This window comes from Peromyscus californicus, unplaced genomic scaffold, assembly GCF_007827085.1.
Source record: "Peromyscus californicus insignis strain IS unplaced genomic scaffold, ASM782708v3 Scaffold_2__1_contigs__length_46816999, whole genome shotgun sequence".
Classification (NCBI taxonomy): Eukaryota; Metazoa; Chordata; class Mammalia; order Rodentia; family Cricetidae; genus Peromyscus; species Peromyscus californicus.
This window is the reverse complement of record NW_026294540.1, coordinates 2,012,780-2,156,958: the sequence shown is the minus strand read 5'-3', so window position 1 is coordinate 2,156,958 and position 144,179 is coordinate 2,012,780. Positions and strand designations below refer to the sequence as shown.

Below are 144,179 nucleotides of genomic sequence, written 5' to 3'. Positions count from 1 at the left end.
GAGAATGAGGAGGTGAGGTCCTCCCCTGACTGGTCCTTGCCATGTGACCTCAGACGAGACATACAAGATGTGTGCAGTTTCTGGTAACTCCTCCACCGCGTGACCTTGACTCTGGTAGGCAGAGCCACTGGGTATTTGTGCTTTTGCATTCTGGTCTATTTCCCTCTATACCAAGTGCTCTAGGGCCGGCTGCTTGCAGCCCTTGTGAGAGCCTTAACATCCTCCCAGCCTCACCTGGAGGCGGGAAGCTCGGAGAGCACCCAGGCTGGTTTGTGGGAGCATGCGCCACCGTGGATGAGCGAAGGACCCGGAGCCTGCACTCAGATCTGCTGGTGTCATGGTGGGATTGTGGTCACCTTGCTCTCGTCCACCCTGCCCCCCCAGTGACAGTTACTGGCCTCCAGGTACCCACAGCCTGGCCGCAGCTCAATACAGCCGCCCCTCCCCCACCGGACACCCATTAATTTCCCACTGCCAGCCAGGCCCAGCACAATCACTTTTTCATCGATTCCGCTTCAATTAATTAAAAAATCCATCCGACCACTCCACAGCTTGATGGACTTTGAGGGTTCAGAAGAAAAATAAATAAATTAGTCTTGGAACAATGGGGCAGGGGGTGGGGAAGCCAGGGGAGGCTCCCAGCCAGGACCAGCTCCCTGATGCTACATGCACCGGCTTCCCCGAGGTCAGGGGCAGAAGCAGGGGCCTGGGCTAGGGGCTGCGTTGCTGAGACAGCCCTGAACATGGCTGCAGTTCCATGAGCTTCTGCGGGTGGTTGGGGTTTCACAGGCGTTTTCTCACGGGCTCAGAAGATGAAGCTGGTGTCTCATCTGAGGTCACATGGCAAGGCCGAGGGCACACAGCAAGCTTGGTGCTTTGCAGAGTCTGTTTGGGTGTTCTCCAAAAGGGGGCACTTGGGAGCAGAGCTCCTGGACGCCACTGAGAGTTGGAAGACATCTTTCCTGGTCACATGCCTTGATGAGGCTTGGAGCTGTGTGTATGTGTGTGTGTGTGTGTGTATGTGTGTACATGCGTGTATGTGTATATGTGCATCTGTGTGTGTACACATGTATGTGTATGTATATGTATTAGTTCAGTGTGTACGTGTGTGTTCCTTTTCCAGCACTGGAAAGGAAATAAGCTAAGATGGAAATTGAGATCTGATGTGGACTGGTTCTAGGAAAAACATTGGCAACAACAATAACACACATACGTGTGTGCACACATGCGTGGACACACATGCACGGACACACATGCACACATGCACGGACACACATACACACACACAGGTGCTTCGTTGGATAGCAATCAGAATGTACAGAACAGTAAGTAGCCCCCAGGGGTGGGGTCACTAGCACTCATGGCTGTGCACAGGGGGTGTTTATAAGCCAGTTAAGCCCTGGCGTGAAATCAGACCAGGTGGGAGAAACCCACGTGTACTGTGAACCTGCGCTGGCTGACCCCACAGCTGGGGTGCCCGGCCCCTGTGGGTGGGACCATCCATTAGAGTGTCAAAGCTCATTATAAATGTAACATTTACATTTTCGACTGTGGTGTTGAGGAAGTGTCACTGCTGTCCTGACCTCAGAAGGGGACACTGGCCTGCAGAGGTATGACAGGCCTTTGTGCAGAGCTGCTCAGTGGTTCTCAACCTTCCTGACGCTGTGACCCTTTCTGAGGCGATTTCACATTTACGGAGGGCTCCTGAGCCAGGCAAGCACCCTCCCCACGCACGAGGGCACTGGATGCCTCGTGGCTGCCACGTCTGGCCTCACGGCTTCAGGGAGAACGCATACACGGAGTTAAATGGGAGAGTAACCGCCACCTTCTCACCCTCTGGGTGTCTTTCCTGCCTCTTCCGCGTGGCTCCGGGTCACTGGCTGAGCTGTGAGGATGGAAGGACATTTACTCCGCCTTTCGATGAGCCCTGGGGATGTGGGATGTGAACTGTGTTGCGATGGATCGCTCTACCCTTGGATGGAACCGTGGCCATCTCCATGCTGGAAGTGGGGAAACTGAGGCTGGGGAGGGGACGCACTATCCTAAATCACAGAGAGTGTGTGCATGATGCAGCCAGGAGGTGAACCCAGGTCCTCTGTTCATCTCAGTCATTTCTCCTCCCACTTTCCGCCCTCCATGCCCCCACCCCTTCCCAGCAGCAGAGCCCATGAACTCACATGGCCCCTTCCCTACTCTGCAGTTGGCTAATTTATTTATTCAGTGTCACTGACTTGCATGAACTCATAAGCATGCAAAGACACCTGCTAAGTGTTCCGAGGAGGAGGAGGAGAAGTCGAGGAGTACTGAAGCTCAGGTGAGCGTGGGAGCCCGTTTTCAGGTTCCTCGTGGCTTTACCCAGCAGGTCCACATAGAGGATGATTAGGACCACGGGCCTGAGTGCAGGTGTCTGAGATGGTCTGCATTTGACTGTGCTGGGGGGGAGGTCTTTTGCTCCACCCCTTGGCGTTTCTATAAATAACCTGGGGCAGAGACAGTCAGGGCTCGTTGGAATAGGTTCCAGGCCCTTTCGAGGCTATCCTATATTTTCTGTCTGTTTATCTTCACAATCTAAGTCCTTCTATCTAATATTTCCTGCTGCTCGCACTCGAGAAAACTCTGGGGAGCTGTGGGGTTGTTGGTAAATGCCTCGCAGGTGAAGCCCTATGTCCTCCAGGTAGCCTTCCCAGGTCTCTCCCCCTCCAGGTGGTAAGCATGGGTGGCAAGAGTGTTGGGTTCTGCCATGCTGGATTTAATTCTAGACCCATGTTTTACCTGTTCTGCACTCTTGACATCTCATTTCACTTTTTCCCAGTGAACGAGGGGCAGAGTGATTGTGATCCCCTACACCACCACTGTGCAGAGAGCACCTGCACTTTGTGGGTGGGAGGAACCTGACACAGGTTACCCGGGTCAGAAGAGCCCAGAAACAAGCCTGCCTCATCTTTCCAGACCCCTCAAATCGGGCGCTCTGGAAGTTTCCTCCCGATGCCCGGGCACGTCCGCTCTGACTCCGGTGGCTTTATTTCTAGCTCGAGAGCATCAGGGACAAAGCTGGCCCTCTTAGTTGCAACACTGTTAATAAATTATGGGGAACCGGGGACATTTTAATACAAAACCGAGAACCGCGAGCACAAAGCAGCTTGGGGAGAGCGCCCCTCCTATTCCCCTGGTGCTCGGAGCTGAGAGGCCTCCTCGGGGGATTTATATCAAGTGGAATATTTAAGGGTAAGGAGCAGAGGTCCTTTTGGCGCTCTCTGTTCAGGGACGTCACCTCGCGCTGTCTTGAACGAGGATGAGTGACATGAGAGGCTGAGCACAGAGAAGTGGGAGAATCTGCCAAGAATCGTCAATTATGCAAAAAAAAAAAAAAATTTGCTTGTCCAAAAGAGTGATGTGTCTGGCTTTCTTCCCCAGATGGAGTTCAGTATTCTGGCCCAGGCCTCCCCAGACTGAGATTTTTCTAGAGGTACCCGGTGGCGTATGGCTCTCCCATCTCATGTGTGATCATATGCTGGTTGTGCTGAGGGTGACCTTCCTCCTGCTTTAGCAGAGGCAGCTTTTGGATGTGTGCTGTGTTATTCCAGGCTACAGGTCGTTCCCAGCACCGTACCCGGGAGAGATCTCTGTAGCGTGAATGTAGCAGCCTCCGCCTGCCGCCTGCTGTGGGCTATCGGGCAGCAACACCATGGGAGGGGCACTTAAACGTGGTGATCTATTGTGTACCCTAATAAACTTGCCTGAGGATCAGAGGACAGAGCCGGACACTAGATTAGACACAGAGGTCAGGCAGTGGTGGCACACACCCTTAATCCTATCACTCGGGAGGCAGAGATCCATCTGGATCTCTGTGAGTTCAAGGCCACACCAGAAACAGAGCCAGACAGTGGTGGCACAAACCTTTAATCTCAGTACTGGGAAGCACACACGCCTTTAAAACCAGAAAGTGACAGCTGAGCAGAGAAAGATATATAAGGCGCGAGGAGACAGGAACTAAAGCAGTTCAGCTGAGACCCCTTCGTGTGAAGACTCAGAGGATTTTAGTCAGAGGATCTGTGGAGTGGGTGAGGTAAGAGGTGGTGGCTGTGGCTTGCTCTGCTTCTCTGATCTTTCAGCTTTTACCCCAGTATCTGCTACTCAGTTTTTTTTGTTTTTTTAATTAAAAGACCATCTAAGATTCGAACAACACTTCAAACCTTGCTTGTCTGCTAATAGTTCTGGTCTGGACTGGGCTTGGCTGGTCCTCTGTGGTTTTACTCAGGCAAGCTGATGTGTTCATTAGCCCTGGCTTCTTCAGGGTGGCCTCACTCAGGGGTTCTGTGGCTGATTAGCTACTGGCAGGAGTTAACAGAAGTCACTGGGCTCAAGGCCCTGTGCTCTTCCGTGGGCTAGCCTAGGCTTTCCTGCCTGAGGATCGGTGAGATTCTAGAAGAAAAACCTGAAAAGAATTCAGGTCTTTGAGGAGTAGGCTCATGACATCACTCTTAACACATTCTGCTCTTGGGTGGGCAGCCCAGACTGGCGGGGTGAGAGACAGTTCCAATGCAATGTGTGATGTGCAGGGTCCATGCAGGTGCAAGGTGAGTTTGCAATGTGTCTATCACAATAGATGAGTAAAAGTAATTAGTCCTCCTCTGGGAGCTGGTATGGGAGGGGACTGAGGAGAATTCATATCCTGAGGGGGAAATGGATGATTTATGAGGGCTGAGGGTGGGGCTCAGCGATAGAGCATGTGCTTAGCATGTTTAAGGCTCTGGAGCCATCTATAGCACCCCAAACACAACTTGATAAAACAGATAGCTGTCTGGGGGTGCCCAGACACCCAGCACTTCCGTGTGGGGGGGGAGTAAGTGGGCTTCCTGAAGGCCACTTCTGACCCACACCTTGATATTGGGATGGGTTGCACATGATAAAGGAAGTGCTAAATCAGCCGGGGCTGCAGAGAAGGACACAGCAAGATTCAGAGGTGGGGGAGGAGGCAGATGTCAGTCGTGACAGCTGAAGCTGATGCCAGGTGACCCAAAGGCAGGACCTGGGTTTGGGGGCAGGCGGTAGAACGCTGCGACTCCTGCAACTCGGTATTTGTGAAACTGTCACGGCTCTCTCAGGTCACTTATATGTTCTCTGTCTTCGCACCCTCGGGCCACCAGGCACCCCCATGATGGCAAGTCCCGTCAGGGCCGCTTCGGCATCCTTTCAGTTTTTAGTTCCTTAGACTCTGTGGCTTGCCGGCCATGACGGATGTATAGACTGTTTTTGTAGAACCAGAGGCGGGTCAGCTTGCTTCGGACACTGAGCAATCCACAGCACGGTAGGGTGTTATACGTAGGCAGTCCCTGACCCTGTGTCCTGAGCACCTGCCCTGGGGTTAGGCAGGACCCTAGGTGGGTGCTAGTGGCTGGAGTGACTTTACAATGACACCTGTAGATGGTGTTGAGATCTTCCACCTGGGTTCTGGCAGCCATGTAGAGGGGTACAGCCCACCCCTACACATTCCCACCAGCTAGGCCTTCAAAACCACCACAAGGGAAATGGCCTGTAAACAGAGCCCTGGGGACTAAAGTGGTCAGGATGTCCAGCTGGGGTCCAGGGCGCCAACACCTCACCCTGCTCTCCCCTGGGTAGAAGGACTGCCATCAAGCTGCTCCCCCAAACTCCTAGTCCAGCCCTGGTTAAAATGTGGTCCCTTTTATTTGTGTAATGGAGACGAAGTTCCCGGGTCTTCCGGGGGCATCAATCCAGAGATTTATTAAGCAATTTAAAATACTATTGTCTCTCACTTCAGGGTGAGATTGAGGGGTGTTGTTGCAGGAGTCAAGGCGGAGCGGCAGCCTCGGAGCCGGGAGGGGTCTGTACCTGGGACTCAATAGATATTCATGAACGTTCCCGTATTTAGTGCGGGAAATAACTTAATACCGACAGTGCGATGGAATAATAGCCATTTCCTGGCTGACTTGCAGGCCTCAGAAAATGAGATTGCGGCGGCTTCATTTTTCTTGTCTTTTCCCGGGTGCGCTCGCTGCCAGCGCGGGCCGTGGATTCTCTCTGCATTTCCAATGAGCTGGGCTGCAGCCCCCACCTGCTGCCACCATCCCAGGCCACACAGCTCATTGTTAGCCCTCGCCTGCTGTGACCTTGGCCCTGTCTCCCTTGCATGGCACCCTACATACACCCTGTTTCCTGGACCATGTCAAGACTGGAGGGGCTTAGCAGGCTACACATCTGCTATGTTTCAATGTTCATTCTTTCATTAAGTCATCCCCTCATTTATTCATTCATTAAGTCATCCCCTCATTTATTCATTCACCCATCACTTATTTTTTCTTTGTCATTCATTCATTCATTCACTTATCATTTGTTCACACACTCAGTCCCTCATGCACTCACTCACTCATTCATTCATTCATTCACTTATCATTTGTTCACACACTCAGTCCCTCATGCACTCACTCATTCATTCATCCACTTGTTCACTTATTTGACAGTTCACCACACGTCTTGCTGCCAGGCACTGGAAGCTGAGACAGGGCACAGACACGGTGCAATGTATCTCAAGTGGCTCTCACAAGTAGGGATGGTTCGGGACTGGGCCCTCTTGAGTACTTCTCAAGCGGACGCCACCACAGGCACCATGGGCTCCTCTCCTCCTTTGGGTTCCGTGGGTGAGAACGTGGAGGTCTGTTGTGTGAACTCACCCCCCCCCCCCCCACACATCTGGGATCGCAGGGGTGGCCTGCCTCACACTCCTGCAGGATGTCCACCATCCACCGAGGCTGGAGTGCAGAAGGGAGAAAGCACAGGCTTGTGAAATGGCCTCATGCTGACCCGAGAGATGCTGTTCTGGAAGGTGGGGATGGCTTGGAGCAGGGGTGTGTAGGGAAGGGTACTGAGAAAGAGGAGGGGACCCTGGGGGACTGGATTTAACCTGTGGGCAGAGGGAGCTGATGAATTTTAGCCAGGGATGTGAATTTGTTCGGGACATATCCCTTAGCCCACCAGACCATCTCGTCCTTCCCAGCTCTGTCCTGAGGCAGCCCTGCCCAGGACCACAGCCGCAGCGTCTCATGCTCATTGGCTGGAGCTCAGCTAGTAAGGTGAGATTGTGGGAGAGGGAAAGAACATGACGGAAGGTCATCAAGGTGGGCTGCTCCCACCCCATAGTGTCCTTCCGGGTCAGGGAGACCTTTACCCTCCTTCCACAGCGGGGGTGGAGGCAGCCGAGCAGCTACTGCAGGCTGCAGGGTTTCCTCCTAGTCTTCATCCTGAGAGCCTGGTAAACCTTTCAGTATGCAGCTCTAATGATGCATGCCGTCCTTTGGGGCTACTTCTCGGGTCAGAGACCCTCAAAATCCAGGTGTGCTCAGCTCTGTGCTGCCTTTGGAGGCTTGCGGGGGGGTGGGGGGGTCAGGATCCGTCTCTTGGCTTCTCCCAGCTTCTAGGAGCTTTGTACATTCCTTGGCTTGTAGCCCCTTCCTTATTGATTGAGCAGTTGGTGTATTGCGTGCCCGGTTGAAACCAGGGCCTCCCAATGCCAGGCAAGTGTTCACTGCTGATCAGTGCCCCGGCTTTCTCACGGAACCTTTCGTGCTGGCGCATGGCCTCTTCTGATGCCTTCCATCTCCTCTCTCACCTGACCCGTGCCATGCCCTGACAAAGGCCCTCAGTGTTCTCTGCCTCCACCTGGTAAAGCAGCATCACTCCCACCTTGCCATCCTCAGCTGCATGGTCACAGCCTCTTTGCCATTCGAGCAGGAGCGGCAATAGGCTCTGGGAACCTGGCTGTGGCAGGCTGTTTCAGCCAGGAAGTTTGGGGCCTCGATAGGCTCAACTGGGCTCTGATTGGCTGAGTGCACATACGCAAATGAGGCACACAATAAAGACCAATCAGGAGAGGGCTCTCCAACCTGGGACAGGAAAGCAAAAGCCCATCAAAATCTGACTGTCCTTGACCAGGGCCTGGGCCTCATCCCACAGCAAGGCTGCAGCAGCCCTCGGGCGTGGGGGCTAAGGGATGGGAAAGCGGGCGGATTCCTCTTTGTAGCTCTGACTGCTGCTCCGTGTTGTGTAACAGTTTCTTCTGAGATTGAAACATTCCGTCCTGCATGAAGTTCCTCAAGCAGGAAAGTAACAAACTCAACCTCGCTCCAGGAAGTCCCTGAAACTGACCAGATTCACTAGGCCCCTCCCTGCCAGAGTAAGCAAGAAAAGCTGAGAGTTCCTCTCAGAAGAGCCGAGCCAAGCTGCAAGGATGACTCTTGAGACCAGACCAGCTGCCTGGAAGAAACAGAGACGGTTTCAGAAACCACCCAACTGCCTCGAAGAGGTTTAGACCACCCGAGGCACCTGGAAAGGACACTCTCTGACCCGCTGAGCTGCCTGCGGGCTGTGCAGTGTGCTCCGGTTCCCAGCGTTGTGAGCTGTCATCCGTGCTGGGGTGAGCTTGTGCCATGCGGCTGTCTTGGAGTCATTTCTGCTCCTGTATGTGACCCCTCACCCATATTCCTGTAAGTCACCCCAGTAAAACTCATGGTTCACCGGGGTGGGCTTTGATGGTACCCAGACTCTGGTCTGGTGAGTAGGTGTGTGGATGTGGAGAGCAGCATGCTGCACTGTGGTTTTCGCTCTCCCAGTCTACGGCAGTCTATAGCTGGGAAGTTTGGGTCATGACAGGGGACATCATGGCTGGGGATGTCCCATCTGCCCAGAGAGGCTCTGGCCACAGTCAGGGCATTCCTTTTTGGAGGGAGTACACATGCCTCCCAGAGGGCAGATAGCAGGTAGGTACAGGTGTGGGAGCCAGATTGGCCTGTAGGCAAGTCTGTAGAGCACTTTCTTGATTAATGATGGATGTGGGAGGGCCCAGCTCACTGTGGGCAGTGCCACCCTCCCCGCCCCCCGGCAGACGGTCCTCCATTGTGTAAGAAAGCAGGCTGGGCAAGTCATGGGCAGCAAGTGCCTCCTCTCCAGGAAGTCTCCCCAGATACCTAACTCTGGACGGTCCTGTTTGTCCCCTCCCACTGAAGGGCAAGGATAGTTGGGAATGGTTGGCATCTCGCTGGAGCCCTTGGCCATACCCATATCTCTTCACTGCCTTATCACACAGCAGAGCAGGCTGGCGATACATGTTGGGTGACTCTGGGATTGGTGCTATGGTCCCCTCCTCAGACAGCCACCTTGGATCCCTTTAGGAATTGCTGGAGGAACTCATGCTGTGGAAGGGGGAGGAGGCTGGGTCAGGCTCAGCAGCAGCTGCAGGAGCTTCCAGGGGATTGCCTGCACCTCGAATGGCTTTCCCCTCCTTCCTCCCAGCTCCTGGAAAAGGCCAGGACCAGGGGAAAGGCAGCCAGGAGGTTGCTGCACAGCCTGGGAAGTCGTGGCACCTGCTCCAGCAGCCAGGAGCCGGGAAGTCTCTGAGCGCCAGATCTTCCCGCCACGCTGTTTTGGAGGAGAATTTGGCCCGCTTTCCTCCTGCTGGGGACTCACAAAATCTGATTTGAAATCCACTCAAGTGTACATTAACTGACTTCCTCTTGGCTCAGGCTGAGGGGCCTATAATTAGAGCAGCCACCATGCCACTTAGTGGGTTTCATTCACACAAGCGGAAAGTGCACTTGCAGAGAGAGAGATGAAGAAGCAAACTTGGGAGGGTTGCCACGTGCCGGGGCGATGCGCAGCCTGGCTGCCTTTCTGTGTGCAGATCTCAGCTGGCGAACTCGGGTGGGGCCGCCACCTCCAAGAGTCCGTAAGCACCCTGAGCTCGGAACATACCAGGCCCTCATTCGAAGCCCCATTCCACCATAGGGGAGAGCACAGTGACTGAGTCTGCCTCTGCACCTGGGAACGTGGGTGCTGTCAGTCATTAGACTTCCACGGCTGTTAGCGCCACCGTTAAAGCCACGAAACAAGGTGTTTCGTGTTTATTGAGCACTTACCGTGTTCCAGGCTGAGTTCCCACACTTTACATGAATTATTGGTTTGGTGACAATGTCAAGTGCTTACTGATGTTAATACCTCCTTCATACATTTAGGGAAACTGAGTCACGGGAAGTCATGTTACTTACACATGACGGCACAGGAAATAGTTTCCTCCTCCTCCTCCTCCTCCTCCTCCTTCTTCTTCTTCTTCTTCTTCTCTCTCTCTCTCTCTCTCTCTCTCTCTCTCTCTCTCTCTCTCTCTCTCTCTCTGTCCTTATCTGTTCCACAGCCTTTCTGCCCTTCTCCCAGATTCCGACCCAGTGTCTACCTGGCTCACACTACTTCCTAGTGTTGGCACTGGGGACCAGCCCCTTTCTCCCCTTGGCTGGTGCACACGGGGGCACCGCTGGCTCACCGTGTAACCGAAGTGCCAGACCAGTGGGCGTCGGTCTTTGCTGAACGATGGGATGGTTGCCCTTGATCCTTGGGCCGGAGGGGAGCCCAGGCTCAGGGATCACACTTGTCAGCCTCTGCTGCGGTAGGAATCTGTCCCGATGTCTTCATGTTTGAAGATGCTGCCTGTGGTCTACCAGTTCACAGCTGGGTGAAATCTTCCCGCCTCCCCTGGAAGGGACGAGGCTTCCTCCCCTTCTCTGGCTTTTCCAGGCTCCAGGCCACCTAAGATGTAAGGTGACATCAGGCAGTGCCTTAGCATCAGGGTGGACTGCTGGGGTTGTAGATGGAGAAAGAGAGTGGACATAAGGCCAGGAGGGAACCGGGATCCGGCAGGGTCTCCATTCTTACCCGTTTCTTAGAGGTGTGTTACATGTGGGATTGGATGGTGCTGGAGGCTGAACTGGTTGGTCCTTTCATATCCCAAAGTCACAACCCCGGGTCTCTCGTTGTGACCTCAAGTGGAGATAGGGCCCCTGAGCTGTCACTAGTTAGGGTTACTAGCTCCTTACATGAGGGGGGTTGATTAGATGCTTGCATGCACATGGAGAATCTTCGGGGGTACTGGCTTTTGGTGCCAAACACCCCAGGAGCTATTACATCATAGCAGGTCCCTCCTGCTCTGTGTCCCCAGAGAGAGCCTAGCCATGTGACATCTTTTATTCTTTAATTTTTAAAATTACATTTATCCTCTATGTATGTGTGCATGTATGTGTATGTATGCTTGTATGTGTGTTAATGTGTGTGCGTGCACACACACACACACACACACACACACACACACACACACCCACACCCACGTAGATTTCAGAGATCAACTTGCAAGACTAGGCTCTCCCCCTTTTCTACACAGGGCCCAGGGATTGAACTCAGTTTCTCAGCAACTCCCTTTACCTGCTAAGCCACCTCGTTGGCCTCACTATGATGTCTTAACTCAGGCTTCTTCCCTCAGCAGCATGAGGTGGTTCGTTTCTGCCTGAGACCGTGGTACATGTCACAGCAGGCCCAGGGATGTGACCTCAGGGAGATGGCTGCTTCACAGGCAGGACACAGAGGTGGGAAACCGGTGCTGACCTTAAAGCTGAGAGTGGAGCGTGTGTGCGCTGGGGCTCAGGGGACGGACCTCGGTCTCTTATTTCTGCACAGCACTGGCTATACTTCTGGCTCCTCTGCCATCAGAAGTCACAGCAGCTGCTGTAGTTTGGATGTGGTCTGTCCACAAGGCTCACACATGGAGGCTTTCAAGAGGTCTGCTTGTAGGTGACTGTCATGAATGCCCTGGGAAGGGACCAGTGCTGGCCCTGGGGAGTGGGTTGGGGCTCACAGGAATGGATTCCTTCCTAAGAGTGAGCCTGGCTGCTTCTTCCTCACCCCCTCCCCCTCCTCTGTCTCTGTCTCTCTGTCCCTCTCTGTCCCTCTGTCTCTGTCTCTCTCTGTCTCTGTCTCTCTCTCTCTCTCTCTCTCTCTCTCGTGTGTGTGTGTGTGTGTGTGTGTGTGTGTGTGTGTGTGTGTGTGTGACATAGGACACCATCTGCTATTCTGGGATCATAGCCAGGCACATGTGATGCCATCTGCCATGTTATGATGCCGCCAGAACCCAGCACTGTTCAGCCTGGACTTCCCAGCCACCAGCACCGGGCGTTGCCCAGTGTCAGGCATTTGGTTACAGTGACTCAGTAGAGTAAGAAGACACCATTCCTCAGCACTGCTGTGAGATCAAGCAGTGTCCCTCATGCAGACGCATCGGGTCTGCCACATAGCGCACAGCCGGCTTCCTCGTGAGGCTTTGGTGACCCTGGGCAAGCCTCCAGCCTCGGTTTCCCACTCTGTAAAAGTCCTACTAACTCTAAACACATTGCTTCTCTTCTAAACATTTAATAAGGCCTAAAAACATGTGTTTCCACAACAGTGAGATAAATAACCATTAAAGCGCATGCTCCAGTGGTGAGTAACTCATCGTCTCCTACGACACTCTTTCCATAGAGGATGGGGATGTCGCACAGTCTTCACTGATGGGAGCCTTCCAAAGCCGGTTTGTGTGCGGGCTTCCAAATGAGAGCCCTGAGGTTGAGAGGCCACAGAGAGAGCAGACACCAGCTTTCCGGTGCCCCTGCCCTGTCCATGCCCTGCCACCATGGATGGGCTTCCCTCTCTCTGTCTGTGCACTTCCTCCCGAGGACCCGGGTGTCTGGGAAGCAGAGGGCTGGGAACAAGCGGGCATGTTGTGGTTCATTTCTGGAATATCCGGAGGAATCTCCAGAGGCCCTGTGGTGCAGGCTTGGTGCTGGTCTTGGTGCTGTTGGAAGGCAGTGGGACCTTTGAGAGCTGAGACGTAGTAGACGGTCTCTGCTGCCATTCTGCTCATTTTCATGGCTGCCATGAGGTGGACAGCTTGATTTTGCTTCACCCCACTATGTGCTACCCCAGGCCCATAAGCAGCAGAGCCCCCCGGGTGGGAACCCCAAGCAGTCTTTTCTTTTTCTAAACGGACGACACCCACACTGTCGAGATGGACGGTGGCTAATGATTACAAGAGGGCTTGGTCCATGGTAGTAGCCTCCTTCCTGGTCTCTCTTTCCCCACACTGGGTCCCAAAACACAACTCGGCTGTCACCACTCCCTGCTCCTAACCTTCTGAAGCTCCATGGCGTACAGAGAGGACCCCATAGGCCCTTGCCTGCTAATGAAGCCACATGGTCTAATGCTAGCTCTTCTTCCAACCCTGTCTCAGGCCCTTCTTTCCCATTGGCCTCATCTACACTCGGGCCTCTTCATGCCTTCAGACTGTCCTCGAGTCTTACCCCAGAGACTCCCTCTGCATGTCCTTCTGCCAGGGTACCACACGGCTCCGTATCTCATCCACCAGGCCTTCACTCCACGCTGGTCTACACCCAGAACCTCCTGTGTACATCCGAGTGGCCAGTCTGCACCCACACGTGGCCTGTCTCACAGAATCGGACCATTGCCACCATCGTGCATGGCTCCCAGACGTTTAAGGTGGTGTTTACATCTCAGCTCTCGGGTGGATGTCTATCCTGCTCAGAGGCCTAAGAGCTTTGGGGACAAGACTGCAGCCAGCCTGCTGCTGTTTCCAGTCAGATCCTATGTGACTAGAGCTGCGGCACCATTGGCTACAGGGAAACCTCATCTCTGCTGGGTACGGCTTTCCAAATATGACCAGTTGGGGGAAGAGGGCCCACACGCCTGTAAGGAGCCCCATGACTGTGCTCTGTAAGGGAGCCCAGTGACTGCATTGGTTTTCCAGAGTGAATCTCAGTGGATCTGAGTCTATGTTTGTCACTGGGACGTTAGATGAATGGAGGGGTGGAAGTTGTTCATGTCCTCCACTCAGCAACAAGCTAATGTTGCAGATTTTAGATTTGTTTTACAAAGAAAATTCTGTGCTTGTGTACGTAGGTGTATGTATGCGCGTGTGCGTGCGTGTGCGTGCGTGCGTGCGTGTGTGTGTGTGTATGTATACCTGGGTGTATGTTTGTGTATGTATAGATGCAAGTGTGTATGCACATATATATGTGTGTACTTATATATGTGAATGTGTATATATGCATGTATATGTGTATGTGTATGCATGTTTTGTGTAAGTGCACATGTGTGCCCATTTACACTGGGCCAGAGGTCAACCTTGTGTTCTTCAGGGTCATCCATCTTGTTTTTCGAGGGACGGTCTCTGGTTGGCCTGGGGATAGCTGATGAGGCCAGGCTGCCTGGGCTGTTAGTCCCAGAGATCCTCCTGGCTCCATCTCCCAAGCCTGGGGGTTCTGATGTGTGCACCATGCCTGGCTGTTTCATCAGGGTTCTGGGGACCGAACTCAGGTCTTGATGCTTGCATGGTGAGTGCTGAGCCGCCTCCCACATCCTCCTTGAGTGTTTTTAATCAACACATGATAACTGTCCGTGCTGGTGGGGTGTGGTGTGATGGTGTGGTATGCCGTGTGGCAATCACACATCTGTCACCACTCACATTATCATTCCTGGGTTGGGGGCATTTAAGACCTCTCCCAGCTCATTGGCCTTCTTGGACGGCTGACGTGTGAACATGTGAATTCGGGGTGGTCGTCAGAGAAGTGGGACATGATTCCAACTCCAGGCACCTCCTGGTGTGTTGGGGTTTGGTCTTTAAAAGAAGCAACTGAAGAAACAAATGATCAACCTGAGGAGGAGCAGTGTGTGAGGGGCATCAGGCCACCTAGGAAGCCAGGGACTGCGTCCTCCACTGTCCCGTCTCCAGAGCCCAGCAATCTCCTGTGCACACAGTTCCACTGACTGTGCACCCGGTGACTGTCTAGAGAAAGAACAAGTGTGACAAAACACAGTTTTGGGGGATTTGGATCTTGTTCAGCTAAAATAAACATGTTCCGGGCAAAGCTGACAGCTTGGGGGATGGAGGATTGTCTTCAAAGGGACTCTCCAAGTTCCTTCCAGCTCCGAGACTTAATACCCCAAGGGGTTTTTCTTTAACTGGGTTGAACCAGCTACAGCCGGGTGGTTTTCCCCTTTTCTTATCAGGAGTGTTAAGGTTTAAATATGAACTATTCCCCCACAGGCTCAAGTTTTGAACTCAGGTCCCTGGATCCTGGCACCATTTTGAAGGTGGTGGGAACTTTAGGAGGTGGGACCTGGCTGGTCACCAGGGATGAGCCTGGCTGGGTCTGGTCCTATGTTCTCTGCTTTCCATCTGTATGAGGCATCATCCCATTCTCCCGAGGCCACCCTGCCTTCCCCACCGTGGGGGACTGGGAGTGCTCCGCACTGTGAGCTACCTCTGTCAGATGTTAATGTCTTGGGCACTGTTCTAGTGCTGTGCAGAGCCGCCGTGACCAAGTTAATGTACAAAAGAAAGCATTTCAGTGGGGGCTTGCTTACAGTTTCAGAGGGTTGATTCATGACCATCATGGCAGGGAGCATGACAGCAGGCAGGCAGGCAGGCATGGTGCTGGAGCAGTAGCTGAGGGCATATATCTGATCCATAATGGGAAGGGGAGGGAGGGAGGGAGAGAGAAAGAGAGAGAAAGAGACAAGAGAGAGAGAAACACAGAGAGAGAGACAGACAGACAGACAAGAGAGAGAGAGACAGAGAGAGACCGACAGATAGACAGACAGCCTTGTCTGTCTGGGCCTTTGAAACCTCAAATCCCACCCCCCAATAACACACCTCCTCCAACAAGGCCACACCTCCTAATCTTTCCCAACAGTCCATCAACTAGGGACCAAACATTCAACTCTATGAGCCCCAGGGGATCATTCTCATGTAAACTACCACAGGCATTTGGCTAACAGAGATGCCAAGCTAACTAATACAGGCATTCCAGCCAGGAGGGCTTCCTCCTCCTCCCTCTGAGTCTTCCAGCCTGAGTCCTGGGCGAGTCCCACCGGAGATGTCCTGGCTCTTGGAGGCCTGTCTCCCACAGCTATCAGCTTACTCACAATAAGCACTCTTACTAAAAGCTGGAATTTAGTCTCTGTGTGGACCGAAACTTGGCATTGCCTGCATTCCAGAAAGAGAAAGAGAAGAGACGTTGGCACAGGCTTTTGGGGAGAAGCTGCTGTCCAGAAATCTTCAGAGAACCACTTCAGAGGGCCTGGAGGAAGTCTTGATGTGTGCCCCAACTCCAGTCAATGTGGCTAAACAGGGAAAATTGTGTATTCAAATGAGCCCCAAGGGGAGATTTGATGTGGGTCATTTGGACTGACATGGCCAGGATTTCTAGTTTCAAGCCCACCCGATGGTTTTTTTTTTTTTTCTTTCCCTGAGACAAGGTTTCTCTGTGTAGTCCTGACTGTCCTGGAACTCACTCTGTAGACCAGGATGGCCATGAATATGAGACCCACCTGCCTCTGCCTCCCAAGTTCTGAGATTAAAGGCACTCAAAACCATTGCCTGATGGGTTTTCTAAAAAGATGGGTCTTATGTAATCCAGGCTAGCCTTAAACTTGCTATGTGGCTGAGGGTGACCTTGAACTTTGGGTCCTTCTGTATCTACCTTCCCAGTGAAGGTGTCACAGGTCGAGACTACCATGCCTAGTTTGTGTTGGTGCTGGCAATGGATCTCAGGGCTTCGTGCATGCTACACACCAGGCCACACTCTGCTCCCAGATGATTTTGAATGTGCTGTTTCTTATCCTTGCTTCTACATTTCAGATGGAGACAGTTTGGCTTCGTTTGCTGTGTGGGAGTGAGTGATAGAGCAGGGAATTCGGGGCTGGGTGGCCAGCATCGCCTCAGCTTGAGGATGAATTTCCTATTCTGAGGCGCTCACACCATGAGTGTTTGCTGTGGGCTCACTAACAGACATTCAGCCAGCCCTTCCAACCCTTGCAAAGAAAACATGGCTGCAGCATCTCAGAGTGGTGGTCTCTGGACTCCCTCCTGTGGAATGGAGGTTCCTGAATGGCCACGTGGGAAAGACATTTCTCTTCAGCACACGGCCTGAGAACATGGGCGCCGGACTTAAACTCAGCTCTTGTGCACTTCCTAGCTGGGGAAGGCAGGAGTGGCCGCCATGTAGACTGACTGGGGAGAGGGCAGTGTGGCTGCTCAGAGTTGGTAAGCCTGGCACAGCGGCTGTGCTCTTCACCTAAGTCCCGGACAAGAGAACTCCAGCGCGGGCATTTGGCCTTCACGACGCTGCTGCAGGATGTGGGTGGGACGTGTGTGCTGGGATGCTTTAGATGGCCAGAGGAAAACAACTGTCTTTCTTGCTAACTGTAGTTCTGGGAAGACCGTGTCAAAAGAGTGTTCTTCCTCCACAGTATTTCTGGACTCTCCATATTCAGGACCACGGACAGAGACACCCTCCGTCCCAGCCTGCTCTGGGCTGCTGGTTTTGGGTCTCAAGTCTCTCTCATGTCTGAGGAGTGGAATGGCCCTGCTTTCTAATGAGGCCCGAGAGAGGCATTGTTGCCCTCATCAAGAACCCCTGCGTGCTCCAGCCTAGGTTCTACCCTCACCCAGTTCTGAGTCATAGGTAGGTAATGAGACCGGAAAAAAACAAAGGGAGTGTCATTCATAAAGCTGCAGACCACAGTAGGCTATGAGCTCTGTGATTCAGCTCTGTGCCTGAGACACCTAATTACTGGTCAGTCGGCCCTGGGCGATCACCCTGCAGACTGGGAAGAGGTGCCAGGTGACACCCCCGTGGAACCGTTAAGAGAGATGCCTCCATCCACGGCTTCCCCTCAGAGCACTCTCAGTGAATTACAGGGGCAAGTGTTGAACAAATTAATTAATCAGTGTAGCAGAGAGCTAATGGTGCAGAGGGGGAGGTCCTTCCCAGGCCAGGATATCAGGTCACAGCTCCCATCCTGCCCTGTTCAAACCTGGCTACTCCGAAATCCACATTCACGTGTTGTCTGAAGCTCACATCCCGTAGCCATGCCCCTGATGTCCCATCTTCCAGCTGGGATGGTCTGAACAGTGTTCAAGGACAGAGTATTGAGTTCCTGTCCAGCCACTGCTGAGCCCTGTTGTCGGCAGGGTGCCCCTCCCCCAGCCCCAGCCCCCTCTCGGTACAGCTTCCACCAGACTCTTGTATCATAGCCAAGAAAATGAACCAGTTTCCTGTGGATCAGGGTGAGTTAAGATTCCAACCATAAGAAGAATCAGATTTTAAAAATGAAGAATGAAGTTGGGCAGAAGGAAAATGGACCCTCCCCGCCCCACACACACTCAGAATATTAGAGGGTGGATGCTTAGGGACCATCCAGTTCGGCTCAGCTCACTATCATCACTGTTTGAGACAAGGTCATATGTAGTCCAGGCTGGCCTGGAGCTTTCTATGTAGCTAAGAATGACTTTGAACTCCAGGTCCTCTACCTCCTGAGTGCTGGGATTTCAGAAATGCACTATCATGTTTTGTTTTATGCAGGGCTGGGGGGAAGGACCCAGGACTCATGCATGCCAAGCAAGCATTGACCAACTGAGTCACATTCCCAACTCTTAACCTTTTAATGACGGAGGCCTGAAGTTCAAAGAGGGGCTTGTATTCACCCAGAGGCACCCAACACAGGACTTACACCATTGGGTCTTGTACCTGGATTCCCCAACTGCTTTTCCAGAGAGCAGTTTCTCCCTTCATGCCATATGCCCTGAGTTTAAAGGACCCTTAAAATTCCCCCAAAGGAAGGCAGTAGATTTATGGGTTAATAAACATTTCCAAAGAGCTGCTGAAAAACAGACTCAGGTAGATAGGAATTATTTATTCAAATTAACTATAAATTAAGATCAACCTAATTTAGCTCTATTAAAATGGAGCAGATCATCTCCCATTCAGAGGGATTTGTACTAGATGCAAATGGGGCAAGTTTCTAAACTTTAACGTAGGTTTTCATCTGCGCGGTTAACCGCCGCAGGATGGCCCCTGTTTTAAAACCGGGAGCAGAAGGAACAGTAATTAGTTATGTAAATAACATGGCATTCTTGTTTATAATTAGTTCAAGAATAAAATAAAATTCACGCATGTCACAGGACTAATTTTCGTATGCAAATGAAGGATCAAAATTATAAGCGGTAATAATGTGGTTTGGGAGAAGCGACACTCTCAATTTATTAGCAGGGTGCAGGTTCCAGCTGATGATGGCTGACGTGGAGGTATTTGAAAGGTGCCAGGCCTGGAAAATCCTTACCCAGAAAGACTAGAAAAACCTACCTGTTCTATACCGCGGACAGCCGCAAAGGGAAGCTGGGCTTTCCCGTGGCAGGAGAAGGATTAACCTGGACTAGAGAACCCAGGGAAACAGATGGGGGACCCCAGACTAGAGGAGGGCCAGGGAGATGGGGACCCAAGACTAGGAGGGCCCAGGAGATGGGGGACCTTAGACTAAAGGAGGCCCTGGGGAAACAGAGGGACTAGACTTTGCCCTCTGTGAGCCAACATCCACAACGTACATGACCTTGACTGGGTAAACCATACCCCATTTCTCAGCCTCCATCCCTTTAGTATAGAAGTTCCTCCCCGGGTTTTGAACCCTGTTTCTGTGGCTTGTTAGCTGTAGATTTTTCTCCTTACCCCTCTGCTTTTTCTCCTCACCCTTCCCTCCTCTTTGAAGGGTCAATGATGTCCTCTGTGTGAAGATTGCTGAGTTGCTTCGCAGCAGGAGGGAAGCAGTACCAGCTCATGTCTGTGTACTGTGCCGTGGCCTCAGAGCAGCCTTGAGTCACTCTGGGAAATGATTCCAAGTGGTGGTACTGCTCCATGAGCAGTGCATAGAGAGGAGGTGTGTGGGTTAGAGGTCAATGTGCAGGCTCCCCGGGATGCTGTGAGATCAAATGCAGCTAAATGTATAAAGCAGTGGTTCTCAACCTTCCTGATGCTGTGGTGACCCCCACCATAAAATTAGTTTCATTGCTACTTCAGAACTGCGATTTTGCTACTGCTACGAATCATAATGTAAATACGTGTGTTTTCCAATGGTCTTAGGTGACCCCTGTGAGAAGGTTACTCGACCCTCAAAGGAGTTGTGACCCACGAGTTGACAACCGATGGTATAAAGCAGTCTGTGCTGCCTGGAAAGTCGAAAGAACCCTTTAAAAGGCTGGAGTTACTGTTCTTAAAGAGAGACCCTGCCCCACAGCCCCCAAGGTTCTTTATTACGGGCCAAGGTTCCAGGATTCTTCCCAGAAGGATGAGGTTTTGATCCAGATAAGATATTTGTCGGGGCCAACTCTGTGGATGGGAAATTCCAGAGAGTGGCTGTGTCTGTCCCCTAGTTCTTCACTGATCCTTGGAAGGAGGCTTCTAGGTCCAGCCTCCTTGGACTGAAGAGAAGGTGTGTGCTCTCCCTAAGCTGTCTGTGCCTCCTCCTGGGCCACCCTCACCTGGGACACCTCCAGCTGTTACACTCAGTGCCCTTGTGGGCTTCCAGATAGGACTGTGGGCAGCAGTCAGGCTCCATTGCTCCGGGAATCAGTGGGCTGAATGGCTTTTGGGCTCTCAGCTGGGAAGCCGTGTCCTAGGCTAGATCCTGAAATATAAACCAGAGCTTATAAGAGAGAAGAGGATGGAAGGGTGTTGGAACTGGAGGGAACAGTAAATGCCAAGTGACCCAAGTGTGAGAATGAATGCCATCAGTCTTGTTTGATACTTGGAGAGATTGATATGGGTACCGGGGACATAGACAGACAGACAGACATCTCAGAATAACACACTTTTATCATTCGTAATGACAGAAGCAGTAGCTACATTGACTCCCACAGCAGTAAGCAGCGAGTACCTCCCCGGACACTGTGCCTGGGTGAGCTGGCCCTGGGTCCTGGATGACTTCCTGTCCCACAGGGTGTGAGGACTGGTGGGCAGCTGCTGAGATGTGTTCTGCTGAGCTCAGGGATGCTCAACGTGGCCATGTGTGGGAGAAGTCTAGCAAAGGTCACTCTTCCTCTTCTACTCTTCCTTTTTTTTTTTTCTCTCGAGTCAGATGAGGCCGGGGAATGAAGGATTATCTATCTCTTCATGGCTTTCCAGATGGTGCTTTGCAGGCAGGGGCTGACTCCCCGGGTTTGTTTCTGAAGACCCTAGAAAACTCCCAGAGGAGCATCAGAATGGGGTGGATGAGGAGAGCCCCGGAAGCCGGCACTTTAGCGTGCCAGGTTTGAGGCAGTCAGGAAGGTACTCCAACATGATGCCGCACAGCAGGAGAGAAGGCCACCATGACTGCCGGTGGAACGGCCACGCGGAATGCTTCTGGTGGTGGAACGGCCACGCGGAATGCTGCTTTTGCCTTCTCACCACCACTTTTCAGATCCTGGCACCACTGTGGTCTCTGCAGGAAAGTCTTCAGAAACAAGCCCGGCCAGCCCCATCCTTCTAAAGAGTCTGAACAGTCATTCATCCCCCCCCTCCCCCCGGAGTCTGTCCACCCGGAGGCAGGATGCACCACTGAGCTGAGAGCAGGTTGTACTAATTTGGCAATAGGATGCACTCTCTCTGGTTCTGACTGTGCCAGAGACCACGACCCAACAGCGTCACCCAGCCCGTGTCCCTGGGCTCCCTTCTGTTCTCATCTGGCTGCTCAGGGCTGCTGTGCTCAGCTTTGCCTGAGCCTTATCTCTCAGTGGTTCCTTCCCATCATTCATCCCGGATCAGTTTCCTCCCCAAACATGCCTCTCTGACCCTCTCTGGCTGCCCCTTCCCCAATGCCTCTTAATCATCCTCTGAGCTCTTCAATACTTGTTGAACATCCCACCTCCATGGGGACAGAGTTCCATTTATTTCTTCCTCTCACATCCGGGGGGAGAGAGTCACAGAGTTGTGGTCTGGGCTGGGGCCAAGGCTCAGTGAGCCAACTGTTTGTCTTGTAAGCATGAGGGCCTGAGTTCGAGTCCCGGCACCCATAACAAGAAGCTTGGTGGGTGGCATGTACCTGTCACTGCAGTGCTGGAGGCTCCCTGTAGTTTACTGGTGGGCCAGACTAGCAAGTGAGTCCCAGACTAGTGAGAGACCCTGTCTCAAGGACAGCTGCATCACCAAAGCCCACCCCAGCCCGGGTGACAGCTCACAAAGCTGGGAACCTGGAGCGCACTGCACAGCCCGCAGGCGGCTCAACAGGTGAAGAGTGTCCTTTCCTGGTGCCTCAGTTGGTCTGAGCCTCTTCCAGGCAGCTCGGCTCCTCAGAGTGACTCTTAGCAGTCTTTATCACTTATATCCTCTTGGGGAGGGAGGGGCCTAGTGAATCTGCTCAGTTTCAGGGACTTCCTGGAGCTGTTTTGAAGTTGTTTCCTTCCTGAGCCTAAGGAGCTTCTCTGCAGGATGGAGTGTTTCACTGTAAACATGCTGAGTCTTAAGGGGCCTCCTTCCAAGATGGAGAGGTTGAGTCTGGGAAGAATTGCTACAGGCAGCATGGTGGGTCAGGATGCAGAGAAACCCCCCCCCCATCTCCACTTGCTTCACTTTTCCCCTCTTCCTCTTTTTCTGTCCAGACCTCCAGCCCATGGGATGGTGCCACCTGCATCCAAGGCAGGACTTCCTGCTTCAACTAGTTCTCTCCATGCATCCAGGGTGTGCCTCATAGTTCTCCTAGATGATAGTGCTGAGTAACCTTCTCGGTGAATTCTTAGAATATGGCTGTGATACGACCTATGTTCTCTATTTCTGGGAGAGGTGACAACTCACTCTCATGCACAAACACTCCCACCACACAGTGCTGTACTCACCAGAGGCCCAACATACACTGGAGCTTAGACTGTGAAACTCCAAATCTAGACAAACCCTTTCTCTTTATAAAGCTGGCAGCCTCGGGTATTTTGCGACAGCTGCTGTAAGAACTGTCTAACAGAACAACTAATAGACACACCTCCTAGGTTTTGAGAGTTTGCAGGAAAACACAACATGATGCTTCCACACACACACTGTCTTGTGGAAACTGTCTCCATAAGCCAAGAATGCCAAGTGCTGTCAAGAATGCAGAGGTCTGGGGCCACTTTGTATGGCTGGTTTGAGATTGGGTTGGTGCATCTGCTTGAGCACTCTGCGGCCTCCACAAATGCCAAATGCACTCACGTTCTGTGAGCAGTACGGCCACTTCCTGATACCAAGTCAATGAAACCACCCAGATGTTCACAAGGAGACTGGAAGTGAACATGGACAGTAGCCCGTGCCCCTCTGGGAGTAGAGCAGAAAAGTAAGATTCCCCTAAAGGCCGGTAAACATACACAGAAACATGTCTGAATTGCACAGACATAGTTTTGAGTAAAAGAAATTAAGACGTGAAGCGTGCATTGAGAATGGCCACATGCGTGAACCCCGAGGGTAGAACCTACCCCACAGGCTCCTGTCTGAACACCTAGTTCCCAGCAGGTGGCGCTATTTGGGATCTTAGGAAGTGGAGTCTTATTGGAGGAAGTGGGTTGCTGGGGGCGGGTCTTAGGGTTTGCAGCCCAGCCCAGCTTCCTGTCCTTTCCTGATCTTCCGAGGTGTGAAGGAGCAGGTGCCCCAGGCTCCTGCCATGATGGGCTGCATCTCCTCAAACCCGAGCTGGAAGCAACAGTTCTTCCCTTTAATTGCTTCTCTCAGGTGTTTTGGGATGACAAACAGGAAGTAACGGGAGCAGGGAGGTGGGGCGGGGCGGCGGACCCGCACTATCCCAGAGACAAGAGGCTCAGGGGTTGGAGAACACTGGGTGACCAAGCCAGGGCCTCCTGCTCAATGCTGGATCCCCATGCAGTCATCCGTATACACCATGCATACCTTTTTAAGTGGATGTTGTACCCTGATGGAATTTATTGGAAAATATTTGTGGGGTCCTGCTATGTTTAAGGTTGGCTTGACCCTGGATATGTAGAGACTCTGGAAAGAACCAGTTCTTGCTACGTACCTTCCCCACAGGAGTGAACTGCATGTCCCCCGGGTGGCCTCAGGAAGGAGCCCTCCTGCCTTTACCTGGAGACTGGCAGTTCTCTCCCTCTCTGCTCTCTGTGAGCCTCTGCATTTCCTCTCTGAGCACTTTCCAGCGCTGCCCCAGCCTCCTGTGACCCTGCTACAAGAACAGCTGAAAACCTGTGGGTGCCAGGTTGGTGTGCTCTTCACAGCCGGGGGACACCGTGGTGTGTCTGCTGGTGTCATCAAGGAATTCCTAGCTTTCCAAGCTAGCGAGCAAAACTCCAGCCCAGCACTTTCAGGGAAATTTAACATAGCCGTGCTGTGGTGCTGGCTGGCGTCTGAGGGTCATTCATTATCACAGGACTTATTTTATGCTGTTTAATGGGACGTAGTCAATTCCCAGGGATAGGGCAGAGCCTCCTGATGGCTACTGCCAGTGTTTACCTCCACAGCTTCCCCTTACCTCAGCCAACTTCCCACTTAAAGTGGCTGAGACTTCATAAATGATGAGTCTGGCCACCCCTGTGCGTTCACGGCACCATTAATTCTTTGCAAAAAGTCCAAAGTGTCCAGGCTTAATTGTTCTCACTTGGGGGCTGTGGTGGGAAATGGATGCAGGCTCCGTTAGTTCCACCAGAAAATCTGACTTGTGGCATTTGATGCTTCACCTATGACATCATGTTCTCAGCCCACGAGAGAGGAGAAGGGGCCTGGGGACCCAGAACAAGGGCTGTCCCTCAAAACAGGAAACAGTGGCCGGCGAGGATATGGCGGTTCCAGGGGCTGCTATGTTTGGAAGTCCCTTGATCCCAACTTCCTCAGAGATTTTAAGAATAAATGACAGCCCAATAGTCAGAGCCACTCACATGTGGGGTCAGCATTTGATGACAGTGCAAAAATCACAGAAGGGGTTGACTGTGTTGAGAGCTCCAGTGTGTGCTGTGCCTTGTGAGCATCGTGCGGCTTAACCTTTGCACCAGTTTGAACCGGTTACTTCCACGAACAGCATTTTAGAGCTGGGGAAACTGAGCTACAGAGATAATTGAGTAATTGCTTAGGGGCACAGAGCTGGGAAGAAAGAAGTTACGATCTGAGTCTCTAAGCCAGGTGGTGGTGGCAGCACATGTCTTTAATCCCAGTACTCGGGAGGCAGAGGTAGGTGGATCTATGAGTTTGAGGCCAGTCTGGGCTACAGAGTGAGTTCCAGAGCAGCCAAGGCTACAGAGAAAAACCTGTCTTGGAAAACAAACAACAAACAAATCCACGTCTCTGAGAAACAGGACCTCAGTGTGCAGGGTCCAGGGACAGTGCTCTTTGCCCCACCTGCCTCACTGTTGATCATGGCATGAGAACTCAAGTGATCTCGCCTCATGGTGTGTGCATGTGTTGCCGGATGGCCTCCCAGTACCCAACTCTGACTGTGTCCGACCTTTGTCTCCACTGGTCCAGACCCACAGATCTTCCCTTCTCAGTCATCCTATTAGGTCACTTCTGCCTAGATGCTTCCAGTTGCAACAGGGTTCCCCCTTGGAATCCCCACAGCTGTGGGGATGGCTCAAGGCACTGACTGGGGTTTGGTACTCTTGAATCTTTCTTCGGTCACTAAGTCAGTAAGCCGAACTTGTGCTGTTCACGCCTCAATTTTCTCCTCTGCAAAATGGGTGGAAGAGCCTCTGCCTCACTTGGCTGTTGTGAGGCTTAAGGGAGGAGCTCAGAGGAGCTTAGCTTATGACTCACCCATAGGTGATGCTCAGCAGATGCTGGTGGTTGTTCTCATGGCCATGCACATGTCTATTTCCTGCCCTTAGTGTTTCCTGGTTCGTTTTTCTTACCAGTAGGATATTTTCAAGGGTTTAGCAATTACTTCATTGGGTAATTCTTGGAAGTATTTATGCTTTTGTTTTTGATTGACGGATTCTTGTTGAATGCATTTGGGGGAATGTCTAGTGTCTTAGTATGTGTTTCCGGTGCAGAATGGTTACACCCTGCAGACCAACAGATCTGGTCCCTCATGCACTTGTAGTTCATGGTGAAAACATCTGTAATAAAATGTACTACTTTAAGCAACTTTGAAATATCCCGAGATTATTATTGTCATAATCACTACTTCATGCTGTCCGTGTTTCCCAGCTCAATCTTGGGTTTCACCAACTGGTGAGATCCTGTGGTACATGTGCCTCTTCTGTGTGTGTAGCTTATCTCACTTAGCACAACACCCTCCAGGATCATCCATGTGGTTGTAAACGGCAGGACTTCTCCCTATTTTAGGGCTGTATAGTATCCCACAGTGTTGTTATGCCATATTTTCTTTCTATGTACATTGATGGACCTGTGGGCTGTTTCTGCATCCTGGCTGTTGTAGAGGGGCAGATTTCTCTTCAGTGTGCCCATGTCTGTCTGTCCTTTGAAAAGGAATCTAAAATGCCTGGACACAAACTCAGCAGTGGGATGGCTGGGTCATGCAATAATTCTGTTTGGAGTGTCTGTGACCTCTATGCTGCTTTCCTGGTTGTTTGTATGAATCTATGTCCCCACCAACAATGTGCAGGACTCACACTTGCGATGACATGTGATCTCTATTTTTTTTTTTTTCTGACAGTAGCTCTTTCAACAAGTGTGGGCTTGACTTCACCTTGCAGTTTGGCCTTGCATCTATATCCCCGAGGGTAAGTGTGTGAGAAGCCTCCAGTCTCTGGCCACGTGCCACACGTCTTCCTCGGTGTCCATTCAGGGTTTGCGTGGGCTCCTTTTTCCTCGTCGTTGGCTTGGATTCCTTGTGTAGTTTGCATATGATTTCCCTGGCATAGCTCGTGATGTTTTCTAGTCCCTGTGTTATCCTCTCACTGCCAATTGTTCTGTTGGTGGCAAAGTGTGTCAGTGGAACGTCCTGCCGTTTATCTTTGCTTTCCCTGTCTGTGAATTTTGGGTTATAAAGAAGACATCTTTGTCTCCACCGATGGTCGGTCCGGTTCGTTTTCCCTATGTTGTCTGTCTTTGAGTCTAACACTTGAAGCTGTACCCTGTTCGGAACTGATGCTCGTAGGTGGCCCGAGACAAGAGTCCGACTTCTTTCTTCAACCAGTTTTCCCAACATCGTTATTGAAGAGACGCACTTTTTGTTGTGTTTTCATGGGATCTGTTGAGGAGAGTAATTGTCCAGAAATAATGTGTGGTTTGATGCCTGGGCTGTCCATCTTGTACGGTTAATTAACATGTCGATTTTTACACCAGGGCCATGCTGCCTCGGGCACTACAGCTTTGTAGTGTATTTGAAGTCAGGTGTGCAGTCACCACCCCCCTTGGCTGGCCGTGCAGGGTCTCACACTTACTAGGCAAACTTTCCCACTGAGTTCCACCCCAGCCCTGTTTGATTCATTTTACTCCAGATTAGTTTAGCTAGTACAGGTTTTTTTTTCCCCCTATGGTTCCATACAAGTTTTAGGGATGTTTGTTCTATTTCTGTGCATTTTTATAGCAATTGCATCGAATCTGCAGATCCCTTTGGGCAGTGTGGACTTTTGAGCAGTGTTAACTCTGTCTGTCCGTGGACATGGGAAATTTTCCCATGTAAATGTGTTGTCTGCAGTTTTTTCCAGCCATGCTCTATGCCAAGGGTTCTTCCCCCCCACCCCCCCAGACAAGGTTTCTCTGTGTAGCTTTGGAGCCTGTCATGAAACTCACTCTGTAGCCCAAGCTGGCCTTGAACTTGAACTTGCAGAGATCCACCTGCCTCTGCTTCCCAAGTGCTGGGATTAAAGGCACGTGCCACCACTGCCTGGCTATGCCAAGGGTTTTTTTTTTTTTTTTTTTTTTTTTTTGGTTTTTCGAGACAGGGTTTCTCTGTGTAGCTTTGCGCCTCTCCTGGAACTCACTTGGTAGCCCAGGCTGGCCTCGAACTCACAGAGATCCGCCTGGCTCTGCCTCCCGAGTGCTGGGATTAAAGGCGTGCGCCACCACCGCCCGGCTGCCAAGGGTTCTTAACCTGTAGGGTGTGACTCCTTTGGGGGTTGAATGACCCTTTCACAGGGGTTGCATATCAGATATCCTGCATATCAGATATTTACATTATGATTCATAACGGTAGCAAAATTACAGTTATGAAGGAGCAAAGAAAATAGATTTATGGTTCACCACAGAATGAAGAACTGTATTAAAGGGTGGCAGTTGAGAACCACTGCTCTGTGCTGTCCGTGATGATTCTCTCACATCTTTGGTTAAGTGTACTATGTACTAATTTTCTTTTTACACGTGTATGTGTGTGTGTGTGTGTGTGTGTGTGTGCAGTGCCAGTGTGAGTGTACGCATGTGGAGGTCAGAGTGTCTTCTGTGGTCTTTTGTTCCCTACTTCTTGTTCATGGAGACGGGGTCTCTCTTTGAACCTGGACCTCACTGATTGGGCTAGGGCAGCTAACCACTTTGCCCAGGATTCCCATCTCTGCTGGGATTAGAGGCAGCTGCCGCACCCACTCAGCATTCCTGTGTGTTCCAGGGATCTGAACTCTGGTTCTCATCCACGGAGGCATCTCCCCAGGCCTCCAGTGCTGTGTTGTTGCCGTTCAAATGGAGCTGATGTTGGGTCTCTTTCCAGGGTGTTCCTTGACAATGTGAGGGAATGGGCCTTGCTTTCAGAGGTTGGTTTTATGCTCTGGAACGCCCCTGAACCCATCTCAGTTCTAACAGATTTTGTAGGTCTCTAGTGTTTTTTTTTTTTGTTTGTTTGTTTCCATGTCATCAGCAAACAAGTGATTTTCCCTCTTCCCTCTCTTGGGTGTCCTCTATTTTTATTTTCCTTGTCTAATCGTGACAGCTAGGACTTCTAGAATGGTGTTGCATGAGAGTGGCAGAGATTTGAATCTGAGAGGCTGGAGGCTTTCCTACACAGCCTTTATCTTCTCATTTGTTATTATTTAGTTAATTATGTGCATGTGTGTGCACATATGCCATGGCCAGCATGTGTAGGTCAGAGGACAACTTGCAAGACTGTTTTCTCCTGCCACCCTGTGGATCCTAGGTCAGTCTCGGTGGCAGATTCCTTTGTCCACTGAGTCATCTTATGGACCCCATACGTGGCCTTTCTTATGCTTGTGGTGTGTTTCTTCTGTGGCCAATTTACTGAGAATTTTTTTTTTCAAGAAGGGTTATTGTCAGGTGGTACTTGCTGGGATGAGCACGTGGCATCTGTCCTTCCCTGCTAACACAATATGTCACATGTATTGATTGTTCTTGGTACTGAAGCCATATGATTCTGTCCGTTGCTGCTCCATGGCTGCCCTTTGAACCCACTGTGCAAGTGAGGATGCTGAGTCTGAGCAGACACCTGCCATCTCATGGTCCCCAGGCCTGGACAAGAAAGCATGGGTTCCTCAGCTTCGTGGCAGTCATGTCTCCTCTTTGGTTGAGGCCCAGTATGGGTGTGTGGGAGGAGTCCCTGGTTTGGGTCTTCCTGTGTTTAGACTTAGCAGGAGGCAGAGGTGTGGTCTGGGTGCAGCAAGAAGGAGCCTGTTTTGGGTGGGCTGCTCTGGTTCCGCCTGATGTTCCTCTCCCTCTGCTGTCTCAGTGGATGAAGAGGAAACAGTTTGTGCCACAAGGACCAGAGGAGTTTCTGCTTGGTTCAGGAGCCTGGGGAGTGGGAACAGTAAGGCTGCGAGTTGGGATACAAGCATTGTACTTGTGGCCACACCGTCCACAGGACCTTGATGATGTCCCGTTCTTTCCCACAATTCCAGGCTCCACAGCTGAAGCTGCATGTTTTCAACAGGTGTCTCAGAGGCTTCCAAGCCTGTGGCCCTCAGGAGAAAACCCCATTCTCACATGACATGCAGCTGGGGCCGCTGGGGATGGAGGGCGGTAGAGATGACTGAGCAGTGTGGCAGAGCCGGTCCATCAGCTCTCATGAACCTACTGTGTGCAGCCTCTCCCAGAGCTGTGGCCACTAACTTCAAACTGATGGCTTGGATTTGGTCACAGTGGAAATACTTACACCAGGAAACTGGCCAAAGAGGCTCCCCCAGGAGTCTCTGTGCCGGACAGCAGACACACGTGTATGGCAGATTTGGGAGCCTTGGGGGCTTTTGCTATTATCTGTCCCCGCTATTTTGTTTGTGTTTTTCGGAGCTAAGGCACCTAGAGCAGTTGGTTCCAACTGCAAAAACTTTGCAGTTCTGTGCAGCGCTTTCCTGCCCCAGAAACAGCTCTGCCCCAGCTCGGAGTTCTTCATGCTTTAAAAATATTTGCAGTACATATGTGTCCATAAATAATACATGGCATCGCTTTACATAGCCCGGGGTTGGTATCCACGGCACTACACCATATGAGTCGTCCCACAACTTTTATTTTTAAATACATTTCATGTTTTTCAAAGAGGGTTTTACATGTTGCTGTGTGTGCAATTGGAGTTCATTCATTTTAATTTCTATATGGTGCCCCACTGTACAAATATATCAACAGTCACTTCTTCCTTTCCCATTGATGGGCATGCAGGCTGTTTCCAACTTTGGTTTGCATTTTTTTTTTTGGGTGCACATTTGCCAGAGACTTGAGAGAATAGACTGAGGAGTTGGATTTCGAGGCACAGGGTGTGTATGAGTCGCGACCTGATGCAGCCGGGGTGCCAGAGTGGTTGCTCAATGCTCACTGCTGTAGTCAGGCAGCTTAGTACTTTCCAGTATGGTGGGGGTAAGACGCTATCTGTTTGCAGATTTATTTTTAAAGACTTATTTCCATGCTACTTTAATTGTGTGTGTGTGTATGTGTGTGTGTGTGTGTGTGTGTGTGTGTGTGTGTGTGCATATTGCATGTGTGCAGGTGCCCATGTAGGCTAGAAGAGGGCATCAGATACCTGGGACTGAAGTTACAGGTGGTTGTGAGTCTCCATGTTGGTGCTGGAAACCAAACTCCGGTCCTCTGCAAGAGCTCCCAGTGCCCTTTACCTCTGAGCCACCCCACCAGCCCCTTGGTGGGTTGACTTTACATTTCTCAGCTTGTGTTCTGAGAAGCCTCCTCATCTCCCAGGCAACCCCCCTCCTACGGTGCTGTTTGCTTATGTGTTTGTAAATCAGTGACATTCTATGAAGCACCCCTTTTTTTTATCTGATCTCACTTGGGGTGTCTGTGAACTGTGGCTGCACCTGTGGGTCTTATGGTATCTGTTGTGCTCTTCTGTCCAATGTCACAGAAACAGCTCATCCGGAGGTCATGACCCCCCGCCCCCCATGCTTTGTCATGAACTCTAAGTGTTTTCCTTCCTGCCGGGCCTGAGCTAAACCCCCAGTTTGTTTTCGAATGACATGTGGAAACAGTCCGTTTGTTTCCGCGTGTGCATGAATGTGAATTCAGTGTTCCCGTGAGTGAGTCTCTGCCTGGCTTCTCTCCTCTGCTTCCTGCTTGTGTTCTGAGATGTGAGCTCTTGGCTGTTCCTGCTGCCATGCCCGCTGTCTGCTGCCCCAATATTTATCTCTCTGGAGTCGTAAGCCCACGTAAACTCTCCCTTCTATAAGCCAAGAATCCACGAGCCTTCAAACCCTCAAAGCCCGCCCTAGTGACGCACTTCCTCCAGCCTGGCCACACCTCTTCAGCCTACCCAAACAGCACCACCCACCAGGAATGGAGCAGTCACACATCTGAGCCACTACATCTGGTATGACCTCCACACATGTGCTGTGGCATGCATGCACCTTCCCCATTACAAATAAATAAAATGTAATAAAATAAGATAAAATAAAATGTAATAAAATAAGAAGAGTTTCAGGGCTGACGAGACGGTCTAGTGGGTGAAGCAACTTGCTCTGAAAACAGAAGGACGAGATGTTGACATCCCAGTGGTTGTGACAGCCCACCCATGATGTCAGCACCTTGAAGGTGGAGATGGGGGATCCCAGAACAAGCTGTCTAGCAAGACTTGTGTCAGTGAGCTCTGGGTTCGATTGAGAGACCCTGCCTCAGTGAGTAAGGGGGAGAGCAATCGAGGAAGGCCCCTAGTGTCAGCCTCAGGTTGCCACATGTGTGCCCACACCACACATGTGAACTGTCACACACACGTGTATAGAAACAAGGAAAGTAAGTGTTTGCCATATACTTCCTGTTCAGGAGATCAAAGACTGCCCCAGGCCTATGGAATTTTTCTTACGAATACACGCTGGACTGTCCCCAGTGATTCCCTCTTGGTGTGATTGTGGAGTTGACCCCTCCTTCCCCCAGAGGTGGGAAGCCACGCCTGCCGCCTCTCATCTTGTGTTCCTGGGCACACTTAACTGATCAGCCGTGGCATATTTGCGCTTCCGTTTTTCATTAGATTTAATTTGCTAAGTTTTGGTTGAGATTTTGACTGTCAGCTCATGGGTGAGATCACCTCACGTTGTCTTCCTTCTGCTGTTCTGGCCCCAGGAGTGAAGGTGGGGGTGTTTATTCCTTGAGCAGCACGTGGATTAGTTTGTTGTTGTTTTCTTTTCTCTTTTTGAAACGTGCAGAATCAGCGGTAAACCTATCTAGGTTTGGAGTTTTCTTTTAGAAAATTAAAATCTATTTCATTTGTCTAACAGACTTGGGATTCAACCTCTATTTCTTCTTTTGCTGATGCAATTAAAGGTGTGTTTTGGAATACTCTATTAACGTTTCAGATTTCTCCATGTATTCATTTAAACTGTTCCCGGGCATACAGTGTTGAGGTGTCTGTAAGATCTGTAGTGTTCTCTCACGGTTGCTGCTATAGGCAGGGTTTTCTCTGCATTTCGTCAGCTTCCCTTCCCAGAATTTATCAACCTATTTAAAATAACAAGAACAACAAATTCAGGCTTTCTATTCCTTTTCTTTCTTATTGAACACTTTCTGGTTTATTTCTGTATTTATTTATTATTTGTTTGAGATGGAAGATGACATTTGAATCTCTGTCTCATGGGACCTGTGCACTTGGAGCTCAGACTGTATCTCCATACTGTACCTCACTTGCTCTCATGTGCCACAGCTTACTACAATCAATGAAATAACTTTGCTGTTTCCCATTGATTTGTTTATTTTTTTGACCTGGGGGCTAGATACTGCTGTTTAGTTTTTTGGTACCCGGAGATCTCCCACTAACCGTTTTTTGTATTAATGTATTTCTTCATTCCTCTCTGCTCACGGAGCATGACCATGTTCACAGTTTTGAAATTTCAAGACTTTCCGGTCCCTGGCATACAGTCATTTTGGTAAATGTTTCATGCGGAAAGAGCAACTCATTCTGCCTCATGCCTCTCATCTGTCCGTCAGGGCTCCATCGGCTGTCACGTTGGTCTTTGTCACGGCCGCCCTCTGACTTTATTACCATGTCATCTACTGACAAGGGTGTGCTGACCTCACACGTTTACACACTCCCCGATTTCCTCCGGAATTTTGTTTACTTTATATGTTTTGAAGCTATGTTATTGGGTGCGTACAGATTTAGGATTGTAATGTGGCTCTATGGGGTTTATTCTTCTTCCTGTCTGCTCTTCCTGTGCCCTGTCCACTTCGTGGTTGTTCAAGCTTTCTTTTCTTTTCTTTCTTTCTTTTTTTTTTTTTTTTTTTTTTTCAAGACAGGGTTTCTCTGTGTAGTTTGGTTCCTGTCCTGGATCTCACTTTGTAGACCAGGCTGGCCTCGAACTCACAGAGATCCACCTGCCTCTGCCTCCCAAGTGCTGGGATTAAAGGCGTGCGCCACTGCCGCCCGGCGAGTTCTGTTAACTTTTCAAACAGCGCATTTCTTCCTCAGTGTCAGAACGATGGCGCCAGCTCTCATACCTCAGTCACTGCCGGTCGGAATGGACTCAAGAGCAGCCTGTGCACTCTCAGGTTAGGCCTCCCGGGACCTGTCACCTTCTCGGACGCGTGTTCACTTTGTTAGGAGTTTGCATGCCTGTGTCCACGGGGCTTGTGGCCTCTTGCCTGTAGCCTCCTAGCGTTTGGCTAAGATTGCTTCTCTGGCTGTTGCCTTCTGCAGGAGGGCATTGTCACTCTCTTCCGTGCCTGAGAATCCTTCCTCCTGGAGCTGTTGTGTGAGAAGGGTTTAAATTTTAAATCAAATTTCTTTAGCGTACCCGCAACTATTCAGATTTCCTGCCCCCCTTTTTTCCTAATGCCAACTTTGGCAATTTAAATCTTAAAAAAAAAAAACAAAAAAAACAAAAAAACTCTTTTGCAGTTTATCTAAATTTCAAAACGGGCTGGCATCAACTTGATTGTGTGGATGGCTTTCCCAGGGCTCCTCAGCCCAGGACATCCTGTCAGATTGGGAGCTCCCCTCCCCCAGCACTCCCTCCTTCCCTCTGGGTCCCTCTGCTCTCCTCCCCTTCCTCCACAGGGTCCTTTTCTCAGCTCCTGCAGTCAGTTCTGAGGGAGGAGGCAGCAGGCTGCCTTTTCAGAGGCTTTGGTCTCCCTCTCTCCTCCCGCATAGTTACAGGCAGCATTAAAAATGCCCGTGGGGTGCAGAACTGGCCTTTTGCATTTCAGATGTTACCACCATTGCCCCACAACAGCCATGAGCTCGCTCCTTTCTCCAGGGATGCTCTGAGATGCTAGCTGCCCAGAGGGACTCACCAACCCACACAACCTCTTGGTTTCATGTGACAAAATCATTTTGAATGACAGCCATGTAATAATCAGAAATCATTACCATTTCCTTAATTTGTCCCTTGGTTTCACAATAAACAAGAATATGGAATAAAATTCAATTAGAAACTTTCACGTGGCTGACAATATAGCTCAGCTGGTAAAATGATCACTCGGCAAGCTGAAGAACCTGAGTTCGGATCCCCAGTACCCCTGTGAAATCCAGGTACACCGGTGTATACCTATAATCCCATAGGTTGTTGGGGAAAATAGGAGGATTCTGGGGCTCAGTGGCTACCACTCGAGCAAAAAAGCCAATGTCCAAAAAATAAGGTAGACAGAGACAGTGGAAGACATCAGACATCCATCTCTGGCCTCTACATGCACACCTATGGGTGCACACGCCCACACAGGCATTCACATCCCCTCCCACACACATCAGTGTCTCATAAACCTGGCATAGAAAAACACAGTAGTGCATGTTCTCACTCATCTGTGGGAGCTGCAATAGGATCCCATAGAAACAGAGAGCCATGGAGATGCCACCTGAGGCCGAGAAGGAGGGATCCAGAGCCCATTTAAAATTGCGTTGTTTGCTTTCTCAGTGTTCAGGGTGTGTGTGTGTGTGTGTGTGTGTGTGTGTGTGTGTGTGTATGATATAGCTATAGATATATAATGTTCTAGACACTAATCCTCCATCAGATGTACGGCAAGCAAAGATTTCCCCCTCTCGGTGGGTGGCCTTTTCACTCCACCGAATGTTTCCTTATGGAAAACATTATGTATGGGAAGAAGTGTGTTAATCTCACCTGCCAGCTGTCACTCTTACTTCCTGAACTACTGGGTCCCACCTAGAAAGTCCAGAAGAGAGAGAAACTCTTTCAACAAAGTGGCAGGACACAAAATGAACTTACAGAATCATCGGCCTCTGTGTGCCGGGGAAGAAAAATCAGGGAAATTAGGGAAAACACACATCACACACACACACAGATGCACACACGTATACACACATGCACACACACGCAGCACACGTGAGCACACAGGCACACATCATGCACACATACATACTTGTGCACATACACACACAATACCTGAGAACAAACCTAACTAAGGAAAACAAAAGACCTCTACAGTGAAACCTTTAAGACAAAGAAAGAACTTCAAGACCCAGAAGATGGAAAGACCTCCCGTGCTCATGGATAGGCTGGATTAAAATTATGAGAATGATCATCTTACTGAAGGCAATCTACAGATTCAACACAATTCCCATAAAAATACCAGGACACCCCCCCCATAGATATGAAAAAATAAATCTGAAAATGCACATGGAGGCACAAAATGTGAAGAATAGCCAAGGCAGGCCTAAACAAAAAGAACATTGCAGGAGGCATCACCACACTGGATTTCAAAGTATACTACAGAACCACAGTAATAAAAACAGCATGGTCCCTTGCACAAAACAGTCTCACAGTCAGTCCAATGGGATAGAATCGAGGAGCAGCTGCAGTTGCCTGATATTTGACAAAGAAGCCAAAAATACCTGTTGGCCAAGTGACAGACTCTTCAGCAAATAGTGCTGGGGAAACTGGACAAAACGTGCAGCAAATGAAGCTGCATTCCTCCCTCTCGTTCAGCTCAAAACTCAACTGCAAGTGGCTCGAGGCTTCAACAGAAAACTGATGCCCGAGACCGCTGGAGGAGAAGGTAGGGTATGCTCCATCCTACCTCCATCTTTAAATGCAGGCCCATGTCACACGGGAAAGGCTGGGGACTTGCCCCAGACCCCAACTGCTGTGAACTTAACTCCAAACAAAGGCTTTCAGCTGTTCCTGAATCCAGCCCAGCAGAGCATCCGGTGGAACAGGGGAAGGGCAGGCAGCCTAGGTGCCACACCACTGGGCGTGTCTGGGAGGAGCGGTTTACCTGGGAAGGGGAGACACACAAAAGTCACTAGAGTGGAGGAGCAGGAAAGAGAGTTGAGCGTTCATCTCTGATCCCTAGCTGAAGGAGGCAACGTGGCAGCCGCCTTATGCTCCTGCCACTGTGCCTCCCCCGCTGTGAAGGGCCTGGGAAACCCTTCCTTCCTTCCTTCCTTCCTTCCTTCCTTCCTTCCTTCCTTCCTTCCTTCCTTCCTTCCTTCCTTCCTTCCTTCCTCAGGCATTTTGTCACAGCCGCGAGAGCAGCGACGCACACTGACTTTTAACTTTTCTCGCTAAGCTGATACTAAGTTTTGGAGTCAAACTGAGCCATTTCTAGCCTTAAAAATTAACCTATAAACTCCCTTTAAAACGTCTCTTCAGTTCCTCTTTTAATGAAAATTAGAATTGGAAATGAGGGTTGAACTTTCAAAAGCATTTTTAGGATGTATGTGTCTAATTATTCCAGCTTTGCCTTTCAGATGTTACACAGCTTCCTGATGGGAGCCGGCCCTGCGTTCCCGACATGCACCTTGTGGGCTGTCATGTGTTTTTAGTGATATCACTGACTCTCCTTGCTCGCCCCAGTTCATATTTAACATCTAGTTTTGTTATGTTTATTGCATGTGTGTGTGTGCGTGTGTGTGTGTGTGTGCCCGTGCGCACAACTCTGTGGAAGTTAGAGCACAACTCTGTGGAAGTTAGAGGGCATCTTGCAGGAATCGGGTTTTCTCCTTGGACCCCGTGGGCCCTCGGATTGGGCACAGTTCAGCAGGCGTGGACCAGGCATCTTTACCTGCTGGGCTGGCCCTAGCTCCTAACGTCTAGGTTCATGGTTTTCTTATCAGTTCTGGGACACGGGTATGACTAGTCTAAAGTGAACTTGAACTTGGTCCCACCCTTTCCAATCTTTAAAATAATGCTTGACAGGCAGCTACAGTGGCTCAGCCTGTCATCCCAGCACTTGGGAAGTGGAGACAGGAGGGTCAGGAGTTTAAGGCCAGCCTCAGCTACATGGTGAGTTCAAGGCCAGCCTGGACTACTCGAGACCCTGCCTCAAAACACCAATAAAAAAAAAAATAATGCATAGACTGTTGGGTGTGTCTGCTCCTGAAAACTTTGGTGTAACTAAAATGATCATTTCCCAGGGATCAGGGTGGGCCATCTATCAGGAGAGGAGATGGGATATTTTCAACACAGTTGGTCATATGAAATTTTTCTGAACTCTCCAGTTCATTTAAATTCCAAACGCGTTGGTGATACGCCACCTTCGCTGAAATCTTAAGTCGTTCATCAGACACCACTGTCCCCATACTGAGAGTCCGTCTTGCTGCACATCCTCCTCTTCTGCTATCTACATCCCCCTCACCAGGCACAACAGAGTTCTGTTTTACTTGTTTCCTTCAAAGGTGAGGTGTATGTTTCTAACACTCTCTGCCAGTCCAAGACCATGGGGGTCAGAGTTCTGGTACTTGCCTGGCAGGAGGGAAGATTTTAAGATGAGGTTTTGCTGAGGGAGATGATGGTTCAGTGGACAGCTGTTTGGCCTCCTGAATCCCTCAAGGACAGGAGAATACTGGCTATTGTCATTTGATCTTCAGTACCCAGCATGCAACAGGACAAGAAGAAGCATCATGATTCCGGCACATGGATGACTGGAGTCAGCCCAGCCGTGGTGGTCACCACTGGGGTACCCACTCCTGTCCTCCTTGCCACCTCCAGGGGACAAGTCAGCCCAGGGAGGCATAGTCTTCTTTTGATCATTTGTTCCCGATCATCATGGTGGAATTTTTCAGAGCAGTGCTAGCTGTTGGGTGGGAGATGACCCCCCACCACCACCACAAAGGCTTTCTAAAGTACATGGGTCCTGATACGTTCCATTTGTGCCAACCAAACCCAGCAAAGTTCACCCACCCAAGAGCGGTCTATTTCAATCCAACTTCAATCAGCTTCTGTGAGCCAGCATGGTCTAACCTCAGCAACTATGAAATGGAGCTTCTGCAAGCCAGCATGGTCTAACCTTAGCAACTGTGAAAAGTAGCTCTGTTCATCTGGAGAATTAGCCAAACCCCACATCACCCCATGGCTATTTTTCAGCCCTGATGGCCAGAGTTGCCCCATCCCCAGCCTGTGTAAGTTAGCCCAGTCCCCAGCTTGCCATGGGACTCCCCAGCTGACTTCAATTCAGTCCATGCAAGTTTGCAGACCGCCTCCAGCCACACTTCTGTTTGAGGAGGACTCGTACTCTTAACACAAACACAATGTCAGGGGAAGGTGTTTGCCCACCATGTCTGGAGTCACAGTGGCACCAAGCCTCCCTGGCGTAGGCAGGAAGACACTGAAACCCACACACTAGAACCTTCTCTCCATCCATCCTCCCCCTTACGGGCTCTGTGTGGAGTTATTGGCCTCACAGTATGTGATGGTGAGTTTGGTGCTTCAGGGGGCACTGGGGACGTGTTTAAATGTGGGAATGACTGGGAGAAATCTGAAGGGCCCGTTGAGTTCTGGAGAGTCAGAAAGCCCAAGGGAGCCTCCGTGGGCTCTGGTGAGGCGCCTGTGTCCAGCTCCGTGACCAGAAACAAAGCAGGGTGCTTGAGGCACATGGATGAGAAGTAGTGACTCGGTGTGCTAGAGGGAACAGTTGCCATCCCACGAGAGAGCAGGGACTCTGGATGGGGACACGGGGTGGGTGAGGGTGGGTCAGTCCCTTTCACAGCCCTTCTGATACAGTGCTGTGGTGCGGGAGGCTGGCACTCACATGAGCTTCAAGGGAAGGACCCAGAGCCTGCCATTTTTTTTTTTCCCTTCTGGAATTTCCTCTTCAGGCTGTTTTGTGGATTGGGGACCGAAGGGTCTGTAAACAAGAGGGACCCACATTGGCTTTCTGTGAGTCCCCCCGGGTTCCATCCCTGTGTGTCCTCCCTGGGCACACCTCCATTACTGTTGTTATTGAACGGCCCTGGGTTGTTTTTCTGGAGGGTTTGCCAGGGTGGCAGCTGCCTACCTTCTAGGGTTCTTGGATCCTTAAAGCCATGTGACCGCTGTCCCCAAGGAGCTACCAGTTCATCTGAGAAGCTGATGGTGGAGTCAGGCTGACATCTGACCCTGGACTCCCCATTTACCGTGGGAGCCTCCTGTGGTGGCCATGGTTGTCACATCAACCTATGTGGTTGGCCAGCCTGAGGGTCTGAGGCCACCGAAAGGAAGGAGCCAGTGGTAAGAGTAGGGTTATGGTGAAGATTTGTGACAGAGATAGGGTGAGGGATGGGGCTGGGCTCAGCTGTTTGCTTTGGGTGACATTCCTTTCCCATCTGGATCTTGGCGTCCCCCTCTGGGGGGGGGGGGCTAGGGTTCTCTGAGGACACAGTGAGAGTGTGACCAGGTCCTAAAGCAATGTCCCGCTGTGGCTGGATGTGGATTAAGTGTGTCCCCCGAGGCTCTTGTGGTGGCGGCAGCTTGGTCCTCCATGTGGCGGAGCTTACGTGGAAAGACCTTTAAGAGACTGTTCAGTGCAACTAGTTCTTGTGGGGCTCCAGTGAACTCCCAGAATGCCTTGTTGAAGTCAGCCTTAGGGTCGGGGACTCGGCTTAGCCGTCGAGTGCTTGCTCCAGCTCAAAAACTAAGTGATAGGATAGAGCAACCCTCGCTCTCCCTGGCCTCGCAGCAGGTCTCAGGTCTGAGTGTACACTCTGGGTCGTACACAGCCTCTGCTGAGCTTAGGTGAGGTAGGTGCCGTGCCTGTGAGCCTCTGCAACTCTGAGCCTCTGCAACTGTGAGCTAAATGAACTTGGGCTTATAAATGTTTACAGATTCAGATTTTTCATTATAGTAACAGCAACTGGCCTAATAAGACTCTTCCTGAACCAGGAGGAATATATCTATCTGACCCTACCTTCCCCAATGAGAGACACATACGCCACCCCCAAACCTGCCATCTCAGACCTCACAGCCACCAGACGCACAGATGGCCCCACGTGAGCAGCTTGGCCCTGATGTTGCTATAAGATGCCGCTTCAGGCAGGACTAGCAGCCAATGTCCTCAGATCAAGGCTAACGTGTAAGTGGCGTTTGACCAACTGGGTCTGCTAGAACAGCTGGCTAGTCACTGCCTCCCCCACTGAGGCGCCAGGACCCGCTCCATCTCCCCTATGACCTGGCTGCTGGTCAGTCTCCTAAATCACGCCGTGCCGACAGCCAGATGGACCGTGCATCCCTCTGGCGATGTTTCATCTGTCCCGGACAGTCCTGAAAACCAAGGCTGAGGGTCCAGGGGGATTCGGTGGGTCACTGTGCCCTTCCCCTGAGTCCTGCAGAACCCCACGGAGCTCAAGGCAGACTGGAAGGTTCCCCAGTCACCCTGGCTTACATCGTTTTTTCTCCGAAGGGGCCGGATTGGGAAGGGAAAAAGGACGTGAGTGCCAAGGACCGTGGCCTGGTCTGCAGAGTAAAAAACAACGCGTAGGCATTGGGGCTGCGGAGAAAGGAGGGTCAGAGCTGAGGAGATCAGCATCGTCCGTGTCGTCCGACTTTTGTGGTTTTGACACGTGTCTGAGAGGAATAAAAAGAGGGAGGGTTCTTCGGGATCCCAGTTTTCAGACGGTGATGAGGGTGTCATAGCTGAAGGCTATGGTGGGGTTGAGCTGCGAGCGTTATGGAGGATGGCAAGGAGGAAGAGACAGACAGGGAGGGAGGGGTGGAGAGACAAGGAGAAGACATCCTTTGACTCCTGATGACACTCCTCCAGTCAGGTCCCACCCCAGGTGACACTCCTCCAATCAGGTCCCACCCTGATGACAAACCTCCAATCAGGCCCCACCCTGATGACAAACCTCCAATCAGGTCCCACCTCTGATGACAAACCTCCAATCAGGTCCCACCCCTGAAGACACTCCTCCAATCAGGTCCCACCCCCGATAACACTCCTCCAATCAGGCCCCACCCTGATGACAAACCTCCAATCAGGTCCCACCCCCGATAACACTCCTCCAATCAGGTCCCACCCTGATGACAAACCTCCAATCAGGTCCCACCTCTGATGACACTCCTCCAATCAGGTCCCACCCTGATGACAAACCTCCAATCAGGTCCCACCTCTGATGACACTCCTCCAACCAGGTCCCACCCCTGATGACACTCCTCCAATCAGGTCCCACCCCTGAAGACACGCCTCCAACCAGGTCCCACCCCTGAAGACACTCCTCCAATCAGGTCCCACCCCCGATAACACTCCTCCAATCAGGTCCCACCCCTGATGTTCCCATGCCCTCTCAACACCAGCATCAAGTTACACATCCGCGGATGGTCTGAACCCTTCAGAATCCCAGCCCTTCCCCACCACCCCACTCTGCACCGTGCTGCTCTGGGGACCAAACCCTCAACACAGAATCCTTTCTGGGCCGTTCAGACCATGGCACGTGGTCTTGGGACACCAAGGAGCCTTTGGAGGGTACATTTGTCAGTGGTCTTGTTGCTGTGCCAAAATAGTCGAAGTGACTTTAGGAAGGTTTGTTTTGGTTCACAGTTCTAGGGCATGGAGTCGTCGTGGTGGGAAGTCACGGGTCACACTGGAGTGTCCCCCAGTGGAGCGGCAGAGTGATGAATGTTATCTGCTCAGCTCACTTTTTATTTAGTCCAGGACTCCGTGGGATGGCTTTCTCCATAACCTAATCTAGAAAACCCCTCACACGCACAGAGACGGTTTCCATGGTGATTTTAAAACCCATCACGTTGGAGATCACAGAGGGGGCCTGGCCTCAGTGTCTCAGGCTGTGAGTTTCAGGAGGGGCTGAAGGCTTCTCTCAGAGCCTCTGAGCCTGAGCTGTCTCGAGAGAGATCATTGCACTGTCTCCTTCATTCTGAATAGTGTAGCTTTCACCCTCTCCCGGAGCCACACTGGATGGTTCATGTAGACAAGACATTCGTTTCTATTGTGTTCAAACCATTCTAAAGGGTGTGGAATGACTTCACTTGAAAACATTAGTGACCGCACATTGAGTGTGTGGTGTGTGCCAGGCCGGTGTATTTTATGGATGTTGCCTAACTCAATCCTTACTAGATCCTACTTAGCATAGAAGGAAACGAAGATTCAGAGAAGTGGAGACACTTGCCTGAGGCAACACAGCCCAGGTTTGCAGCAGCGGGGATTAGAACCCAGGAGTATCCTACACACCAGTTATGGAACACTAGTTGGCTTTTCTGACATGGGGAACTGGGTTTTAGACAGCCATGGCCCTGCTAGGGGGGCGTGAGAGAGACAGTGGCGGCCAGTACCTGCTGTGACAGCCTCTGGCCCTGTGGCTCCACAGAGCCCTGTCTCAGGAAGGAGGCCACAGTATTTCTTTCCCTGCTGTAGCGTGGCAGGTTTCTGGAAAAATGCCCTTAGATTCATTTAAAAGTCTAAGCAGGGACCACACAAATTATTAGCATCTGAAATATTTATAAAGTCTCGTGTTTGCCACGGCATAGGAGGAGACCAATCACAAATAAAAGAAAACCTCAGCAGCGCCCTGCACGGAGAGCGGGAAGGGGTGTTGTAGGCCTGCTGTGCTTGGGTTTCCAAGACCGCCACGCGGAAGGTGAGGTGTCGCTCTGCAGAGCTGTGGCCTCCTTTGCTGTGGCTTTCTCCACAGTTCCACCTAAGAGGACAAACCCACAGCATTACCATTCGAGCCGACTGGGTGAGGGGCATGGAGTTCCGCTTTAAAAATCTGTCGGCAATCCTAAAGTGTTTTCGGAGTTGAGATACCATACAACAGAAACATGCAGCTTGTGTGCCCTGAGGGCGGAGGCAGGCACTTTCCCCACTTGACAGATGGGACAACTGAGACCCAGCTTACAAGGCCTGATGTTGGCCACTGAAGGAGAATTCATAGCTGGCTGTGTCTCATCCCAGGTCCTGATCTCCCTGGGCCTTCACTTTAATCCGTATATCATTATAGAGATGACTTGAGGATGCTCATGGCCCTGATTCATTCATTCACACCTGCATGTTGGTGTGAATTCCTTCATCCATTCACCCCGTCATTCATTTGCTCACGCATTCATTCACTGTACCATGGCGGAACCTGGTCAGTGAACAGCAGCTCGTACTGACCTAGACAGAGTGGATCAGAGATGTGGCTTTGCTTGGAGATGAGCTTGCAGCCGACCCTGGGAGGAGCTGGGGCATGAGAGGGTCATACATCTGGAGAAGGCAGGACACCAGGGTTGGGGTACCTTCTTATGTAAGGTTCTTGCTAGCAGAGGGCACATCTTAGCGATGGTGTTGGCAGCATGTACAATGGCCAGAGCTCCTACAGTGCCACTGCCTGGGGGTGCCTAGAGCAATTTCTCACAGCTCCATGTGTGGCAAACCTGGGAATTGCCCCAGCCACAGAGAACTCCAGCAGGTTCAGACCCCGAGACTCAAAGAAGGTGGAAGTTGGACAGATGTGCCCAGAAATGGGAGATGTTGAGGGTGGACTTGGAGGGTGCAAAGTTACCTGGGCTGAACAGATTTCCCCTCCAAAATGCAGGCTCAGGAAGCTGTCCCAGGTGTGGACTGTTGGCCGGGACCCCAGACCCTGTGTGCTGAAGCAATTGTCATTAAAGTCACTGGGGTACAGGGTGGTGGGGTGGGGAGCACACTGGGCTGCCCAACTGGGTGTGGGCACAGGCCCATGAGCAAGAGCCAAGGCTCCGGACCCCTCGGAGCTTTTCTTCCGGTTGGTGTGAGCAAGATGAGCACACGTGGTGCTGACAGACACTACCACGTTTATCAGAGAAATTCCACTGCGTGCTTCACAGGGAGTACCTGCTGCTGAGGGCACTTTTAATTATTATTTTAATTGACGTGTAATAATTATGCATATTCACGGCATACAGTGTGGTGTTTTGATACGTGTGTGTCAAGCATCATGATGGAGCCAGGATGATCAGCATCTCTATAACGTCAGACATCTGTCACCTCTGTGTGTTCAAGTCCCCCCGCTGGCTGATCCGGGGTGGAGAATCTGTCCTTGTGAGCTGTGGTCTCCCCAATAACTTAGCCTTCCTGTTGCGCCTCTGTCCAGTGCCTCCCACCCCTGCCAAGACTTCTGACTTTACAGCTGAGGAAACAGAGGCCTGAGGGGCTGACGACATCCTAGGCACCTTTCCTGGCCACCAGTCCCTTGCACAGTCCACGGTGTCTCTTCCTGGAGCACCCTCCTCTGGGTGGCTCTGGCTTCCTGCCTCCAGGCAGATGGGTCTTTCCCCATCAGTCTTTTTGTGATGTGAAAGCTGGGACACTTAGCGTCCTTAGTCCTCACTCACACTGTTCCAGGCATGAGCCAGGATCCAACCACATGGCTCTGACCTCTCCTTGGCACAGTGGTTCTGGGGCAATGAGAACCATCTTGGCCCTCTCAGCCTCCCACTTACCATGGGTCCTTGACAAGTGACTGCCTCTCTGAGTCTCAGTTTCTTCTCTCCAGCTCCCTCTGTCTCCTCACATAAAGATGAGATGAGCTCAGACGGGTGTGACTTGGCCCCATGCCCAGCTCAGGGGAAGCACCATTCAAGCTGGTGAAGACAGCCAAGTCTCCTCGATACTCTGTCTGCCTGCCTCCAATGGGTCAGGGGAACACCAGGCCCCTCATCTCTGGTCTTCCAGGCCCCCAGCTCCTGAGTCAGGGCTGGGTATGAAGAGGAAACAATTTCCTGACCCCTATGTCCAGGCTGCCAGAGCCATTTAGGGGCGTCAGACAGGGAGCATCCCCTAACACCCAAGTGGGCCTAAGTGGCGACCAGCGTCGGGGCGGCTTCCTCTGACCTTAAACTGGAGTGCTCCTGCCCACATCTGCAGCTAAATAAACCAAGTAAATCATGCTGGCAGATAGATAATTAAATAATTATCAGGCACTTAATAACGAGGAGTGGGAGCCCTGCCTCTCCGCATTAGACAGAGTCTTTGAGGGCTAATTGTCGCATTACATCAGAGCCCCTCATTCATTACTCTTGTCATTTCGGGTGATAATTTGCACTTTAGGAGACAGCGACAATTTTAGCAGGCAATTAGAGACGTGTCAGGCCTAGCCCTGTGAGTTACTGTCACAATTATTGCCCTCCCCCCCCCCTCCACCCCACCCCACTGTCCTCATTTGCAACCATGTATTTAAGGGGATTTGGGTAATTCTAGGCCTGGGTAAAACAGCCAACCCACAGGACAGTGGCGGGGTTGGGGATCAGGCAGCCAGCCGCCAGCATCTGAGCAGGGGAGGGACACTTGGCAGGAGTCAATGGGCTGGGCACAGATCTGCAGGGGTGTGGAGTAGGGGCTTCTCATCCGCCTACGGAAGTCACATCCAGTCACCCAGCCATGGGGCTGTGCTTCCCTGGTGACTCTTGCTGCTCCTGGTTCTTTACCTGCATCACTCAGCCTTTATAGCCACCTGGATGCACGCGATAAGATCTTTGCAAGTCCCTGAGAGGCTGGAGGAAGAGAGAATTGGAAGAGGGGGAGAAGAGGAGGGAAGGGAGGACTGTGTTCACTGGGACTTTGAAGCTGTAATTTTATTTTCTGCAATTTGGCATCTTGGGGACTTCTTGGGCCTGGGGACGGGCTGCCGTTTTCCAGGTCAGCTGGTTCCTACAGACAGGAGCCTCTTTGCCTTCTGCGTGTGCGTTGGAGATGCAACCCTACCCACCTGCTCACTTTGACCAGGAGTCTACCACCCAGAGTGTTGTCCTCAACCCCGAGTCACCCCGAATCTTAGTGAGGCTTTTGTTGCTGTGATAAAACACTGTGGCTAAGAGCAACCAGTGGAGGAAAGGGTTTATTTCAGCTCACACTTCCACATCATGGTCCATCACTGAGGGAAGGCAGGGCAGGGACTTGGGAGGCAGGAACTGAGGTGACACCGTGGAAGAACACTGCTCACTGGCCTGCTCCTCGTGGCTTGCTCAGCCTGCTTTCTTATACCACCCAGGACCACCTGCCCAGGGGCGGCACCATCCACAGTGGGCTGGGCCCTCCCCCATCAGTCACCAATCAAGAAAATGTCCTATGGACTTTCCCACAGGCCAATCCTGTGGAGACATTTTTCTCACTGATGATCCCATTTTCCAGGCAAGCCTAAGGTGGTGTCAAGTTAACATAGAACTACCCAGCATAGATGGGCAGTGGATAACCCAGGGCTATCCCTGCCTAGTGTCCACTGAAGCCACCAAACAGACCACCCTCCTTCTGCTTGCCCACCTAGACCTTCTCTTCCCATCAAACTACGGTAGCAAGCACTGAACTGTATTCACCCCTATTCTCTGCCTCCTCCTCCTCCATGTAACCCTGTGTGAAAGACCCAGCCGTTCCCCTGGAGGGGGGGACTGTGGCTGTCTATCCAACTGCCTTCTTACTGATCTGCCTTCTTCTTGGGAGGCTGGAGTTTCTCATGGAAAAGAAGAGGGAAGAGAAGAGAGGGAGGAAGAGAAGGAGAGAGAGGAGAGAGGGAAGTGAGCAATGAGGTAGAGAAGGGGATGAGAAGATAAAGGTCTTGAACGAGGCCAAGAGAAGGAGGGATGGGCGAGAGAAAGAAGCCAACACGGAAGGGAGAGGGAGAGGAGAAAGGGAGGGGGAGAGACAGAGAAAGAAGGAGAGGGAGAGGAAGGGAGTGAGGGGGTGAGGGAGGGAGAGAGAGGGAGAGATAGAGGGAGGGGAGAGGGGGGAGAGGACGAGGGAAGGAAGAGAGAGGGAAGGGGGAAGAGAGAAACGGGGGAGGGGAGGAAGAGAGAGAGAGAGGCAATACTTAAAAGTTGTAGTTGAGAGCAATACTTTTTCACTGAGTGTATGTCGTCGCTAAAATCCAGTGTCTAGGTTCACGACTCTCTTGACCCCGGGAAGCACGATGAAAACCACTAATTAGTATTTTGACTGGCTGCATGAGAAGAACAAAACACTGTTAAAACCAAACGCAAAACTCCACAAGAAGAGCAAATGAAAACCCACAGCCTCCACTCTGCAACTGTGTCCTGAGCCATGAAGACAGGAAAAGTCTGCAGTGCCTTGGGCTGCCTCCTTCCAGAGGAGGAGTGTCCGCTGAAGGTGACTCCTTCCACTTCCGGGGCATAGGGCACCTGCCTGGGGATGTGCAGTCTGGCAACTCTGGGAGGCCCCAAACTGGCTGTCCAGAATATGGGTTAGTCTCGGTTTCCCCGATTTTTAAGCCCTGGAACCTAGGAAGCACCTGTCTCATCTCAGAGGTGAGGGGTCGCAGCAGAGGTGAGGGGTCGCAGCAGAGGTGAGGGGTCGCCGCTGATTGTCAAGGAAATGGAGCCCGCAGAGGCTGAGCGAGCTGTTCTGAGTAGATGGTCCAGCAGCGTCGCATCCGTTCTTCAGCCTGAACGGTCCCATGGTTGTCTGCTCCCATGTGGCTTCACCTGGACAGACTCCCTAGGTGTGTCTCTGTTTGCTGTTGTGTTGGGGCCCAGGAGAAGACAGACCCTGATGTGCTGGCCATGCATCTGAGGGTATGCCACCATCCCCCGCCTCGTGAGCCCACCCTTGTGACAGGGAAGCAGCAAGCACGGGGTGGTGGTGGTGGTGGTGGTGGTGGTGGTGGTGGTGGTGGTGGTACTCCTTGTTCTTATCGCTGTGACAAAATACCCAACAGTCACTTAAGGGGAGAAGGGCTTGTTTGGCTTAGAGGTTCTGTCCATGATGGCGGCAGTGTGGTGGAGGAGGTGGCCCCACCTCATGGGCAGGAAGCAGATCACAAGGAAGGAGCTTGGCTGCAGGAATACCCCTCAAAGCCCCACTCTTGCCAGTGATCACTTCCTCCAACCACACCCCACTGCTGAAAAATTCCAGAACCTTCTAAAATACTATCAGCTGGCTCAAAACATAGGTCCTCAGGGAGACACCTCATATTCAGATGACAACAGACGCCCCATGTCTACTGGGCCTTCCCATGAGCTGAGCCCTGTGGCTCCGAGCTCACCACTGTGACTCCTTCTACAGATATGGAGACTGAGGCTTAGGGAGGAGCAGTTTCCTTCCAGGAGGACATGTGCGCAGAGGAAGAGTTGGATCTGACTCATGGTCACCTCACAGTCCTCCCACCTACCCTGAGAACGGCCATCAGCCTCGCACAGGAGCCATTCTGGAAATGCGGCCTCGAACCCGCTGTTGCATGAGCAAACGGTGACGCAGAGCATAGAGAGTCCCCTTTGTATGCTCAAAAACTGTAAGCAGAGCCTGGGGCCTCCCGCCAGGAATCATGGCTACTTGGGAGGCAGGGGAATAGCAAGTGTGAGGTCTGGTTGGACTTCAGCGTGAGTTCAAGGTCGGCCTGTGCAACCTAGGGAGACATTATCTCAAAATACGAAATATCAAAAACTGGTCTTGGGAGGTGCTTCAGGTTCAAGCCTCATCACCAGAGAAACAGGAATAATATAAATATTATATGGATAAATATAAGTGTATCTATCTAGAGCTAGAGATGGTGGCACATGCCTACAATTGCCAATAGTTAGGAGTCTAAGGTGGGAAAATTGCAAGTTTGAGGCTGGCCTGCGCTACACAGTGAGACTGCACCATGAAACATCATATACACATCTATGTATATATATGGAGAGAGAGAGAGAAACCGCAAGCCATTGACAAGTGGCTTTGATTGTCTGCTGTGTTTCAGTGATGTGTGTAAATGTACGGATGTGGATAGATATGCACACAAGTGTGTAGACACACACTCAACACATCTGTAGAAGCTAAATGGAGTTATTAAGACCACAGATGATCTGTCCCAACTGAAGGAAAGATGCTTCTCTGAAGAGGAGTAAATCTAGCCGATTACAAACTGGTGCCGCCACCACTGCGATGTCCGTGGCTTTCACAATAATCATTGGTCAATCGGCGTTCTGTGGCAGAGCTGTGTATTCGGCTGTGTTTCCACCTTCACCTGAAGTTTTCTTCATTTGCTCTGTAAATGTCCCCTCCACAAAACTCAGCAGATAAGGAGACGGCATGTGCCACGAGTGTGTAACGCGTGTGCAATGGTTCTGGATAGTTTATAACTAGGGTCCAGGTCTCAGGTGAAACATGTTGTGACATGGCCCTGTTGCTTTATTTCATGGGGAGTCAGTCAACACCGTGGTGGGTCATTGACAATTATTGGAGGATTTATTAAGGCAACTCCACATAGTTAAAAAGGAGGTTTATTTGGGGGGATAACTTACAGCCAGTAAAGGAACTGGTTACAGGATCCGGGAGAGGCGAGGTGCAGTCCAGCTGGGTTCTCTGGAGAACTCCGCTTGATCTACCATCCAGCATCCAGGATCACCAGGAACCAAGAGAGCTGGCACATCCGGATGGGGTCTTAAGGGCTTCCATCTCGGCCCCACCTCAGGGGCCGATCATAGGTAGGCGTGACAGTTACCGGAAGCCTCACTAGGGGTAGTACTTCCAGGTCAAAGCTGGAACAGCTACCCACTACAGACAATTGAGCAGATGATGTAGGAATCAGAGGTGTGTCCTGATGGACTCTGCCCTGTTCAGTGAGGGTTCCTCCAGGAGGCCAGTCACAGCTCAGGGCTCAACAACTGCCCTGCTGCCCCCAGGGTCTGCTGCCGTGTGGCTTGGGAGGTTCATTGAGCAAGGCACTGGGGACCCTTTAACGAGGAGGAGGGCAATGTCTGTGCTCTGCAGAGTGGAGGCAGAGACCTCTTCCTATAGGTAGAAAGAAGGGGAGATGAAGGCCAGAAGGTTCGATGTGTGGGAAGTGCAGAGAGCCTACAGCAGCAGGGTAAGAGGGTTCAGCTAATACAGACTGCCCAGGTTGCGATCCGGGCAAAGTGCTATGCTCACGGTGATCAGCTGTCTGCTGCAGAAGCAATCTTAGGGGACAGGTAAGGTGAGGCTGGGAGTCATGATGGGAAGAGAGGCTTGCACTGGGCACCATTTGACAGAGTAGAAGATGTCACAAGGAGAGAAAGGTGAGCCAGGACTCGGACCTGGAGACAGGGTGAGCTGTGAAACCGCTTCCCATGGTGCAGAGGGTGCAGGCATGACAATCAGTGAAAGGACTTGGGGGGTGGTGACGGTATGGGAAGTAGGTGAGGTCCTGCATGTCTGGAGGGAGATGGTGAGAGACAGGTGAATGAAGCTGGGTTAGGCTGTGGAGAGTTTTGGGGACCTCTTCCCAAATGACTGCCGTAAACCACACAGACAGGATACCCTGTCTGGGGATGGAGATGTCCGAGGGAAGCTTGGCGGCTGAGTTCTGGACTCTCAACACTGCACAAGATGAAGGGGTCATGTGGAAGCGTGGCTTTCATCAGCTACCTTAATTCTTGGACCACAGGGTATTCCACTGCCATTTTCATGGAGAGGTAGTCCAAGAGTCCATGGTCTTGAGCCTGCTTGGTGGCCCATCTTTGGGAAGCGCGGCTGTGTTGGGGTGAGCCGTGAGGGACTTGTGGTTCCCGGAAGGATTTCCATCCTGAGACTTGAATTTCTATGTCTGAACACCTGAGTCATAGTCGCCTCTTCGCTTGGGCCACTGGTTGCCTAGCAACCGCGGAGGACAGGGTTGTTAGGGACCGCGAGGACTCTTGGCTTCGTGTTGGCATTCTCACTTCCCTTGGGCCAGGTCACCTCCTGGGTATTGTGCCTCAAGCCATTTCTCTCTACCTGGTGCTTCCCCGGTGTGCAGTCTCGGTGCGCCCTTGGGAGCCGGTGGTGTAGGCAAGTGTAACAGCTAACAGCTGTAGCTCCGGAGCGTAGATACCCCGAGTCTTACCCTGACGGGAGGGGAGGGGCAGTCCATGGAGTCAGGGGTACTAATTCTCGTTCTGATCCTGCTGAAGTCGCTGCGTCCCCCTGGCATGCCCCTCTCTGCACCTCGCACTTTGACGATCCCACATGACGGGGAAGAAGGCTCACGAGCTCTGGATCTGCAAACATGCCTTCCTGCATGGGCCGTTCCCTAGCTCCACGGCAGACATCACTAATTAATAAGGCGCGCTCTGGCGTTGCCCATCAATCAGACATCAGAATCGCTCTCAGCACACAGGTCCTGTCGCAGCGAGGAGTCAACAGGAAGTGCCGTGGGAAGGCGGGCTCACACAGCAGGACTGAGCGGTTCTCAGCATGAGATAGGCAGCTGTCCGGGGAGCAGGGTGGTGCTGGCCTGGTGGAGACGTTGGACCATCCTCAGATGGAAGTCTCAAAATGGGGGAGGGGGTCTGTGGGAAGTGTGTTACTTCACCCGTGTCCTGGGAGTTCCCGCTCACCAGGGACAGTGCTGGGGTTAGTCTGCCCTTAGGACACGTGGACACAGGTGTCACTGGACAGCAGAGCTTGTGGGACGCTCCAAAGACGGTGATTTGTCACAAGGTATCCAGTCCCTACCCTCTTTAAAACTTTATTATTATTTATCTTATTGACCAATCATAAGGACATAACATTGTATGTGTAGAGTGTATGTGTGTGCGTGCGTGTGCATGTGTGAGTGTACGTGTATGTGTATGTGATTGTGTATGTGTGAGTGTGCATGTATATTGTGTGAGTGTGTGTAGGTGTGTTTGTGTGTGTGTACATGTGTGTGTGAATGTATGTGTATATGTGAGTGTGTGTGTGTGAGTGTATGAGTATGCATATATGAGTATATATACGTGTGAATGTGTGTGTGAGTGTATGTGTGTGCATGTATGAATGTGTATATGAGTGCATATATAAGTGTGTGCATGTATATGTTTGTATGTGTGTATAAATGTGTGTGTATGCATGTATGATTGTGTATGTGTGAGTGTATGTGTATGTATGTGTGTGTATGAATGTGTATGTGTGTGTGTATGTGTGTGTGCATGTATAAGTGTGTGTATGTATGTGTGTATGAGTGTGTGTACGTGTGTATGAATGTGTGTGTGTATGTATGTGTGTATGAATGTGTATATGTGTGTGTGAGTGTGTATGTGCATGTATGAGTGTGTGTGGGTGTGCGTATGCATATGGAAGCCAGAGGTTGACTTTGGGTGCCTTCTGCCTCTTTATCTTTGGAGAAGGGTGCTCACTGATTGGCTAGACTTGCTGGCCAGGCAGCTCTGAGATTGATGGGGGAGGGCCCCGCCCATTGTGGGTGGCGCCATCCCTGGGCTGGAGGTCCTGGGTTCTATAAGAAAGCAGACTGAGCAAGCCATGAGGAGCAGCCAGTAAGCAGCACCCCTCCATGGCCTCTGCATCAGCTCCTGCCTCCAGGCTCCTGCCTTTCCATGGTGATGGACTGAGCCGTGGAGCTCTGAGGGAAACAAACCCTCTCCTCCGAAAGTTGCTTTTGTTCACGGCTTTCATCACAGCAACAGAAAACAACCAGGACAGAAATGACCGTCTCTGCCCTTCCTGCTCTAGGGTTCAGACACATGACCACAGACACATGACTGACAGAGCCATTCCCCAGCCTCATAATGTTTCTTTTCAAGTCTTTTCCGTCCCAGTTGCTTTCTGTTGCCGTGATGAAAACCGTGACCAAAAGCAACATTCAGAGGAGAGGGTTTGTTTCCTTCAGAGCTCCACATCTCAGTCCATCACCATGGAAAAGTCAGGACAGGAACTCAAGCAGGGCAGGGACCTGGAGGCAGGAGCTGATGCAGAGGCCATGGAGGGGAGCTGCTTACTGGCTTGCTCCCCATGGCTTGCTCAGCCTGCTTTCTTATAGAACCCAGGACCACCAGCCTGTGGATGGCCCCACCCATAATGGGCTGAGCCCTTAACCATCAGTCACTAATTAAGAAAATGCCCCACAGGTCAGCCTGATGACAGCATTTCTTCAGTTGAAATGGACTCTTAATGGAGAGACTGGGAAGGTAATTTTTAATTAGCTGATTAAGAAGAGTACCCTGTCACCAAGTGGGGCTGCCATTATGTATGTCTATCTTCTTTATTCAGGATTTGAGTTTCTTCTTTATTCAGGATTTGAGTCTCAAGCTATGGGACTTACAAGGCGCTAAGATGTGTGTGTGTGTGTGTGTGTGTGTGTGTGTGTGTGTGTGTGTGTGTGTGTTCATGTGTATGGGGGTGAGTGCACATATATACAGGTATGTGGAGGCCAGATGTCAACCTTGCATGTGGTTCCTCAGGTGCCATCCACCTTGGTTACTTTGAGACAGGGTCTCTCACTAGGACCTGGAGTGTGCTGACATGGCTGGCCGGCCACTGAGCCTCAGGGATCCTCCCGTCTCTGCCTCTTTGGTGCTGGGATTGCAAGCTGTGCCAACAGCCTGGCATTTACGTGGGTTCTGTGTCGCAAACCCTGTCCCTGGGAAGGTCAGGCTGAAGGGCCCTTCTCTCTAAGTGCCAACCCGTCTGTTTCTCATGTACAGATATGAGGACCAAGGGACAAAGTAAGTTTGGGGGTTCCCAGTGTAGATCTTTTTTGTTTTTTCCCCAATTCAGATGCATGGAGAGAGACAACGTAGCATCAGAAGACTGTTTACATCTGGGGATTTGGGTCTTTCAAAGTGACAAGTTCATTACCCACCTGTACCAGCAGAGATGTCTTCAGGGACCCCGTGTGGACCAGAAACCATCAACAATAAACGCTTCCCGCATGAATGATGATTGAATGAATGAACAAATGGATGATCCTGTGTGTTCTGGCTCCACAGTTGGAACTCATCCTAGCATAGAGCGTGTTTACAACATCAAGCCCTAAACACAGGGCCTGCTCTATCCCTGGGCTCCACAGTCCTCCCCCTGCTTCTGCCGTGGGGGGAACAGCTAGTGGTTTCTGTGTGGTGCCGGAGACAACTCCCGGTTTCCCAGAAAAGCCTTTATTTTACTTTACTTTGTTCTGAACTTGAATGTGAGCAAGCACAAGACTGTCAAGATGCTTGTTACCTGAGTGTGTGGGACGCGGGCTCTGAGCAGAGGCCAGGCTGGCGGGCGGGGGGGGGGGGGGGGGGGGGGGCGTGTAAGACGCTAAGGAAGCTACTCTCCCTGCAGGCTGCAACGTGGCCTGGCCTTGTCATCAGTGGGGCCGGACATCAGGTTGGCCATCAGTGAAATCAAGGAAGCTGATGACAGGTTGCTTAGGTGACGGACAAGTTAGAGAGAGTTTGTAAACAGGGAGTGGGAACTGAACACAGCCTGGTCTCAGACACGTCCCCCCCCCCCCCCCCCCCCCCCCCCCCCGGCCTCCCCCCCCCCACACACACACACTGGGGGCTTTGCTGTCTGGCTGTTTGGAGAAGGGGAGAAGAGAGAGGTTACTGAGAGGGAGGGGAGGGAGGGTCTCCCAAAATGGTCAAAGCAGGGAGACTGAAAGGCAGGAGGAGAGAGACATCTTGTCAGCCTTCTCGAGGCTGGCTTTGGGGTTCTAGCAGAGCAAAAAGAAAGTGGGAAAGGGGAGAGAAACAAGACATTCCGTTCTCTGCCTGTGACCTTCCAGCATCAGCCAGCTGGAACGCGAGCCTTCTCCTGAGGCTCACAGTGTGCTGTGGGCAGGGGCCGCCCCAGCCTGGAAATGTAGGAAGGGTTAGAACTGTGTGGTTGGGGCCACCAGGATGTTGGGGTGCTGCTGGGGGGCGGGCTGGGCTGGTAGAGAGCAGGCAGCATTAGGCTTTGGCAGGTTAATTAGGGTTCACAAGTGGAGTCTGTGAGCTGGGAGAGAGGACCGATTTGCATAAAGTCCATTTACATAATGTTCCTCGAGAATTACACAAGCCAGGGGGCTGCTGGCTGGCAGGAGGGCAGGGGAGGCGGGGAGATGCCTAAGCGGCCCAGCCAAAGTGGGCAGGACAAGGCCCCTCCCTCACCCTCTTGGCCAATGGCATCCTCCACCCTCAGCAGCCCACACTGTGCTCACCATCTCTGAGGCTCAGAACCTAGAGGGTCCCAAACTACTTGGGCTGAAAACTTGGTGGCTCTCTGCTGCCCTCAGTGTGGGCCCCCACCTCTTCAGCTAGCCTACATGGTCATCCTGGAGGATTGTCACCTGTCACCCTCTGAACCCCATCATCCCTCGGGCGGGCCCCCTTTTTCTTTCCCAAGCTCCATCTCATCCAAGGATTTGAGCGCTGGCCTTACTCTGCCCTCCCTGTCAGTTGCCTCTGAGACAAGTCCCTGACCCCCTCTTGGGACACTTCCAGGTGTCCCTGTGTCTCCATCATGTGGCTAAGGGGCCTTTGCTCAGCTGTGTTGAGACTCCACGGGATGCAGCAGGTCCTGGGAGACAGCGTCTTTGCCTTTCAGATAGTGAGTCTCCTAAGAGAGGGCCGGACTCTTAGAGGCCTGTGTCCAGCTGGGCAAGGGCCTGCTTGAAAACAGCAGGCACCCAACCAATGTGGAATGAGTGAAGGAGACACGTACCCTGGCCAGGGCTTGAGAGCAGGCTCCAGCCTGGCTTTAGTTCGTTTTTTTTTTTTTTTTTTTTCTAGACCTCTTATCACCAACAACAGACCCTGTGTTAGAAGCTGTATGGGAGGGAGATACTGGGGTGGGTTCCCCCAGGGAGTGAGATCTAAGGCAGACACAGGCAAGCATCTCAAGTGGTCGATAGCATGTTCAAGAACAGGGCCTGGGAAAGCAGACGGGGCCAAGCCGGATGGAAGAAGCAATGACTGAGGGTCTCAGGTTCTCCCCAGAATTAGACCTGGCAGGCTTTGGGAGCCCCAGAAACTTGTAAGCAAAGAAGAGAAAGGAGGTTTCTAGCTACTGAGCACCTAGTAAGCACTTACCTAATGGACCATGCGGATGCTTTCTGCTTTAAGAGCTGTTAAAATAGAACCTTCTAGACTGTTCTAGAACTTTTGTCCAACACGGTTGCCTCAGGCCTCGGGGAGCTACAGTGGATCTGAATATCTGATGAATACCTGAATCATTGTATTCCGATTTAATCTGAACACTCACAGGCAGGTGATGGCATGTAACATGTGCATGAAGTGTTTCCTTTTGTGGAGGCCTGTCCAGGGCTCCTTCCGTCTTCCTGTCTTTCCCTCTCCTGTCTGTGACTCTTTCTGAATGAGGCATCCCCGATGTCTCTCCCACCTATTCCTGGACATCTCACCCACGCTTAGGTTTAATTTTAGCTGATTCTCTCTCAAGGACAAAGTCTATATTTTTATTTTAATTTATGTCTCCTGAACCGCTTCCAACTTTTACTTTTAGAACTGTCAGGATCGGTGACATGTGGCGTTTTAGGTACTTTTCTGCTGGTGGGTCCTAAATCTATTGTCATTTTATGTCACTTGGCAAAATGTACGAAATGCCAGAAGCGTTATAAACAGAGACAATTTATGTCCTGGGTGGGGGAGGTTAAGAGAATGGATATAATCCAGTTTTTTTTTTCTTTTTCCAGAGACTTTTCCATCAGTGTGCGAGCTGGCAGGTGTCTGTTTGACACCCTGTGGGGAGGATTTTCCCAGTTCTGGCTCAACTGCTGTGGCTCGCCACTCCTGCCCAGGGGTGGGGCACTTAACCTGGGTACCTAGTGTGGGGCCGTGCTCACAGGAGGCCCTCCTTGAGTCTGCTGGAGGGAAGGATGAAAAAAGGGAGGTATGCAGGGGAATTCTAAAGGCCTTTGGTTTCCAGTCCCCTCCTTCTGGCCATGCTGCTCCAATTCTCAAAGACTTTCAGTAGCTCCCTAGGACCCCATGTGCTGACAGGCAGAAGCCTACAACTGCAGCCCAGTGCGCCTGGGTGACCTGTAGGGCTCCGAGTTTGGAGTCCTCTGTAATGGGCTCAAACGTCTGTCCTTGCAAACTCTCATCCCTTTGTCCTGCCCTCAAAGATTACTGCAGCATCTCCCTTTCTGGTGAGTCCTGCTGTTCCACACCTGCCTGTGCTGCTGGGCATCTCACACATCCCCGGAGGTGACACTAAGGACACTCGGACCGTCCTCTCCGTTATCCAACAGGCGCATGAGAAAACATCACAAAATAGACATAAACTATACTAGTGTGGTGAGACCCTTGGTGTGAGCGACGAAGCCATGGTGATAACCCTAATAGTGTTTCCAAGCCAGGAGGGCCACCTCATTTATCCCTTCTGTGACTCTGTTGTGTTCCCCCTTTTAAAGATGAGAAAACAAGCCCAGAATGGCAAAGCAACTTAGCTGAGGTCACACAGCCAAGTGTTTGGACCCCAGTGCTTAGGGATTCCAGAGTCTCCTTAACTAGGCTGATGTTGGAAAGCATGGGTGTTTAGTGGGAACGATCCTGCCAAACCCTGGGGCCTCCCAAAGCCCCCACCCCACATCTATAAAGAAAGGGGCTGTGGTGGGGGGACCAGGCTGGCTATGGCCTGCAGAGAAAGCGCTGTGCAGATGACCCTGTTAAAATTCATGTGGCTTCAGAAATTCAGTGTTGACTCGGGTGCTGCAAATAGGTATGAAAATTCTGAGGAAGGCCTAGTATTGTTACTGAAATCAAATGGTTGAAGGACCGCTAATGAGGCAGAGGAGGGCCTTCCGTCACCATGGAGGACCCGGGGCGAGAAGGCTGCATTATTCATGCTCTCTTGTTTGAGTTTAAACCTCAAGGAGGGTCTGGGAGGGGCAGAGGAGGGGGTGGCAGCTCGGGATGGGAAGACCAGTGACTGCTTGTCCATTGCTCCATGTTAGCTGGGGCCAGGCTATGCTCACCTGGATCTCCCCACCACAGCAGAGAGGATGGCTAGGGGCACAGCCTCAGGGGGGCGTGCTCTGTGTGTGCTGGGTGTGTGTGTGTGTGTGTGTGTGTGTGTGTGTGTGTGTGTGTGTGCGCAAAACTGCCACAGGCCTCAGTTTCTTCTTCCCCTGTAAAATGGGACAGTGAGAGATTCTTCTCCCCAATTAGCTCCTTCCTCCTCTTCCCTCCCTCCCTCCTTCCCTCCCTCCCCTTCCCTCCCTCCCTCCCCTTCCTCTCCCCCTCCCTCCCCTCCCTCTCCCTCCCTCTCCTTTCTCCCTTTCTCCCTTTCCTCCTTCCTCTCCCCCTCCCTCTCCTCCCTCTCCCCCTCCCCTCTTCATCCTCTCTTTCCTTCTTTCCCTCTCTCCTTTCCTCTCCTTTTGTTTTGGAGCTCAGGGTCTTGCTATGTTTCTGACCATGAATTAACCATGTAACCCAGGCTAGCCTTCAGTCTGCTGTCCTTTCCACCACAGTCTCCCATGTGCTGGATGACAGGCATGCTCCATCAGGCAAGGCTGTGTGATAGAGGGTCAAAGGCTACATGGCTGAGCTTCTTGTTGAAGCTCCTGAAGTGACTGGGATCTAGTTCTGTGGATTTGGAGCAGGACTGAGCTCACATCTCCACTTTCCACAGAACTAAAAATGAGACAGATTACCCCATCCTGTGAACAGTCAGAAGAGTCCACAGAAGGGTGTTCCATGGGGGCTGATTGGCTGATCCAAAGAGTCTGTGTATTAGCACCAGGAAAGGATGTGGAAACACAGCTATCTTCATCCTGAGGTTCTGCAGTCATTGGCTGAACCCAGGTCTCCATGCCTGAGGCTCTGCAGTCATTGGCTGGGTTCAGGCAGCCTTAGCTTTAACCCTCTTGCCCTGAGGTCCTTACACACCCAAGTGTTGTGTTTCTCTGCTGGTGCCCTCTCCCTGTCCTCTGTCTGCTCTTCAACACCCGCCCCTTCCATCTACTAATCACCCTCTTCCATCTTCCCTGAGCAAAACCACGGTCACGGGAGACCCTGAAGAACCAATCTCCCCTGGAGGAGGAAGGGGCGCTGCCTCCAGGGCGATCTGTTCTCAGTGGAGAGCCAACCTCCCTTACACCCAATATCCATGAGAATTATGAGAGGCACCCCAGCGGAAGGAGGACTGCGAACAACCAAGACATCCCTCCATTGCTTGTAGAGGTTGTATGTTCGGTAACTGTGGCCTAATCCAGTAAGTCCTTCCTGTTCTGTTGGACGGTTTCTGATTTATTTATATAAAAGCCGCAATGATCAACACAAGACAGTTACTAACAGCCACTCTGACTCAGCCAATTAAAAGCTGTTTATTGATGGCCAGACCAAGAGGGGCCTTGAACCCTTGAAAAGTCTGTGGGTGCCTAAGTTCGGGGATACAGCATTTTTAAAAGGCAAAACCTGTCGGTGCCGTGCTCGGGCCTGTGTTTGCCATGCTCTTGGGCCTGCCCCTCCCAGTCCTAACTACGGACCATAGGGTCCCTGGTCTGCACAGTAGGCTGAGAGTGGAGTCCCCAGGTGGCTGTCTTTCCTGGGCTTCCTGTCGCCTGCCAGAGCTGTCTCTAAAAGGAGGAAGCTGACTCCTGACAAGCCAGACGGTCAACCAGAGGATGGCTCCTGCCCCGGGTGGAAGTCTCCATCCCTTCGTGGCCTGTGTGCAGCATGTCCAATAACCAGGACCCCCACCACCCCCAGTCCTCTCGGCACCTCCTAATTACCACTGGGCTGTAAAACCCCTTCTCCCTTCCACCAGCATTATCTTAGTAAACGGTCCAAGTGCTCAGGAGGTTAATGCAGGGCTGTAAATCCGCAGTGGGTCGAACAAGTGCGACTCGAGGAGCGGTCCATAAATCTGCAGAATGGCTCCAGTTTGTTTATTTAATAAAATATCATTTTATAGAAATGCACGGGGCATGGGGGGTGGGGGCAGAGGTTTGCAGAGGCTCTGGGGCGTGTTGTGCTGGGTGGGTGTGCAGATGGAGTACAAGGCCCTGAGACCCATACATTTCTGTGGCTACTGCAGGCATTCCAAACTCAAGTATCTGCCCCACTTAAGGCAGCCGATGATGCCTTTGAATTCTTCAAACAGGGCCGCGTCAATATCTGAAGCGCTGTAGACAAAGCCCGGGACGTGTATGATATTGTTTGCCGATGTGGACACCTCCCCAAGATAATCTCCTCGAGTTTGCCCACACTGCACTGTTAAATCAACAAGATGTCAGATGGTTCACACCGTGTGGAATCAAACGCTCCCAGCACGGGCTTTGCAGTAACCAGGCAGGATTCCGACACCAGGCTTGTCCCTCCCAAAGAAGGCGGTTGTGGTATTCAGTTGGGCCTCAGTTTCTCTCTTGGCCTCATGGACAGACCATAGAGGCTTCAAAAGATACCTCTGAAGACTCTGTCATGGGACTGTGCTCTTCATTCCTACTTGTACCTATCTGTGAGCTTGCAGCCTTGAGGAGGAGTCAAGGGTTTATAACGGAGTCCAGGCTGGCCTTGATTTCATCCTCCTCCTGCTTCAGCCTCTCGAGTGCTGACATTCCACGCACGTCACCATACCCCGTAGTTGATGGGCTCCTAGTCAGGAAAGAAAAGGCAGTTGGAAGTGAACAGTTCGAGGTGGCGTGCCAGGTACTTTTGCATGGCTGTGAACTTTGAGCAGGGAAGGGTTGTATTGGCTCATGATTCAGAGGGTTTATGTAGCCTATGATTGGTTGACCCTATTTACTGGGGGCACTGTTCACTTCCTGGTCAACAGGAAACAGAGTATGAGACAGAAGCAGCCAGGGATGATCTACTGGCCTCCAGTGATATGCTTCATCCAGCTCAGCAACCCCCCTCCGCCCCCAAGGATCCCACCTCTAGGAAAAAACACCTCCACCGGTGGGAGATCAAACGCACCACACACAGGCTGAGAGACAGTGGCATTCCAGCCTGAGGGTTTACACTGGAGCAGACAGACAGTGTGGTCTCTATGTGAAGACCAGCAACCCCGAGTTTCTGCTCTCAATCCAGCTCTTCACTTTTGGGGCAGCTTCCATGGTCGAGAGATTGAACCCCTGGATTCCTGGAAATTACAGACCCTCATTCCTCTATGCAGTCCCGAGCCTTCCAAGAGTTGGTGAGGATGACCAGCCCACTGCGCTCAGGGCTGCCCCAGATTTAGAACAGATGACGTGTGTTCTTGCCCTCGGTCAGGGAAGCAGCGACGGCTCGGTTGCCCTATCGGAAACTGGAGAGTCGATGCTGAACCTCTCTTAACTGGGGTTTAATTTGGCCGCAGCTATTGATGATTTAATAACAGCTGCCTGATTATGGAGCCTTTGTCTAAAGACTCTAATTCCCCCAGGCTAATTGCCGAGTGTTTGATTAACCCAGTGGTGCTCATTAAACTCTGCTCAGTATCTTTCTCCCTGGACCAATCCCTGGGCCTCACCACAGCCCGATTCCCTATCTGTGGTGGAGTTGACATGGGGGCCGGGTTACCCTCTGTGGCTAGGGGCTGTGGTGAGTACCGCCTATGGTCTGAAGGGGTTGGCAGAGATATTCCAGGCTTGTGACAACCTCAAATATCTCCTGACAATTGTGCAATGTCATCTGGGGCAGAGGATCAGTTCCAGTGGATAACTATTGCTCCACGGCCCTTGGAGAACCCAGGAAAAAGGGGTCCTGGGCATTTTCTATCAAGTCTCCTAAGCATTCATTCAAGCCTTCCAAATGTGTGTGTTACTGGCGTCAAGGAGGAGCTGGGAAGGGGCTGGAGCTGCCTTGGAGGGGAAGAGAGAAGATGGGTTAAGGCCTCATGTGACAAGAGGGTTGCTCAATTCCTACCCTTGAATATACTCTGCCTTCCCTGGCTGCATAGTTCCAGCTCACCAACAGAAGCGAATTCCCTGAAACTCCAAGTGCCCTGTCTTCAGTTCATCCCTGTCAAGTCATGATGATTCTTGGTGGCAGTACCAGACACCGTGATTGGTCACTTGTGACTTCTGAGTGTGTGTGTGTGTGGAAGCTGTTTCTCAATTTGCTTCTCACATCTCTGTAAATTGCAGCGGAGACTAACCAGCGTTTTCAAGGTCACACTGCTGATTGGCAGGACATCTGGAAGCAGAATTGAGGCGACTCTGTAACATCTCAGTCATGTGCTTCTGGGTGCCTGGAGATTCGGGAATCAGCTATGCATGGGTGGGAGGGCGTAGCAAGCTCCCCAACATCTTCCTGAGCCAAGACAGAAGCTTGCTGCCTGCCTTGCCTGTGGCAAGCTGGGTCTTACCTTATTGGCCTGGCCTGAATCACCCCACTGTCCTCATGCATCCATTCAAGTGATCGTCCTTTTGTGGTTGTGGTGGTGGTTTGGGGGCAGCTGAGCCCTGGAGGGAGAAAGCTATCTGCCCAAAGTTGTGTGTCTGGTAGTGAGTGGAAGTGAGGCGTCTTCACCTTCCGAGCTGGGAGAACAACATTTTGTGGCCAGCCCTTATTGTCTGAATGTAACTTTATGTCTCTCCATGGGTCATATGTGAGATGTGAACTTTCCGTGACATTCCAAGACTCAGCCCAGGGTGGAGGCAGCTGTCAGCCACGTGGTGGACTCTCCATCACCACCACCTCTACAGTGGGCATGGACACGGCTCTCGGCTCAGTCGTGAGCACTGTGGATACAGCCAGCAGCTAAATCACAAAGGGCATCTATGGTGGTATTTTACTTGTACTGAAATGTGATTTTAATTGTATGTTAATAAATAAAGTTGCCCCGGGGTCAGAGCTATTAGAGCCATAGCAAGAGCGTGGTGGTGGTGGCGGCTGTGGCGGCGGCGGTGGCGCACGCCTTTAATCCCAGCACTTGGTAGACAGAGCTAGGTAGATCTCTGTGTGTTCAAGGATACAGCCAGCATTGGAGACACACGCCTTTAATCTCAATACCAACCATAGAAGACCTGGAAGTCTCTACAGACAGGCAGTGATGAGGGCAGTCATGTGTTTGGGTTTGCAACCAATGAGAAGGCAGAACAGAAAGGCTATAAAGACAAACACACAGGAAGTAGCTCCCTTTTCGGAGAGCTCTCTTGGCTGAAGCATGAAGGGTAAGGCTCTTAGCTCTGACCTCTTGGCTTTCTTTTCTGAATGGGCTCTGTGTTTCTTATTTAATAAGACGGTTGGTTACATCTACAAGCATCCACTAGTTAAACAATGGACATGGTGGAGTCCATGGACGTGTCCATCAGTTCACTGGTGGCCCTGGGGAATGTAGCCATCAGGCAGATGCTGGACGTGGTGGAAGGGATCCCGGTTCAGAAGCGGACACAGCAATCAGCTAAATGGTGAACATGGCGGATACAGCCATCAGCTAGATGGTGTGAGCAGCCGTCCTATAAACGGTAGAGGCAGCCGTCACCCACCGCTGTTCCCCACTCAGAGGTCATCTAGGTCCATTCCTCAGAACTGCTGTCACCCATGCTGACAAAATCTCCTTCAAGCAGGGGTGTTTCATCCCAGGTCTCTCATCAGGCAGCATCGAAACTGGCGACGTCGGAGAGGTCCTTGCTTTTTCTTTTTTCCTGAGGCCACTGTGAGCTTTATTGGGCGAAAGGCCATCAGTAGATTCTCACAGCCCAGACAGAGGCCGGCTCTGCCCACCACATAGGCCAGCAGGACAGGGCACTTGGCGTAGTGTTCACCCTAACTTCGGAGTTGTTCTGAGAAAGAGGGGGAGGCCACACATGTCTTTGTCAAGTTGTATGTAACTTACTTTTTTTTTTCACTCTATCACAGATACTAGTCAATTTCATTTAAAGAAATCCCAGACTCACAGTGGCAATGTGTGATGTAACAGTGACAGGCCTTCGCTCAGGTGGGTCTGTGTCCTGTGGAAAATCCAGCTGCCTCAGCAGGGAGAAGAGAAGGGTCACTGAGAGAGAGAGCCTCATCCCACATATGAAGGGATACGGAAGAAGGTGGCATCATCAAGCCAGCAAACCGGAAGTTCTTATAGCAGAAGCAAAGGCAGCCTGAAGGGAATGAGACACCTCCTGATGCTGCAGGAAGACTTGGGCTTTGCAGTTAGAAAGATGTGGGGCTGGTCCCTGGAGACAGCTCAGCTGTTAGGAGCTCTTCCTGGTCTTGCAGAAGACCGGAGTCAAATCCCCAGCACCTGTACTGGGTGACTCACGGTTGCCTGTAACTCCAACTCCAAGGGATCTGACACCTTCTTCTGAACTTCGGGGACACCTACCCTCATGCACCCATACGAACAGACTCACACAGAGACACAATTAAAAGTAAAAATCTTAAAAAAGAGGTGAGTCCAAATGCAGGCTGCACCACCTGAACTGATTCTCCGTGAGCCTCAGTTTCTTCACCTGGTAAGTGGGAGTGCTAGAGAACCGTAGAACCCACCTCACAAGGCCACGGAGAGAAGGAAGATGGCTGGGCGTAGAGGTACACATCTTTAATCCCAGCACTCGGGAGCCAGAGGCGGGCAGCTCTCTGTGAATTCAAGGCTAGCCTGGTTGACAGAGTGAGTTCCAGCATAGCCAGAGCTGCATCGTGAGACCCTGTCTTGAAAACAACAACAACAACAGAAGAAGGGTGTGTGTGTGTGTGTGTTCTTTCCAACAACAGTATGAGATTTGTTGAGATGCAAGAGGTGTGGAGGCGTGGGCTCAACCTGCCAGAAACGGGTTGGAGAAAGGGTAATCACAGAAAACTTCCCACAGGAGGATCCCTCCATCTCAAGTCAGTGGGTCAGCCGATGTAAAACACACAGACAGCACAATGCTCGATGTGCACTGTGTGCCCCGAAAGCCAAAGAGACACTGAGAGAAAGGAACGCAATTTCCTAGGCTGGGTGGGGACCCAGGACCCACTCCAGCCCCTTCAGAGCCTGAGCCAGCTCTGCCTCTAGATTTCTTCCCCTGCTGCTTTCCCTGGAGCTCCATGGCTGGGTCTCAGCCCCTGTCCTTCATCTGACATGGCAGGAGAGGGAGGGATGCAGAGCTGGGAAGAGAGGCTCCAAGAAGATGGATGCTGGCCCTGTTGCCACGGCAACCGCAGGATGGGCAGGAGGCCCGCTGCCAGGAGTGGTCCCTGCTTTTCCTGGATTCCCAAGCCTTTCGGGGAAGGCAGGAGTTCTAGTAAGGGACCTGAGGGCATAGGCTGGGCCTTAGGACACAGCCAACGAGCTAGTGCTATTTCTCGTCCGCATCCATGGCCTTGTGGGGGACGAGCTGCTGGCCCTCACGCTCAAAGACGGTAAACCTCACCCAGGAGGGATGTGGAGAGGACAGGTTTCCTAAGCACCTACTCCACCTGGTACGTGCAGCTGACTTCTGACCACCCCACCCGCCTCTCCACCAGAGTATGTGGTCCTCGGAGAAGAAGGCATTGTGGGTAAATATGGTGATATTTTATTTGTATTAAAATGTTATTTGTATGTTAATAAATAAAGTTGCCCGGGGGTCAGAGCTATTAGCAAGCCATAGGAAAGCAGGGCAGTGGTAGCGTACGCTTGTAATTCCAGCACTTAGTAGGCAGAGCTGGGTAAGTCTCTGTGTGTTCAGGGATACAGCCATTATTGGATACACATGCCTTTAATCTTAATACCAATCATGGAAAACCTGGAGGCCTATACAGACAGGCTGTGAGGAGGCGGTCATGTGGTTGGGTTTACAACCAATGAGAAGGCAGGACAGGAACTCTATATAAAGACTTTAACAGAGGGGTAGCTCTGGTTCGGAGAGGTAGGACCACTGCAGGAGGAAGGGTAAGGTTTTGGCTCTTGGCTCTGACCTCTTGGCTTTCTTCTTTGCATTGGTTCTGTGTTTATTGTTTGATGGGAAGGTTGGATACATCTACATTTGGCGCCCAACGTGACAAGAATTCATTAAAAACCGATTGGCTTGGCTTGGCGGCAGGTCCGGTTTCCAGCCTGGGCGGCCCGGCTGCCTAGCTTGGGCCCAGGCCTGACTGACCCGCAGCTGGAACTGCTACAAACAACTCAGACCTGCCCCGCTGAACAGGGCCCCTGCCTGTAAAGCCAAGGCTTGACTCGGCTCAAGCGGCTACACTTTCTCTTTCTCTCTCTCCCCCCCCCCCCCCCCCCCCCCCCCCCCGGATTCACACCTCGAACACCAGGTGGCTGTGAAATTCCCTGGGATTCTACTGTTCTACCCAGACTTGGTAAGTCAATTAACATATCTATTTAAAAGAGAATTTTTTTCTACATTAAAAAAAAAAAATGGGCTTTATGTGTACATTGGAAGAAAATTGGGCTTTGTTTGAAATTTTAGGCACTCTGACAATGGAACAACTATATGAAAAGATTAATATTGATCGAATTATTCAGTTTATTACTTTTCTTATCCTCATTTTACTATTTAAAAAGATCGTCAACTTAAGTGCCAGGATAACAGTCTTAGAAAAACTTGTTAAACCGGTAAAAATGAATTATAGAGAAATTCAAATTCAGACAGAAGAAATAAATAGTGAAGTTGTTTCAAAATTGGATCGTAAGGTTACAGAAAGAAAGCCAGTTTTCACACAATCACCCTTAATTTATCCAGTAGCCGTACAGCAGCTACCTGATGAAGAGAATGAACAAAATACTTGGGTTCCAGTTGAAATGTTAGACTTACGAAGATTTAAGGAGGCAATAGCATCTTATGGCATGCACTCCCCATATGTAAAGCAAATGTTAAACACCTGGTCAACTTGTAATAGGATTATACCAAAGGACTGGCGGGAATTGGCACAGGCTGTTCTTGAACCCGGACAAAATCTCCAGTGGAAAATGTGGTTCAGTAATGAGGCTAAAAATATAGAAAGACAATGGAGGGATAGCGGAATACAAGTCTGCCAGAATCAGCTTATTGGCGAAGGCCAATATGCTTCAGTACAAACACAATGTTCATATGATGTCCAAACCCTACTTCTATGTAAAACGGCAGCTTTGAATGCATGGGACAGAGTTGAAGAACCAGGAAAAAAAACTGAGTCATTTACAAAGGTTATACAGGGCCCCAAAGAATCTTTCACAGACTTCTTACAAAGATTGACTTCAGCAGTACAAAAAATGGTCCCGAATTCACAGGCTAGTCAGATAATAATTGAATCTTTAGCCTTTGAGAATGCAAATGCAGCGTGCAAAAGAATAATTAGGCCGTTAAAGGCAAGATCTGCACCTTTGGAAGATTGGATTAGAGATACAGTTAATGTAGAGGCTTATGACCATGATGATATGTGGGTAGGAAAAGCAATTTCAAAAGGTTTGAGCAATGTTAGATGTTTTGGATGTGGAAAGCAAGGACATTTGAAAAGGGATTGTAAACAGGTCATTCCTAGAAATAATGTTTATTCAAGGAACACTGGCAACAGAATGCCCCTTCCTTCTGGAGTATGCAGAAGGTGTGGTAAGGGAAAACACTGGACCAACGAATGTAGATCAACAAGGGACAGACAGGGTAACCCTCTGCCTCGAGCTTCGGGAAACTCCCAGAGGGGCCTCAGGCAGGCCCCCACAGTAAATCCAGTTCAAACCTTTCCTGCAGTTGTAGAGGAAACCCCTACTCAAAGCAACTAAATAACCAAATGTCTATTGGAATAAATCATGTTAGTCGAGATGATGAAACAGAGAAAATAGGAAATACAGGAAAAAACATAAAGAAAATTTTTTGGCAAACTTCTATTAATGAACAAAGACCAAAACTAACAATAAAAATAAATGGTGTTTTGTTGTCTGGTCTGGTAGACACAGGTGCTGACATTACCATAATTGCACCAGAATTTTGGCATCCAACTTGGCCTCTTCAGGAGGTAAACATTCAACTCTTAGGAATTGGGACATTATCTAGAGTGAAACAAAGTGTAAGATGGCTTGAATGTATAGGTCCAGAAGGACAGAAAGGAAAATTAAAACCATATATGGCTAACATAGCTATGAACCTGTGGGGTCGAGACTTGTTACAACAGTGGAATACTCAGATTAATATCCCTCCAATCTCAGAAACAAATCATAAATTAGTACATGTTTCTGAGAGAAATATTAAAAGATATTATTCTAATGAGTGCTCACCAGCCATCCATGTCATACAAGAACAGGGCACAACAACTGATAATCTTCCAAAAACATTAACAGCTCTACCTTTAAAATGGTCAACAGACAAGCCTGTATGGGTTCAGCAATGGCCTTTAACAACAGAGAAACTCCAGGCTTTACAAGAGCTGGTGGAAGAACAGTTAAATGCTCATCATATTGAAGAATCAACCAGCCCTTGGAATTCTCCTGTATTTGTTATAAAAAAAAAATCTGGTAAATGGAGAATGGTAACAGACCTTAGAGCAATTAACAAAGTAATTCAGCCAATGGGCTCTTTACAATCTGGAATTCCTTTACCTACTCTGTTACCAAAAGGCTGGCCTCTCATAGTTATTGATTTAAAAGACTGTTTCTTTTCAATACCCTTACAAGAAAAAGACAGAGAAAGATTTGCTTTCACAGTGCCTACTTATAATAATTCTCAACCGGTTAAAAGATTTCAATGGAGGGTTCTCCCACAGGGAATGTTGAATAGCCCAACTTTGTGCCAATATTTTGTAAAACAGCCATTAGAAGTGGTACGTAAAAAATTTCCTAAATCTATAATTTATCATTATATGGATGACATTTTATTAGCTGATTCAAATGCAGATACTTTAGAAAGAATGTTTGAAAAAGTAAAGAAAATTTTGCCTTGCTGGGGATTACAAATTGCTTTAGAAAAGGTACAAAGAGGAGATTCTATTAATTATTTAGGATATAAAATAGAACTTCAAAAAATTAGACCTCAAAAAGTGCAAATTAGGAGAGATCGACTACAGACTCTTAATGACTTTCAAAGATTATTTGGAGACATTTCTCATCTAAGAACTATTGTTGGGGTAAAAAATGATGAACTGAATAATTTGTTTAAAACCTTAGAAGGTGATAAGGACTTAAATAGTCCAAGAGAATTATCACCTGAAGCTGAGAAAGAATTGGCCTTGGTAGAAAAGAAAGTACATGAAGGGCACGTAGATCGTATTGATCCAAAGCTGGATTGCATTTTGGTTATTTTACCTTCTAGGTATTCCCCAACAGGAATATTAATGCAAAGGGAAGATATTATATTGGAATGGATATTTTTACCAAATAAACCAAATAAAAAATTAAAAACTTATGTGGAAAAAATCTCTGACTTGATTTGGAAAGGAAAATTGAGACTCCGTCAATTAGCAGGAATAGACCCAGCAGAAATTGTCGTACCTTTAACTAAGGAGGACATTGAAAAATTATGGATAGAAAATGAAGCTTGGCAAAAAGCTTGTAGTAATTTTTTGGGAGAAATTAACAGCAAATATCCCAAAAGCAATAGAATTGATCTTATAAAGAGAGCTGATTGGATCTTGCCTCAAATTGTGAGGAAAAAACCCATATCTGGAGTTCGTACATTTTATACAGATGCCAACAAACAAGGAAAGGCAGGTTACAAATCAGAAAATTTAAGTAAAGTGGTTCAAAGTCCTTATAATTCAGTTCAAAAATCAGAATTGTATGCTATTCTGTTGGTATTAATGGATTTTTCAGAACCTCTCAATATAGTAACTGACTCTCAGTATGCTGAAAGAGTAGTATTACATATTGAGACTGCAGAATTTATCCACGATGCTTCAGAATTAACTTCATTATTTATTCAATTACAAGATACAATCAGAAAACGGAGTCATCCTTTATATATAACTCACATCCGATCCCATACTGGTCTGCCAGGCCCTCTAGCACAAGGCAATGATGAGATTGATAAATTATTGATAGGAAATGTGCTGGAGGCCTCAGAATTTCATAAAAAACATCATGTAAATAGTAAAGGTTTAAAAAAGGATTTTTCCATAACCTGGCAACAAGCCAAAGAAATAGTAAAGAAATGTCCTACTTGTTCCTTCTACAATCAAACACCATTACCAGCAGGATGTAACCCAAAGGGTACTCAGAGGAATGAAATCTGGCAGATGGACGTGTTTCACTTTGCAGAATTTGGAAAACTGAAATATGTACACCACACTATCGATACTTATTCAGGATTTCAATGGGCAACTGCTTTGAGTTCTGAAAAAGCTGATTCTGTAATCACTCATTTGCTAGAAGTTATGGCCATTATGGGTATACCTGCACAAATCAAAACTGATAATGCTCCATCATATGTCTCTGTTAAAATGAAACAGTTTTTTTGCTTATTATAATATAAACCATGTTACAGGTATACCACATAATCCTACAGGTCAAGCAGTTATAGAAAGATCAAACAGAACTCTAAAGGATATGCTAAATAAACAAAAAGGACTAACAAAAACCCCCAGAAATAGACTACATAATGCTCTATTAACTTTGAATTTTCTCAATGCCAATGAGAAAGGAACAACAGCTGCAGAGAGACATTGGATAATAGAAAAAACTACAGAATTAAATCAACCTATATACTTTAAGGATGTGCTGACCTCAGAATGGAAACCAGGGTATGTGTTACATTGGGGACGAGGTTTTGCTTTTATTTCTACAGGAGAAGATAAGCTGTGGGTACCATCAAAATTGATAAAGGTTCGATTTGAACAAGAGAGACCTCTTAATTAGAGGAGGTGATAGTTCATCAACTATCGTAAACATCCAATTTAAACTAACTTACACCAGTAACACATGCCTTTTCATTTAATCAGATAACTTGTCAAAAAGGAACATCCCCAAAAAACCTTGGGGAAAGGTTTTTGTTTTTGTCTTTTAGGAGAATGAAGGTTAACGAATTTGAAGAACACTGGACAAATGAGACAACTGAAGAAAAGGAACAAATCATCTATCCTAAGAAACAGAGTGAAATGGCGTATGGGTATGTTATCTAAAAAAATTTTATGTCTTCCTAAATGTTTGTTTCTGCTTTTCTTTAAAGATTTAACACTATTTAACTTCTAATAGTCCCAGTTCAATTAAAATTTAAAGCTGACTTTGGAGTTGGAGAATGGCTCTCTCCTTCTTTAAACTCAAGCATGTTGTTAAAAGGAAAATGCAAACTCCCTGTATCATGCCAGAGGAAAAGAGCCATCTTCTGCTATGGGACAGGAGAAAAGCCAAATTAATTAAGGGACTATTCTATTACGAATCTCAACTCTTTGATTCTATTCTGATTCTTTAAACTTTTCTTAAAGTATGAATTTTATATCAAAATTTACAAGATCAATATATATAGAGATATATACATTTTAAACTTTGTTAAGATATAAATGGTCATATAGAGTACTAACTAATTCTAAAAAGTCGCATATATAGTCTTTGTGTTCGAGTCTCTTATCAGTTTTTTGCAGGAAATCACGGTTAGGCCTAACATCAACTGAAGTCTCCAGGAAGAAGATGGGGCCCCACAACAACAACAATTCCACGTGGACAATAATAACATCACTAAGCTGACAAACATCATCTACAGATCAGCTTTGAACTACAAAGTGCTCAGAGCAATTTTGAGAAGAGCTAGCTGAGATGATCCAGTCTCAAAGACTACTTGAATAAGGATTTGAGATAAACCCTGAATTTTGGCATTATACACAGACTGGATAACGAAGGATATATTTTCCTTTCCTAGAATTTGACAATTAACCTAAAATTTTTCTTTCAGGATAAAGATACCTTCGCCCATACCCAGCAGGAATCAATTTCAAGAATACGACGCCCACATTCCCAAAGAGGTGGTGTGGGGCCGTTGGTTTTTTTGGTCTTTTAATGGGTTTTGGGTCTGGGATAATTTTCATTGATTAGGGGGGTTGGTTACAAGTTGTTGTCAAGGGTTAGGAAAAAGGCTAAGCAAAGGAGATTAGATTTAAGGTTCTTATTAAAAAAAAAAAGAAAGAAAGAAAAGAAAAATGTAAATACTTTACATTGGATTGGATTGTTTTATATTGTATACAAATTATATATATTGAAATTGATATTGTTAGAAAATGTTATATATATTTTTCTAATTGTACCGTTCATCTAACAATGTAATGCAATTTTCTGATCCTTGAATGTTATTACCAACTATTAGGATATAAAGAAATGAAAGTTAGTAGTTAGATATTATAATAGAACTTGTAGTTATATTAGGTATGTTTTCAAGATTGAGTAGATATATTTTAGATAGACAGGTTATCTTCAAACCCTTCAGAGATCTACAGAATATGGCATTTAAAATGTTTTAATAACTTAGAAAATTTTTCTTTTTTGTTATGACTATGAGACATGTCGGCTCCTGGCAGTACCAATCTACTTCAGAGAAAATATGGGCATTGAAGAAACTGCATATGGAGTTAACTTTCATTGTGGCAAAAGTTAGCCACTGGACAACAAAGTATCCTCGAATCAACAGGACAAAATGGACAAACAGGACATAAAACAAAGGATTACTGATTCTTGCCAAAACAAGTGTGGTTATGGCTTTATCAAAAGGCATCTTCAGAGGCCAGGACAATATGGCACCATCCCTGAAGTGGCCTTCGCAATTCGAAAAAGGTACAGTGCCCTTTTCTTCGAAGGCAGCTGAACAGGCAGTGGGCCGATGGCCTCTGATGTGCAATGGAACAGCAGCTGAAACAGTTATTCTTGAAGAGTAACTAAGCTCACGCCTCTCAATAGTAGACTGGCATTTGATGGAGGGATATGGAGAAGAATGGGATGCTGAGATGAAGCCATATATACACAGCCAGGAAGAATGGACAGCTGAGTTGGAAAACCATCATCAATTTCCAGAATTTGAAATCCTGAATCATGACATGACACTGGTGGAATTCAGGTGTTTCTGGTACATGGACTACTCTCACTCAATGTGAGGTTGAACTGTTGACCTTGTGTACATCCTGCTTCACAAATGAGTCTGTCGGATATGCTGGGCCTATAGGCTGAAGATGATGCCCCAGCACTTCGGAGAAACCTCAGGTGACTGTCCAGACAGCTGTCTGTTTCTGTCAACTCACAAATTTTTTGGAGGTTGCTTATGTGCACTTCCTGTTTTTATTTTTGTTAGCTAATATTATTTCCTTCTTGGGTCTCTGAGGGAGTTGAAGATTAGTTAGTTATAGTTGAAGGTTAGTTAGTTATAGTTGAAGATTAATTAGGATACATTTTGGACTTACAAAAATAGGATAGATAATGAAATTATTTTCTCTGAATTTGTCAAATACAAATGGACTAGACATTGTTTAGGTATTTATTACTTGTATATATTGTATATAGTTATTGTCCTTTTGTATATAGTTTTTCTTATATTAGTTATAAGCTTTTTCTTTTTTTTCCTTTTTATTAAAATAGAAAAGGGGAAATATGGTGATATTTTATTTGTATTAAAATGTTATTTGTATGTTAATAAATAAAGTTGCCCGGGGGTCAGAGCTATTAGCAAGCCATAGGAAAGCAGGGCAGTGGTAGCGTACGCTTGTAATTCCAGCACTTAGTAGGCAGAGCTGGGTAAGTCTCTGTGTGTTCAGGGATACAGCCATTATTGGATACACATGCCTTTAATCTTAATACCAATCATGGAAAACCTGGAGGCCTATACAGACAGGCTGTGAGGAGGCGGTCATGTGGTTGGGTTTACAACCAATGAGAAGGCAGGACAGGAACTCTATATAAAGACTTTAACAGAGGGGTAGCTCTGGTTCGGAGAGGTAGGACCACTGCAGGAGGAAGGGTAAGGTTTTGGCTCTTGGCTCTGACCTCTTGGCTTTCTTCTTTGCATTGGTTCTGTGTTTATTGTTTGATGGGAAGGTTGGATACATCTACAGGTAAATTCTAGCTGTAGAGAGACGGCGGTTTAAATCTGCCTCTTCCCACTCGGGAGCAGTACAAGTCATCTTCTTTCTCTGGGCCCCGGTGGTGCCCTCATCGGTAAAGCGGGTGAAGTTGGACGATGCTGCATAATGCCGCCTGTCTCATCATGTGGCGGAGACTTCTGGATGGCGGGGTAAGATATCTGGAGGCGTGCCTGGTGAGCCAGGCATCACACGCGCGCATGTCTTGCTAGGACCGTGTGGGAGGGACTTAATTTACTAATTTAACTGTGTCTGTCTCTTTGTTTGCCTTCTGTGAATAGCATTTCCTAGTCTTCTGGAGAGGAGAGGTGGAGGGACACGGGTCAATGGCCACAGGACAGGCTAACGAAGGCTTTTACCGGTGGGACCTGCACCGTGGCGGCCTCCCTACCGATAACCTCACAGGAATTCACAGTAGCTCCAACGGAGAGGAAAACAAGGTCCAGAGAGGTCGCACAAGTTACTTGAGACAATACAGCTGGTCCATGGCCGAGATGGGACCTTGGGAACTGGTGGCCTTGCTAAGCAGGAAGTGGGCATGAAGTTGCTGGGGGGCGGGGCCCAGGGGCTTTTCTCACAGAGTCGCTTGGTCCTTAACCCCTCACTTGAATCCTGGGGATCTGAGAAGCCAGAGGCAAGTCTGTTGCTACCAGCTGCAGTTCCGAGGCCTGTGCCTCCCGCTGTGGATTGTGTGAGCCTTGCAGACACTTCTCAGCATGAGTATCCATTTCTGCCTTCCTGCAGGTGCCTGAGGGCTTGTCCTCAAGCACCGTGGTCTACGGCGGCGGCGGCGTGTGTTCAAGGCACCTCTCCCTCTCCCTCCGTGTTTTCATTTAGCTGTTTTGTTCTCTCAAGTCTTAGGTTGAGGACTGACTTGAGTCAGCTCTTCCCCACAGTGAGAGGCAGGGGTGGGTCTAGTCTCATCCTCTACACGTGGACACCCAGCTTCCCCGTGTTCATGCTGTCTGCACCTATCAGCTGCTCACACCGTAGCCCACGTGTCTGTACAAATTCTACATGTTAGTGAGAAGGAAGTAGGGGAAGGCGTACAGGAAGAACTGACGGGGGGCAGGAAGAGAGGAATAGAGAGGTCCAGAGGGATCCGGCATGGAGGACGGCTAAGGAGAACAAACGTCACTCCCATCCAATGTATATTGAAATTAAAAATTTATCTTTAGTGCATGTGTGTGTGTGTGTGTGTGTGTGTGGTGTGTGTGGTATGCATTGCACACGGGGTCAGAGAACAACTCTTAAGAGTCAGTCTTCCCTGCTTCACACATGCTGTCGTGGGTGCAGGGTCTTCCCCACTTCGCCCTTCTCCTGGTCTCACTGACGGTCTCTGCTCACGTTTGTTCTAGTCCCACACATGTCTTCTGGGAAGTGTTCTTCAGCCCTGCACCCCAGGCATTCCCCCACTGGAAAGCCACAAGCTGCTCTGGAGAGTGAGGTCCACATTCCCCGAGCTACTGATGGCCACAGTGAGGCCTGAGCTCTACGCAAGGCCTCGGGGTGGGGAGGGGGAGGACACTCGCTGCGGAAGTTCCTCGTTCCCCTGGCTTTGGTAATAATCTGCTTAATGTCTTGTGTCAAACTAATTACTGCGTAATTACCTTTTTTAATAACAGGTACTTTTAATTGGTGCAGGGTTAAACAATGCTGTTGTAAAAATCAGTTGTTTTACATTCATGGCTCCAGTTTATGAAGGGCTGGGACAACCTCATAATATCAAACACTCCGCAGAGCCTGTGGGGGTGCGCGGATGAGGGCACTGCTGAGCCTCCTGCCTATTGTCTGTGCTACACTCAGAGAAGAGTGACAGAGATGCTCCCAGAGGCCTCCAGGTAAACTGAGGCAAAGAAACTCCACTCCAAGTGGACACTGAGCTCACATGGCTGCCCCTTCAGTGCTAAGATATTTATGTTTTTAAAGATTTACACACACACACACACACACACACACACACACACACACACACTTCTATGCACACATGCAAATGGGAACCTGTGGAGTCCAGAAGAGGGCATCAGATCCTCTGGAGCAGGAGTTCAGGAGATTATGAACATTCTGACATGGTGTTGGGAACCAAACTTGGATTCTCTTGAAGAGCAGTACATAACTCTTAACCATGTAGTCTCTCCAGCTCCAGCCCCAAGGCTTTCAAAGGTGCTGTAACAGATCCAAAGTCTGGGACAGGGGCTGGGTTTGATCTCAGCTCTACAGCCTAGCTGTGTTGACCAACTGTGGCATCTCACTCTCTCTGGACGGCAGCTTCATCACTTACGAAAGGGAAGGGCTGTGACGGTATCCTCCCGCACCCAGGGGCTCTCAAGATCCGGTGAACAGACATAGAGGAGGATATGGAGATGGGGACGCAGGACCCAGCCACTTCTGAGGGTCCCTCTCAAGGGAGTGTCTCCTTGTCGCCCTCCCCCCAAAACCCTCCCTATACAGACCCTGGGTGCCCTGTGGATATAATCCCTCACGTCTTGGCTGAGAAAGTGCACACACTCATCTCATTACAGCAGCTTTCTGCATTTCATTAAAATGCTGACAGGCCATTTCATAATAATTTATTAGCACAGAGTCAATTTTTATTAATTACAATCATTAATTTATCAGTGTTCCCGTCATCTGAAGTTTGGTCAGAAATGAAAGGCAAGAAGTGCAGAGAGAAAAATGGGGGGAAGTAGAAGTTGGGGGGAGCAGGGTGTGGGAGGCAGGGAGGGGCGATGGTGTGACAGGCAGGTGCTCAGGAGCGGGAGGCTGTGACACCTTGGGAGACCTGGCCAACTGACTCTGAGGGTTTGGGGTTGAAAGCACAGGATCCCTGTTGAGTGTGGGGGGGGGGGGTCAAGGAAGTTTAGGGATGGTATGGGCTGAATGTCACAGACCTGGGGACCTAAGACCTCCAAGTTCCCCCTTATGTTGCACATCAGTTCAGCCTGATGCTTCCTGACAACTCACCCCATTTGGGGACTTGTTTTGCTGGCTGGTGTCCACCTCATCCTCCAGGTTATCAAGTCATGGGGACAGCGACCTGGTCCTCACTATCACTCATCTCCAGAGCCCTGCAGAGCACCCAACCAAGGCGTATGGAGGGTGTGAACAGACCAGCCACACCCCTGCTGTGCTGAGTCTGATTCTGCAGCCGAGATCCAGAGAGGGAACCAAACCTAACCAAGGTCACACAGTGTAGTGGGTATTTGTTCCACCTACGGCCCCTAGGGCATGGCTTCTTAGCTAGCTCAGGATCTGAGGAGCATGGACGTGGTTCCCTTCTCTCTCATGATCTTGGATGGTGGAGACCGAATCAGGTGGCATGAAGCAGCGTGGGACCAGTTCTCAGCCTTCCAGGACTCTGCGGCCGAATTTGCCTTATTCTGTATGAGTGAGTTGTCCCCCTCCCCAAATATAATCCTTTAATAATTAGCCCCTTTATCAGTAACCTGTGGGTTTCCTGCATTAACACAGCAAGCGAGACCAGGGAGTGAACCTTCTGAGTCCTTGACCAGGAACCTTCTGAATCTTTAGAACCCCCTCCTGGGTTCTGGCAATTTCTGCAGCCTAGCCTTTGGGATCTCTCTTGTTCATCACAACCGAAACTCAAACAAATCAAACCCCCAAACCCAAAGTTAGGATTGAAAACAGGATGGGTTGTCTGTCTCTGAGCTCTGGTCTTGCTTCCAGAGCCCAGCCTTCATCCCAGCTCGATGCGTGATCCTTTTTACGTGGGAAGCCCTTCATGCGCTTCACTGCAGAACCACCCGAGGAGCTGGGGAAACACACAGGTGCTGGGTCCACCCTGGGCCCAGGGTCCTCATCACCAGTGCTGGGCTGTCAGAGGTGTAGCGCTCTGCCCTTGGTACTGACGGCAGCGGCAGTGGCCCTGGCTGACTACTGCTATCCCAGTCGCCCCAGAATCCGTCCAGCAGTTCTCTTTCCGACCGTTATCGCTGTAAAGCCTGTGCCATGAGGTGGGTGGAGAGATTCCCTCTGGATCTGGTGTCAAGGCTTTGATAGTGGATGTGAATTAAACGGGGACCCTTCTGGGGACCATCTTCACCTACCTACAGACCACAGAAGTGAGAGCTAGCACTACATACTCTGAAACCCTGAGTGCCGACCGCCTGGCAGAGAGTGCCAGGGAAAAGTGGGAAGGACAGCCTGGGTAGGCCCTTTCAGGATGTGGTAAGGAGAATGCATTGTGTTGAAGGCACTTGGGAGCCACGGGAGGATATGGGACGACAGCAGCAAAGCCGGTTTGAGTTCTATCATTCGAAGGCAATTGGAGATCAGAGGAGCAAGCATGGGGGTGTTTGGAGGCATCAACAGAGAGAGAGAGAGAGAGAGAGAGAGAGAGAGAGAGAGAGAGAGAGAGAGAAGGAGGAGGAGGAGGAGGAGGAGGAGGAGGAAGGAAAGACTGCGGGGATGGTGAGGAGAGACTGGGGTCAAGGGTTGTTAGGGATGAGGGGCTACGAGACAGCTCAGTGATGGAGAGCTTGCTGCGTAAACACAAGGACCAGAGTTCAGATCCCAGCACCCATGTCAGAGCTCCAAGATCAGGGAGAGACCCTGTCTCAAAACATAGGATGGAGAGTGACTGAGGAAGACAGCTGACATGACCTCTGGCCTACACACACACACACACACCCACACCACATATACACACATACACCACATACACACACACACACACACACACACACACACACACACACACACACACACCACATATACACACATACACCAATGCATACACACACACACACACACACACCACATATACCACATACATACACACACACATACACACACATACACACACACACACACATACACACACCACATATACCACATACATACACACACACACACACGCACACCACATATACACACATACACCACATACATACACACACACACACAAACCCACACACCCCACACACACACACACACACACCACATATACACACATACACCAATGCATACACACACACACACCACATATACCACATACATACACACACACATACACACACACATACACACACACACACACATACACACACCACATATACCACATACATACATACACACACACACGCACACCACATATACACACATACACCACATACATACACACACACACACACAAACCCACACACCCCACACACAGACCACATACACCACACACACACACACACACACACACACACACACACACACACACATCACATATACCACATACATACACACACACCACATATACACACATACACCACATACATACACACACATACACACACATACACCAAATACATACATACATACATACACACACGTACACACACACCACATATACACACATACACCCCCCCCCCCACACACACCACACATACACACATACAACACACACACACACACACACACACACACACACACACACACACACACACACCACACGTGAGGAATTTATAAATGAGTCACTAAGGATGAGGAAGGCTTGCCGGGTTCCTGTAGCCCAAACCACACTCTTGGAGTCAAGTTTCAAGTTCTGCTGCCTGTTGGTGCCACAGGACACCAGCCTTAGAGAGTTCAAAGGACCCTCCTGGCCTCATGGCTGTCAGGAGCGACTTCAGGATGTGACCTTCCAGGACTGGTTTCCTGGGGACCAACTACCCCACTCTATTCTGCTCCCTGTAGAAGCCAAGCCAAGCGGTTTTTAATGGATTCTTGTCACGTTGGGCGCCAAATGTAGAAGTAACCGTCTTATTAAATAAAAAACACAAAGCCAATACAGAGATAAAAGCCAAAAGGTCAGAGCAATAGCTAAGAGCTAAAAACCTTACCCTTCACTGCGCCCCAGCACTTAGTTTGGGCCTTGGCTTGGATTTGGCCCAAGACTTAATCACCAATGGACAAATCTAGTAGAATCAGAATGACGGTCCACAAATAGCCTCCAAGAGCACCCGGTACAGAGATTCCCAGAGATAGACCGTTTGTACTCTTGAGAAAGTCCTGCATCCTTCCTATGGCTCAGGGTATACAGCTGACCTCAGTGGCCATGCTGGACCCTCTCTGGGGACACAGTGCAGCCCGCCCACAGTCCCTGCCAAGCCCCGTGTGCTTGTATAACATCCGAGGCTCCCAGGCCAGGACTGCCAGGTGGCTGTGTTCTCAGTCCCCTCAAAGCTCAAGAGCTTCTCTGGATAGCTCAGAGTCCCTCCCCCCTCGAGCAGGTGTTCCCTCCACAAGTAACGGTAGCTCTGTGTTTGAGCTGCAGAGCACGGCAGGATGATAGTGCCAGGGCCCATTGAGAGGAGTTATGGGGACAACCTGTTCCCATCCAGGCAAGTGTCACATGTGGGAGAGATTGGCGATTAATAACCCATGATTGCAGACACTCTGCTGTGACCTGGGACAGCTGACGGGAGCCAGGGTGGGGACAGATGGCTGCTGGGAGATCCACACCCAGGATTCAGTAGACCATAGCTCACAGGGTCCTTCAGGGCAGGGGAGACCAATAGCTCTGAGGCCTGGGGTCCATGGACAGGGCAGGAAGCTGGGGGTGGGGTTGCAGTCTGGGTGAAGTCACAGGCTGTGAAGCTCTTGGTCAACATCTTCAGGTGAGAAGCACTGCTGGGCCCAAGCTCCACAGACTAGAACTCTGGGACCTCAGGCAAGGACTTAACCATGCTTAGCAAGTCCCATGCATGCAGCAAGCCCTCCACACTCGGTCCTAGGTTCCAAACACACCCTAGGATCTCAGAACCCTGCCCTGAGGGTGAGGTCATACTGGCATTCACCTGAGCAACACCATCCACAGAGAAGAAGAGCCCAGGAAATAGTGGTGTTGAGAGTTGGGGCAAAATCCCTTCATATTCTGTGGCTTCTTCCATGGTTTCTAGATATGGAACATGTGAGGAGTTCCTGTGCCCGTCACCCAACACTTACGTAGAAGACACTGGGACATGCTGGTCCAGAAGATCAGGTTCAGGCTGAACTCTTGAGGTCCTGATTTGGATTCACAGAGGAAGAGAACATTGTGAATGACGGTCCTCTGAGCCAAGCAACCTACATCGGGAGTTCAGCTGGGCCTGTGTGCAAAAGATCGTCCTGGCATACTCTACTATGTATGGGATGTTGATATACTCACCCCATAGAAGCTCAGGGTAGGGGCTGAGTATCCAGTTACATCTTATGACCTGACAACACTGCCTTGGAGTGGCTTGGAGGGGATGGAGTATATAGAGGCCAGGTAGACTAAAGCGGAGACTCCATCCACACAGCTATCGGGGAAATGTTCATCCGTGTTGGTTTTCTAGGTGTGGCCAGTTGGGGCAGGAGCTCCAACACCCCTGTAAGTAACCCCTTGTCTAAACTCTGTGTCTTAGTTAGGGTTACCATTGCTGTGATGAAACACCATGACTAAAGCAACCTGGGGAGGAAAGGGTTTGTTTGGCTTACACTTCCAGATCACTGCTCATCATAGAAGGAACTTGGCAGGAACTTAGGGCAGGAGCTGATGCAAAGGCCATGGAGGGGGGCTGCTCACTGGCTTGTTCCTCATGGCTGGCTCAGTCTGCTTCCTTATAGCACCCAGGACCACCAGCCCAGGGATGGCACCACCCACAATGGCCCCACTCAATCACTAAGAAAATGCCCTACAGCCTTGCCAACAGCCTGATCTCATGGAGGCGTTTTCTCAGTTGGGGTTTCCTCGTCTCAGATGACTCCAGCTTGTCTCAAATTGACATAGAACCAGCAAGCACACTCGAACCCGTGTCAGTTTGACACACAAGTTCGTCACTGTGAAGCCATAACCTTTCCCTCTTTGTTCATCCCCAAGATCACACAACACTATCAAAATCACAATATAAAATGTCGGACTTCTAAAAAGTCCCACAGTCTTTAAAAATTCAGACGGTTGAAAGTCCAAAGCCTTTTTAAAAAATAGTCTAAATCTCTAAAAAGCCAAAACCTCTTTAACAGCTCAAAAATCTCTCAACTGTGGGCTCCTATAAAATAAAAAATAAAATAAGTTAAATACTTTATTTCAAGGTGGGAAAACCAGAGCACAGTCACAACCCAAACAATGTTATACACAACCCCAACCGTTTAAACAGCCCAGTGTCCGTATTGGGGTCCACACACGATCTTCTGGGCTCCTCCCAAAGGCCTGGGTCACTTCTCTGGCTCTGCTCTCAGCAGCACACAGCTTGTTTCACGGGCTCAGGCTGGCTCCATGGCTGCTGTTCTTGGCAGTCATCCCGTGGTACTGACATCTCCAAAATCCTGGAGCCACTGCTCCAACTGGGCTGCAGCTGGGCTGCGCTTTCACCAATAGCCTCTCCTGGGCACTGTTCGTAGTACCGAGCCTCAGCTGCTCTCCGTGACCCCTTCAGTCCTGGACATCAACTGCCACTGAGGCCACACCTCTGCCAATGGCCTCTCTAGTCTCTCGCAGTGCCAAGCCTCAGCGGCTCTCCATGACCCCTTCGTGCCTCCAGAACTAGTACCACCTGGGCGACTTTTACATATTGCTAAGTTCAGCGCCAGCAGGAAGGACAGCCTTGGCCCTCTCAGAGCCACAGCTTCTGTCTGCTGACATGGAGGAAACACTCCTAGGTTTATGATCCTCAGTGATGCTGGTCTCTTCTTAATCATTGCTAATTTCTCAGCTCCAGCTAACCAGTATCAATCGTCCCAGTAATGCAAAAGCTTCACTACAGTGATGCTGGTCTCTTGTTAATCATGGGGGGTTCTTTTAGCCCCAGCTCATGAGAACTGCAGAACCTTAATTAAAAATATCAAATAGCCTTGTAGAGTCTGTGGTAGTTTAAATGAAATTGGCCCCCATAAGCTCACAGGGAGTGGCACTATTAGGAGGTGTGGCTTTGTTGGAGAACATGTGTCACTGTAGGGGGGGTGGGCTTTGAAGTTTCCTATGCTCAGGATACTACCCAGTGTCTCAGTCAACTTCCTGTTGCCTGCAAGATGTAGGACTCTCAGGTACTCCTCCAGCACCACATCTGCCTGCATGCTGCCATGCTCCCTGTCATGATGATAATGGACTGAGTCTCTGAAACTGTAAGCAAGCCACCCCAATTAAATATCTTATTTATAAGAGTTGCCATGGTCATGGTGTCTCTTCACAGCAATAGAAACTAAGACAGAGTCTTTGCTTCCCTCTGAAACATCACAGGCCAAGCCTTCATCATCTGCCTCTCTCCCAACATTCTTATCTTCCAAGCTCCCACAGAATAGCTCACCAAGCTTCAAACACTCTGTGGCTTTTCTAGCCAAAAGTTCCAAAGTCCTTCCACAATCCTTTCAAAAACACATGGTCAGGTCTGTCACAAGATTCAGTAATCATGGTACCGATTTCTCTCTCCACTAGAGTTCCTATTGCTGTGATAAGACACCATGACCCAAAACAGCTTGGGGAAGAAAGGGTTTATTTGGCTTACATTTCTACACCACTGTTCAGCACTGAGAGAACTCAGGGCAGGAGTTCAAGGCAGGATCCTGGAGGCAGGAGTTGATGCAGAGGCCGTGGAGGGGTGCGGCTTACTGGCTTGCTCCCCATGGCTTGTTCAGCCAGGGACCCAGAACCACCAGCCCAGGGATGGCACCACCCACAATGGGCTGGATTCTCTTACATCAATCAAGAACCAAGAAAATGCCCTACGGGCTTGCCTACATGCCAGTCTTATGGAGGTATTTTCTCAACTGGGAGTCCTTCCTCTCAGATGGCTCTAGCCCATGTCAAGTCGACATAAAACTATTCACTGTTTTCTGAGGAAGTTCAGTACATTTATCTGTTCCCCAGAGTGAATTTCGGTGGAATCATGACCGGGTGTGTCATTGCAGGGAGGGGTAGACATCGCTTTATGTCTCCCCTTGGGGAGGACAGGGGGAGGATGAGCCAAGGCCTATGATGTGAGGCAGCCTGCATCCCCTCAGCTGCAGAGCGAACTTTCAGAAAGCCTGAGAAGGGCTAAGTTTCAGCTACATGAGCTGTCGGTCAGCCACACTGGATGCCCGCAGGGAAGACCCATCTTCCCACGTTCACACCTAACTCTCATGCTTCGTACACTGTGGAAGTTTCTAGAATGTCAGCTCTATAGCTTTCAAATATGCATATTCACATGTGTGTACAGGTCTATCTGTATGTACACAGATGCACACACGTGTGAATCAATATATCAGTGTGCAAACCTACGTTTTTGTTAAGGTGAAGCCTATGATAGAATCTGCTGTAGGACAGATCTCCATTCATCTGCTTGATTGAGACAGTTTTGAATCAACAAGCTGGCCTCTGGCTGAGTGACAGCAGACAGAGCCTGGGAAAGATCCCTAGAAATCTCTGGATCTGGCCAGGCCATCTTGCACTTGGCCTGATGAGGCCCAGGCAGGGAAGCTTGGTGTTCAAGGAATGGGATCAGAACTGGAATTCCTGTTCCTACCCCACTCTCACCATGCATTCCAATGTCTGCCCCATCCCACGGCACCTGGGGGTGTTGGCTTGTGAGCACCTCGGGGCAAACACCCTCCAGGCTTTATGACAGATTAAATACTAAATACCTTCACATTTGGGGAAGAGACATTTATTACACTTGGGTTGTAACACAGAGAAATAAAATTACAGTAGAAGTCAGCCAGGGTCTCACTTGCACCACACCTGTTCGCTGTGACAGGAGGAGATGGTCAGCACCGGCAAGCACATAACCAGCACCAAGGAGACAGCTTTTCCACCCTGTGCAGAGGGGAGCCTTGTGTCCAGTGCTTTCACTAGGAATATTCTAAGTCAACAGGCTAATTTGCACAACCCCCTCAACTCTCTCAAGTTCATACAAAATGCTCAAGAGACCAAGCCGAGTCCCTTCTGAAAGAGGCTTGTGTCTTCACCAAACCTCTGTTGCAGGCCTTCTGCACCTCATCAGCTCCTAACATGTGGTCCACCTCAGTCTCAGCATCTAGCAGAGGCCCCATGAATGAGCAACTGTTCCCCGAGGTCAAAGAGGACAAATTCTGGTCCCAGCCAAGAGGATTTGAGCATCGGGTACAGTCTGGCTCTGGGTAAATTTATTTTAAAGCCATAGTCTGTCTTTCCTTCTCACCCTACCCATGTGCTAGCCTGGGCTACATGTGGTTCTTGACATTTAAATCCTTAAATAAGATTTTCCTACATGAGACAGGGTCCTGCTTTGTAGCCCAGGCTAGTCTTGGACTATCCTCCTGCCTCAGCTTTCTGAGTGCTGGGTTGACAGGTGAATTAAAATTCAGCTCATCTGATTTTACAGCCATGAGTAGATAGATTTTTTTTTTTCTTCCTGAGGAACAGTCCAGCATTCTCCCTTCATGAGTATAGGAAGTTGGGCCAGGGAGAGGACCCAGTTGGTAAAGTGCCAACCTAGTGAATGTGAAGAATAAACTCTCATAAAAATTTGTGGGGTGGTGCATGGCTACAATCCCTGCGTTCAGAGGCAGAGCTGGAGGTCTGGAGCAGGACCCTCCTCCCGAGCACGGTATGGAGGGGAGAGGCAGAAACTCTGGTTTCTCAGCAGAACCTGTTGGGCCCCCTTTGGCAGATGCTGGCAACCGGAGAGGCCTGCTGGCGTGTGGGGGAAGAGCTTGGTCTAGGGGTCAGGTAAAGTTGTCACTGACTGCAAGAGAATGGTGGCATGTCAGCCATGGGCCAAGGTGATGTCCCAGGGAGGTACAGAACCAAGAGTCTGGGTGCTGATAACTGGTCACCTATCCCTTCCTGGACCTTCTCCTCCACAGAGGACCTTGTTCAGCCACTTGGTGCCTGTGGGAAAATCAGCCTGAAGCCCCCTCCTCTGGGTGAAGCTCACTCCTGTCCAGCAGGCGGGGCTTCTGGTACTCTGGGAACAGTGACTTGGCCACTGAACCCCGAGGTCCCCATTCCTATCTTCCTTGCTTCACCAGCACTTGGAATTCTCATCCTGTCCTGCCAACCTGTCCACTTTCATCTTTGTCACGTGGCTACTCACCCCTGGCCCACCATGGACTGCCTCAGCAGACTCTGCTGGGGACTCGTGTCCTCCCTTGTATGTCTCCGGGAGCCCCCACCTCCACAGCTGCTGAGCACCCAACCTCTAAGTTATGTACCTCCCGTCCCTCCAGGTGGGAGGACATACCTCACGGGCTCAGACCCCTGCAACGAGCTATGTACCTCCTGTCCCTCCAGGTGGAGGGACATGCCTCATGGGCTCAGACCCCTGTGACAGGCCTAATTTGGCTCTCTGTGCATCTGAGTCTCCTATCTGGCCCATGCATGCTGCCATGCAGGTTACTTTATGGAGATAATAAATATGACTTCCTTAATATGATTTTGCTTAGGTCCCAGCGATGCGCTCAAGCAAATCTTCCATTTAACACCTGACTCTCTCCTCAGAGGGAGCTGAGAAAATATTGTTATTGTGTTCAGCTCACTGTGAGGAGATGGGGAGGAGATGTCTACCAAGGTCCAGAGACTGGGACTTTCCATAGGCCTGCCCACAAGAGACCTCAGTGTTCACAGGCTCCACTGTGGAGGAGGCCGAGAGGTGTCCCAGCTGTGTCCCGTGAAGTTCCTGCAGAAAGCTTTCAAATGATAGGCGTGGCATAGGGCTGAGCCTATTATGTTATTGCCTGCCTGGAGGAGAAGCAAGTTCACCATCCAGTTGGTGGCAAGCTTTTGGGGATGTATAGCTAGCAACCCCCCCCCCCCCCACCACCACCACCACCAGGCTACAGTGTAATCTTTAACATTCCTGTTTGAGTAAAGATGTGTTTTATTCATTAATGGGTGTAGGGAGGATTGGGCTGGCTAGCAACACCTACTGGTAGCTTGGAGTATAGCAACCCAGCCAGACCTAGTTCACTGTCTTTGTGGGCAGAAGCGTTCAGTGTTCACTGAGTGGCTGTGCAAGCACTTGGTGTGCAAGCCTGGGAATCTGAGTTCAAATCTCTATGCCCACATAGAAGTGAATATGGCCATCAGTGCTTGTAAACCCAGAGCTGGGAAGGATGCTGGGAGATTTCTGACCAGCCAGTTTAGCTAAATCAGAGAGTTCCGGTGAGAGACCCTGCCTTAAAGTGAGAGACCCTGCCTCAAAGGAATAAAGTAGAAAGTGACAGAGCAGGACATCTAGTGCCATCCTCCAGCTTCCCCATGAGCGTGCACAGCTGTCTTCACCTTTATACACTCAATAAAAAATTAAAATAAATAAAAAGATGCTGTCTTTGTTGAGGCACAGTTTACTTCTAGTAAAGTGCACCCACTCTAAATTGATGAACTTTAAAAGCTGAGCACAGAATGCTGCCATGTCACAGTCCTGTCTCTATAGCATCAGCTTCCTAGGAGGCTGATTAAACTGTCCTATCCTGATGTCATGTGGTGGAACCTCCTGGTCTGTAGTCATTGTGGCTTCACTACTTTGCAAAGCACTTTGCGAGTCTTCCATGGAGTCAGATGAATCCATAGTTGCCTTTTTTTGTTTTTGTTTTTGTTTTTGTTTTGTTTTGTTTTTTTGTTTTTTCGAGACAGGGTTTCTCTGTGTAGCTTTGCGCCTTTCCTGGAACTCACTTGGTAGCCCAGGCTGGCCTCGAACTCACAGAGATCCGCCTGGCTCTGCCTCCCGAGTGCTGGGATTAAAGGCGTGCGCCACCACCGCCCGGCCATAGTTGCCTTTTTAATTAATATTTTATTTTATGCGTAAGGGTGTTTTGCTTGCCTATATGTCTGCACCATGTACATGCTTGGTGCCTGTGGAGGACAGAGATGGCATTGGATTCCCTGGAGCTGAAGTTACAGATGATTATAGCTGACATGTGGGTGCTTGGAACCAAACCTTGGTCCTTTGGAAGAGTAGTCTGTGCTTAACCACTGCACCAGCTCTGCAGCTTTCATAGCTGCCTTAAAAGAAAATTTTCCTGAGTAGTATTCCACTGGATGGATATGCCATGGTTTTTTAAAAACTCTGTTCTTTTGTAGACAACAATCGTCCACAGCAACAGCTTGCCCCATTTTCTACCAGGCATTCCAGGCAAGTACCTGGTAGAGAGAGCCCTGGGATCAGAATGGTTGATGGGCCTGGCTGGGAAATGGAAACTTTTTCTCCTCATCTCCCAGGAAAACTTGACCAATAAGCAGGCTGGGGAGGGACTGTGTGTAGAGGCCCAGATGAGGTGCTTTGGCACTCTGCAGTGGGGCTTGCCAGCAGAAATGGCGACCTCTGAGGGGTGAGCATTTGCAGCCTCTGTGTCCCTCCTTCCCTCATGCATGTAGAGGAGTGTGTTTGACAGCAATGTCAGGATACACATTCTGTTCTGATCTCCATCCCCAGGGCCTCAGTCTCCCTACCTATACAATGGACATGCTCAGCCCTTCCTTGGAGCTGAGGAGCAGACCTTGGAGGTGATACATGGTGGGACACCAGCATTTCTTTGGAGGGTTTTTGCCATTTCTATGTGGTGCCAAGGACACACAATTCCTGCTGCTTTGGAAGCTGTGGTGGGCACCCCTTTTTCCATAGGGCAAGACATGCCCTTGTTTCCTGGGAATGCTGGGCTCCATCCCCAGACCTTCCTTCCAAGCTAGACTCACACAAATCAACATTGCTGGCTTCCTCCCCCTCCCCTGGATTTCCATCAGCCTGGCTGTATTTCACAGAAGACAGCGGCTCCCTCCCCAGCTTATCACTGCCATCTGGCTTGTCAGGCTGTGTGCGCCCAGCCGGATCCCTCTTCCCTTGTGTCTGTCCTTTGCCCAAGCACCTTGCATGCAGAACTCTGTTGAAACACGACCCTGTTCTCACTTCCCTCCTCGCCCACTGGAGGTTGGATCTTCCCTTGTGTTTGGCCACGGTACCCTGTTTTGGCTTTTATCATAAAGATGAGCAGAACATGAAAATAAGCCAGTGTAGATGTGCAGACCAGCGTAGCACCCAGCTCTCAGGGCTCCTTAATGGCTACTGGACTCTTCCTATCTCCAGGACTCTACTGCCAACTCTTCTAAGACTGTGAGCGAGGTACTGATGTGCAGAGAGGTTAAGCCTCTCGTCCTAGGTTGAACAGTGGGCATGCTAGTAGAGCTGTGGTGGGCCCTGGTGACTCAGGCTTTGGGGTTCGTACCAAACGTGGCTCAGCATAGGGCTCCCTGCTAGGCCATGTGACAGACACAGAGACATCGGGCTTACCCACCACAAGGAATGCCAGGCTGCAGGTCTAAACCCAGCAGAGGCATGGCAGGTACAGGCCCAAGTATGAGGGGACTGGCTTGTCCGAGGGTCTGGCTTCTTCATCTCTGTGTTCACTCCTCTCCTCCTGTCTATCCTTTCACATCTGTTTGTCAGAGTCTCACTGCCTGGCCTGAAGCAGAAGAAATAACGGTTTTGATAATCCATCAAAGGAAGTGTTGGAGAAAAAGAGTGGTACAAAGATTAAGGGCAAAGTGGAACCAGGACTGGGGTTCCATTCTTTGATAGCTGAAGTTGGACCATCAGCCTTTGCCTGAGAAACCCCAGGGGATACTAGGAGTGACTTTGAGCTGGCTGAGTGTCTAGAAGAAGTAGGTTTGGGGAGGAGCCTATTTGAGGTGAATGGGGATGCCTACAGCTCTGATCTTGAGCTTGTACATATGACAAGGGCATCAGGAACCTTGGACCTGGCATCCCTGGAAGATGGAGGCATGCTAGAAAACAGACTGAAGAGTGTGGAGAGCCTGGATCACACCCCCAAGGCACCATGGGAGCTCAAGGTCTCCCTTGCTGCCTGGACACTCAGGAAAGAGGCTCACCACAGTTCTGAGATGGTTGCCTTGGCGACCAGAGAGGACCCTGCACTGGTGAATAGCGAGCCCGCCCCACTCGGCCTCATGAGGCCCGATTCTGTATGCGTTCCTTGCCCTCATGTCTCTGTGACCACAATGCCTGACATCGGCTGAGAGGGGAGATTTACTCAGTCTATGGTCTCAGGGCTTACAGGCCGTGGGCTGCTCAGTTTGTGACTGAGGGAGTGTGGCCAGTGGAGGCTGCTCACAGTGCTTCAGAGCGGGAAGCAGAGTGGGGAAGGAACCAGGGGTGGGCACTACCGTTAAAGCTCTGCCCCCGACCCAGCTAATTCTTCCAGTCAAAGTGCCACCCGAACTTCCACAACCTCAAAACAGGGCTGCCAGCTGAGGAAGAGCATGCAAAAGACAAGTCTGAGTGCGCCACATTTCTGGCAAACTGTTTTCTTGCAGAAACACATTCTGGAGTCCACACCACATAGAATGAAACCGTAATTCCCTGCCTGGCCCCTGGCAGCCTCCAGCCTCATTTGCACCCCAGGTCTCCCCATGCATGTAGTTCACAGCAGCTCTCCTCCATTTCTCCTGTAGATGCTCCCTGCCTCAGTCCTTGGAATGCTATCCCTCCAGGCCTTGCTCACCATTCCTGCCCACACTCAGGGGCTCACATCATCACCTCAGGTTCCATGACCTCTTTATTGACTTGCTTATTTGAAGACCAGGGAGCAGAGAGAGGTCAGAACCAGGAGCCCACACTGGCCTCGAAGGCCAGTGACCCACTTCTTCCAGCAAGGCCCCTCCTCCTAGAGGCCCAGGCACCTCTGAAATATAACAGTGAGCAAGTGTTCAAACTCAAGTCCATGGGAGATGTCTTCAGAAGAGCTATTGAGAGCCGACCCTGTTACCTATTAGCATCTTGGCCTCGTCTCTCCTCTCCTCTCCTCTCCCCTCCCCTCCCCTCCCCTTCTCTTCCCCCCCCCCCCGACCATGCACACATGCACTGGGAAGCCAGAGGTTGACCAGTCTCAGTTTCTTAGGCTCATAGGGCAAAGACTTTACCCAATGTTCCCTCTTGCCAGCTTCTGACATTTTGATTTTAGACTCCTGGACCCCAAACTATAAGACAATAACTGAGCTGTGGGAAGTTGCCACAACCTCAATGAGAAAGCAGCACACTGATGCGGGATTCAGACTGCGGGGGGAGCGACCTTCACCTTGGGGAGGTTACCTGTCACACAAGTGGCCAAGATGGGTTTCACGCCAGGATACCCACATCCTGCATAGTGATGCTGATGAGGTTGCGTGTGTCTGGATCCGTAGTTGAGAGCTGGTGAGGAGGGTTTGACTGTCCTGGCAGTGTGTGTCCTCTGTAGAAAATGGGTGTTGTGTCTATGGGGGTACTCCTGAGGTGTAGCTGTCCACAGTGACCAAAGGTTGCCTCCTAGATTCTGTGAACACAGGTGAGATGATGAGGACACAGAGGCCCAATGTGGCTAAGAAATGGATTGGGAATGGGCAGGTGTGCAGATGCAAGGTCCCAGCCTCCTGGCCCAGCCATTTCTGAGTGCTCTGCTTTCTGTCTTATCTGTGTCCCCATCCCAGGAATCTTGCAGATGGGAGCCCCCAGTCCAAGAGAATGCTGCTCCCACCAGAACCCTGGAATACACCGGAAGGCCACCCTGCCCCTCCCGCCTCACGAGATGTGAACTTGACAGTGGGAAGAAGTCTGCCTAGGTGGAAATTCTCACTCCCTGTAAGTCGGTGACGGGATGAGGGATGGTCCCAGGGTAAAATACGCCCCATCTCTTCTCAGTTTGGATGAAAGCCCAGGAGATGGGCTGAGCTGGGGGTGGGTGAGGGGCAGCTGGAAGGGGAGGACAGGGATGGGGCTGGCTCAGAGCAGGGCAGGGAGGGAGATGCCGCTGTCTGGAAGTGAGATGTAGCACCCTGGAATCTGGTGGGGGAGGAAACTCAATGCCTCCCCTCAGCTCTGGGGATGGGGACTGGGCCTGTGGCAGCCACCACAGCTGCCCGGGGCTGTGTGCAATACATATGCTCAGGAAATAGCGGTCTTCTGAAAAGTTGGATTAGGAAAATTAGAGCTTTCCCATCGCTGGGGGTGGAGGCGGATCTCCCGGGCTGCGCACTCTCTTTTAGCTTCACCCCACTACCCACAAACCTTCCTGCTGTGTAGGTGATAAAAAAAAATCAAACCAAGAGTGCATTGGGTAAGTTCATGGACCTAGACCTTAGTGTCCGTGTGTGCTCAGACCCCCTCTCCACCCCTCTCTAACCATTCACATGACCTCAGAGTCATATTTCTTCCCTGAGTAATGGGTCTGTGTAAGATTATGAACGTGTTGACTATTGATTGGCTGCATCAGTCATTTGTGCTTGAATGACGGGCCTGTCCCCAGGCTTGGGACAAACACTAAGGGAAATTAATGTTTTGAATGTCTTCCCTGAACCCTGTGGTATTACGACCATGTTCATGTAAAATTTTGATTTTAGACAGCACTGTAGTGTTCAGAGCAGGGAGGGAAATCAGGGCTAAGTGGTGGAGTTTTCACTGAACCCACAGCAGCACCTCATGGACTGGACTCTTACTACTGTGTTATGACCTCAGATCAAGATTGCCCATGTAGTGTGTGGTAGATTCCAGTCTGTACGTTGGCCAGGCTAGGCAGGGCAGGGAATTGGTGCTTCTAACCAGCTCCCTGGACACAGAGGGGGCTGGCTGGCCTTGAGCATTAATTATAGGATTCCCCCCACATGCTCTAAGCAGAGTCTGGTCTCCATCAAGAGGCCTTCATGGTCCTGTCTGATTCACAGTAGAGTGTACACTGAAGTCACTATGGTTGGAGGTGGGTGCTTGTGACTGGGGCTCTTCGCGACCCCCACACTTCCTGATGTGGTCTTACAGCTGCTAAGCCTCTCTATGAGCATACCCCTGCCCCACCCCTTCCTCAGGTCTGCAAAGGACCTCAGCTGCAGGCAGGATCCACTTAAAAATGATGCCCCAGCAGCCACTTGGTATTCCGGGGACCTGGCTGGAGCCAATGCATCACAGGCTGGGGACTGGGCACCCCATTAGCCGAAGGCTTTAATTTCCCTCCGGGTGCTCACAATGAAACTACAGAGGCAATTACAACCTTCCTCTCTGCCGACAACCCGCTCAGATCAATAACAGCCATGTCACTGGGATCTGCCTCATCCGTCAGGAGACTCTGGGCCACCCAGGGCTGGTTGCTGCCCACTGCATGTGCTCTGTGCAGGCCAGCTGGAGGGAAGTGTGGACACTCTGCTCCTCAGTTTGTAGCCTGGGAGGCCAAGGCTAAGAGCGCTGGAAACCTCATTCATTCAAGTCCACTCCAGAGGTAATCAAGTGTCCACCTTGACTTAAACTCAAGGCACAGCTGGGAAGGAGACAGACAGGGTCCGGGCATTCTTGGGCAGTGCGTAGGACTGAGCGCTCTTTATGCTGTTCCTGTGGGCTCTTTGTGTCATCTCCCTTCACTCTCCACCCACCCACCCCACCATGTCTTCTGTTCCAGGGTGTATAACCTAAGTGTTTAGATGGCAATTTGACCTCACATCCATTTAGCAACACAACAGCAACAGGTTCTCCCCCACCCCCTACCCCCAGGGTCTATGACCACCACCACCAGCCATCTGTGCACTTCCACCAGGATGGTAGTATCAGGCATGAGCTCCCTCCAGCGGAGCAGACTTCAAATCCAATCCAAAAGCCACCGGCCACCTCTACAACAGTGGGAACATCTTTCCTGGCAGGTCAGTATTATAGCTTGAAGGGTACACAGTTGGGTAAGAATGTTGAGGACCCCCCACCCCCAGTACCCTTCATAACATCTCCCAGCACTAGGAAAGCCAGCCATCAGGGAAGGAACTTTCAGCTCAGCCACCACTCAATTTCATTATGTCCTGTGGTGTCTTCAGTTCTGATGGATCCTCGGCTGGCTCCCTCTGTTGAGAACTCTGACCATCTCTGTCTCAGATTAGTAAGAGATTAGATTAGATACTGTCAAATTAGATACATCTCAGATTAGAAACTGCCTGGGAGAAAGTATATGCACGTTAGGGGCCAGCATGTGCTTCTGGTTTCTACAACCCAAATGGTCTTCCCTGTGGCCATATCCTGCCTCCCAGCACACTCCGAGGAAGCCAAGAAGGAATCCAGAGGGGCAAATCAAGTGCTCTTCAGGCAGATGGGTGACATAGGATGACATGCATGTGGGGAAACTGGAAGGTCCCTGGGGATGCTCACTTTGGATCTGGAATCCAGAAGAGGAGCTTGGTATGCCTTGGGTGCTGGCATCCCCACCCACATCCTAGGTTTAGCTTTCCTGAACTTGATGGGCTGCCTTCCAGCATCTTAGGGCTTGGCTGTGGCCAGGCTGGGTCTCTTTCCTAACCCTCCAGGAACAGCCTCCAGTCTGTGCTGCAATGAGCAGGGAGCAGCCACCCCCCTGCTTCTCAGGGGATGGCTGATGCTACTTGCCAGCCTCCTCTGCAGAATGCCCGCCCCACAGTGGGCCTGGCTCTATTATATGCTTCTCACTGGGGGAGAGGTGAGGATAAAGTTGGCTCCAGGTGTCCCCTGTGAAGGAATGCTCCCCACCAAACTGCATCATGGGGCAGTGGGGAGGTTCATGAAACCAGCCTGGTATCAATGCATCCTCAGAGTTAAAGGGCACACCACAAGCAGCCATGTTGAGAAGCAAGACTGGGCGAGTCAATCCTGCCAGGTTAACACAGCAATTGTGTGGGCAGGTTGCTTATTAGAGGGGGCTCAGGGTTCTGCTGATTCTGCCCCTGAATCAGTGACCCCTTCCCCAGGGTGTGTGTGTGTGTGTGTGTGTGTGTGTGTGTGTGTGTGTCTCCCTATGTGTGTGAGTGTGTGCAGCTGTGTGTACCCATGTGTAAGTATGGGTATGTAGGGATATAGGTTTGAGGCTGACTTCTCTGTACTGGTTAGACACCATTCACCGTGGTTTTGGAGGCAGGATTTCTCACTGGCCTGGACCATGACAACTGGGCTATGCTTGCTTGCAGCAAACCCCAGAGAACATCCCATCTCCACTTTCCCAAGTCTGGGATTATAAGCACACACCACTGGCCTTTCATGTGGGGTCTGGGGATTTGAACTCAGGACCTCATGTTTTCAATGCAAGCACCTTACCAGCTGAGCCATCTGCACAGCCTCTCAGGCTCCACTCCTTTGTGTGTGTTTTGCCCTCTGCCTCTGCATCTCACCAGGCCAGGTCCTTCGCCTTGGATAGCAGAGCCTGGGAAATCCCTTTTCTTTGTGTATTACCCATTGTCTAGCATTCCATTATTTCAGCATAAAATAGACGAAGTCAAGATGTCAGCATCAACCCCAGGAGGTGAAGACACATTTGACTAGTGGGGGGAGAAGGAGAGCTTGGTGGCCAGTAGAACAAGAAAGCAGGGTTCTGACTCACAGAGGCATCGTCAGTGACCAGGCTATGTGAAGGGTCAGGTTTGTGGAATCAGACGGCTTCAGCTCTAGCGACCCTGTTGCCTCGGATTCTCTGGATTCTGTTGGTCAGTGAAACCGTGGGACAGGAGCCAGCTGTTCAGAAGTTGATGAGGACAGAGCAAAGTCTAGCAGGAATTTCAGCTCTCACTTCAGCACGAGTTGCCGTTGGTGGACTTTCGAGCTCCTGAAAGAGTGGTGGGAACTCCCACCATGGCTAAGAAAGCAGAGCTCATGGTGGGGAGGGCGAGGGGCTGGTCGCTGGAAAGAGGAAGGGCGGGGTGGTCCTGCTACGAACCCAGTACCAACCATGCAGGTCCTGAAAACTGCTGGCTCTGCTTTCTTTTGCCTGTCCCTCGCCCTCTCTGAGCATTAGCTTCCAATCTGAAAATAGAACTGTTTCTGAGGAGCTGCCTGGGTTTCCATGTGGGTTTGGCCTATCACACGCCACCCTTCAGAGCAGTCCCCAGCCAGGAACATAGGCCAGCAGCCACCGCTGACTATGAACACGGATTGCTGTAGCCACAGCAGTGGCTGAAACTCTGCACATCTGATGTATATGGCAGTCACCCACAGTGAAGGCTAGATGGCTGTCTTCCTGTCCAGAGCTTTCTGGGGAGCCGGGAGGGAGGTGTCAGGACATCTGGCCAGGTCACTACTGGCATCGGGAACAATGATGCGGAGAGACAAGGATTGTCTCTGAAGTCCCCAGGCTCAGCGAGCTACAGGACAGGGTAGCTGTGTCAGCTTCCAGGTCAAGAATCACAAGTCTTAGGGCACAAGAGACAGCTCATGGGTAAGGTACCTCCCTATAAGCTTGAAGATCAGGGTTCAGATCCCCAGAACCCACATATATTCCAGTGGAATGGCAGTTCTCTAGTAATTCCAGGGTTCAGAAGGTGGGGACACCCCAGAACAAGCTGGACAGCTAGGCTAACTGAGAGACCCAGCCTCAAAGAACAAGGTGGAGAGTAGTTGCTCTCCAATGCCAGTTTCATGCCTCTACAGGCACACACGTGCACCTGTACACACATGTGCACCTGTACATACATGTGTGCCTGTATATACATGTGCTACTGTACATACATGCGTGCCTGTACACACATATGCATCTGTACATACATGTGCACCTGCACACACATGTGCACCTGTACATACACGTGTGCCTGTTATCGTTTCTATTGCTGTGATAAAACACCATGACCAAAAGCAACTTGGGGAATAAAGAGTTTATTTCATTTTATAATTTGTAGTTTATCATCCAGGGAAGTCAGGGCAGGAACTCAAACACAGCAGGATCCTGGAGGCAGGAGCTGATGTAGAGGCCATGGGGGGTTGCTGCTTACTGGCTTGCTCCTCATGACTTGCTCAGCCTGCTTTCTTATAGAACCCAGGACCACCAGCCCAGGAGTGGCCCCATCTGCAATGGGCTGGGCCCTCCCCCATCAGTCACTAATTAAGAAAATGCCTAGAGACAACCTGTTGTGGCATTCCTTCTGTCTCTCCTTTCTTCCTTTTTTTCTTTTTTCTTTTCTTTTTTTTTTTTTTTTAAATTCAGGGTCTCATTATGTAGTTCTGGCTGTTTGTGAACTCACAGAGAAGATCTGCCTGTTGAAGCATATTTCTTTCCCAGTTGTGGCTCCCTCTTCCCAAATATGTCTAGATCTGTGCCAGGTTGAAAAAAAAAAGCAAAAAAAAGCACAGTGTCACATATATCTACCTGGAGAGAGAGAGAGAGAGAGAGAGAGAGAGAGAGAGAGAGAGAGAGAGAGAGAGAGAGAGAGAGAGATATCGAGCCCATGAAGACCATGAGGGCAGATAGTATAGTTTGAACTGGACTCTGTCAGTTCTTGTCAGGTCCCTTCTTTGAGCTGCAGACCCCTGGTCTACAGTGCAGGGCTCACACACTTTTCTCATAGACAGGGCAGATGAAATGATACCGTTTATAGGTGTGGCCATGTCTGAGGGCTCCAAGTTTCCTAAAGCCACAGGGAAGTTCCTCTCCATAGCCTGTATCCCTCATGGGAAGGAGATGGGAGCCGGTGGTATTTTCCCCATGTCTGACCTTGCTCTGAACTGTTTCATGAACTTGGATTGAGTCCTGAAATGAGGTGTGTTGCATCTTTGGGACTTTTCACCCTACGTAGGGTTTGCTGGGAGACTGGGGTGGTCTCAGGGCCAGTTCAGGCCTTGGTGCTGCTTGGTCCAGCCAGGCAGGATGGGGGCCTTGTGAGGAAGGTTCACACTGACATGCTGCCTTTTCTCACTAAATTTCAGTTCGCATACACGTCACTGGTTTTAACTATGACATCCTCACACAGAGGTATCGTCTTGTCTTGCTGCTGTCCAGCCTCCCCCACCCCCTGCCATTGCCTCCCTCCTTCTTTCCAAGCCAGTCCCTTCCCCCATGGCTCCCCTTCGGTTTTCATTTCACTTGTTTATCTATGCTTAAGTCTAGAGTCTGTGAGAGTAAATGCGTGGTGTCTGCCTTCCTCTGCCCATCACTCTCTCCTGTCCTTCCCTTTAGACCTCTTGCTCCCTCCACATGGTCTTTCTCTTCTTTCATGGCATAGGGTGTGTGTGTGTGTGTGTGTGTGTGTGTGTGTGTGTGTGTGTGTGTGTGTGTAAATTCAGTCTCTCTGAGAGAACACTCAGTGTTTGTCTTTTTGAGCTGGCTTATTCCACTTAACATGATGATGTCTATTCCCATCCATTTTCCTGCAAATAACACATTTTCATTCTTGAGGCCTGAATAACATTCTGCTGTGGATAGGAATGATTCTCTAAGGGAAAAGAACCGAGGAGCAGGTGGCCTGGGGAGGTATGATACTCCCTACTTTGGACACATTGACTCTAGGGTGCCGTGGAACCCCTAAATGAATGAATAAAAACCCAGAGCTCGGAAAGCAGGGTCTGATGGGAAACAGTAAGAGTGAGGAGGCGCGTGCCCTGATGCTGCTGCTTCTCCCGGGTCCCCAAACCCTCACTGAACCCTGAGCTTGTTGGTACCACACAATTAGGTGCTTAATTGCTCTCTAATTGTTATGTGCCTAAGTCTGTCTTTCTAGACAAATCTGCGAGCTCCTGGAGGCCAGAGGCTTCTTATCATGCCCTCCGCAGCCTGCCCCAGGGTACCACATAGTGGGTGAGAGGTCTGAATGGCAGAGGAGATCGGCTGGCTGGCTCAGTTTTCTCATCTGTGCAGTGGGAGTCCTCAGGCTGCCTCCAGCCCTCTGACCTCTTTGAGGATTTATTGCTGTTTCCTCTGAGGGCCGAGACTCCTGCCTGTGCTCCAGTCAGAAACACAAATAAACAAACAAACAAACTGAGAACAGAAAGAGTGAAGCGGATTCTCTACGCGTGGCGGTGGCGTGTCCAGAGGAATGGTTTCGTGGTTATATAGACAAACAAATCACTTCCCCAGGAGCTTCTTAGGGGAATTACAGTTCCTGGAAATGAAACACAAACAGATTATTAAGAAAGAGCTCCCCGTTGGGAGAGAAACAGTATTTACAAGAGAAGATGTGCCTAGCTGGACCTCTAATTGCCGTTCATTATCTCATATTGATTTAATTAGCTGCAGTGCTGAGGTCTGAGTCACTGGTGCCCGCAGCAGCAGGGGCCATGCGCCATAAGTGCCATTGACCTAGGCCTCCACCTTAGTCGTTCTGTCCTCCCGCAACCTGGGGTCAGCTGGCAGGGTGCTCTGGTGGCGGCGGCCGTGGGCCCGAGGCAGTCGGCCATGTCCACAGCCTCCCGAGCCGCTTTGTGTGGAGGGGCGCCTCGGCCGGGGTGGCTGTGAAGAGCTAATTATCTGCAGTAATTAGCGTGTGTTCATAATGAGGAATCGGAGTGGCTTGGAGTGCAGGGAGATGCAAGCCCAGGCTGACTGCAGACCGGGGTGTGCAGGCAGCCAAGGGAAGGAGGAGAGATGCCTTCCCAGGGTGCTCCGGGCCCTGCAGGGTGCCTCTCCCCCATCCCTCTGCAGGCCCTCCACCCTGGTGTCTGGCCATTTGGCCACGTGTGACCTCTAATCTCTCTCCCTGACCCAGAAACTGCAGTCGAACAGCTGGCTTCAGCTGGGAAGGAGGCGATTAGCCTTCCCTCTAGTGGGCATCTGGGACCAATTGTTGTGAAGATTTGGGGTTTATAATTGCAAGAGATTAATGGGGGAGTAGGCCATCAGGCTTAAGAGGTCGCTAATTGCTCTTTTAACATAATTGTGTCCAAGCAAGAGAGAGGGAGAGGAAGAGGGAGAGTGGAGCAGCCCATGCACTGTGTGCACTGTGTATATTGTGTGCACGATGTGCACCCGGCCCTGGGTTGACATGCAGACTCATGGTGTGAGAGGAGTAAAGGGGCATCTGTGGGGCTCCCTCCCCTTCTCCCCTTCCTTCTCCATTGTGAATGAGCATTCTGGTCCTGGGGACACAGGGGAGGCTGTGGCAGACCAGAGCTGGAGGACAACAAAGCATGGAGTTTCCTTATCAACGCACTCTCAAAATCAGGTGAAAACCCTCCCAGCATATTGCATCAAGGAGGGGTGGGCAGGTTTCGTTTTACATGCCAATTCTGCATTTCTCAGTACTGGTTGCTTGAACTGTTGGACTGGGAAGACATGGAAACTTCCCATCATGGTCATAGAGGGGGAAAAATATCAGTGATCAACTAGTAATGTCTGCTTTGGCAGAAGGAGAAGCTGAAATGGTGTGGATGACACAAATTGTCCTCGCTGATAAAAAACTCTAGGTCCTTATTTTCTCTAGTATGGAATTAAAATATCAGAGAGGGGACATGATTCAAGCCCTCCAGGACACTTCACAATGCCCCAGTGAGGCCTGGGGAGGGCCTGAAGAGTCAGGGAGGGGCTGGTCCCCTAGAGAAAAGGGCCCTTTCCTCCCTTCTCCCTGAAGGCTTACAGTGCCTTGCATGCTCAGCTGTTAGAGCAGGGGAAGGAGAGGGGTCAGTGAAGTGCTACTCATCCTGCTCACCTTGCTCTGGCTGGTCCCAGACTGTAAAGAAGCCACCCTGAGTTCTTGTTTAATCATCTCTGTGATATTGTCCAGTGACCCCATGTCTGCCAAGTAAGGTGTGTGGCTCCCAGTCATCGAAGGCTGACTGACTTGATTATCCAGGTCCAGATGGGGAGCCTCACCCCCAGATCCCCGTCTTAGTCTTATTCAGTCTCTTCTCTGGATTCAAACCAAGCCCTACTCCCCTGTGCCCCCTCCCAGGTCCTCTCCCCGTCGCCTCTCCAATAGAATTAGCTTTAATATTTTTTTAATGGAAACAGTATTCACTGTATCTCAGCGCTAAGTATCCTAATTGGTCCTTCGTTTTGGGCAAATACCTGACTCATTTAACCACTGCTGCCGCTTTAGGCACAGCCTCATTTAGTCTTTTTTTTTTTCCCCTGCAGTGATAATCCTGAACTTGGGGTGGAGGATGCTCAGGCTGTGAGGATCCCTGGTGGGATGTCCCTTTCACCCTCATTCTGTTTCTCAGTCTTCACCCCCTCCTCTCTATTTCTGCAATTCCCTCCTCTTCCTTCTACATCTCCTCTCATCCTCTCCTTTCATGGGAGGAGAATTCAACTAGCTTAAGAAGGAGACCTTGGTTCCATCCCTCCTCTGAGAGGCAGCAGGGACCTAGGGTCCCTCCGAGCGTCCCCACCACAGGCCACCCGCAATTCTCTACTTATTCCCAGGGAGCAGGGTTTCTCCAAGTATGTGAGCCTCAGGGACCCCAGGCTAGAGGATCGGAGCCTGGGATCAGGGCAGTCAGGGACATTGCCTGTATGTAGGGAACTCATGGGGAACCAACACACGCGGGGGATTTAAGGCTCTGAGGTCTCTAGACAATGGCCACCATCATTGGGTTTTGTTTCATCTGAAGAGTTTCAGATGTGGTGGTTACTTTTGTGTTACCGTGGCCACAGAGTCTCACAGGAGCAACTTAAGGAAGGAAAGAGTGTTTTGGGCTCCCTCTCGGAGCTTTCAGTCAGTCATGGTGAGCAGCTGGGATCAGGGTGAGGCCAGGGGAACAAGCTGCACGCAGGCATTTGCTCGAGACCAGAACTGGTTGGGGGCTCCCTTGGAGCTGGTTGGGGGCTCAGGAGACTCAAGAGTCCCCGAACCCACAAGGAAATCTCACAGAGCTGCCAGGCTCAGAGGCCCCATCACAGGTTATGTGAACTACTGCTGTGAGAGAGGGGACGGTTCCATGGACATTGTTCAGGGTGCCTCAGTCACACAGCTTTTGTGAGTCCTCACCCATGCCAGGCAAAGCCGTTCGGGGCTTTGTCCACTAAACTTGCCCACGGATGCTCCCATAAGTGACCCTGATAAACTCTCACCAGCTGGGCCCGGAAGAGAAGCTTTTCTGTGGTCAATAGCTCTCCCCTGATGGAGTGAGTAGAAAAAGACTCCCCAGGAAAGCCACTCAGTGACAGGTAGGGTAGGGGGTAGATGGTTCACATCGATGGTGGGCCAGGATGCTGACGCAGATGTGGAATGAGGGGTCGGCGTGGCCTGTTGTCCCAATTGGCTTTCTATCGCCTAGACAAACACCAGGACCAAAAGCAGCTTGAGGATGGAAGGGTTTATGGCAGTTTACATGTTCCAGTCACACTCTACCGTAGAGGGAAGTCAGGACAGGAACTCAGGCAGGAACCCAAGGCGGGAACCCGGAGGCAGGAGCCGATGCAGAGGCCATGGAGGGGTGCTGCTTACTGGCTTGCTCCCCATGGCTTGCTCAGCCTGTTTTCTTATAGAACCCAAGACCACCAGCCCAGGGATGGCATCATCCACCATGGGCTGGACCCCCTACATCAGTCAAGAAAATGCCCTTTGAACTGCTCACAGGCCACCTGATAGAGGTATTTTCTCCATTGAGATACCTTTTCCCAGATGAGTCCAGCTTGTGTCGGGTTGACACAAAACCCCACTAACATAATTGACCCCTTACCAACTTGACACACGAATGCATCGCTGTTAAACCATAATCTTTTCTTTCTGTTTGTCCTCAAGGTGTCCTGTGAATATCAACATCACAGCCTGAGTGTCCAGCCTGGGGCTTGGAGAGTTCACCAAACACACAACCACAAAAATAAGGCATGGGAAATTCCAAGCTTAGGCTCACATGGGATCCCGACTACCCCACCCCACTCTACCCCACCCCTACCGCCATGGGGATCCCAACCACCCCACTCCACCCCACCCCACCCCCACCGCCATGGGCCTCTTGGAAAGACAGTGAAGGCAAGTCTCTTTCTTAGGAGAGGATTGAAGATACAGTTTCTTCTTAATTTTCTTTTATACATTTGTTACTTGTTTTGTGTGCTGGGGAGAGACACTTGCATAGGGTTCAGAAGGCAACTTGCAGGAGTTGATTCTCTGTCTCCACCACTTGGATCCCGGGAACTCAGGTCATCAGGCTTGGCAGTAAGTGCCTTTACCCACAGAGCCATCTCACTAGCCCGAGACTCCATTTATTTATACAAAGCAAGCTGTCATGTCCCCATTAGCTCTCTCTGCCTGTAATCTGCCTGTATGCTGAAAGTGCACCTACCAAGGGCAGGGATTGGCTGTGTGCAACCTGAGAGCATGGGTCCCCTGACCACAGGGTGCTTGATGACAGGAGCCTCTGGCTCTGCTGGCGGATGAGGACACAGAGGTTCAGAGCTGAGCTGTGATTAAAAACCCTGATCATTGTTGGTCAGGATGGAGGGCCAGGGCCAGGGCTAGGGCCAGGAGATTCTCCTTCCCATCTGGAGGAGGGGCCTGATGATGCTGTGTGTGTGTGTGTGTGTGTGTGTGTGTGTGTGTGTGTGTGTGTGTGTGTGTGTGATGTATATATGATATGTATGTCTCTGTATCAGATATGTGTGTGATGTGTCTGATGTGTGTGTGTCTGCTCTATGTGTGTGTATCTTTCTGTGTGTATCTGTGTGTCTGTGTATGTATGTGTAGTGTATGTGTTTGTCTGGGTGTGTTTGTGTTTATATGTCTGTGTGTCTGTGTGTTTGCGTATCTGTGTGTCGTGTCTCTTTGTATGTCTGTGTTTGCGTGTATGTGTTCAAGTGTATGTGTCAAAGATAGCAACTGCTCACCAGACCCAAACTACAAACAAGCCCCTCAGAGTAGGGAAGGGAGCCTGAAGGGTAGGATGCTCACACTAGAGGCCCTCACAATATGTTCCCCTCCCACACTTGTCCCAGCTGGGCTGCTCTTGAGACTTCCCTGCCTGCAAACCTAGTTCTTATCTGCCTTGAGCATCAGGTAAGGCAGCCTATGCATGCAGATTCTCACCCACCCCCGCATCTATCCCCAGCCCAGCAGCCAGCTGCAGGGTAGTGCAGCGGGGTGAGCCAAGGAGCTTCTTCTTCACCCGCAGAGGGACTGTTTGACTTCACGCCAATGTTTTGTTGATTTAAGAACTCAGTATGCCTGTCACCCTGAAGGTACTGCACATTCTGAAAAGCTCCTGCCCATCCAGAAGCCATTAATCACTCTCTGTAATTAAATAACACAGCAACCTGTAATTAGGACATTGATTTCCTGGTTTGATTGTTTACTCATGGGCTCCCCCCAGCATGTGAGCTTCCTGAGGGTAAGGATGGGCTCCATATCTGCTGCAGGGAGCTCCCCAGTGTCCCCCACACAGAAGCTCCAATAAACGTTGACTGACTAGACAAGTGAGGGTCCACGGCCAGGTTTCCTGCAGGTGTTAGAGTAACTCAAGACAAGGGTGGGCGGTTAGCAAGGAAGCTCAGACTAATGGTTTGTACATCCGAGCTTCAAGCTTAGATAGCTCCAGATACTGATGAGCATGGATGGTGGTGATGGCTCTGAGAGAGGAAGAGATGGTGGTGATGGTGGTGGTGATGGTGATGATGGTGATGATGGTGATGATGGTGATGATGGTGATGATGATGGTAATGATAATGGTAATGGTGACGATGGTGGTAGTATTGGTGATGATGATGGTGATGATGATGGTAATGATAATGGTAATGGTGATGATGGTAATGATGATAATGGTAATGGTGATGATGGTGGTAGTGATGGTGATGATGATGGTAATGATAATGGTAATGGTGATGATGGTGATGATGGTGATGATGGCGATGGTGATGATTGTGATGATGATGATGATAATGGTAATGGTGATTATGATAATGGTGATGATGATGGTGGTGATGATGAAGGTCATGGTGATGGTGGTGGCAGAGGTAGTGATGATACTCTGTCTTGACCCTTTGTTGCTCACTACACAGGCATCACCTTGCTCACCTTACCTGCATCATACCACAGGCCTTTTACAACAATCCTGTGTATGTTCTTTGCGTTTTATGTATGAGGAAATGAAGTGCAGAGAATTTATTCAGTGTTGTTAGCAGGTAATGTGCAGAGTTGAGACTTTAACTCATTGCTCTCTGTCTTTTCACGACCATGAAGCCGACACCAGTACCTCCTGCCAATTGTGGGCAACCAAGCTGAGTCCACACTCACAAGGGCCATCAGGGGATGGGCACCCCAACCATACTGTTTCTGGAAAAACCCATCTCATTTTCCGGTTTCTCTCCACTTGTTAAATCTGCTGTCACCCTTTGCTAACGAAGTCTGAGGAAGTGTAAAACCATGTTTCCCAGATCTGGGGACGCACGAGTTTGTGCAATTATAACCCAGCATACCACAGAAGTTGGATGGGTGCTCGCTATCTGCATAATTCATCAGTCAGTCATCTTCCTGTCAGGACCTAAGACCTTCCATATTTGGGAGACCAAAAAAAAAATAAGTTTATGTTGCTTGATTAAAAATTCAGAAGCTTAAGGGCAAGAAAGGAGATGTGAGCTCTCTCATCATTAAACGGACAAAATAAATACAGCATTGGAAGTGTAGGAAGCAAGCATGTTGAGGGTGGACCGTGGAAGAAAAGGAACACCCAGTTTTTTCTCAGACCTAAGAATGCCAGTAGAAACATCACAAATTCTTCTTTCCAGTGGTCAAAATCTGGGGCTGCAGTGGGATGGGAAATGGAAGGCTTTGGGACCCAGGGGAGACTCTAAGTCACCTCCCCTTCTCTATGCTCCCTGCTCCATCCCTCGGTTGGGATGAGGGCAAGCTCAAGTCTCTGGGGACCTGGAGACTGGTCCTTACAGCGGATCCCTCCTAGACTAGACTGTTCCTTGAAGCCAGGGACCTGCTGTCCTATTTTCCTTAACCTCAGTCACTAGCCCATTACCTGGTACACAGTGGGGATCAGTGAGGGTTTCTGGGCTATGATTCTAGAAGCCACTTGAAACCTTGGGAAGATCTTTGGCACAAGAGCAATCGATCACATCTGCATCATTGATGATGGTTGGACAATAGCTTGGAAGAGTCAGAGAGGAGCTTCCCGTAGGCTTGGGGACCATTCTCATGACTGTAAGGGTCCCTGACTAATCCAACTTCCTCTTCTTTTTTTGGGAAGTAGGATCCTCTGGGGCTCAGTAGGCACAGGACTGCTTCTTGGCTAGGGACTACATTTCCCAGGTGTCTTTGCAGCTATGTGAAGCCACAGACCAGGTTCTAGACACCAAAATAAGGGTGAGATGGTGAAATTTTCACTGCTGCTCTGAAAGGAAGATTTCCCCACTTTCCCCTCTTTCCTGTCTCAAATGTCCTCATGGTGGAGATGAGGTTTTCTTCATCAAGAAGGTGTTGGATACTTCCATCTCTCAAGCCAACCAGTACTGCCGGCCATCTGACAGTGGATAGTGTGTCTGGAGCCCAGGAACGTGGCTCATCACCTGTGGTCTGTGGCTGCTTGTTTGTTGACAACGACAGAGTTGAATGGTTGTAGCAGAAACTCACAAGGCTCAAAGCCTTGAGTATCGGCCGACTCTGAGGAAGATGAATGTGCCTTTCTCCACCACAGCCTTTCTCTTGAGGGTTTTCCTAGCTCAGGGCTCCAGATTCTTCCACCTTCCCACCCCAGACCAGTTCAAACACCGAAGAACCATCTGGTTAGGTGAGTCCCACTCCTTGGTTCTAATCTTCTCTATTAGTGACCTTCTCATTGCTCTAACAAAACAAAAGCAGGGGAGACAAGTTTATCTTGGCTTGTCATTTGAAAGTGTAGTCTGTCACTGTGGGGGATGCACGGTGTCAGGAGTGTGAGGTGCACGGTCACACTGTGCTGTGGAAACAAAGAAGAATTCAACAAACGGAATAAGGACCCCAGCCCTTAAGATGACGTCATTTGAGACAGCTCTTCCCACCTCAGCCAACCAATTCTTCAAGTTCCTTCAGAGGCATGCCCAGAGTTTGTCTCCTGAGTGAGTCTAGAACTAGATCCTGGTGAGCTCATGATCCATATTCACCACCACACCTGCCAATTCCTGTTGTTAAGAAATGAATCTCAGGAAGACTTCACCTTGCTAGGAGTTACATTTCCCAGGGGCCTTTGCAGCTAGGCATGGTCATGTGTCAGTTTCTAACCAAGGGAATGCCAGTAGGTGCGAAGTGCAGGACACAGCTCGGTCAGTTTCAAAAGATGAAGTCCCCAATGCCTCCTGCAGCCACTGCCCAGGGACGCCGTGGGCCCTGCTGCTTTTGACAACTATGCTCCCTGGTCTGTCTCCTCCTGTGATAGTTCTGAGAGCTCCCACACTCCTGCAGTGACAGATCCTGCATCCCATCATGGCCTAGAATTCCAGTGTGAATGTGAGTGCCTGGGACTCAGCTTAGCATGCTGTCCCTGGAGGCTTGTTGCCATTTCTGGCCATCATGAGTGAAGTTGCAGCATGCACCTTCTGGTGAACATATGCACACGTTTCCACTGGTTGCAACTTAGGAGCGAGCTAGGGAGTCATGGGGCATGCATATTTTTTAAACCTGTGTGTGTGTGTGTGTGTGTGTGTGTGTGTGTGTGTGTGTGTGTGCATCTGTAAGGGTGTTCACACGTGTGTGCATGTAGAAGCCTGAAGCTGACTTTGGGAGTCTTCCTAGATCACCCCCCACCTTGCTCATTAAAGCAGGTCTCTCACTTGAACTAAGAGCTTGCCGATTCGGCTAGGCGTCTAGCTAGGCAGCTTGTTCAGGGGACCCCATCTTGGAATTCTAAGTGCTAGAATTATAGGCGGGCCACCATGCCCACCCAGCATTGACGTGGGTTCTGTGAATATAAACTCACGCTTGTGCCATGAGTACTCTGCCCACTGAGCCATCTCCCAGCCCATATGTTCGGTTTTTATAGATTCGGAGAAGCAGCTTTTCAAACTGGTTGTACCAATTAGCACTCCCACCGGAAGGCTGCACGTATTGGCGTGATGTGTCCTCGCTGGCATTATCTCTCCTTCTTGTTGGCCTTAGGTCTACATTACACTGTGGTTTTGATTTGCAAAGCCCCGAGGATGCTTGGCAGGAAGGCGTTTCCATGTGCTCCTTGATCTTTGCTCATTCTCTTTCCTTGAAGCTCTGAAGTTGTTGGATGCGCCCGTGAGCTTTCTCACATCGTGGCTGGCCCCCTGTCCCATGTCCCCAGAGAGCTGAAGCTTTGGTCCTGGGTTAGCAAGGCCAACCAATAGCGTGCGCCTGGGGACAGGCACCAGATGAAATGGGCCTGAGGGCAGGGGACGGGATGGACAGACTTGGACTGCCCCATGGCCAGGGCTTGGTACTCCTCTCCCCAGAGGGAGCTGGCATGGAGCATTTGCAGAGGATACCCTAAGGTTAATGTCATAGCCCTTCCTGGCTCCAGTCAGGAAAGGGCTGTGACATCCAGAAAGCTGACACTTTCTGTCTCTACCTGAAGTCCCAGAGAACAAGCAGTGGTTCAAAGGGATGCATGCTCTTCTCTGTCAGGCCTGAGAGCTCGGGACAAAATGGAGAGCCACCTATTTGGTGACTGGGAAGTGGCCTGGTTCCCTGAAGTGGAGAATTGGAAAGATCAATTGGAAAGTTCAAACCTGGGTAGTGGACCCAGCTCTACCTCAGTATGTTCTGGGGAAGGTCTTTTCCCACCCTCGGCCTCAGTCCCCTTCTATGCAGAGAAGGCCGTAAGGCTCAAGGAACACTCGGTGTGAGAAGGCTTGTGCGGGACAATAACTTTAACGGCTGTCGAGTACGTGAACCCCTTTGTCCCAGGAAGCAGAGCGTCAAAGGTTTGTGTCTGTGTATGTCAGAGACATCTTGTCTCGGACTGGACCACGCCCAGAGTCAAAGCCATCTGCTGCCCACCCTGCCTAAGCCCCCAGGAAATCCCACAGGGCAATGCTCCCCTCTGAAGTGTGAGTGTTCAAGTCTGGGATGTGGGTATGAAAAGTGTGGAACATGTATGGAGCACTCGTATGCCAGCCATGCTGCAGTGAGCACTCATTTGAGGGGGGGGGTCCACCTGGGTGCCAGATGAAGTGAGCGAGCAATACCCTTGGGTGCCGTATCTGACCCCCATGTAGAGCTTGCATGGCTTGGTTGTTGTAAGGTGGGTGACAGGTACCATTTTATAATAGTCCTTTAAAAAATTAGCTCTTTAATTTGTTTTTAGTGTGTGTGTGTGTGTACACATGTGGGCATGCATGTATGTGGAGACCAGGGGACTCCTTGGGTGTCATTTCTCAGGTACCACCAACCTGTGTTTTTGAGACAGTCCTGGAACTCATTGGGCAGGCTAGGCTGGCTGGCCAGTGAAAGCCTCCCCGGCAGTGGGATCACAGCAGTGTCTATATTGCCATGTTGTCCAAGGTGATGCTTAGTGTCTGGTGTTGGGGATTGAACTTAGGGCCTTGCGCATGGTAGGTGGGCTCCCTCCCGTTGAGCCGGTTCAGCCCTAGATGTTTCTCTTGTTCCTGTGCCCTGGTATCTAACAGAACACTGGTGTTGGTGGGGACTAAGTGGGCTTTGGAGAGCACGGGGCTGTTATTGTCTTGCCTAGTGGTCACAGGAAGTTGGAAGTGGACTCACAGGCTGTTCTCCTGGAAAGCCCAGAACTCCAAAGAAAGCCCAGAACCACGGGGACCTGGCAATGAGATCCCGGGAGGAAGAGCTTGGAGAGCCTTTGCAGCATTCATTTATCTGGGCTCCTCGTTCTGGCCAAAGCATTCCTGACGGAGGCCTTATGACGCGTCTCGGGGAAGCAAGGAGGGGCCTCTCAATCACTCGGCAAACTTGGGAAGGAAAAACAGATATTAAAGAGCGAACACGCACAGCAGAAGTCAACAATATCGACGGGGGCGCTGGTGTTTGGGAGACAGCGGTTGCACCCAACAGGCAGACAGGCAGTTTTGACATGTCTTGCCAGGAAAGACTCACCCATTCTTCTTTCCGCTCCCCAACCAAATCACAAGGAAGGACAGAATCACAAATAAATCAATCAGGCCCCTGGAACAGAAATGGAGGCTTGGCGTGAGAGCTGAGGAGGAAATGGGAATTCAGGGCACCCTGACAGGTTGGGTGTGTGGGGGGGGCGCGGGGAACCCACAAGGCTGGGGAAGCTCTGTGGTGAACTGTCCGTGGTGCTGAACCCACTCCAGGGGATGAGATGGTGGTGGTGGTGGTGGTGGTGGTGGTGGTGGTGGTGGTGGTGGTGGTGGTGTGTGTGTGTGTGTGTGTGTGTGTGTGTGTGTGTGTGTCTCTGTGTGTGTCTGTGTGTGTGTCTGTGTGTGTGTCTGTGTGTGTGTCTGTGTGTGTGTCTCTGTGTGTGTGTTCAAATCCAGGAATCACAACCATGTGAGAGCACGAGGGTCTTCCCAGAACGTGAGCAAAAGAACCAAGCGGCACAGCTGTTGGGAGTGGTGGGGACTGTGTTCAGTTGGGGTGTCCTCATCGTTTACCGAAAGAGTAGAATTTGGGCACGGTGACACATGTCCGTCATTCTAGCACTTGCAAGTCTGAGACAGAAAGATCACGAGTTTGAGTCCAGCCTGGGATACACAGAGAGAAAACAAAACTAAAATTCAAAATCAAAAAAAGAGGGCAAAACTCCTCAGCTCCCGCTGCCAGAGGCCACATGGGAACATGAGATCGGCGCTGGTGCTCAGAATGTGTGAGCTGAGCTACAAACTGCTTTCCAGGGATCGCTCGGACTTAGATGCTGCATCTTATTTTAAAAGGATTTTTAAGTTGACAAAATCAAGGTTCAGAGAGGGGAGGAGACCTGCTCAGCGTAGCTCAGCGCACTGGCCACACTCAAGGTCTAGGATCCCACCATCTTCTCCCCAGCTCTGCTGTTCCCCCGCCAGGCATGTTTTCCTACTTGATCCCAGAGTGAGGAATGGCAGGGGACTGGACGGGACAAGGGGGAGATGTGTGAGCAGGCCAGTCCGTGGTGATTGTTCCAACACATCTTCATCCAGCTCACATGCCAGGACAGAGGTGAGGAGGGGGAAGTAGCAGCTGGGGAGGGAACACCTTTGCTAGGGTACTGGCCTCCAGGGTCACCCACACACAGCATCATGGGGCCTGGCACAGGGGATGCTCTTGCAGGCCTAAAGCCAGCTATGAATTTTACCTTTTGTCCCAGCCAAGCACCACAGAACAAACCCAAAGGCTCTGATTTGCATGCTGGTGGCCCCAAGCTCTTCTTGAGGAATTTCCATACCAAAAATCAGGGGGAGCCTGGTGCAACTGAAGGACCAGGTCCCCCACCTTCCCTTTCTCTTGCTTTCTGCCCTGGACCCACTGGCCCTCAACCCCTGAGCGGATATATCTTTCTCTCCACATTGCTGGAGGTACTGCGCGTGCTGGAGGTGGATCAACAAGGCCATCTCAGAGGAGACCAAAGAGGAAATAAGAGGCCCCATTGCCTAATGGGACTTATCAATTATGATCTCGGGCCATATTTCTTTGAGGGGTGATTGTTTCACGGAGTCTGACATCTCATATAGCTTTAAATTACTCACAACCGGGACGGCTTACAAGATAGCAGTAAAATCGGGAGGGGATGGCGCAATGTAATTATAGTATGGAAATGGTGTTGATCACTCAAGCAGGGAGCAGACCTTGAGACAGAGCCCGGCGTGGCCTCCCCACCCCCCAGCTGCCACTCTGCAACAGCCCCGCTCGGGGCCTCAGCCTCCCACCTAGAAACATGGGGGTGGCCTCATTCTGGTTTTGAAGCTGGAGGGAGGTCAGGTCACAGGATTGGTGGACGATGAGGTCAGGTGGATGTGGGTGCAGGACCAAGGGCTCATCTCATGGAAACCCATACTTGGGGAGTTTGAGTCTCTAGGGGCCTGCCAGCGCCACTGCGGTGGAAATATCCAAATTACTTAACACCTGTCAAGAGTCATATTAGGATCTGGAATTAACACAGCTTCTCCCTCCCTCCTTCCCTTCCTCTCTCCCTTCCTCCCTCTCTCCCTCCCTCTCTCCTCCCCTCTCTTTCCCTCCCTTCCTTCTTTCTTTCATCCAGTCATTCATCCACCCACTTATTTATCTACCTGTCCATCCATGGATATATCCATCATCCATCTATACATATATACATACATACATACATGCACACACACACCTGTCGATCTATAGATATGTTCATCCATCTATCTATACATACATGTATACATACACCTGTCCATCTGTCCATATATTCATTCATCCATCTGTACATACATATATATACCTGTCTGTCCATATATCCATCCATCCATCCATCCTCTTGTCCATCCATCCACATATATACACATACATACATAAATACACCTGTCCATCCATCCATATATCAATCCATCCATCCATCCATATGTACATACATACATACATACACACATACACTTCTCCCTCCCTCCCTCCCTCTTCTGAGTGCATCTCCGTGCCAAGCACCACGTGAGGACACAGAGGCTTTGGTGCTCTCTGAGAATGTGCCACAGCAAACTCTCTGCCGCAATCCTGACAGAGAAAATACTGTCTGTCTGACTCTTGGCGCTGACGGATGGGGCTAGAGAGCTGGTCCAGCCGTTAGAGGACAGGCTCACATTCAACGTCAACTGATGTTCCACAGGCCGGCAGCACTGCTCACTGTTCACCCGACTCATGCCTTTCCCTAAGCATGCAGCTAAACTGCATTCCCCAGCTTCCCATGCAGCTAGGCGTGGTCACGTGACTGGGTTATAGCCAGTGGAATACGGTCAGTCTTTAGCCTGGCCCTTAAAATCCACCTGCAGTATCCATGTGATTTCTCCTAGCGGCTCGCTGGGTCTCAGCCTTGGGTGACTCGAGGAGGTTATTTATTGTAACCAGTGGGGCCGTTGGGGAAGCTGGATTTCAGAGTGCCTTCCCTGCCCAGCCACAGCTGCCCGGGGGATCTCCTACCATCAGTTAAGCGAAGCAAACCTGCACTTCCTGAGCTGATGAAACAAGCGTGGGACTTGTCAGTATGGAAGTTAGGACACACTGGAACCTGTGCTGGGGTGTGGTTGCTCATATCCGAGCCTTCCCTGGCTTTCTGACCGTGGGGGCATGGAGCATGCTTCACATGCTCACATACTGCAGATCTGGGCCCTGAGTCAAAGACCAGAAGGAATCATTGATTAGTTTCACAAACATCCACCAGGCAATTAGGTGCCCTAGCCTTCGATTAAGCTTTGGGGACACAAATAATGATTCATCTGAAAACAGACTTAGTCTTCCTCAGGTGTGACCCTGGTCGGACATTGGGGAGTCAGAGGCAAAAAGTCCCCAAGGGGTTCACTGTCAGTTGGCAGCATGGCATGGGATATGACAGATAGAATGTTCTATGGGATTCCACAACAACATGGGAGACTTGAGGGGCACAGAGAGTAGGAAAGTTTTTTAATTAAGTGGGGTTTTAGGTCTGGGCTTTGATAGACATCTTAGTTAGGGTGTCTATTGCTGTGATAAATGCCATGACCAAAAGCATATTTGGGAAAGAAAGGAATTAGTTCAGCTTACAGCTCTCAAGTCACACTCCATCACTGAAGGAAGTCAGGGCAGGAACCCGAAGGCAGGAGCTGATGCAGAGGCCATGGAGGGGTGCTGCTTGCTGGCTTGTTCCCCATGGCTTGCTCAGCCTGCTCTCTTATAGACTCCAGGACCATGCTCCCAGGGATGGCTCCACCCACAGTGGGCTGCGCCCTCCCCATCCACCATTAATTAAGAAAATGACCGACAGGCCTGCCTATCTTGTGGAGATATTTTCTCAGCTGACTTCCCTCTTCCCAGATGACTCTAGCTGTGTCATGAAAACTAGCCAGCACAGTGGAGGAACATTAAGTTTTCCAGGTGGAAAATGTGTAGAAGAGAGATTCATGCAAAGGGAACATGATACTCAGAGGCAGTGTGAAAAACTGGGTGGGGCTGGAGCTCAGAGTCACTGGTGAGGAGGGAGCAGGTGAACAGTGCTAGGCCAGGTGTGTTCCTCTACCCACAGGGCTTGTGGTTGGAAGTAGCAGGGTCTTGGGCTTGACTTATTTCCACCTGGGACTGAGGTAGGAGCAGCCTCTCTGTGTTCTGTGTCCTTCCCTGTCTGAGTGGGAACTGTCTTGTTCTTCCTTTTCCAGCATTTATGGGGGTTATGACCTATGACACAACCACACAAACATTATCCTCACAGTGTGAATAGAGAGCTGTGTTCCTAGGGTTGGTACTTCATGCTGTGGCCCTTGTAGAACAGGGAATGATTCCCAGACCCAATGGGGCAGAAGCTCAGCAGCCTCGGGAGTTGATTGCTTGTGGTTAGAAAGGGCCAGTGGGTGTCCTCTTCCTAAGGCTAGTCAGAACTCAGCTGTGTGTGTGTGTGTGTGTGTGTGTGTGTCTGCTGAAGAGCTCGAGGGTGGGGGTGTCCTAGTGAGCCCCAGCCTGAGCTATGCTGGGAAGAAGTAAATCTCTCTCTGAGCCAACATTAATACAAGCTTGGCAGGTTCTGGGCAGCCCGAGAGTGATTATGCCAATGGACGCTGGGGAGGGGAAGACTGAGCTGAGGGGGTGGTGTGGGTGCACATGCCGGGTAACGCCTCTAGAATATATAGCATTCAGGCAGGCAGGCAGCGGAGGTGGGGGATGTGGTGGGGGCAGCATCTGTCTGTAATGCTGATGGCCAGATTCTACAGGACAGAGCTTAGGGTCAGACACCAAGGCCACCTACTTCAATTGTGTGGCTGGGAGCCAGACATACATTTCCTGGGAACCTACTCAGTGCCAGGCACTGGGGGTCCAGGACTGACGTCCACAGAGCCTGGTCCTCTGGAGCTCATGGGCAAGTAGTCCGATTGGATACATTAAGTAGAAAACTCCTCTGGGAGGATAAGAGGGAGTCCGAGGGTCCATGATGCTGAGGTGGGGGTCCCAGGAGAGCTGGCATTTGAGAGGAGGCTGGAAGGTTGTGTTGGGCTAACTTGGGGTGTGCGGGTATGTGTCAGGAGAGCAGAGAAGAAGCAGTGGGGTGTCTGAGCATCAGTGGGGCGGCGAGAAGAATGTGCAGTGTTAGGACGCGGAGTGGTCAGGAGGCAGCTGCCCCCACCTCCTGGTGGAACCGCGAGACCCTTCCCCAAGGTGTCATTGAGCCCTTACTGTAAGCTATAAGACAGCCGCACACTTCCTCACGATCCAGGAGGGAACTACAGCCATGTGCCCGATGTCACACAATGGGACTGTTTCTATCCCAATGGTAAAGGCTGAATGTGGCTTTCCTGGTCCTGAACTCGGGACTTCTTGTAGAAAATTAGTTTGGATGCTGACACGTGAAGGACTGCCCTCGTCCCCACTCCCGTGTGCAGCACAGGAGAGGGCATGAGAGGCTATGAGGCTCCGTGTGGAATTTGGAAGTCAGGGGATGATCTAAGAAAGAGCTCAGGATCACAACCTTCAGGGTGTCTGAAAGGACGATCTAACCACGGAGAGCCAGGTACCTCAGGCCAGCAAAGCTGGCCCGGGAGGAGTCTGCCTTCTGTGTCCTTTCCAGGACTTCAAAAGAAAAAGGCAGAGATGAAAAGAAAGACTTAGGACGGCTTCCACAGAACTGTCTTCTCACCCAGTGTGTGGGAAGAAGAATTGGCTCTGCCTCCCCATAGTGCAGGATCATCTCAGTCAAAGTGGTGGTGTCTGTGGACACCAACGGCTTAGCTCAGCCACCTGCCAGGGAGCCAAGGCTAAACCAGACCTGGTCCTGAAAGGGTTAAGGCTGGCATGGAGTCTGCCCTGTGGAGCTCACTCCTTTGTCCAGGGTGAACTACCCTTGTTGAGAACCTATTACGTGTCACTATTCAAAATGACACCGATTTCCTCTTCTGTATCTGCAGGCCTTCGTGTGTGAGGACAGGGGATGGGCAGGGTTTATGCTCTGCCTGGGATTTGCCTGTGACCTCACACCTTAACGCTTAGTGAGGTCCAGACACATCGGAAACCATCTCTCTTTTGTCTATGACCAGCCTTATTGACTCCCCCTGCTAGAGGGGTTCTTTGTTCTCTTCTTTTTTTTTTTTTTTTTTTTTTTTTTTTTTTTTTTTTTTTTTTTTTGGTTTTTCGAGACAGGGTTTCCCTGTGTAGCTTTGAGCCTTTCCTGGAACTCACTTGGTAGCCCAGACTGGCCTCGAACTCACAGAGATCCGCCTGGCTCTGCCTCCCGAGTGCTGGGATTAAAGGCGTGCGCCACCACCGCCCGGCTCTTTGTTCTCTTCTAATGGTGGCTTAAGACATCATTCCTTTCCTAGTTCAGTTTTGGGGTGACCATCAGCACAATCAGAGGCAAAGGTGGGGAGGGGTATTGTGGTGGTGGGATGAGCTGGGAGCTGGAAAGCAGCCTCCTGGATGAGTGCAATCTTGGGACGGTCAAGCCCAGCCTGGGCCCCTAGTTCTTCCCCTGTAAATGGGGTGCGGGGGGGGGAGTCTGACCCTCTGTTTCCTTCTCCTCTGAGATGACTGCTCCTCCTAAATGAAAAATGTGCAGGGGAGGGGACTGACGGCCCAGACAAACCTCAGAGGTGCACGTTCTAGGACACGATCTCCAGGACTCGGACCTATGGCAGGGGTTTATCAAAAGTCTCTGTAGCATGAATCTTAAAAGTTCTTATTAGTAAAATCAAACCTGAGCCGGGTATTGGGATGAACGCTGGAAGATCAGAGAGACAGAACAGGCCACAGCCACCTCACCTCGCCAGTTCCTCAGCTGATCCTGTTTCCTCAGACTGGAAGCCTCTGAGTCCTCATCCAGAATGAATCTCAGCTGAACTGCTGCTAGAAGCCTGAAAGCTTAACCAGCCAAATGCTTCTAGTTTCTGGTCTTCACGCCTTATGTATCTTTTTGTTTTTGCCATCACTCCCTGGGATTAAAGGCTCACTTCTTGGGCATGTGTCACCATGCCTGGCTGTTTCCAATGTGGCCTTGAACTCACAGAGATCCAGAGGGATTTCTACCTCTGGAATGCTAGGATTAAAGGTGTGAGTGCCACCATTTTCTAGCCTCTGTATCTAGTGGCTGTTCTGTCTCTGACTCCAGATAAGTTTATTAGGGTGCACAATATTTTGGGGAACACAATACCACCACAAGTCTCCACACCCCATTATCTGCATGACACTTCAGCAATGCAGCCAAGGGTCTCTGGATGACCTGTTGTGTCTCCTGACTCCTCCCCTTTCTCCAGGGTCCCCAGGCCTCTTATACCCTGCTGTGTGTGGCTTCTTTCCTTGGACTCCGCCGTGTAGGACTAGATGTCTGTGAAGCCGCAATCATGCCACCCAGTGCCAAACCCACACAGGAAGAGAACTCCGCGGTTCCCCCCATGTCTGAGTTTTGGCTCAGAATCCCTTCTGTAAGCTGTGTTTTATGCTTTGTGGTGCCCATATCCTTCTGAGGCTCCTGCTCCCTCAACTGTCCCTTGGGGCCGGAGGCGTCATCCCATCCCCAGGCCTGGCTCCCCTGTACCCTTCAGCCTGATGCCCCCTTGACTCAAGGAGCCACTGTCTGAGCTGGTTCTCACACCACAGGCCGGAAGGTGAAAATCTTAATTAAAGACGGTCCAGTCACTAGAAAACCTGCAGTTTTAGGAAGAAGGAGTGTCACCAGGGTTAGACTCAGGAAAATAAGCTTCCTGAAGAATAAAGGTTGATGGACAGCTGCTCATCACACTGAAGTTCTTGTGGCCTGTGTATGTAACACCTTGCTGGGTATGTTCTGGAAGCCAGTCCTGCCTTAAGAGCCCATCTGCTCAGACGGGTGCCCTGGGTAGGCTGAGTGCTGGTGGTCCTCAGAAGTGGAGTGTGGTGTCCACCTGCTGGACCTCCCTGGCTCTGATGGACAGAAGGGGTTTGGGTTCCCTCTAAAGATCCTTTCTGGACGTTCTTGCAACTCCACTTCGCCAGCCCCAGATTCCGATCACACTAGTACCGAGAGGTTGCTCTTTGAAGGTCTTAGCTGCAGAAACTTCTGCATGTGCATTGCGCACCGCGTCTGTGCGTGTGTGTGTGTCCACCTGAACATGCACAAATATGTGTACAAGGGTGTGCGTGCATGTGTGTATATGTGTGTTTGTGCATGTGTGCACACAAATGTATGTGTATATATGAGTGTGTGTATATGTTTGTGTGTATGTACGTGTAAACAAATGTGTGTGACTGCATTTTGGTGTGCATGCATATGTGGGTATGTGTGCAGGTGCATGTGTGTGCGTGTGTATGTGTGTATGCATATGTGTGCATACTTGTGTGTGAGTGTGTATGTGTGCATGTGTGTGTGTGTGCAAGGATGTGGAAGCCAAAGGTTAATATTGAGTGTCATCCACTGTCACTCTGTACATCTGTCTATCTATCTGTCTGTCTATTTCTCTCTCTCTCTCTCTCTCTCTCTCTCCTATCTGTCTGTCTCTCTATCATCTATCATCTATCTCTCTATCTATCATCTATCTATCTATCTATCTATCTATCTATCTATCTATCTATCTATCTATCTTGAGACAGGGTCCCTCACTGAGTCTAGCTAGACATGCTGATGAAGCTGCTGGCTGATCAGCAAGCTCCAGGGATTTACTGTGTTCATATCCCCAGCCCTAGGACTGCAGGAACACACCACTGTGCTTTTTACAGGGGTGTTGGGGAACTGACCTGAGCCATCTCCTCAGACCCCACTGAGGTTTCTGCCGATGACCAGAAATGCTGGCATGAGGGTGCAGAGGTGAGCATGGGGGTGTGTCCACTGGAAGCCAGCAGATACAGCACCTGGGGAGGTGCAGGTCATGTGACCCAGCAGTGGTTGTGCTGGCAATTTGTCGGCAGCTTCCTGACTTCAAAAGTGATCTGTAGCAAAGCCCGCAGCATCCTGGTCTTGGGTGATGTCATAGGGAACCATTAGCCTGGTAATTACACTGAGAAACATCTTCAATCTCATCCTCAGCAGGGTCATTAATGCAAGACAACCACACCAGTAAGTGTCTCATTAGTCTACTTTAGACTTATGTATTTTTCAGAACTACAGAATTTTAATAGTCTGCCTCTCCCTCCCTCTCCTGCCACATTAATATCTATTCCGCACGCCTGATCTTCCATCAGCTGCTCTGATGCAAGTACCACAGAGGGAGACCAGGAAAGGAAGAGAGCCTGGAGCAGGGTCCAGGCTGCCTCTCTGCCTCCTTCATGACACTCAGCTCTGTGGCTGGCCCCAGTCTCTTTCCAAGGTCCCCACTTTGGTTGGCAGCTCCATTTTTAACTTTATTTTTTTATTATCATTTACATGTTTGAGATTTTCTTTTTATTTTATGCTAGTAGGTGTTTTGCCTCTGTGTGTGTGTGTGTGTGTGTGTGTGTGTGTGTGTGTGTGTGTGTGTGTGTCTGAACACCATGTGTGTGCAGTACCCACAGAAGCCAGAAGAGGGTGTTGGATCATCTCGAATGGAAGCTACAGAAAGTTGTGAGCTGCTATCTGGGTGCTGAGAATCGAACTTAGGCCCTCTGGAAGAACAGTCAGTGTTCTTAATTTCTGAGACATCTCTCCAGCTCCTCCATATTTAATTTTAACCCCTTCACACCTCTGACCTCATTGTTAGAGAAATGCATTCTTATTACAAATACTAAAGGGGAAAATTCCGTTGAATTCCAGGCACCTTGGGAAAGGATCCTCCCTCCTCCTCTGACCTCAGCTGTTTTTGCTTCCCCCTTGGGCCTGCTGTGGAATGAACCTGCCCCTCTAAGGCAGTGGTTCTCAGCCTTCCTGATGCTGTGACCCTTTGATACAGATTCTCACGTTGTGGTGACCCCCCCCCCCCATATAATTATTTTGTTGCTACTTCATAACTGTAATTTTGCTACTGTTATGAACTGTAATGTAAATATTTGATATACAGGATATATGATATGTGACCCCAAAGGGGTTGTGAGCCACAGGTTGAGAACCTCTAAGGGCCTGAAAATATTGCTGTTCCCTCTGCCTCTGGCATTCTCCTCTTTGATTCCTATTTGATACTCTACACCCAGGGAGCACCTACCTGCTTTCCACACAGCAGATCCAGCACTCTTTCATTCTGGGAGTCCTCCCTGCTCCCCTCCCCACTCTTGTCAGTTGACACTGTCCCTACAGGACACCTATGTGACAGAGACTGACTGTGATCTGCCTGACTTGGTGGCAGGGCGCACCTGGGCAGGACTATGCCATGTGGTTCACTGACCACAGGTATAGACTCAGAGAAGACCTTGGGGACAGTGGGTGCTTGCAGTGGTGTGCAGAAACATGGTGAATGAGTGTGGGGACAAACAGGAGGCTGGAGGGCTGTTGGGAACATGGAAACGGGGGATGAGTGAGTAGATGAGTGGGTGGATGGGTGGGTGGGTGAGTGGATGGATGAGTGGGTGGATGGGTATGTGGATGGATATGTGTGTATATGAGTGAGTAAATGGATGAGTGAGTGTGCAAATGAATGAATGGATGGGTAGATGGGTGGGTGGGTGTGTGGATGGGTGTGTATATAGATGAATTCATGGGCAAATGGGTGGGTAGATGGGCAGGTGAGTGAATGGGTGGATGGATGGATGGATAGATGCATATGTGGATGGGTAGGTGGATGGATGGATGGGCGGGTGGATTTATGGATGAATGGATAGATGAATGGGTAGGTGAATGGATCAGTGGGTGGACTGATAGGTATGTGAATGGTTGAGTGGATGAATGGATGGGTGGGTGGGTGTGTGGATGGATGAGTGAATGAATGGTTGGGTAGATGGTGGCAAGCCACGTGTTGTTTGTATCCCAAAATGGAATCATACCACATGGTTCCTTTAAGATTACCTATGCATAGGTTTTTTTTAAACTATCAACCCCATGTTATAAATTTTAGTTAACATTTTTTCACAGATATTACAGATTTCTAACCATACCCAATAAAGATAAGCGTATAAATCTTGAGGTACAGAATATTCGCGTAAACCAAGTCTAATTTTTTGCCTGTTCTGCTTTGCTCTCTCTTCTCTGTCACAGCATCTGGTGGATCTCCTGACACAGGACATAGAGGAAACTTTTAAAAACACTTGGATCTAGAGAAGGAAGAGCCATAACCCAACTCTAGAGCCAGCTTTCCAATGAAATAGAACACATAAAGCAACATTAATGTTATCCACATCCAAAACACATCTTAATTCCTGCTAACCTGAATCCATTGGTCAAAAAAAAGCTCAGAGATCAATTCTGAGCCCCAGCAATAAAAGCAGCCATGGCAGTGGAGGTGGCTGGTGGCTGGCGGCTGGCGCCCCAGAAAACGCAGACCCATTCACATACACAAAACAGACAGATGAAACTTTTCCACCAACCGGAATCAGGTGGGCAGGTGAAGTTATGCTATTTACCCTGGACGGGAGAATATTGGGGTCCCACCGAATCCCCTCCACATCCCAGATTGGGGCCCCACAAAACAGAACCAGACTATGACTCACCAGGAGGCCTCCGTAGATGCTTGCTGCTTTTCTTAGCATGGCAGTTCGCCCCAACAGTCACTAACCGAAGGCAGCCTCGGAGCCTTGGGACATCTCAGGGCATATGCCTCCTGAAGTAATCCCTCAGCCCCAGAGTTCTGGAGTGAAGACCCAGCTTTAGAATTTGGGTGGGTGGCCTGAATCTCACTGGGGGCCTCCAGAAAATGTTAATCCCACTGGTCAAGAATAAGACCATTACAGCAACTTAAAGCCGAATTTGAAACAGGCCTTGATGCCCAAGCCTTGTGGGTGGCACAGCCAAGCCACGTTGGGTGCCGGGTAAAGTGGGATGGAAGTCTGGGGTCAATTCAGGTTTATTAAAGGATGAAATCAATACAATACACTCACAAACACAGAGCGAAGCTGCGCTGCTGCCTCTTCGTCCCCAAGGGAGAGATGGCGAAGGTCTAGAGCAGGTCACCAAGCCACGGCTTCAGCAAGCCCTCCACAGTCTAAGACAGGGGGCTTCCTCTTCTCCCCAGCTCTTCTCTGGTCACGTGCCTGCAGAGAAGACCACGCTCATGGGGCCAATCCGCTCTAATACAATTGGCTGTCCGACCAAATTCCCACAACAAATACTGGCCAGGTTGATGGACTCTCTGGTCAGGTCCATCTCTGGGTTACCAGAAAATGGCCAGGAGTCACATTTGCAGGGGCTTAAAAGGGAAAACCCACAAGTCACAGCATTTCCCATAAGGGGCCAAGCCACACATCCTGATGTATTTCTTACCCACATACCTCCCACCCACATGCAGTGTAGTTGGGTCAAACACATTTGTTTGGGGGAGTGAAAACATGTGGCTTATTATCTCCCATAAACAATAGCTTCCAGCATTTCAGGAGTATCTGTCCTCAGGCAAGGGGCTTACAGGTTAGAGGCATTTTTGGTTCATGGAAATCTTAGGCACAGTAATTAAAACTTAAAATGTAACTTTGGCTCTCACACCTTCCCCACCCCAACCAGCAAGAAATTCCACTCAGCCTATCATTTTAGCTCATAGACCTATGTCTTGAAGTTTGAGGACCTTTCCACTGGAATATATGACCACTGGGCACAGTGGGCACTGATGTTTCTGGCACTGGCATTCAGAGACTGTGCTGTGGTACCTGGCTTGCACGCCAGTCTTTTAAATGAGTGAAACTCCATTTCACCTGTAGAAGGAACTGTGAGTGTGGGAGGGGAATGTCATGTGAGCCAAGCAAAGCCTACTTTATGGCTCCCTGAGAGCTGTATGGAAGAGACGAGCCAGCGGTTTACAGCCCTGGGTGGAGAGCTCAGGATATGGGGAACATGCTCAGGAGATTTTGAGAATATTACCCCAAGGGATGCTTTGATGGTATTGGGGACACACTCCAAGCCAGGCTGTGACTGGCTCAGAGTAGCCACAGGGCCACTGGTCTCAGTGTCTGGACAAGGGACGCACAATGTATCTGTTCATTGAGGGAATAAGAGAGAGGATGATGGGGAAAAGGAGCAGGTGGTGAGTCTGGCCAGATGTGTGGTGGGTGCTGAGAGACTCGGACCACACAGTGCAGCCCCAATCTGGGGTCACCTCTTTCTCTTTTTCCTGTTCAGCCCCCTCATTGTCCCTCTTAAGGGGAGATGGCTCTTTTAAGGGACAATGCCACCACCACCACCCCGCTCCTGGGATGGGGAAGCTCTGTGTCCTCAGGGTTCTCACCCTCTCCAGGGAAGGACAAGGAGCTCCAGAGGTCGCTTGCCCGCCTTTCAGACAGACTTCACTTTTGCCGAGGGTTCAGGGGACAAAAACAAAATTCCAATACAAGATTGTGGCTTCAAATGAGTGACCCTGCAACTCCAGGAAGTGGCTACAGAGAACAGCCCCTGGGGATTTAGGATTGATTTAAAATCTGGCTGGATGCAGAGAAAGTCAACCACAGTTGTGGTGAGATGGAGGTGCTGCTGCTGGAGAGAGGCTGGTGAGATGCAGGGGCAGGACCAGCTCCAACCCTGGTCCTGCAAGTTCTCCATCCTCTGCCTCGTTCCTCTACCCCTCTGCACCCTGGGAGGGGAAGGGAGGAGAGGGGGAGGGAGGAGAGGGGATGGGATAGGCTGTTTGGGGCATTGTAGGTTGTAGCTCAAGGACTAACTCTAAATCTCCACAACTCTTTCATTTACAAAATGTAAGTTCTCCACCGTTAAATGATATCTTCCCCATCCCCCTTTCTCCACAGCCTTCATCCACCCCCTCCACTTTCTGCCTCTGTGAATTTGATATTCCCAGGGCCCTCATCTAACTGGGCTATCTTTGTGAGATGGACTTAATTCACTCAAGGTATGTATGTCTTCAAGGTTTTTTTTCTCCATCATGCCAAATGCTAGAATTTCCTTTTCAGGGTTAGATAGTATTCCATCATGTGAATATCCCACAAAGTGCTTTTTCAACCACTCCTCAATGAGCATTTGAGATAAGATATTTAATTGTTGTTTCCTCCTTTTTTGAGACAAGACCTTACTCTGTAGCCCAAGCTGGCTTCAAACTTACGATTTTTGTACCTCAGCCACAGAGGTACTGGATCACAGGTGTGAGTGAGCTTTCTTTGTTTCTCTCTCTCTCTCTCTCTCTCTCTCTCTCTCTCTCTCTCTCTCTCTCTCTCTTTCTTCCTTCCTTCCGTTCTTTCTTTCTTTCTTTCTTTCTTTCTTTCTCTCTCTCTTTTTTTTTTGAGACAGGGTTTCTCTGTATAGTTTTGGTGCCTGTCCTCCCAAGTGCTGGGATTAAAGGCATGCGCCACCGCTGCCCAGCTGTGAGCTTTCTTTGTTATTTAAATTTTTATTGTGTGTGTGTGTGTGTGTGTGTGTGTGTGTGTGTGTGAGAGAGAGAGAGAGAGAGAGAGAGAGAGAGAGAGAGAGAGAGAGAGAGAGAGAGAGAGAGACTGTATGTGTGCATGTGGAGATCAGAGGTCAGCCTTGGACGTCATCTTCAATTGCCTCCCACCTTGTGTTTTTGAGGCAGGGTCTCTCATTGAGAATCACGGATCGGCTAGACAGGCTGGTCTGTGAGCTCTGGGATCTGCCTGTCTCTGCCTCCTACCGCTGGGATCAAACCCCAGCAGGCACCTTACCGACGAAGCCACCTCCTCAGCCCGGCTTTCTGTTCTTACTGGTCTAAGTCTGGGTGGAGCCCACAGTGCTTCTGTCATGGTTTGGAGACCTGCCACACCGCTGGCCTAATTTACTTTTAGGCTGACGGCACACAGGGGTTGAGGTGAGAGACCCACCTTAAATGTGGTCAGCACCATCCCGTGGTCTGGGGAAATGGACTAAGTAAAAAAAACAGACAGCGGACTGAGCACCAGCATCCATCTCTCTCTGCTTCCTGACTGCAGACACAGTGTGACCAGCTGCCTCATGCTCCCGGCACCTTGCCTTCCCAGCATCCCCTGCATCCCCTGGAGCTGTCAGTCAAACCCAACCCTTCCTTCCCCAGGCTGCACTCTCTCAGGGAGTTTGTAGTAAGAAAAGTGACTCAGACACTTGGCATTTTCTTTCTATTAAAGACAATGTAGCTGTCTCGTGTGTGGGAGGGAGCTCCTGCTGTCTCTTGGCTTCAGCTCTCCAAAGAGCCCAGGTGTGATCATTATTCCTGAAATGCTTGGCCATTTGTGAACCCTCTTCCACGCAGAGAAAAAGAATTTGGTCTTTGGGGGGGCCAACAGCCTTCCCTCCGACTCTGGCACGGCTTGAAATTTCACACCTTCACTGTGTGCCTTTGGGCACGTAGCTTCACCTCTCTGCACTCTAGTTTCCTCCCCGATGGGATAAAAATTCATGCGCCAGGGACTGACGGGGATCTGAGAAAAGTTGGGAGGCCAGGGGCGGCCCTCCATCATTCCTGGTTCACCTCCATCCGCACTTCGCTGTCTTGCATCTGGAAGGCTGGTGACGCCAATGGGCTTGCATCATCGCTGCTAGCTAGTTACAACAGTAAACGGAGGTGCTGACTGATCCAGGCAGGCGTCTGTTGACTTTCTCTGGATGGTGGGATCAAGGCTCTCCTGCTTCCAGCTCAGCCTCCCCGGAACTCTGTGCTTGGAAACGCTCACCCAGAATAGGAGTTCTCTGAAAGCTGGGGTCCCTGTCTGTCCACCATCTCTGTTCTTGTGCTTTGGCTCTGATTGTCCAAACTCAGACTGTGTCATGGTCGCCAGTGCAGAGGTGAAGCAAGGGGGGGGAGACTTGAAGAATCAATGCCCACCCTTTAGAATAGTTTAGTATAATTATTCCTGTGTCTGTGCATATCCATGGGCTTGCAAGTGTGTGTGTGTGTGTGTGTGTGTGTGTGTGTGTGTGTGTGTGTGTGTGTGTGTGTGTGTATGTGTGTGTGTGTATGTGTGTGTGTGTGTGTGTGTGTGTGTGTGTGTGTGTGTGAGTGTGAAGGCAAGAGGTCAACCCCAGCTGTCGTTTCTCAGGAACCACCCAGCTTGCTCTTTGAAACAGGGTCTCGTTTAACCCTCCTGCTTTATAAACAACTGGTTGTGCGAGTGATGAACATCTGTCACAGTCTCCAGCATCTGAGGGCTTGGTCTTCAGTTGGCAGCCCTAAAGAGGCTTAGGAGGTGTGGTCTTGCTGGAGGAAGTATGTCACTGGGAGGCGGGTTTGGGGAGCTTAAAAAGCTTGTCATTTCTAGTGCTCTTTCTCTCCCTGATTCCTGTTGGTAGGTAGAGACGTGAGTTTGCTGCTGTCTGCCTGCCGTGGTGGTAGTGGGCTCTTTATCCCTGTGGACCCATAAGGTCAAAATAGACCCTCCCTTCTATAAGTTGCTTTGGTCACGGGAATTTATCACAGCAACAGGAATAGAACTGATGCCATGGCCCAATCTCAGATATTTCGTCTTTTGTCATAGCAACAGGGACCGGATGATACAGCCCAGGTGACCGGTACAGGACAGGAAACAATGGTGGCTCACACTGGACAGGCCTGTTTCCCCCCTTTACACAGGCCATCGGGCTGCATTGCCATGCCTAGATCTGGGCCAGGGTTATTGACAGACACCATTACCCTGTTGAAGAAGACAGTCCCCTTTGGCCTGCGTTGCTACTGTGACCATCCGTCCCTATGTCTACCCCGCAGTCAGAGCTGCAGGTCGGATACGCCAGAAAGATGCTGAAGCCACGGACACTGTCACTGCAGTTGGAGTTCTCTTCATGCACCAGCACATCAAAGGTCAGGCTTGGGGACCGCGCGTCGCTGGTTCCCAACTCTGCGCCCTCAGACCGCCAGTTGATTTTCACCGAGCGACTCAGTAGTATATGCAGCATGCAGCAGGTGCTCAATAAACATTTTCAGCAGGAAGCTGATTGAGAGAGGGATCTGAGACTGTGATTTGATGTAGTAGAGTAGTCAGTATCGCAAGAAAGATGGACCAACCTCAGGGTGCCTGGGCTCCAGCTGGGGACTCAGGGATGCTCCAGAGCTGGTGATGAGGTGTGGGTTACTCCCACTTGTGTGTTCCCTGTGGCTGCCGTGGCACTGTACACAGTATGGCCTCACCAACAGAAATGTGCTCATTCTCTGCCAGCTAAGGGAGTCAGGGGTCTGATATCAAGGTGTTCCTGAGCCAGCGTCTTGCCTGTTTCAAAACACCAGAGACATTCTGCCCAGAGAGCAGGAAAGTCAGACCCAGCTCATGGCTCAGAGGTTTTTAGTTTACGGTCACTTGGATCTGTTCCCTTTGGTCCTGTGACACATTAGTAGATTGTGGTATGGGCATGTTGCATAGAGGATTGCTCACCACCTGACAGCTTGGAAAGAGGAAGGGAGGAGGGGGGCAATATCCCCTTCCTAGCCATTTCTGCAATGTCTTAACTTCCTCCCACCAGGCTCTGCCTCTTAAAGGTCCTGCCAAGTCCCCCAAAGCCCCAGAGACCATAAGTCAAATCGCTGAGGTACATCGAGCACACGGAATAGCAGGCTGGCTGTCTTTGAGGCATCCAGGGCACAGCTAGGAATCTTTGGGTTTCCCTGTCTTAGGTGCATCACCTGGGCCTTGGTCTCCATCTTCTCATGGTGCTCCTTGTGTGTGTGCTTCCATCAGGAGGACCGGCAGGGAAGGACTTCCATTCTCCCCCATCCACAGGGACACGCCTTTGAAGCCTGCCTGGGACCTGCTTCTTTCCCAGAGTCGTCTGAGCTCCAACTTGGAGGAGCTCTGACCACAGACACTCTCTTAGCCTTCCCAACCAGACAGACCCAAAGCTCAGTGTCCGAATCCAAGGTCTGCCATGGTCTCAGTGTGTGAACTCGATTCTGAGCCTCTGCTTCCTCCTTAAAAAAATAAGACTAAAATCTCCATGTTGTCAGGTTTCTGTGGAGTGGAGATGCAAGAGTAACTGGATGAAAGTTCCTGGGAGGTTCCCTTGGTCCCTGTAAAGCTTGATGAAGCCCTGTGAAACACCAAGAGTGAGCCTTGGGAGAGCACAGATCAGTAACTACACCCTATGGGCCAATCTGGCCCACCATTTGTTTCTGTCAATAAAGTTTTATTGGCACATGTTGTTAGCATTTGGGTAGTAATGCTTTTGAAAGACACAGGCAGAACTGAGCAGTTGCAAGAGCTGGTTTGGCCCACAAACTCTAGGATAGTTATTATGTGGCACTCTGCTGACCCCTGGTATAGATTAGAACCACAGAACCCATAACACCAAGGGCTAGCTCAGCCTTCACCCTGACTGAACACTGAAAACACATTTCCCCATTTGCCAGATGATGGAGACCGTGAGATGCTCAAATGTCCTGTCATGTGCTGCTCTGATCCTGTACACAAGGAAAGCTCAATTAATGCTGAGTCTTAGCTGTCCTGTGTCATACCCTGGTGTGCAGTAGGTGTCTAATATGGATCTTCCCATCTCCCCTGTCTGCCCAGGGGCTGAGAGGTCTCACCCTTGGGTGCAGGCTAGCTGCCAGCCCATGGGGACATGCTGCCCCCCAGCCCTTTTTGGCTCCATTTGGAAAGCCATCCCTCACCTCAGGGGTGGGGAGTACTGCTCCATCCCAGCAGGGTACCAGCACTCAGTCCTATCACATGTCAGGCAAGTGATGGAAGGGAATCATTGGGAGGAAGAAGACAGATCGGGTGCCTCTGAGGGCCTGGCATTTCCCTCCAGATCCCTAGATTTCCATATATTTGAAAACCTAATATAAACAACAGAGGAGAAATTTGCATCTCAGGCAGCAAGGGATGAAAAATCGAGGCGGCGTGGTGTATTGCCGTGTGGAAGAGGGATGGCGGCCGTGTGGAGCTTAGCCTCTCTCGATGGCCCCGCTCGGCCCCTCGGCTGGTGGCAAACTCATTTCCTGGCAGAAGAGTTTGCCACTGGAACATTTAACAGGCCTCCAAGTTCACAACCGCCTCTCCCTGCTGCCGGAGATGCGCTCTCCTGCCTCTATTCCGTTTTATTAAGCCCCACGATGCGGATTTAATACAATATGTATGATGCTCACGGAGACAAATAAATTCTTATGTACTTTTCAGGATTCGGGGAGTTCTGATGGCCATGTGAGCATTGTTGGCATTTTTTGGAGAGACATTAACAGGATGATGCATCAAAATAAGCAACCCCAACCGATGGTGATTTACTCGTGGAATGGGCGAAGTGGGAAGGTACACAGTTAATTTCCAGATGTGTGGAGGTGGAGCGAGGTGCTGGGCCCCGCAGGACGTGCTGGGGCAGCAGGGCTTGGTTCTGGCAAAGGGTGACTGCTGGTGTTTCCCTGAGCAGGCTTGGGGAGGGGAGGTTTAAAGAAGCTGTATACCCAGGGGCAGTCTGGGGATGCTGGTTTGACCAGAGAAGTTACATCAGCTTTCCAAAATACCACAGCATCGAAGTGGCAGAGTCAGGATGGGAAGCCCTCTTGTGGCACCTGCAGTGTGTCACAAAGCTGCTTAAGGCTCTGTCACAGCTTTGACAGCCTCCTCTGCCACCTCTGGGTGACAAGGAGACATGGGTAGGTCTGTAACCTGGGTAGCTGCCTTCCTGGATACTACCCTGGCTGTACCGGGGCAGAGAAGAGCTGGCATGTGCAAGGACACGGGGCCTGGAATTTACTGGATGGCTCTGGGATCAACTCACAGAGGGACCGGAGATGCGGGAGCTCTCCCCAGCTTATGTTCCAGACAGACATGCAGTTGTACACGCCGCCGTTTGGCTAAGGATACCAGCTTGTGGGAAGAGGGGTTTGGAGCATCCGTACCGAGCTGTCAGCCCGCTTCTTGCCCATCCTGTAACAGCTCCGCACGCCCGACCCTCCATGTGTGATGTTCATTTAGCTCTTGGTTGTATGTATTTAGCTCCTGGGGACAAATACAATACAGTGGGAGAGGGCATGGGGTCTGGGTTCAAATCCCTCCTCTTCACGGAGGGTTCCCTTCATGTGGCCTAATTTCCCAGCCTCTGGGTATCAGAGGCTCTGATCTCTTTCTAGAGAAGTGTGGGGACCACCTCAGAACACATGACTTTGTCCCCTACCCCTATGTCCTGGGTCTTAAAAATGCCAGCTTTGGATCTTTGCTTCTGTCTCAATGGTCTTACACACTCACTTACATCTTTGTCCCTCCCTGGGCCTCAATTTCCCCATCTGCACGAAATGAGCTGAAGAGAGATCACCTGGAACCACCAGCCGGTGTCTGGGTTTGAAAGGACCTCCAGCATCTGTGGTGCTTGAGGATCAACAGTGGCATGGGGTCCCGTCTGCCTCCTCCCTCATGCATCAGAAGATACAAAGAGTTCATTCTCCCTGACTCCTGGACTCACCACCTTGTGGACAAGTCACAGGGGCACAGGAGACACAGTCACTGCAAGGATTCTTTCATGCTCACCCAAGTAAGGATGGCGAGAAACCCTGTCTTGAAAAAAAAAATAACACACTGGTGTTCATTGAATCACCAGGTGTTTGTTGAGTCCCTGCTATACCCTAGGCAGTGTGCTTGTCACAGGTTTAGACATGAACAAGTGGGGCCTTGTCCCTACCTTGAAGGAGCCCCCAGAGCATCAGACTCTGAAGAGATGAGGAAGCAGTGGTGCCGGTGTCGGCCTCACGCTGTGTGGGTTTATTTTCCAGCATACAGCCTGATGTGCCAATACCTGCTTATCAGGTTTCTATTCAGCCTTTCTCCCGTCTCTCCCCAGAGGGACAACAGCCTTTTACAAAAGTGAGTGTACACTGGAGGAAAAGAAACAATTAGACTTTCCGGGGTCTGTGGGATACTGGTTCTGAATTGATGTTGATTCTGGGAGACCCCCCCAAGAAGCACTGTGACCCTCCAGTTAAAGCAGGGACTCGTGGAGGTCAGGTGATTAATGAAGTTTTGGGTGAAGTTCAACTGAACAGTAGGTTCGGTGGGTCCTGAACTTATCTTGTAGTTATTTCCAGAATGTGTAATTGGGATAGATACACTTAGAAATTGGCAGAATTCCCACCTTGCTTCCCCGACCTGCGGAGAGAGGGACATTATAGTTTGAAGGTCTAAGGAAGCCTTTGGAGTTGTCTCTACCAGAAAAAATAATGAGTCAAAGACAACATCACATGCCAGGAGGAACTGCAGAAATTAGATCACCAGCAAGGACTGGATAGTTCAGGAGTGGTGGTTCCCACCACATCTCCAGTAACTCTCCTATTGGGCCAGTGCAGAAGACAGACAGCTTGTGGAGAATGACAATCGACTACGGCAAATTTAATCAAGTAGTGATTCCTGGTGTTAGAGCTACTTCAGGCTCTATTCCACTGTAGACTGAGACCAGCTGAGACGTCCAGCTTTGCGGACTAAACAGTCATTAGATTCTTGGACTTTCCATTGGGAGACAGCCATTGTTGGACTAGTTGGACCACAGCCTGTAAACCACTCTAATAAAGCATGTGCACACACACACACACACACACACACACACACACACACACACACACACACACAGAGTTCTGTTTCTCTATAGAACCCTGACTATTACACTTGTCAACGCCTGTTCATCATGTGTATCCCACACTAGCTCCATGAGCTCAGAGCTTCTGTGCATCTCCCATTTTCAGAGATTATTCAGTCAGCTGAATAAATGAATGAATGAATGAATGAATGAGTGCAGAGTGCATGCCCCCACATAGCTTGTCTTCCTGCCCCAGTCCGTAGAAACAGGATGTCAACTTGGAGACACATGATACGTAAGTAGAGCCCACAGCAGGGTTTTGGCTAGTTAGGAGGTTGTGGGAGTGCTTTCTGGAAGAAGCATTCCCCTGTGGTCCTGTGGGACAAGTCAGGGTTTCCCAAGTGAAGGACCGGGTGAGCGGGCACACAGGGGGTAGCATGTGGGCTTCAAGCTAAAACTGATCACTTCTGGCTTGGTGAGGTGATTTCGTCCCCACAATCTCCCTTGAGACTCTTAGGACCTGTCTGTATAGTCCAGGCAAGTGGCCCTTGTCCCTTATCTTTCCAGACGTAGATGCTGAGCCCCAGGAAATAACACGGCAGGAGTTGGTGAGGGAGGCCTTTGAGGTGGGCCTGCTCGGCAATGTGGCCCAGATGCTGGGCTCCATGTTTACCCCTGGGGTCTGCAGCACCCACCAGTGAGTCCCAGAAGATGAACGTCTTGCTTACGTGTGGGTGGAGCTAGCCCGGAGTGGCAGAGTTGAGGCAAGGCTCGAGTCTGCACACAGGTATGTGAGTGTGAGTGTGTGTGTGTGTGTGTGTGTGTGTGTGTGTGTGTGTGTGTGTGTGTCCTGCTCCGAGTCTCCTGGACAGACCTGGCCTTTCACTGCAGAGCCTGCCAGGGTTCAATAACTTTGGACATGCCATTGAATCATTCTGGCCTCAGTTTCCCCACATCTTCAAGATCTCTTTGAGTCAGATACTCAAGTGTCTGACTTTGAATGATACCAAGATGCTCTGGGACCTTCCTCTGGCTTATGCACCTATAAGTATTGGGAGTCCAGGGCTGACCACAACCTTTCAGGGACTCACATCCCATGAGAGGGCTCCAAGGAGAACACTGACCCCGAAAAGGGCTGAGGTGGGCTTGGGAGTCACACGCTCAGACTCTCGGAAGCCACACGCTCAGACTCTCGGAAGCATGCTTCAAAGAGGCCACTTCCTATTGTGGTTCCTGCTATGCACTGTTTTGAGATTCCCTCAGCCCTGGGGTGAAGCTAACCTGCGCTGGGCCAGCCACCCCCATAGACTCACATTCACCCCCTAGCAGGGAATACACATGGGCAGTCTAGCAGCTGACAAGACCCAAAAGGTGACTCTGGGCTTTGCTCTTACTTGGAAGAGGGTTTTGAAGATAGAATCAAGACTCTATACATGGCATTAACCTGGCTAAGATTGGTGATAAGGCCCCTGTTAGAGAAGAAAAGGGAGAAGCAGATTGTGAGGACTGAGGTGGGACCAGAGCGATGGGCAGAGCAGCCAAAGGAAGCTGACCCAGGTTCAGAGGTAGGATGGACTCAGTGAAGAGACTCATCCTCAAGAGTTTCCTGCTGGAACAACCACCAATTCTCAACCTCAGAGGTATAGCCTCTGGTGCTGGGGGAGAGTGCTTTTCCCAGTGCTAAGCCTTCCAGTGTGTGGTTATTTGTGGTTCCCTAAGGAATGAATACAAATGAATTCCTCTGTCAACTCAACCTTGGTTTTGCCATCTATAGAATGGGTTTCCTTTTGTCTCCATTCCCAAGAGCCATTAGGAGAGTAAGTGGAGCCCATGGACGGCTCCTCTGGCTATCTTGGTGCACAGCTGGTGTGTGGACCTTGTCTGTCATAGTAAATGCCACCACCCGAAGCTCAGGTACCCCTTGATCTTACCACAGCAAAGAAAGAGGTGAGAGGTAGGGGCTGGGTGAGGGGGTGGGGCAGCCATGGGAGGGGTCAGGTGTCCACCAGTGTAGACCCACACTCCCTGGCTCCCCCATCAGCCACGTTGACACCCCTGTGGGCTACAGGGGCATCCTGAGCATCCTTCTCATCATCCATTCTCCAAGAAGACAGGGCTCTTTTTCAGGGCCAGTGCTAGGGAGCAGCTATCAAAACACAGGCCTTGGTGATGAATGCTGCTACGTCAATCTCTCTCTCTCTCTCCCCGATTATCTGCTGAAAGTGCCCGTTCCCCATGTGTACCCAGGGCAGACTGAAGCCAGCATCAGCACCAGAGATCCACTCTGCAGCCGCATGCCAGCCCACGGTGGACCCATAACCATCACTTTCCCCTCTTTTCTTCCCTCCACCGGTTCCCTGGCCCCTGCCCAACACCATTCTACTTTCCGGAAGGCTCCCTTGACCCCTGGGTCCTTCAGCCACAACAGAGGTGGCGCCGGCTGGAATCCAGGCGTGAAATTATGAAAGAATGGGGCCGCCACAGGCTGCGGGTGCGCTCTGGCCTCAGATGTGAAATTGCCATCTTTCCCTCTCCCCCCTCCCTCGCACCGGCCTGTCGCGTGCGGGGCGGAAAAGATTGTATTTATCACCTGTCAGGATCTGCCAGAACTGAGTTACGTGAGGCAGGACAGCATAAAATTATCATACACAAGCATGAAATTACAAAATCGCTCGGAACTGAACAACAAAATTATTTCATTTCGGAGGGAGGCCATTCCATTTTTTAGCCGTGACACCTTCACTGCCAAACTTTGAATTGAAATTGAGTGTGCGGGCCGCGGGATAGAGACAGCAATAACCAGAAGAAGCGTGTAAACTGGCCATGCGGACATGCTACACGGATGGCCCCAGAGCCTCCCTTGGAGCCATGCTGCTAAGCAAGTGTCACATGTCCCCGTTGCTCAGCTCGCCTTCCATGACCGAGAACAACTCAAGTCGATGTAGAACCCAGGCCTAGTACTGGGACATTCCTGCGAGGCACTAGGAGATGGCTATGCTCCATGTGGTAGTGTGGACCGGATAGCAGACACATTGGCTGTGCACTCATGGGGATGGGAGATGGAACACCCGCTCCAGGGTTCCTTAGCTGTGTGATGATGACCTGGTTTCTAAACCTCTCTGAGCCTCTGTTTTTATCTTCTATGCGCAGATTGTTGTTTCGTGAAGTTGTGAGAACAAACCTCTCAGAGTCTGACACCCGCTGTGCACACAGGAGTCCCGTGGGCTGGGATGAAGGGGTGCCTGCCCTCTTTCTCTACAAAGGTTTTGCGTCTTTGTGTTTTTGTCTGGGGGATAAGGTCCTGCTACATAGTCCTGCATGGTTCAGAACCTACAGTCATCCCCCTGGGTCCATTTTGTGGGTATTAGGGTTGCGAGTGTGAGCCACTGTGCCCAGCTTTTGTGCCATTTCACACTCGGCAGCCGAAGCGTTTGTCAACAGACTTTCTTAAGCTCAGGCAAGAAGACCATGACAAGACTAGTACAAGCAGGGTGAGGCTGAGCACCGATCGACGCTCCCAGGTTCTCCACTCTTCCTTGTCCACTCAAGCCCTTGGCTACCTGATGTCAAAGCTCTCCCAGCTGCAGGCAGGGCCTGGAACTTTGTGCTCTGCTGCCCACCACATGCTATCTGAAGAGGAGGAGAGGCAGGAGGTGGTCCTGAGCCAAGTCCAGCAGACACACAGGCTCTGGGAGGAAAGGCTGTTGCTGGTCCCTTAGATTCAAGGATTGTTTGTTATACAGCAGGTACGGACGGTCTGAGTCAGAGCACGGCCTCAGAGCGTCACCTCTGTGGACACCCCGAGGAACAAGTAAAATTCTTGCGGGACTTGGGGCAGTCCCTTTATTGAGTGTGGTCATCCTGTGAGCTACATCACACCATGGACACAGCCACTTCAGGGTCAACGCTGTCCCTTGAATCCAGTGACTAGCCTAGGACAGAGAGGTTATTTGTGACATGCATTTTATTCTTCTGAAACAAAACACAGATGTTTTACGTAAATATAAGATATATTGGATATAAGGATATGTTGCTTTGGAAAAGAGGCTCTGCTTTTGTTTCTACAGAAAGCCAGAGGCTATGGATTTGTTCCAGATTAAGATACATCAGGTTTGACCAGCCAAGACCACCTGAAAGGTCTCTGATGACACCATGGCCCAGATGATCCAACATCCAGAATCGTTCCAAGGCAACTGGCTCAGACGATACAGCCTCACGGACTACTCCACGATCCTAAAATTTTCTTTGTGTCTCCATAAGATACAGCACTCCCCCTCCAGCAGGAAGTAGTAAGAGAAGCTATGCCCAAAATCCCAAATATACCAAGCTGACTTTGGAGATGTGTAAAAGTTAAAACCTTCCTTTTTAAAAGAGAAAAGGGGAAGTGCTGTGGGATGGTCTGTATGTCAAATCTGTTGCTCTGATTGGTCAATAAATAAAACACTGATTGGCCAGTGGCCAGGCAGGAAGTATAGGCGGGACTAACAGAGAGGAGAATTAAGGGAACAGGAAGGGAAAAGGAGACACTGCCAGCCGCCACCAGGACAAGCAGCATGAAAAGATGCCAGTAAGCCATGAGCCACGTGGCAAGGTATAGATTTATAGAAATGGATTAATTTAAGATATAAGAACTAGATAACAAGAAGCCTGCCACGGCCATACAGTTTGTAAGCAATATAAGTCTCTGTGTTTACTTGGTCGGGTCTGAGCAGCTGTGGGACTGGCAGGTGAGAGAGATTTGTCCTGACTGTGGGCCAGGCAGGAAAACTCTAGCTACAGATAGCTAAAAAACAAATAAACCAACAGAAACCCAAAAACCTGATTTGCAGACTGCAACACCAGGGAAGGCTGAGATGAAAGTGATTATATTAATAATTAATAAATACTGAAATATTATACACCCAATATGTAGATGATTGAAACCAAGGCGTGCTCAGGGCACGGGAAAGCGACTGCTGTTAGTGGTAGCGGAGAACACGGCATATTGAAAATGCTGGGACTGTGGGGTGACCGCCTAGGACAGTGGCGGGTGCGGAGTGGAGCTGGCCTGACTCTATGACATAAACTGTGTGTGTTGTGGAGGGCAGACCTGGAGAGGTAGGGCTGCTACACCAGCCCTTTGGAGCACAGCAGATCAGGAGTGAGTTCCAGATGTTGGACCCTGAACTCTTCACTCTGTTGGAATCTGGTTTTGCTTCACTCTGCTTATAATTGCCCCGGTTCTCCTCTCTGGGAATAAGAAAGTTTACAACTTATTTTGGATTTTCAAGGGACCTACAAATAGTTAAGAGATTTAAAGCAACATCAGGCTTTTAAAGTGTTGAATGATAGTTTATATTGTGATATTAACATGAGATCTTGGGAACAAGGGAAAGCTATTGTTAAAGTGATGTGTCCATGTCAAAATTGACAAGGGTGGAATGGTGTAGTTTTTGTTTTATTTATTTATTTATTTCTACATGACACAAACCTAGACGTAGTTGAGGAAAGGGAATCTCAATTGAGGAACTGCCCCCCTCAGATTGGGCTGGGCATGTCTGCGGGGCATTTGATTGGTTGCTCATTGACGCAGGAGAGGCCAGTCCACTGTGGGTGGTGCTGCTCCTGGGTGAGTCATCCTGGGCTACATAAAGAGGCAAACTGAGCAATCTGTGAAGGGCAAAGCCAGTAAGCGGTACTCCTCCATAGCCTCTGCTTCAGTTCCTGCCTCCAGGTTCCTGCCTCGGCTTGCCTCAGTGATGGGCTGTGACCTGTGAGCCAAAGGAATCCTTTCCTCCAGGTAAAGCAATGGGATGGGGTGGGCACACAGCTTCTACCTCACCCACACCTTCACCACCACCACTGACACCAAAGTCACTCTATTCTGGGGCTCCGAGGTAGTGGGAGAGCTGTGGGAAGGGGCGGGTTTGCCCTCTCTAGGTCCTAGCACGCTGGAGTAGCTGCACCAGGACTTCTCATCTTCCATGATACAGGTTGCAGCTCCCAACTGGCCACGAGGCTGTGCCAGCAGCTAGAATGCTGAGCTCAGTTGTGCTGAGAACCTCTGTCAAATTGGTGCAGACAGACAAGCCCTGGCCATGCATAATGCCGAGGTGTGTGCCAGGACGTCCTTCCCCAGGCCCCTTGCGTATGACACTTGTTCAGATGGGTTCTGGGCCATGCATTGTGCTCAGTATCCATATCAAGTCATAGGATCTAGACATCCGCCCCATACCTGGGCCCTTGCCTGTCACTGGCTGAGGGTCAGACTGAAAGCAGATAAGGGTCAGCATGTGACTTAGCCCTGGATATCATGTTCTGAGTGCAGCAAGAGGTCATCCAGGTGCACACTTGGTCTCCCAGGCAGCTTCCCAGTACTGTCGCGGAGTCCCCAAAGCAGGCTGCTTATGGAGGAAAGAAGTTGACTTAGTTTGCTGCATCAGAGGTTCAACTTCCAGAATCGGGTGACCTAACCATGATGGTGTCACAAAGTGGTGGGGGACAACCAGGATGAGTGTAGGGGTCAGGAGGTTGAGGCACAAAGTAAGAAATACCCCAGTGACCTGCCAGGCCCCATCTTTTGAATGTTTTTGTATTTGTGTGTGTGTATGTATGTTTGAGTGTGTGTATGTGCTTGAGTATGTGTGTTCATGTATGTGTGTCTATGTGTGTGTGTGTGTGTGTGTGTGTGTGTGTGTGTGTGTGTGTGTGTGTGCATGCACACTCATGCATGCATGTCTGCATGTAGGCTTGAGGCTGATACTGGGGGCCTTCCTCCATTGCTCGCTACCCCATTCACTGCAGCATCTTTCAGTTGAACCCAAAACATGCCAATAACTGCTTGTCCGGCGAGCCAGCCTGCTCCAGAGATCCTGTCTCTGCCTCCCAAGTGCTGGATTGCAGGTGGACGCCATGTCGGCCCAACATGCATGTGTGCCCTGCGGATCTGAACCCTGGCTCACTTTACCAGCTGAGCCGTCACCGCCCCGGCCTCAGGTCCTTCCTCCTCTCTAACAGCTCCAAGGCATCTGCTGATGCTGTTCCTGAGGACCCCTCAACTCCAGCAGCTGCGGTGGGAGGCCCAGACTAGAGGGCGTCATGAGGAGTGTCTACAACAGGAACTCTGTTTTCATGGGTGTCATTCTTTCCTTTGTGGTTTCTGGAGACGTGGAGGCCACCACCCCGCGGACAGACAGGTGCAGCACCAGATGTGGAGAAATGCAGCCTCTCCCTCCACTTGCTGCTCAGGGATCCCTCTGCCACAGGGTTGAGGCCATATTCCTCAGATGCTTGGGACCCCAAAATGTGTTCTGGGTACTTCCCACTACCCCCAAAAGCTCCGTCTCCCTCCACAGCCTTTTTCTTTCCAAGTGTGCCATTCCCCCTTTGTCTGAGCCCCTCACAGGAGCTCCCAGCTTCCTGCGAGCCTCAGAAGTATGTCCCTGAACACCAAGCCCGTAAGAGCCTTTCTCCTTCTGAAGAACAAGAGCATGACAGAGCATGTGTGGGACAAATTCCCTTCTGCAAAGTGGGCACTTATTAAGTACCAGCTGTATGCCAGAGCTCTGCCAGGTTCCGGTGTATGAGGTGAGCAAGTCTCCGGCCTCCCTGTGCCTGGGACTCCTGGTTGGGGAAGCAGGGAGGAGTTTCTAGCAGTCTCTTCCCGACCTCTCCACCAGCACTTTGCTCCATGGGACTCCAGAAGGAGTTCCCCTCGAATGTGCCCATATCCACACAAGCACACACCAGACTATGTGGCTCTTCAAAGCCTAGTGCCACGACGCATGTTCCACCCGCTTTACACACTTCCCTCCGCACTTCGAACAGATCCAGAGCATTCTGTCATCCCCACACATTCTACTGCATCTCACTCCACTAAAGGGTGATAGGTGGCCTGTGTTTCTAATCTCAGCTCCTGTGCAATCCTGGGTATGTTAGCTAACCTCTCTGGGCTCTGGTTTCCAATGGAATCTACGTCATGGGGTTGACACAGAGCGTCATGCCTGGTTTTGAGTACCGGATACATTGGAGGTCAGCCCTGTTTTGGGCTGTCTTGACTGTACATCCCAGGTCTGGGCAGGGGCTGGTAAAGGGATCTGAACACACTGAGCGCATGCCATGCTGGACGTGAGCTGGACAAGTTCACATGCTAGACTCCTCGAGCCGTTGGAGCTCCCCAAGTTGTGGTCACAGGCGGAGAACAGCTCACAGCTGGGATGATGCTTTCCCAAAGCGGAAGCGCTGAGACGCAGACCCGACGTCAGCACCTCAGAACCCCGACGCTTTGCTCTCCATCACACCCGCCCCGATCCTTTCTGTAGGGTACGTTTTTCAGACGGTCCTCACGATACGGCGGCCCTCTCAAGGCTTCACGTGACAGATCACGAATGGCTTCCTCAGCGTTTGCCTGTATCGGTCAGACATTGGCAGAGGGCATCAGAAGCTGTGGCTCCATTTGCTCATTTGTCCAGCACGTGGGGAGAATGCAGCGCTGTCCCACTGCTGTGTCTGTGGCATCCGGGTCAGTGTTGCCTCAACGGACCTTCATTGTCCCCATTTTAGAGATGAGGAGACGGCAGCTCTCAGAGGTAAAGTGTGTTGTCTCAGATCATTTAACGTGCAGTTGATGGAGCAGACATGAACTTGGTGTGCGCCTGCTGTATTTATCCATCTGTCCGGCCATCCACGCCTTCATCCCATCCACCTCCCCGTCCATCTATCCTTGATTCATTCCATCTGTCCATCCAACCATCCGTCCCAAGCCTCCAACGTCTCCCTCTCTCCTTCCCTCTCCCTTTCTTTCCTCCCCTTGACTTCCATCCACCTGTCTCCCTTTCTCCTTCCCTCTCTCCACACCTCCTTCACTCCTTCTCTTTTCTGTTGTCACAGGGGTGGTTATCAGTCACTTTTCTCTTGCTGTGAGAAGACCAAGGCGACTTATAGAAGAAAGATTCTGTTTGGCTTACGGTTCCAGGGGAATTAGTCTGCCACGGTGGGAGCGTGCCAGCATGCAGGCGCAGAGGCAGGCGTGGAGGCTGGAGCAGAAGCTGAGAACTCACTTAAAAAAAATAGTACATCGTAAAGAATTTTATTTTCTAGTAATTCTTTGGTTTATGAATAGTTTTACTCTCTATTAAAGACAAAATCAAATTTGAGTATTAATGAGATGGATATTTTTGCTTATTTTTACTGAAAGAATCAACTCGTGGCTGAATATTTGATGCTGTTGAATCTACAGAATCTTTGGTGTTTTTTTTTCAATTGATTGATATTTTTTTCTTTTAATTTGGAGATTATGATACAAACACATCATCTTTCTCCCATGTATACCTCTCTGCTCTTATATTCACCACCTCTTTTTTCATTAATTGTTGTGACGTGCATACATGTACATGTGCATGCTCATATCTATGTGTATGCATATATATTCCCTAAACACAGCTTGCTCAGTCTGCATCATCTTCCTTGTGTGCATTTCAGGGCTGAGCATTTGGTGTTGGAACAACCAGTTGATGTGCTCTTGCCTGTAGGAAGAATTCACTCCCAGCACCCCTTTGTTGCCTGTAGGTTTTGTGTAGGGTAGGGTTAAGGCCCTTCCTGTCCACGTTGGCATGGATATTGTTGTTGTCCTTGTTCAGCTCATGTCTAGGCAGTCATGTTTGTGAGATTTTTATGGGCACGACATCTCAAATTACTAGGAAACACAATCTCTCGGCAAACTCCTTGATCCTCTGGCTCTTACAATCTTTCTGCCCCATCTTCCAAAATGTTCTCTGAGCCTTAGGTGTGGGAGTGTTTTATAGATGTATCCACTGGGGCTACATTGTGGTGGTATTGTGTTCCCCCAAATATTGTGCACCCTAATAAACTTATCTGGGGTCAGAGAATAGAACAGCCACTAGATACAGAGGCTAGAAAATGGTGGCACTCACGCCTTTAATCCTAGCATTCCAGAGACAGAAATCTGTCTGGATCTCTGTGAGTTCAAGGCCACATTGGAAACAGCCAGGCATGATGACACACGCCTTTAATCCCAAGAAGTGAGCCTTTAATCCCAGGGAGTGATAGCAGAAAGCAGAAAGATATATAAGGTGTGAGGACCAGAAACTAGAAACTTTTAGGTGGTTAAGATTTCAGGCTGTGAGTAGCAGTTCAGCTGAGATTCATTCTGGATGAGGACTGAGAAGCTTCCAGTCTGAAGAAACAGGATCAGCTGAGGAACTGGCAAGGTGAGGTGACTGTGGCTTGTTCTGCTTCTCTGATCTTCCAGCATTCACCCAAATAACTAGCCTCAGGTTTGATTTTATTAATAAGACCTTCTAAGATTCCTGCTACACTACATTTTGATTGGCTATGATTTTCTGTAATGGTCTCTTAGATAGCTCATCTCTTAAAGCACATGCAGGAAGCAGAGAACGCATGCTGTACTCCAGCTGTGCAGTTATGAACCTCGAAGCCTGTCCCATGTGACAGTCTTCCTCCTACAAGTCTATACCTCTTACACCTCCCCCAAAAGAGCCACCAATTGGAGACCAGATGCTCAAATGCGTAAGATGGTAGGAGGCGCCTCATCCAGATCACCACAGGACAGAACGTATCTTAATAGGCACACCCCTGTCCAAACCTGTGCTCTCCCACTGAGCACACACCTGGAACTGTTTAAACAGAATTTAAAATGTGACCCCTCAGCCTCTCCCACCGAGTTTCATTCCCTCTGCCTTCAGAACACCTTCCTCACAGACGCAAAGAACTACAGCACATCCAGCACCACAGAACCCAGCATGAATCTAGAGACAGCAGGCAAAAGATCCCAAGCATGGAAACATTTGATAGAGTGAAGAAAGATAAAGGGGGGCGGAGGGGTTGTCGGGTTTGCAAAGAGCTACAGATGCAGTTGACTGCAGGGACAATGGCGGCAGAGACACTTGAGGTGAAGTGTCAGGGGCAAGGGAAGGCCGAAGGCCCTTTAGGATCCCATGGTTGGAACAAGGAACTGGACTTTTGTCCCCTGTCAGAGTCATGCTTGATAAGACCAGCAATGGACTGGCACCAGGCTCCTGGGAACCAAGGCTAGGACCTGGAAGTTGTCAATTTCCTTGTGAAGCTGTGGTCAGATGGTCCAGACACTGAGATGTGAAATTGTTTCCGGATATTTGGTCACACTGTGAAGCCCCGAGACTGTGTTAATAAAATCGACCTTGGATCAGGGGGCGGAGCCAGTGACCAGTCAACAGGAATCAGCCATAGAGAGGACAGAGGAGCCAGGAATAGGGATAGAGAGACACACAGGAAGAAGTAGGGAAGGACTTGGAGTTTCTTGGGTCCTCTCCCCCACATTGGGGACCACTGGAGAGAAGCTCTCTTGTGGGTCTCCGACCAAAAAGGAAGGTTAGCTGGTTGCTGCTCGGCCTCTCTGAGCTACAAGTATTCACCCCAACATCTGACTCCCTAGTCTTTACTGGTGAATAGACCGATAGAGACTTTGTTAAAAACAACATGAAGTACTCATTGTACCAGCACGGGCCTTGCAAAAGGGGAACTAGACATTCTCTGCATGTCCCATAATTCCGCTGCCTACAGAACCTGCCGGCTTGTTTTCTCCTTCCCCACGGGAGGGTGTAGAAGGAGCTGCGGTATTAACTTGCTGGCTTGGGCCATCACCCCTTGAAGCCCTCCTGACCATAGCTTTTGGCTATCTCATCCCCACCCTCCTGCTCAGGATCCAGCAATGATGTTTTGTGAAGCCTGTGGGCTACTAGAACATTCTGGAGCATTTGGTAAGTTGAATTTGGATACCATTTCACAGGTATGGAAACCAAGACCCAGAGAGCTACAGAGCTACCCACCGGGTGAGTCTCCGGGGTGACTTCCTCATTGACCTTCTTTAAGCATCCCTTTCTATGACGGATGGTCAGGAGAGTGTCCTGCTTCGAGCCTATGCCCCTTCCTCTGACCCTCACGACCACTCAAAGAATTCTCCCTGAAAGGTAAAAGGTGAGCCTTTGCTCTGACTGACATCTTCCATGGCTCCCTAGTCCTTGCGGGGTCTAGTTGGAACTTCATGCTAGAGCCTGATAAGTCCCACCCCACCCCCCCAGCTCTGTCCCCTCACCGCGGCCAGTCCCTCCATCTGACCACCCTCAGGCAGGCATTGTGGGAGGGGAGATGCAGACATTGATGCCTCTGCATCTGGCATCCGTGGTCCCCTCGGCTCCTCCCCAGTGGAGAGCTCTGTCCGGTTCGGTTCTAGAGCTGTGTGGGACAGGGAGGCCTGGGGTGCGGAAAGGCTGGAGGAGGAGGAGAAAAGGAGAGAGGAAGGGCTGAGGGAGGAGGGAGGAGAAGGATGGTGAGGCGGGGTTGAGAGGGGAGGGGAGGAAGGGAGCCGGAAAAAAAAAAAAAAGAAAGAAATAAGGGACCTTCAGTGTTCTCTCAGGGACGGAGACTTTGGGCCTTTTCCTTTCAATTTTGCATCTTAGAATTGATTTTTTCAAAGCCCATTAACAAATACAATTTCCCCCAGAGCAGTCAACCATGGGAAAGTCAGTCAGCACTGAGCAGGTGGCCTTGGCTACCAATCTTGTTCAGGACCAGCTGGCTAAGGCCCTGCCTACCCTGCCTTGGATGAAGAGGCACCCACCACCAGGGAAGGAGGCAAGATGTCACCTGTCTAGAGGATCCCCTGAGTCCTCCTCGGAGTCTGGTCAGGGCCGGTGGGGCTGTAACCTTTCGAGGATCTGACTGATGGTGTAGTGGCGCGGCACGGACTCACGGACAGCCCAGGACAGACAAGGGTGAGGTCATTACAACAGTTCCTTGCAGTGACCCTCAGGGAGCCATGGAGAGGAGGGTGCTGGGTGACAAGACACCTTCTCATTTGGGCTGTTGATCTTGAGTTCTGTACCTGTGCCTCCCTCTCCACACCTCTAACCCCCCAACCCCCCCCACCTCCCCACCCCCACTCCTTGCATGTGTCTTCCTGGGGGATTAAATCTACCGACATAGGTTTTGAGATAGACTTCATCTAAGTTTCAGGAGCTGGACTTGAACTCACTTTGCAGTCCAGGCAATCCTCCTGCCTCAGCCTAGCAGGCATCTGTGGCAACAGGCCTGCACCCCCAGGCCCCTATGAACTGACTTCTTATTTGAAGCTAGGCCTGGGCGTAGTGAGCAGGGTTCTGAACGGCTCTCTAATTTATGCCATCAGCATCTCTGGGACCTGGTTAGAAGTGCAAAGTAATTTGGGGACCCCTATTAAACTTCTGAATCAACATCTTGGGGTGGGGCTGGAGGTCTGCTTCCATAGGCCCTGCAGGTGGCAGGTGCAGGTTCAAGGTGGGAGTCAGTGGCTGGAGGGTAACTCTGCTCCTGCTGAGTGGGTCCTGCTCCTTGATGGCTCTGTGTCTTGGGCTAAGTATCCTAGTTTCTCTGGTATCTGTGGCCATCTGTCACATATACGAGTGTGGGGGAGAATGCCAGAGTAG

General features: G+C 50.3%; 1 long non-coding RNA gene across 1 annotated transcript; it reads left to right on the top strand.

Moving 5' to 3' along the window:
• The first annotated feature begins 72,139 nt into the window (after positions 1-72,139).
• On the top strand, positions 72,140-135,434 carry LOC128120745 (uncharacterized). Its single transcript, XR_008221942.1, has 6 exons — positions 72,140-73,791; positions 91,041-91,191; positions 123,039-123,139; positions 125,709-126,028; positions 128,337-129,684; positions 132,967-135,434. It is a non-coding gene; the product is annotated as an uncharacterized LOC128120745 (long non-coding RNA).
• Positions 135,435-144,179: the final 8,745 nt, after the last annotated feature.